The sequence below is a fragment of the Gorilla gorilla genome, chromosome 3 (assembly GCF_029281585.2).
Source record: "Gorilla gorilla gorilla isolate KB3781 chromosome 3, NHGRI_mGorGor1-v2.1_pri, whole genome shotgun sequence".
In the NCBI taxonomy this organism is placed as follows: domain Eukaryota; kingdom Metazoa; phylum Chordata; class Mammalia; order Primates; family Hominidae; genus Gorilla; species Gorilla gorilla.
In genome coordinates, this window is record NC_073227.2 from 103825425 (window position 1) to 103969603 (window position 144179).

A 144179-nucleotide genomic window follows, 5' to 3' on the forward strand; every position below is an offset into this window, starting at 1 on the left:
TGACAAAGTGAGATTCCATCTCAAAAAAAAAAAAAAAAAAAAAGATTTTGACTGATAGAAATTTTGGTAGTGGAAGTGGTTATAGAAAAACAGAATCATAAGAATGAGTTTTTGGAGTTGGTTTTCTAATCTGATTAGATTTGAAGGCACCAATGCCTCTATTTTCAGTGGTAAAGAGGGCACTGGTAGTCCACATTATGATATGGTAAGAGATATGCAAGGCATGGCCACTGGATACTTCTAATAAAATATCTACCGGAGGCAAGGTTCTGGGTGGCCAAGTATTTGCTTTTAGTCAAACTACGGAATATAATAAGATTGGCTGATTGTTCCTAACTTCACTGAGTAGTAGGAAAAGAAAAGGATGAGCTCAAGCCTTCAAATTCTCAGATCATACTCCACATAAAAACCTGAAAGCTTCTATGTCTGCCCTGAAATAAACCCTCATCTCCTGTAGCCACATGGCAAAGATTTCTGAAAACCAACCCCCGAGTCTCCCTCTGCCAAGGGCTGAATTAAATACAAAAGTGAGTCCTTGACTGAGAAGGAACAGGATCCTGGAATTTGGTATGGGAACAAGGCAGATCTTGATGAAGCTGAGGCTACAGAATCCCTAAGTTCTGATGCATCTCCTTTGCCAGTTGTAGCTGCTTTCCACCACTGCCTGAAGAAGTTAGCCCTCCTTTGCCTGAAGAATGTGTCATGGCCTTCCCTGAGGCATTTGCCTTGCTCATTCTCCTCAGGACCTGCCTCCATCACTCCTGTCTGTTTCTAGACTAGAACTAGACTCCAGTCCTAGCAGGTCATGAAAGGTGAGGTATACTATACTTCAAAATATGTCCTAGGAGAAGGTATACTGTAGTCCAAAAGAACTGCTTTTTTTTTTTTGAGACAGTTTCTCGCTCTGTCGCCCAGGCTGGAGTGCAGTGTTGTGATCTCGGCTCATTGCAACCTCTGCCTTGTGGGTTTAAGTGATTCTCTGCCTCAGCCTCCCAAGTAGCTGGGACTACAGGCATGTGCCACCACACCCGGCTAATTTTTGTATTTTAGTAGAGACGGGGTTACTCCTGTTGGTCAGGCTGGTCTCGAACTCCTGACCTCAGGTGATCCACCCACCTCGGCCTCCCAAAGTGCTGGGATTACAGGGGTGAGCCACTGTGCCTGGCCAAAGAACTGCATATTTTTTGCAAAGTATGCTGAAAGAAATCTAGAGAATTGTGTGGGAATGATGTGAAGGAAGTGGGAGCATGTCATCCTGGTTCACAAGTAAAACTAGGAGCTTATGTAGGGCAGGTGATCAATGAAGTTTTATCTCAGGTCCATCTTATATTGGGCCCAGTGAATCTTTGAACCCATCCTGTGGTTATTTTCCCAGTCCTGGAATGCAAAATTGGAATAGACATACTCAGCAACTGGTAGGATCTCCATGATGGATCCCTGACCTGTGAAGTGAGGGATGTGGATGAGAACAGGAGACGGGTGTGTGTGTATGTGCACTGGGGGAAGCACTGGGATGTGACCAAAGACCCAGAGAAGAAGAAACGCTGCATAAAACAGAAGGTGGGAAAGATTTTTTTTGGCATGTGATGAAAATTGGGTTGGATGCAGACTGTGGAATGCTTCCAGATCTAACCTAAGATGTTCAATATTTCAGCTTTAACTTCTGGCTATTAGAGAGTGTTAAAGTAACTAAATATGGTCTGAGAAGGACTCTGTGCTTCTATATTTGAGTCCTTGTGGATGAACTGCAACCTAACTTAATAGGCAGACAAGATCGAAAAACCTAACTTAAGAGTATGCACCTGGCCAGCGTGGTGGCTCACACCTGTAATCCCAGCACTTTGGGAGGCTAAGTCAGGCAGATCACCTGAGGTCAGGAGTTTGAGACCAGCCTGACCAACATGGTGAAACCCCGTCTCTATCAAAAGTACAAAAATTAGCTGGGCGTGGTGGCGCCTGCCTGTAATCCCAGCTACCTGGGAGGCTGAGGCAGGAGAATCATTGGAACCTGGGAGGCGGAGGTTGCAGTGAGCTGAGATCATGTCACTGCACTCCACCCTGGGCAACAGAGCAAGACACCGTCTCTAAAAAAAAAAAAAAAGAGTATGTGCCTGTAACAATAGCTGAGTGTTGGCCAATCCCAGGAGTCATACTTTAACCACTCATAGACTGCTGAGTGTTCAAACTGTGTTCAAATAAGGCAAACACCAACCTGTAACCAATCTAGCTGTTCTGTTCCTGTACATCACTTTACTTTTTTTGTCCATAATTTTTTTCTGACCATGAGGCACCCCTGGAGTCTCTGTGAATCTGCTGTGATTCTGGGAGCTGCCCGATTCGTGAATTGTTCATTGCTCAATTAAACTCCTCTAAATTTAATTTGGCTGAAGTTTTTCTTTTACAGAAGTTGCTGCTGGCTTTAAACAAGGGTGTGTCAAGAAGTGAAATTCTGTGCAGGTGGAAAAGGGGTAGAATAACAGGCAGAAAGGTATGATGAATAATGTAGCTTCTGATATCAAGCAATGAGTTCACAGTGGGAAAATTCATCTAATACACAAACCAAGGCAGGATATAATGAAAGCTCAAGAAATGTGTGAAATAAAACCAGAGAAAAGAAAGATTTTATAAAGATACTGGAGATAAGCAATGCAACTTGTCTGTTGAATAAAGTACTTCAAAAGTCTGCTTCACCCCCAGACTTCTGAGTTCTACCATACCTTTTAAATTGAACGAATAGTCTTTGTTTGGCTTCAGCTATGACGTATTATTTGCCATAGCCTTCTACTCATGACAATATTGACAACTGCTCAAAGTTTTTTAGCCTAAATTCTGTTCACATTGGCCACAATTGCTGTAAAAGCAGAGGCTTGAAGAAGACTTGAATAACACAATGAGTTAACAGGTAAGGGCAGCTGTTTGGAATCAATTATTTTTGCTTTGATATCCATACACTTAGCTGGACCTCAATGGTTTTTTTTTTTCTTTTTAGACAGGGTCTTCTTCTGTTGCCCAGGCTGGAGTGCAGTAGGGTACATGTCGTCAGGACCTCCTGAGGCTGTCATGAAAAAAAAAAAAAATATATATATATATATATATGTATACACACACACACATACACGTAGCCTATAATCCTAGCACTTTGGGAGGCCGAGGCAGGTGATCTCCCCGCTATGGATATGACCTATGGATATGACCTATGGATATGACCTTATTTGGAAAAAGGGTCTTTGCAGATTAAGGCAAGAAAAAGATGGAGAGTTTTTGCCCTTGCACCAGGCTGCCTGCTGATCTCTGCGTAGAGCTTTGCATATATACAGTATGTATATATATACAGTATACTATATGTATATACACACTTATATATGTACTATATATAAGTGTATATATACATACATACTATATATACAGTATATATACAATGTATGTATATATAGTATGTATATACTGTATATATAGTATACGTGTGTACATATAATATATATAATATGTGTGTATTATATATGTATATATGTATATGTGTATATATATATACACACTCCTGTATATATATATATATACATACACACCTGTATATACATATATATGTAGAGATCAGCTGTTTGTGTGTATATATATATACACACATATATATACACATGTGTATATATATGCATATATATACACATGTGTATATATATGCATATGTGTATATATACACACAGGTGTGTAAGTGTATATATATACAGGCGTGTATATATATTCATAGTTACGGGTGTTAGGACTTGGACATATCTTTTGGGGAGGCATGTATATATATACATGCCTGGATTAATAGGTAACAAAACAGGATTATGGCTAACTTCATTACTAAGCATTGACTGTCAACTACCATTTAATACATACTCTCCAATCCCAATAACAACCTCTGCAGGTAGGTGTTATTATCCTCATTTTACAGAGATGATAATTATAACGGGTTGAATTGCACCTTCCCCAAAAGGTATGTCCAAGTCCTAACACCCTTAACTATGGATATTACCTTATTTGGAAAAAGGGTCTTTGCAGATTAAGTTTAATTCAGGGAAGAATCTCAAGATTAGATCATCCTGGATGAGGGTGGGCCCTAAATCCAGAATAATGTGTCTTTGTAAAAGAAAAGATGGGAAGAAGAGACACAGGAAGGCCATGTGAAGACTGAGGCAGAGATGTGTGTGCTGCCACAAACCAAAGAATGCTGGGATCCACCAGAAGCTGGAAGATTCTCCTCTACAGTTTTTGGAGGGAGTGTGGCCTTACAGACAGACACCTTGATTTCACACTTCTGGTCTCCAGAACTGAGAGAATCAATTTCTGTTAAGTCCTTAAATTTGTGGTGATTTGTGAAGGCATCCCTAGGAAACAAATACAGTAAGTAAAGGGGGTCTTGACTTCAGGGACGGAGAAAGTAGGTTCCTACCTAGGTTTAAGTCTCAAGAAATGGAGGAGGGAGGAGAGGTGAGGAGAGTGAAAGAGAGACAAGGAGAGCGGCAAGTCGGGACCAACTTTCCCCAACTTGAGACAGGGTCAGGATTACCCTACATTTCTTCTCTTCCCTCACCCTCCTCCATCACTGCAAAGATGAGCCTTTGTTATCCTGGGGAGCCTGTGTTGGCTCTCCTGCCTTTTAGGCAAGAAAAAGATGAAGAGTTTTTGCCCTTGCACCAGGCTGCCTGCTGATCTCTGCATAGAGCTTTGTCATTTACCATGCAGTTTCATGCTCACAATCACTTTCAACCCTGAGAAGAACCCATCTTCCTGATGAGAAAGGTGAAGCACAGAAGCACTTGCTCAAACTTATATGTGTTCGTGCTGCTCTCAATCGAAGACTCCAAATTCCATTTTATTACCATTGCACCATACAGCTGTGGACGAATAATTCTTCCGTAACAGTTAAAACAAAACCAAACCAAAACCATTTTGTGGAGTTTGTTCATGAGCACCAAAAATCATTGGAGAGTGTGTGCACTCAGCACACGCAAAGTTGTGTGTATTATCTCCCTTGTGGGGTAAACTTTGGTACAAGGATTTGGCCTTCCTTAGTTATCTTGGTTTGAGGAAATAAAAGGAAAATAAGAGTTTTGCCTGAACATATGGTGTTAAATATGCCAATATAATATTTGAAGTTTTGCACTCAATACATATAGTGTTTGAAAGCAAGGACTTTGGGCAGCTTTCGGTAGTTGTGTTTTCCGAAACTAGCCAACCATACAGAGGTTTAATTTTGAGAAACCAAGCTCCTAACACTTCTTCATTCATAACTTTTTTTTTTTTTTTTTTTTTTAAACTGAGTCTCACTCTGTCTCCCAGGCTGCAGTGCAGTGGCACGATCTCGGCTCACTGCAACCTCCTCCTCCCGGGTTCAAGTGATTCTCCTGCCTCAGCCTCCTGAGTAGCTGGGACTACAGGCGTGCGACACCACGCGGGGCTAATTTTTTTGTATTTTTAGTAGAGACGGGGGTTTCGCCATGTTGGCCAGGCTGGTGTTGAACTCCTAACCTCAGATGATCTGCCCGCCTCGCCTCCCAGAGTGCTGGGATTACAGGCGTGAGCCACCGCGCTCGGTCCATAACCTGGTTTTAATCATCAAGTTATAATTTTTTCCGTTCTTAGTGTGGGAGGGGGCTTGTGACAGCTACCTGGCAGTAAGTACTTAAGGCAGACATCTACATTCTTTACAGAGGGGCTTCTCACTTCCTTGGCTCCCCACTTCCTCCACACCCTGGGCAGGGACCATTTTCTCTGCAATATTTGCTATCAGCGCTGTTTCAATTCAGTTTGCTGGCCCTCTCAGTTTTTTTCCAGCTTGAAACAACACCTGAAAAGTACCTGTAAGAGATTTTGGTCGAATTCAGCGGCAATCTGGAAAATCCCTTCTCAAAATCCCTTCTGCTCATTCTTAAAAATAGTTCAGGTCTCTAAGAGAACAGCAATGTAGTAAATAACATACAGGGTTTTGCCCTTCGTTGCTCTGATAAGGGCTGGCGCGGTAGAAGCGCGGAGCCTGAACACCCAGGAGACACGTGTCAGCTTGGTGAATGAAGGCTTGCGCCGGCCTGGCATTTCTGCTACGCCTAAGCGCGGATAGTATTGGCTGAATGGTAGGGGAAGGTGTGGTTGGAATCTTCCCCCAGGAAGGGAGTGACAGATACTTAGCCGCAGGGTTTCTGTGCCAGGGAGATGGCGGCTCAGTGGGCTAGGCAACGCGTGGAGAGAGCTTCCTACTCTCGGGATAAGCAAGATTGAGCCCCACAGCTGTAGGCCATGTGGGGAAGGAGGTGTGGAAGCCAGAAGCGGCGTACACGGCTGCGTGGTGCGCTCTGCGTTTTCCTGTCCTTGGAAGCCCTTTCCAAGAGTTCGTTTTACACCCACACAAACAAGACCTCAAGCGTCCCAGATACGTCAGCAGTTCATTCTGCGGGTGAAGAAAATATTGACATTTTTCAGATGAAAACTCTCCTCCTGAAAGGACCTCTGCTGAGTGCTGGGGGAGGCGGGGCGCGGGGAAGGACGGAGACCGCCCAGGAGGCTGCGGCACTTCTGGGCTAAGTCCTGCCAGGGAGCTCCCCCGTTGGGTGACGGAGGAGGTGGGGCGAGGGCAGCGCGCAGAAATAGGGCGCTGGGCGCCCGAGCGCAGCCAGCTTCCAGCACAGCCCGCGGCCGGGTGCCAGCTCCGCCGGCGACCGGTGTGCCCAAGTGCGGTGCTCCCGCAGGGAACCTGGCTCGGGGAGGGCCTCCGTGAGTCATCTGCTGAGTTGTCGCAATCGCCACCCAGAGGAAATCAGGCACCGGGCGGGGCGGGTTCCTGGCTGCGCTCGCGCGCTCTGTCCGCGCCGCGGTGTGCCTCCGCTTACCCGCAGCTCCGACCACTGGCTCGCGCTACCCAGGTCTCCGCACGTCGCGGTGGCTTCAGCCCAGACCTGGGCAGCCAGCGGAGAAAGAGTTAACTGGCAGGGGCGAGGAGGAGCCCAGGGAGGAAGGAAGGATATTGCCGTAATTCTGAAAGTTTTTTTCCTTCCTCTCTTCCCTTCGCAGAGGTGAGTGCCGGGCTCGGCGCTCTGCTCCTGGAGCTCCCGCGGGACTGCCTGGGGACAGGGACTGCTGTGGCGCTCGGCCCTCCACTGCGGACCTCTCCTGAGTGGGTGCGCCGAGTCATGGAGGGCGCAGAGGTGGCCGGGAAGATCCTTTCCACCTGGCTGACGCTGGTTCTCGGCTTCATCCTTTTACCTTCGGTCTTCGGAGTGTCTCTGGGCATCTCCGAGATCTACATGAAGATCCTAGTGAAAACTTTAGAGGTGAGTGCCGGGAGGGATGCAGCCAGCCCCACACCGCTGCGGGCTGAGAACCCGGGGGTCCAGTTCTTAAGGTCAGTGGTCGCGGGTCAGGGGTGTGTGTGCGCGCGTGTGCATGCGTGCGTGCATTTCTGTTCCTTGCCCGCAGCAGTGCGAAAGTCAGCATCTCGGCTTCTTTCGCGGAGCTGGAGGGATCTAGGCTGGAACCACTGGACCACTCTGTTGTTTCTCTGGTCGAAGGCAAAAAAGATCATTCCACTCCCTGAGCATCGTTATTATTTTACTGATTAGAATAACAACAATGCGACCAACTTTTTGTATCAGAGGATTTGCATATATCCATTATGCAGTGCAGTTTCCGCTTCACCCGCTTGTTTTTACAGCCCCAGGTTTCAGAGGTCCTTTTGTGTACTAAGGCATCCAGTTCAGAAAGGCATCATGTTCTTCTTTATGCCCAAGATAAGAGACCAATTGCTGGATGGCAGAAAGAAATCTTATTTTATTTTAGTGGAGTCATGGAAATTTTAGCTAACCAACAGCACTTGAAATGCCATTGAAAAGGTATATATTCTTTGACCTCAGGTCTCCCTACCCTCCTGTTTCCAGATTCTGCAAAGAAAAATGTTAGATGGAAGTAGGCCTGGTAGAGAACAACTGCAGCTTACTCTTAGGGTTTTATTAAGTGTCAAAAGGCTGGGTAGGGTAGGGAGGGCAAGTGCCAACCCCCTTTTACAGAGAGGGAAACTGAGAGTCAGAGATCAGTGGTTTCTTTGAATTAAGTGTTAGAAGCAGGAGTCTTTTTTTTAAAAAAAATTTAATTATATATATAATGTGTGTGTGTGTGTGTGTGTGTGTGTGTGTGTGTGTATATTTAACATAAGAGACAGGGTCTTGCTATCTTGGCTAGGATGGTCTTGAACTCCTGGCCTCAAGCAATCTTCCTGCCGTCACCTCCCAAAGAGCTGGGATTACAGGTGTGAGCCCCACGCCTGGCCAGAAACAGGCATCTCAACTGAGAAGAGGCCCTGCAGCCTAGTGGTTAGGATTAGGGACCCTGGATACAGATTTGGTTAGATTTGGTACCAAAATTGTAGCTCTGTTTCTCAAAATGTGACCTTAGGGAGGTCATCTACTCTTGTGCCTCATTTTCTGTATCTATAAAATAGGAGTAACAATAACTCCTATTTCCATAGGGTTGTTCAAATGAGTTAAAATGTATCAAGCACCTTAGAAGGCTGCCTGCACCTACTGTATGAATGCTTGTTGCTATTAAAAGAATAATATGATTACTGAGATTCTGGCATTCCACAGTGCCTTCTAATAAGTTTGGTTCCCATTTTTGTGACCTATTTTCTCTCTGCCCTTAGGACGTGGCTTTATCTGCTCTTCTTTCTCAGCTAATTGGGTGGCTCCCAGGTATACATCTCTAACCCACTGGACATTGTCTTGTACTTGCTAGCCTCCTGTATTGCCCTAGACTCTTGTTTGTGGCTATTTCTTTGCCTAGACTTTGAAGTTGTATGTGATTCTTCATCCTCAGTGCTCATGTTTTAAAATTCTATTGTTTCTACTTGGGAGCTATTTCTCAGTTTTGAACTCTTCTTATTGACTTTACATTCTGAGCTTGGTCACATTATGCTGTGAATTTCTTCACTGCTTCCTACTGTTAGACCTTCAGAATCCTCTCCCATAGCAGATGATCCTCTTCAGCTGGTGTTCCCTCTTTCTCTGAACTCTGAAATGATTGAACTGCTCTCCCATACAGCAATGTCTTTTGGAATTTATACCCTGTGTAAGAATGGTGTAAAGGTAAATCACACCCACTGGCTTCCAGGGGCTCACTTCTGTCTGTTTTTCTTTAGTAACTCAAGGTCAGCTAAGGACGGAGGCCAGCTAGTTGCTGTCAGCCTGGCAAATTAGTATACCTGATAGGATGATCTCCAGTCCAGGATCTGACTTTCAGTTTGACAGGCCAGAGATTTTAATTTTTGTCCTTCTGGATAACTCCAGAGCTGAACTCCTTGTCAATCAAACTGACAAGAATGCCAGTTTTCTAATTCTGGTGGGAGAAACCAGATAACTTGGAAACCAGGTAGGTGACACATCAGGAACCCACCCTATCTGCTGAGACTAAGTTATTAGGTCAAAGAGATGCTTGATATATGTGGAATTTGAATACAGATTCATTGTGTGAGCCAGCTCTGATTTGTTGGTTGCGGCTGCCTGGAACTCCTATGTTTGGGAGCAGCTGAGCTCATCAGGAAAGAGAGCTGTGATCCCGTAGTGATTTCTGCTTTAGGTGCAGGAGAACAGTAACCCAGGATCCTCTGTCCTTCAACTAGAACAGTGTTAGATGTTTCAAAGGCATTTCTGTTAGACTGGGGTTAATACGGTGGATTGCTTTTCTCAACTATAGGAATAATTCCTTAAGGGATTATGCTGATGTTTAGCATTAGAACATCTTCAGTGCTGGCCAAATACCCTGCCTTTCTGTAGATTGCATTCAAGGCCTAGCCCTTGTATCACTCCTTGGTAAATTCTTAATTGATTTAGTTGTATTTTTCTTTACATTTCATTCCCAAGAATATTCTTTGGGCTCTGATCATAACTGGATATTTCTCAAGTTTCTTTGCTTATAATTTATGTACCATTTAAAAAGATCATTTAGTTTTGTCTATTATATGTTTACTTTGACAAGTTTTACTGTCAATGGATGACTTTCTCATGACAATAAACTCAAATTCTAGAAGTTGAAATGTGTGTAGGGTACCCTCTAAATTGCTGATTTTGGTAATTGTTACTTGTTAACTCACTGAACTTTATGCTCTTCTCTGACCCCTTCTTAACCCACTGGTTCAAGTAATTATCATTTATTGAGCACCTACTTCTGTTTTCTTCTGCATTGCTGGGTATCTCTAGATGTATGCGTAAGTCACTGATATGGCGAGATACTTGAGGATAAGCCTTGAATACTTAGCTTGGAATAAGTTTAGTGATTCTCCAAGCCAGTGATTTTCAAGGGATATATGATAATTTGTTGGATACGTATGTTAATATTACAGCTTTGTAGTCGAGAAAATTGTTTTAGGAATACAAATTATGAAGAGTAAAACTTGGCCAGGTGCGGTGGCTCACGCCTGTAATCCCAGCACTTTGGGAAGCCGAGGCAGGTGGATCACTTGAGATCAGGAATTTGAGACCAGCCTGGCCAACATGGTAAAACCCCATCTCTACTAAAAATACAAAAATTAGCCAAGCATGGTGGTGTGCACCTGTAATCCCAGCTGCTCAGGAGGCTGAGGCTGAGAATCACTTGAACCCGGGAGGCAGAGGCTACAGTGAGCCAAGATCGCGCCACTGCGTTCTAGCCTGGGTGACAGAGCAAGACTCCATAGACTCCATCTAAAAAAAAAAAAAAAAAATAGAAATCAGACTTAAAGCCGTTTCTTTTTGGCGAATTTTGGACAGCTACCTTTTCCCTCCAAGACGATTTGGAAATTAGGTGGAAAGAGAACTTGGTTGATAAGTATCTTTCAACTTTCCTTGGGGGGCAGAGAATGTGGGTTGTTAGAAGCCACTTTTGTACTTTAGGACCGTTTTGCTGACAGAGCTGCCTCTTTTGTGATGCCTTGAGACAGATATGTTCTGAGATACCCCTGTAAGAGATTCAGAACATCTGAAAGAGATATTCTGTCTTTGTACTTGGGTGGATCTGATTGGCTAGAGAAGCTGGCATGGTAAAAGAGAAATAGCTATTTATGGGGAGAAGCACTGGACAGTCTGGAAAAAACTGGCCATTTCAGAGGCCTAAAATACGGAATATAGGGAAGAGGAGGCTACTTTGTGGCCTACTGTGTGGTAGGCAGCAGCTACATTATCTCTTTTGGCCTTTATGGCCACCCTTGGTATTGTCCCTGTTTTATTTTTATTTTATTTTATTTCTTTTTGTGAGACAGAGCCTCGCTCTGTTACCCAGGCTGGATGGAGTGCAGTGGCACAATCTTGGCTCACTGCAACCTCCCCCTCCCGGATTCAAGTGATTCTCCTGCCTCAGCCTCCTAAGTAGCTGGGATTACAGGCAGGAGCCACCATGCCTGGCTAATTTTTGTATTTTCAATAGAGATGGGGTTTCACTATGTTGGTCAGGCTGGTCTCCGACTCTTGTCCTCAAGTGATCTGCCCGCCTTGGCTTCCTAAAGTGCTGGGATTACAGGCGTGAGCCACCACGCCTGGCCTTATCCCTGTTTTAGAGATGATGAAATGGATGCCCCAAGACGTTAAAGTCTCTTGTCTGATGTCTGAGATGATTACAGCCAGGAAGTGGCAGAACTGCAATTCAAATGTATATCTATCTAGCTGCAAGGCACAGGCATGTTTTTACTTTCACCGGGCATCAACCTGTAGAAGAAAAAGGTTTTCTAGTGCAAATTCCCTTAGGCACTAAATGTCTGCTTTTTCAACCTTAAACTTAAACTTTGCATATCTTTTTTTTTTTTTTGAGGCAGGGTCTCCCTGTCACCTAGCCTGGAGTGCAGTGTCATGATGACAGCTCACTGTAACCTCGACCACCTGAGCTCAAGCAATCCTCCTGAGTGGCTGGGCTCACAGACGTGTACCACCATGCCCAACTAATTTAAAACTTTTTTTTTTTTTTTTTTTGTAGAGACAAGGTTTCACCCTGATGCCCAAATTGGTTCGAACTCCTGGACTCAAGGGATTTTCCTGCCTTGGCCTCCCAAAGTATTGTGATTATAGGCATGAGCCACAGTGTCTGGCCTAAAATTTGCTTATCTTAATACAGTAATTGTGTTATGCAGGGTAGACCTTTAGAGCTATCATTTCAGGAGATGGAATGCATTCTGAAACTTGTCTGGTGCCAAAACATGGAGTGCTTTTGAGCAGATCGTGCTATTTGAGGAATATCACTGTATTAGTTTGCTGGAGCTGCCATAACAAAGTACCACAGACTGGTGGCCTAAACAACAGAAATTTATTTTCTCAGTTCTTGTAGCTAGAGGTTCAAGATCTAGATGTCGGCAGGTTTAGCCTCATTCTGAGGCCTCTCTCCTAGGCTTGGATGTGGCCGCCTTCCAGCAAGAAGGTGTAGTATCCTCACGTGGCCCTTTCTCTCTGTGCTCACATCCTTGTGTCTATTTGCATGTCCAAGTTTCCTCTTCTTACAAGGACATCAGTCAGATTGGATTAGGGCCCACCCTAAGGGCTTCTTTTTAACTTAGTCACTCTTTAAAGAACCTATCTAAATATAGTCACATTCTGAGGTACTGGGGGTTAGAGCTTCAACATATGAATTTCGGAGGGACATAATTCAGCCCATAACAGGCACGGAATACCAGCATTTTCTATCATATGAGCATGGAATAATGGTTCTAGTCTAAGATAACTACTATTTGTATAAAATATAAAATCACTCGCCCACAGTGAAAAAAAGTGAGTCTGAGATTAACAATGATTGTTTACAAAATTTTATTTTAATCATATCTGGTTTACTTACAAATGATAATAGGCACTAAAGCTTTAAGTAAAAAACTATGGAAACAGTTACCTCAGTTGAGAAAAGCTGAGTGGTATTAGTCCAGAGTTTGAGAACTCCTGCACTAAATCCACAAAAGATAACAGGATGCAATCAGATTAAGACCGAGTCTTATGATTTAGTCACTTGTCACTGGAAGCTGGGAGATTGGCCTCTATTTATAGGCTGTTCTCTAAGTGCAAATGGCATGTTCTTGTTTGGCTCTGTGGGTTGTTTTGAAGGGGTCCTGACGTAGTCAGATATCATGCGTTACTCCCTGACCTTGATGTATGTTTTAGGTTATTTATTCTCTATCAGTTATGTTCTTATTTATTTGAAAAAATTTTTAACCTCTCTAGTCAACAAACTCTTTTGAGCTTAGCAATAACTGAGGTTTTTGACTTGGCATATTAATAAATCTGTCTCTGGGCTGGGTGCAGTGGGTCACATCTATAATCCCAGCACTTTGGGAGGCCGAGGCAGATGGCTCACCTGAGGTCAGCAGTTCGAGACCACACTGGACAACATAGTGAAACCCCATCTCTACTAAAAATACAAAAATTAGCCGGGCCTGGTGGTGGGTGCCTGTTGTCCCAGCTACTTGGGAGGCTGAGGCAGGAGAATCGCTTGAACCCGGGAGGTGGAGATTGCAGTGAGCCGAGATCACGCCATTGGACTCCAGCCTGGGTAACAAGAGCGAAAACTCCTTCTCAAAAAGTAAAATAAAATAAAATATAAAATGGTAGCTCACGCCTGTAATCCCAGCACTTTGGGAGGCTGAAGCCAGTAGATTGCTGAGCTCAGGAGTTCGAGTACAGTCTGGTCGACAAGGTGAAACCCGGTTTTTACAAAAAATACAAAAATTAGCTGGGAGTGATGATGCGGGCCTGTGGTCCCAGCTAGTCAGGAGGCTGAGGTGGGAGGATTGCTTCAGCCCAGGAGGTCAAGGCTGCAGCAAGCCCCTGTCTCAAAAAAAAAAAAAAAAATTTTGTCTCTGCCCCTTCAAGGGTGCTTATGTTCAATAATAATTATTACAATACTTTTTAGTATAAAAGCCCTTGGGATTCTCTAGAATGAGAGACTTGAAAAGTTCACTAGCAGTTTTTGAACTATGATGTTAATAGTAAATAATTTGGGAAATGTGTAAAAAATGTATAAAGAAAAAAATAAAAAAATCACATCTGGGTACGTTTCTTTATACTCCTAGGTATATTCAAAACAAAGTGAGAGTTGTTTTCCAGTTCTTAAATTCCCTCAAATCTGTAGATCTTCATAATTGTAACATTTTCCTATGCATCTTCATAAGTAACCATGTGGACAGATCATTTTCCGTAGTTCATGATTTCTTTTTCATTCTTTTTTTTTGTTTTTTTGTTTTTTTGAGAGAGTCTCACTCTGTTGCCTAGGCTGGAGTGCAGGTGCCCGATCTCTGCTCACTGCACCTTCTTCCTCCCTGGTTCAAGCAATTCTGTTTCAGCCTCCAGAGTAGCTAGGATTACAGGCATGCGTCACCATGCCTGGCTAATTTTTGTATTTTTAGTAGAGATGGGGTTTCGCCATGTTGGCCAGGCTAGTCTTGAACTCCTGACCTCAAATGATCCACCCTCCTCGGCCTCCCAAGGTGCTGGGATTACAGGCATGAGCCAATCGTGCCTTAGTTAATGATTTCATCGACTCCTTTCCAGCTTTCCAAGTCTGTGCTGCCTCTTTCTGCAAGCTTATTTCTGATGCATCTTTGAGCGTGTCCTACCCCTGAATGTCTAATTTGTTGTGAAAATAATTGTTGCACTTTACGCCCTACGTTTAGGCCCTTACATGTGTCATCTTGTTTAATGTGACAGCAACCCTATGGGATAGGATCTATTATCCTTATTTTACAATGAGGAAACGGAGGCCTATAGGGAATAAGTAATTTCAAACCCAGACATTCTTGATGCCGTGACCTGTACTCATGCCCCCCATGCTTCACAGCCTTTTCAAGGAGTAGTTTATCAGGACACCAATGCATGTGAGGCAGTTGAGAAAGGGTAAATATTGTCCTTTCCACATTTTATTAGGGTATTATCAGTAAGTGATATAAAAGTATACTTGGGACTTGGAATATTGCTATATCAGAGATTCCCTGGGGTTAGCTCTTTAGTTCAGAGACTGCCAGAGCTTGATGTGTAATTTCACTCCTGTATAATCATGGTTGAAGTGTTTTATGTTGTGTCTGTGGGACAGTTTAAATTAATATTTCTTGTTTTTGAACAGTGGGCCACAATACGAATTGAAAAAGGAACCCCAAAGGAGTCGATTCTTAAAAACTCTGCTTCTGTTGGTGAGTTTTCCTTTTCATTATGATTGTTACCATATTTAAATTGGGTGGATGTAAACCTACCCAATTTGAACTTGAAATATGCAGAGAGCAGTGTGTTCTATAGGGTTTGGATCTTTCATAATTCTGTCAGTGTAAAATTGCAGCTGCCAGAGTTTTCATGGACTTTTTATTGTAAAGGTGGTAATATGTGTTAGCTCATCTATGTGTTCTTATAGGTATTGTTTTCCTTTCTAAGGGCATGTATTTAAAGATGTAGTCAATGGCCAAAAGAAAAAAAAAAAAGAAAGAAAAAGGCTAATGGGAGTTCCTGGGAGTTAAAACCTATTATTGAGGTTTCGTTAACCAACTTGTGATTCTCAAAGTATGTTCCTCAAAGCACTCTTTTCTGCTGAAGGCTAATTGGTAATACATGAAATAAAAAATAATTTTCTTGTGAAATAAGTTTAGGAATCATCACATACTATACTTGCCTTTGGAGAGTATTAGTGCCTACTAATAAAGGCTCAGAAAAGTCCTGCAATAAAGAAACATGCTTGATCAGGTGCAGTGGCTCACGCCTATAATCCCAGCACTGTGGGAGGTTGAGGCCGGCAGATTGCTTGGGCTCAGGAGTTCAAGACCAGCCTGGGCAACATGGCGAAACCCTGTCTCTACAAAAAATACAAAAATTAGCTGAGTGTGGTGGTGCGCACCTGTAGTCCCAGCTACTCAGAGTGGGGTCCTGAGGTGGGAGGATCACTTGAACCCTGGAAGTTGAGGCTGTAGTGAGCTGTGATCATGCCACTGCACTCTGGCCTGGGCAATACAGTGAAACCTCATTAAAAAAAAAAAAAAGTCAAACTATCAAATACTTTACTGGAAGGAATATATCTTCTGGAAGCTTTTCTAAAAGGAATTGTAGAAATTGTATTCTATAGTGAGTTTTGGAAATAACAAAATATTTGACTGAAAACATTGGAGTATTTTTGTATAATCGGATTATGATTTTCAAATGATTGAAGCAACTAGTAGAGCTTCATGGTGTATACTTAAACACCCAAATATTATCACCAATCACATTTTTACCAAGTCTGGATATTTCTGGCTATATTTTATCCTTTTTTTAATTGCCAGATACCTTCTCTGAAATATAGCACCTCTATCATTTAAAAAAATTATTCTGGGTTCATTAAAAAATGTATGTCCTTATGATTTAAGGAAAGAACAAACTTTGTTGCTGGTTTTCTGTTGTGCTTGGTGAGACTCTGAGCTGTTGATCTTGAGAGAAAATCAGTGGGCCTTAATAGATTGGGGTGATTGTGGTACATGTTTTGGGCCATGAATTTTAATTTAATTTAATTTTCTTATTTAAATTAAATTAAATTAATTAAATTTTCTGCTTTTGAGACAAAGTCTCCCTCTGTCCCCCAGGCTGGAGTGCGGTGGTGAGATGTCGGCTCACTGTAACCTCTGCCTCCCAGGTTCAAGTGATTTTCCTGTCTCAGCCTCCTGAGTAGCTGGGACTACAGGCGTGCGCCACCATGCCTGGCTAATTTTTGTATTTTTAGTAGAGATGGGGTTTCACCATGTTGGCCAGGCTGGTCTCAAACTACTGACCTCAAGCGATCTTCCCACCTCGGCCTCCCAAAGTGCTGGGATTACAGGCATCAGCCATTGCACCCGGCCCAGCCATGAGTTTTAAAGGACACAAAATATTTCAATTTGGCAGGTGATGGGATTAAAAAATCAGGAGATGAGAGGGTCTAGTAGCGTGGGTTTAGTTTTTTTTTTTTTTTTTTTTTTTGCCTATACAGAAATGAGAACTTTTTGAATATTTATACTTGTTGGATTACTATTTTTATTATAATCTTTGTCAAATATCTGCTTTTTCTGTTTTTGTTCTTTGTCTTTTCTATGGTGTCTCCAGGAAAGAATGGAAGTGAACAGGAGGAGAAAATAGAAATCATAGTATTTTAGAGTAATGCTGATACCTGCAAAATTTGTCATATTTCATTCAGAGTGTCTGCCCTTCCTTGTAGCCTGTGAAATTGGAAATTGACTCTCACAGTTACTGAACAACTGCAACATGTAGGGCTGACAAAGGATCCAAAGTTGATTAAGACATAGTCCCTGTGGGGAGATAGGCATTGGACAGACCACTGTGATAAATACTGAAATAGGTGCAGAAGCAAAGGACAGTGTGAGATCTAATTTTGGCTCTGATATGTACTGCTTTCGTCTCTGCTAATCCCACAGCTGTGCATGGTATGCAACTTTGCCCCCCTCCTGATTTCATGCTTGGGTATCCAGGGGTACTTAGTACCAGGGGTATTAAGTAAGGGGTGTGTGTCCTGTTGATACATACTAGTATTTGGAGTCATCTGAGAAGTAGTGTCACAATCCTAGACAGACTGATAGAGGGTGATGATGAAACATTGAGTACTTGTGTGCTTGGCTGGTGCAGTTTTTGGCCTTGAGAGCACCACGTCTCTGTACCAAAGTTTAGGTAAGGGTCACAGGCAGGCCAAGGACCCCAGGAATGTGGGTACAATTTTGAGGTGTGTCTGAATGATATAGTCCTGAAAATAGATTTTGAGGAGCTGAGAGGGAGAGTTATGCTTATTTTCTGCACTGAAAAACTTCCTTCTACTGCTCTTTTTTTTTTTTTGAGATGGAGTCTTGCTCTGTCACCCAGGCTGGAGTGCAGTGGCAGGATCTCGGCTCATTGCAAGCTCCGCCTCCCAGATTCACGCCATTCTCCTGCCTCAGCCTCCCGAGTAGCTGGGACTACAGGTGCCTGCCACCACGCCCAGCTAATTTTTTGTATTTTTAGTAGAGACGGGGTTTCACCGTGTTAGCCAGGATGGTCTCGATCTTCTGACCTTGTGATCTGCCCGCCTTAGCCTCCCAAAGTGCTGGGATTACAGGCATGAGCTACTGCGCCTGGCCTCTGCTGCTCTTTCATTTAGTGAAACACATTTTTTTTTTTGAAATGCATTTCAAGTCTCCCTTCCCAGTTAAATCCCTCTTGCATTGTATTTCTTCTGTGCTTTTATTGAATAAGCCAACTGAAAGCTGAGCCTAGGCAAATAATTATCTTTGTGGTTAAATAATTATCTTCTGTCTTTAGCCATATTCTGCTGTGTCTTTTATTTAAAAGCTATTTAATTTGTTGAACTTCAGATATGATTATGGGTAAATCTCGTTAAGAAGCTCTGTTATTGCACTTTCACCTTCCTCTTCTTCTTCCCCTCCTTTTTTTTTTTCTTTGAGATGGGGTCTGGCTGTATTGTGCCAAATTCCTGGCCTCAAGCAATCCTCCTGCCTCAGCCTCCCAAAGTGCTGGGATTACAGCCATGAGCCATAGTGCCGGGCCATATCTTACTCTTCTAAGCTTAAGGACTTTTCCTCATTGTTAACACAAAGAAAAAGGTAAATCTTTTTTCCCACTTCAAGTAACTCTGTTATTCTGAGCATTAAACTTCAGTGGAGGTTATAGTTACCCTTCTAACCTAGTTTTGTCCCCTGAAAGCAGAAGTGCTAGAGCCACAGCACAGAAGGCTAGGACAAGAAAATACAGGAATAATGGCTCGTTTGCTTCTTTTTATCAGCTGTGCTTTGGTTGCTCCAGCCATAGGACAAATGCATCTCCTTGGACCCTGGGACTTGGTCTGACTGAGATCTTAGCAACTTTTATTTTAGCCTGTTTTAAATATACAAAGGATCGTTTGACTTTTAAGAGGCACCAGCCTTACTCTTTGGGCATCTGATTTCTAGGGATTATGATGCTGTTAGGTTGGAGTTTGAATTGGCTCATAGCTTTGGTAGTAATTGTGATTAATATTAGTAATTATGTAATTTTAGTGACTCAAGATGAATTCTACTCTAATTGCATTATGACACTAGGACATTTTAAATGATTACCATGAAAAGTTACCAAGCATGAATAAAGGCCTGCATTTACCTGGGAGTGAGTCATAAACACCACAAATACATAAAGGCGGTGGCTTGTCATTTTGGCATTGTTCCCTTAGAGGCTGATGCTGGCGTGACTCAGCATTGTTGGCCACAAAGTGCATGCAACCACTGCAAGTCTTACCCCATGCCCTGCTCCAGCGGCACCACACACGAAGACTGTGGTCACATGGCCTGCTGTTGATTTAGCCCCTGTGCTAAATTTCTCTCTGCTTGTATCTCATGCCCCCAAGTCTCTGCTCCTTTGCCCACCTAAACACTCAAAAAGGAGAAGGTACTAAGGTGAAATTTCGGTTGCTATACCTATTTGGAGAGAATTCAGGTTGCCTAACATGGCCCTCTAATTTTACTTTGGGAATTTTTTTCTGTGAGGCAATTGACTAACTACTTGAAATCCTGTATACATTGATTATATGAACATTAATACAATCTTATACATTCACAGAAAATATGGGATCATATTTTGTGACAGAAGTTTGAGAAATATCAAGTCAGGTGGGGTCATGCATGCCTGTACTCCCAGATACTTGAGAGGCTGAAGGGGGAGGATCTGGAGTTTGAGTGTAGCCAGGGCAAAATAGTGAGACCCATCTGAAAAAAAAAAAAAAAAGAAAATTGAGGAATATTTTTATATACTTATTTTGTTTTGGACAGGCCATTTTTGATAGTTTAAATTAGCTAACTTGATTTTATGGTGTAAACTCTGTGAATACAAACCAGTATGTGTTGCCCTCAAGAATATGAAGTGTAATGCATGTAATGGGGTTACCTTATTGCTAAAATACAGGAACTTGTCTAGCTACTTGTAGAGAGCAACATAATTCAGTTATGGGGTTGGAAGGATTATAGGTCGGGGCTTTCTTTTTTATTTTGCATGTGTGTGTGTGTGTGTGTATATATATATGAAATATTATGTATTAGTATGTGAAATATATATGATTAATACATAATATATATTATTATTATTATTTTAAGACAGGGTCTCACTCTATCACCCAGGCTAGAGTGCAGTGGGGCAATCTTGGCTCACTGCAACCTCTGCCTCCCGGGTTCCAGCAATTCTCCTGCCTCAGCCTCCTGAGTAGCTGGAATTACAGGGTGCGCCACCACACCTGGCTAATTTTTGTATATATTTATTATTATTATTATTATTATTTTTGAGATGGAGTCTGGCTCTGTTGCCCAGGCTGGAGTGCAGTGGTGTGATTTCAGCTCACTGAAACCTCTGCCTCCTGGGTTCAAGAGATTCTCCCACCTCAGTCTCCTAAGTATCTGGGATTACAGGCATGCACCACCAAACCTAGCTAATTTTTGTATTTTTAATAGAGACGGGGTTTCACCATGTTGGCCAGGCTGGTCTCAAACTCCTGACCTCAAATGATCCACCTGCCTCAGCCTCCCAAAGTGTTGGGATTACAGGTGTGAGCCACCATGCCTAGCCCATTTTTTAATTTTTAAATAGAGATGAGGTCTCACTATGTTGCCCAGGATGGTCTTGAACTCCTCAGGATGGTCTTAAGTGATTCTCCTGCCTCGGCCCCCTAGGTGCTAGGATTGCAGGTGTGAGCCACCATGCCCAGCTGAGTTTTTCTTTTTCTTTTTTTTCAAATATATTTTAAAGAATTGAAAAAATATACAGATAGGTTTCACCATGTTGCCCAGGCTGGTCTTGAACTCCTGGGCTCAAGCAATCCATCTGCATGCGTCTCCCAAAGTGCTGGGATTACAGCCATGAGCCCCCACACCCAGCTGAGTTTTTCTTTAGCATGGCCAAATGTCCCCCTGCTTGCATTAGTCTATCCCTATTTGTGAATATTGTGTCTGATGATGATGATGATGATAATTTTCAGACATACACAAAAGTAGAGAAAATAGTAAATGAGCCCCATATCACGAGATTCAACATTTGTCAAGATTTTGCCATGCTTGATTCATTTATCAACCCTCTCATTTTTTTGGTAAAGTTTTAAAATTTAGATACAAAATCTCATGTCTTTTAATGCATAAAGGACTTTTTCAAATAACCACAATGCTATTATCCCTTTAGCAAACAATAATTTCTTAATATCGTCTAATATATTGTCCATATTTAGATTTCCCTAACAGTCTCAAAATGTTTTTATAATTGATTTGTTTGAAATGAATTTCAGTCATGGTTCACAAAAACATTTATTTTTTAATTTTTTGCAGTGCTTTAAGTTGGAAATATGAAAGTTCTTGTGGGGGCAGGGGTGCAGTTTTATTTCTTGGAACAAAAATTACTTAATAGCAACTGATTCTGATAAAACTCACTAGAGTACTGTGCATTTTAATCTTTACATCTTAACATAGCTCTGTAGAAGGCAAAAGTTTGATTGTTAGGTTAGTCATCTGTATTTCTTTTATGTACAATATTATAAAAATTTAGTTCAATCACTTTGGAGAACAATTTGGCAATACCTAGGAAAGTTAAAGACCAGAAAATTACACAACAACCCAACAATTCTATATCTCCTAAAATATCAAATGTACCCAGAGCCTCAGCATATATGTATTAGGTGACGTGTTACAAGTGTACCAGTGAAAATGTGGAGACAATCCATCAGGAGGAAAGTTAATATGTAAGCTGATTTATTTATACTGTACAGCAGTTAAACTGAATTAACTGGACTTACATGGAAAGAAAAAGGAGATGAATTTCAAACCATATTGAGAGAAAAGAAAATATATAGTATAATAACATTTATTTAAAATTTAGAATCACAAATAGATACTATACATTTATGTGAATGTATAATATATGCATGGAAATTATATATACTATAGGGCAGTATATTGCGCCTGGCTGGGACAGGTTATCTTCAGGAGGGAGAGCAAGAGGTGGTGAGGAGGGGCTTTAACTGTATTTATAATTTTTTTTCTTTAAAATATACCTGGGCTGGGCGCAGTGGCTCACGCCTGTAATCCCAGCACTTTGGGAGGCTGAGGCGGGTGGATCACGAGGTCAAGAAATCGAGACCATCCTGGCCAACATGGTGAAACCCAGTCTCTACTAAAAATACAAAAATTAACTGGGCGTGGTGGTGCGCACCTATAGTCCCAGCTACTCAGGAGGCTGAGGCAGGAGAATCGCTTGAACCTGGGAGGCGGAGGTTGTAGTGAGCCGAGATTGTGCCACTGCACTCCAGCCTGGGAGACAGAGTGAGACTCCATCTTGAAAAAAAAAAAAATCTATCTATCTATCTATCTATCTATCTATCTATCTATCTATCTGAAGCAAATATGACAATGAGTATTTTTTTTCTTGTTAAACTCATTTTTGGGGGGTTAAATTTATATTGTAAACATAAAAAAGAGAAAACCCCAACCAAATAAAACATCAGTAGTCATTCAGCTAATGTTTATTCTGACAATTAGAACTAGTTATATATGAATGGAAGATAGGTACCTTCTTGGGATGTGATTTGATGGTTATCTGCTCCAAAACACAGCTCCATTCAGCCTGACCAGTGCCTGGAATTTAAACTGAAACCTATGGAACAAAGGAGTTTTTAATAAAAATACATTACCTCTTAGAGCTGGCTTTCTCAACCTCAGCACTACTGATACTTTGGATTGGGTAATTCTTTGTCGTGGGCAACAGTCCTGTACAATGTGAGATGTTTAGCAGCATCTCTGGCCTCTACTCAGTAGATGACAGACAGTAGCACACTCCCATTCGTGACAACCAACAATGTGTGCAGACATTGCCAGTTGTCCCCTGGGGGCACTTCTCCTTCCCTCACCCCACCCCTGCTCATTTGTGAATCACTGCTCCTAGAGAAGAATGCATTAGTGTATTGGTCCCCACTATCGTTAGCGTGATTTTAGTTTTCTAACAAATAGGCCCTTGAATGAGCAGAATTTGATGCTACAGTTTTTGGTGGTTGATTTGGGAAGAATGGAATGACAAAGTAAGGCATAGGTGGGGGTGCTTAGATGAGCAGCAGGATTAGCAGATGGTGGAAGAGGAGGCAGGTTCCTTAAGGAAAGGTAGAAAGCAGACAAAGAAATCTTCCTTCAAACTTTGCCTCATAATCTAATGAGAATATACTGGTCTATTTTGGAGGGAGCTTTACTTAAAGTGGATTAGAGACTGGCATATAACTGTGCTTTATGGACTGAATGTCTATGTCCCCCCCTTCCCAAATTGATATGTTGATATGTTGATCCTAACACCCAAAGTGATGGTATTAGGAGGTGGGGCCTTTGGGAGGTAATTAAGTCATGAAGGTAGAACCATAATGAGTGGGATTAGTGCCCTTATAAATACGGGCCCCAGGGAGTTGTCTAGCCCCTTCCATCATGTGAGGACACAGTGAGAAGATAGCCATCTGGAAATCGGAAAGAGAGCCCTCACCAGAACCTGACCCCACTGGCCCCCGATCTTGGACTTCTAGCCTCCAGACCTGTGGGAAAATGAATTTCTGTTTTTTATAAGCTACCCAGGCTGTGGCACTCTGTTATAGCAGCCTGAAGTGACTAAGGCAGTGCTCTAAACCTCTGAAAGTAAATGACTTAGCATTTAACTTTGACCACTGATGAATGAGCAGGATGAAGTGGTTCTGGCAGGAAATGAGAAGGTAAAAGGTCAGATCAGAGCTATGGTCTTACATAACTGCATTGCGAAGTGATGGGTGTGAAGAGAGGGAATTAAGCCTTGAATCACAGAAAGGAAGGCTCCCATCTAAGGAAACTAGCTAGGACATTCATAAAATGTCTTGAATTATTTTTTAGATTGTTTTTCTTTTCGAATAGTAGTAACAACGTGGATAGTATTCCTATGCCTTACCTCTATTTTCAGTGAAACTAGTTAAAAAAAATGTAACTAAGCAGTTTTAAAATTTTCTGTCTCTAGCACTAACTGCTGAAGGTGTGGTTGGTGATTTAGCTGCATTAGTCCAAAACCCCTCAGCAGCTTGGAAGAGGGTACCTGCATCTCAGAATTGTGGAGGTTTGAAAAAGTTGAGTGAGGACTGAGATTCAAAGATTATTTGAGGCCGGGCACAGTGGCTCATGCCTGTAATCCCAGCACTTTGGGAGGCTGAGGCAGGTGGATTGCTTGAGCCCAGGGGTTCAAGACCAGCCTGGGCAACATGGTGAAACCCTGTCTCTACAAAAACTACAAAAAATAGTCAGACATAGTGACTCAGGAGTCTGAGGTGGGAAGATCTCTTGAGCCCGGGAGGTCAAGGGCGCAGAGAGCTGAGATCGCACCACTGCACTCCAGCCTGGACGACAGAGTGAGAGCCTGTCTCAAAAAAATATATAAATAAATAAAATAAAAAAATAAATAAAATAAAATAAATTATTTGAGAGGGAGAAGATAATAGGATCAGACAATAGTCCCTTATAGTCAACTCAAGAATACATAACCTTTTATTTATTTATTTAGGGAGATAGGGTCTCCCTCTGTTGCCTAGGCTAGAGTGCAGTGGTAAGGATCACTGCTCGCTGTAGCCTTGACCTCCCAGGCTCAAGCTGTCCTCCCACCTCATCCTCCTAAATAGCTGGGAGACTACTGGTATGCACTACCAAGCCTGGCTATTTTTTTCCTTTTTGTAGAGGCGGGGTCTCATTATGTTGTCCAGCCTGGTCTCGAACTCTTGGGCTCAGGTGATCCTCTTGCCTTGGCCTCCCAGAGTGCTCAGATTAAAGGCTGGCTGCCTTATTTATTTAGGGAAGTTCTCTTTACTGTTGATAGGAGCAGACCTCTTAGCCAGTATCTACCACATTGAAAATACAGCTTGTCATTTTAGAAGTATTCCCTAAACCAGGCTCCCCACCCTCTGCATATCTCCTGGTCTCTTTATCCCCCAGAGAAAAATCCCAATCAAAACTCCAAAGCTTCTTTATTTTGTTTCTATCTTTTAGGCAAGAACCTGTCAATAATAATAATCATAATCACCACCGTTTTTTAAACATTGGCCCCACTGTTCCATATTATTTATTATATATGAGGGGGTCTTGTTAATCATGGTTTTACTTGCTCTACATTGCATGGCTGGTCAAAGGCAGCTTGAAAAGAATCCCAGTTTGTCTGTTCTACTCAAAAGCCCCTGTTACCACTTTCTACTACTGTCTTACTATGCCTTCCTTACTAGCTCCTCTGGTCCATACTTTCTGATTCTCCTCTTGATGTTTAAGGTGACTCCTCTTCTACACATGGAATGGAATGGAAGCTCCCTCTTTTTTTTTTTTTTTTTTTTTTGAGATGGAATCTTGCTGTGTCACCTAGGCTGGAGTTCAGTGGCGTGATCTCGGATCACTGCAACCTTTGCCTCCCGAGTTCAAGTGATTCTCCAGCCTCAGCCTCCTGAGTAGCCAGGACTATAGGTGTACGCCACCATGCCCGGCTAATTTTTGTATTTTTAGTAGAGACTGGGTTTTGCCATGTTGGCCAGGCTGGTCTCAAACTCCTGACCTCAGGTGATCCACCTGCCTTGGCCTCCCAAAGTGCTGGGATTACAGGTGTGAGCCACTGCGCCTGGCCTCCTCTTCTGAGAGTTGGCTTTGTCACTGTGACATAAAAAGAAATATGTATTGGACTTCTGCTCCCTCTCCCTTTCCTGTCACATAGGTCCTAAAACCTTTGGCATCTCTGCAGTGATAAGTGATAGTGTCTTTGTGTATGCTGATGAGATGACTGGTGGCTGGGAGCTCCTGGATAGATAGCCTCAGGATGGTGGCTGATTGCCAGGGGAGCCAAACATGTGATTACAGGGTTGGAACTTTCAGCTCCCCTCCATATTGCTCCCCAAAGGGCAATGATTTAATCGATCATGCTGATGTCATGAAGCTTCCATAAAAACTAAAAAATACAGCGTTTAGAGAACTTCCAGGTTGTTGAACACATCCAGGTGCCTGGTGGGAGGTGCACCCCAGCTTCATGGGAACAGAGGCTTCTGTGCTAGGGACCCTTCTGAACCTTGTCGTCAGTGCAGTCTTCATCTGGCTGTTCATTTGTGTGCTTTAAAATATCCTTTGTAATACATCAGCACTAGTAAGTAAAGTGTTTCCCTGAGTTCTGTGAGCCATTCTAGCAAATGACTGAACCTGAGGAAGGGACTATGGGAACGCTGAATTTATAGCTGGTAGATCAGAAGTACCAAAGGCTTGGCCTTGCAATTGGCACCTGAAGTGGAGGCGGTCTTGTAGAACTGAGCCCTTCATTTGTGGAATTTGACTCTAACTCCAGGTAGATAGTGTCAAAATTTAATTGAATTATGGGACATCTAGCTGGTGTCGAAGAATTGTTTGGTGTGGGAGAAAAACCCACACATCTGGGGTCACAGGAGTGTTCTGTGTTTTGGTGAGAGTATAGTAGAAGAAAAGTCAGTTTGTTTTTTTCTTATTATGTAGTCACTTACCAGGAAGCTCCTAACAGTTTGTCCTTATCAATGAAATTTTTGAAGAAACAAATCTATTAAGAATATTTAGCATTACAATCAAAGATACCATACATAAATGCCAAACCACAAGGCTGACATTTTAAGTGAATTAATGGTTCATTTGACAGTGGAGTTTTATGAATGCTTCTGTGCTGTGGGATTTCTTGTTTAATCAAGTTAGCTGTATCCAAATCAACAGAGTTAATGTGGGCTGCCAGCCAAGATGTGGGACAAGAGTGGGTTGTTAAAATGTTGGTCGTTAAAATGAAACTCTGTTAAGACCATTCTGGCCAACATGGTGGAACCCTGTCTTGACTAAAATACAAAAAAATAGCCGGATATGGTGGTGCACAGCTGTAATCCCAGCTACTTGGGAGGCTTAGGTATGAGAATCACTTCAATCCAGGAGGTGGAGGTTGCAGTGAGTTGAGATTGCACCACTGCACTCCAGCCTGGGTGACACAGTGAGACTCAGTCTCAAGAAAAAAAAAAAAAAAGAAAAAGAAACAAACAAACAAAAAAGGGAACTCTGCCTGTTATTCTCAACGCTATTTTTTTTTTTTCAGTGCTAACTGACAACTGATTAGTGTCCTCAGCTCCACCCCATCCCCATTTATGCATCAAAACTCACAGTTAATTATGTGGCTAATATTTATATTTGGGGTTAAAATTTTCCTATTTTATAATCAGCATTGATTATTTTGTAAGTTTTTGGAGAACTACTGGAATATGCAATGATGAAAAAAGAACTAGATTTTCTCATCTACGGTTCTCAAAAAAAAAAAAAAAAAGTAAATCTATTGCTTCTAGCCTAGTATTTGTCTTAGTCCACTCAGGCTGCTATAACAAAATACCATAGAGTAGGTGGCTTTTAAACAACAAACACTGATTTTTCACAGTTCCGGAGGCTGGAAAGCCCAAGATCAAGGCCCAGCTTCCTGGTTTGTACAGGGCTGTCCTTTTGCTGTAACCTCACATGATGGGAGGAGTGAGGGATCTTTTTAGGACCTTTCTTATAAGGGCAATAGTCCCATTCATGAGGGCTCCACCCTCATGATCTAATTACTTCCCAGAGGTCCCACCTCCAAATACTCTGACATTGGGGATTAGGTTTCAACACACTAGTCTTGGCAGATGCAAACATTTAGTCTATGGCAGTACATTTAACTTGGTTTTGATAACTGAGAGATGCTAGTAGAAAATTACTCAGTTATAAAAAAGGGGAGGGGTACAAATTATTCTGTTACAAATGTGCAAACCATGTAGAAATGGGAGTATTGAAGTTACCTTTATTTTAGTAAAGCTTTTGATTCTATTCTAATCCCAAATAACAGGGTCAGCAAATCCGTTCTGCCTGTTCCCTTGCCATCATCCTGGCAGACATCACTAGTTGATGAAGTTTGACTCTAACTTAGGGGTATCCAGTCTTTTGGCTTCCCTAGGCCACATTGGAAGAAGCATTGTCTTGGGCCACACATAAAATACACTAACACTAACAATAGCTGATGAGCTTAAAAAAAAATTGCAAAAAAATTTCATAATGTTTTAATGTTGAATGTGGCCCAACACACATTTATATGCAGCCCACAGGCCATGGGTTGGACAAGATGCCCTAAACCATGATATGTCCTCAGAACTCTTTCATGCAATCCAGCAGACAGCTACTCATGTCTCATTGTTTTGGAGTTGGCCTTTGCACTACCTCTGATCTGGAGGATAGATAGGGGTTCTCACGCTGTGTACCAGAGAGGGTCACTAACTGAGAGTTGGGGAACATGTTGAGTAGCTGGGTTTTGGCATGCATTTGATTTTATTGTTTGAGGTGGTATTGATGAATCTGACATAATGTAAAGGGCAATGAAGTTGATTGGAGACTCAGAGTTTTAAACAATGTAGGAAACCGGAATAGAATTTAAAGTCATCTTGACTGGATGTGGTGGCTCATGCCTGTGATCCCAGCACTTTGGGAGGCTGAGGCAGGTGGATCACCTGAGGTCAGGAGTTCGAGACCAGCCTGGCCAACATGGTGAAATCCCATCTCTACTAAAAATACACAAAATTAGCTGGGCATGGTGGTGCATGCCTGTAATCCCAGCTACTAGGGAGACTGAGGTAGGAGAATCACTTGAATTGGGGAGGCGGAGGTTGCAGTGAGCCAAGATCATACCACTGCATTCCAGCCTAGGTGACACAGCAAGCCTCTGTCTCAAAAAAAAAAAAGTCATCTTGACAGTTTTGATGAATGAGCCATCAGAGAGCGGGACTGCTTTCAAGATTGTTTACCCATAGATGATGCTCTAAAATGGGATTAAAAAAGCTGGGCTGGGTTACGTGATAAAGGTGTGCGACAGAATGACAGAGGCAGAGGTTTAGACAACCAGTGAAAAACAAGGCAAAACAGAACCTAAAAAGATGCTGCAATGCTAACAGAACCAGCACATTCAACCACACAGCCATGACTGAACCACTCACCCTGGTTTCTGCCTGCAGTATGAAAGGAGATCATTCTGGATGGGGGACGTTGGCAAATGTTTTTTGGTGGATATACTGGTGTTGAAGCGGCCATGTGGAGATGGATTGGGATTAAATAAAGTGAGAAGACTGTCTAAACTGGAGGGATGAGGGAATAGCTTAATTGGCAATGGGAGTGTGTTTAGTTTATAGAAGGGACAAAACGTAGAAATAAGGTTGTAGGAAAGCAAGATTGGGTTCTGGAGGCCCTAAAAACAAAGCAGTTTGGGTTTGATGTAAAAGCATAGATAAACCCAGGTTAACTGTTCATATTAAGGGTGGTAAAGAGGAAATTCTGAAGCCTGAAAAATGGTTAAGAGATCTGTGAATCTGTTAAGTGAGATCTGTGAAGGCTGATTACTGAATTTAGAGAAAAACCAAGGGATGACTCATATTAAGTTGGTTAACTAAGTTGGAAAGAGGAAGCAAACCCACATTTTCTCAAATTCTTAAGAGATGGAACAAAAAGATTGGCTTAAATGGAAATAAAAGAATTATATTGTATATAAGAAAATACTTCTTGTTAGCAAAAAATGATTTGAAAACTGGACCAGACTAGCAGGTAGATTATATGAGATCTTTTACAAGTAGGATAAATAGTTTAGAATTTTGGGAGAGGGATAAGTTATATAACAAAGCTCTTTTCATTTTCTTAACAGTGCCTGGTCATCTTGATTGTAAAAAGTTCTCTATAAAAATTTTAAATTTCCGTTTATTTTTAAATCCTTCTTTAGGCAGTGTTTACAATCATGGGACTATCTCATGTGGATTACTTAGTATATAGGCAGAGAAAGCAGGAAAGATTTTTTTTTTGTTTTTTGGAGTTGGAGTCTTGCTCTGTCACCCAGGCTAGAGTGCAGTGACCCAGTCTCTGCTCACTGCAACCCCTGCTTCCCAGGTTCAAGCGATTCTCCTGCCTCAGCCTCCCAAGTAACTGGGATTACAGGCGTATGCTGCCACGCCTGGCTAATTTTTTGTATTTTAGTAGAGATGGGGTTTCACTGTGTTGCCCTGGCTGGTCTCGAACTCCTGAGCTCAGGCAATCTGCTTGCCTCGGCCCCCCAAAGTGTGGGATCGCAAGCGTGAGCCAGTGCACCCGGAGAAAGCAGGAAAGTTCTTCATCAGTTCTTTTAATCTGCCAGCAAGTAGCAACAATCCTTCCATTCTCCTTTGCCTTTTCTTCTTTCTCTAAAATGTTTTGGTAATGGAATTTCCCATTTTTCTCTGTCCTCTCACTGAAGCTCCTGGGACCCATGCATTCTCACATGAACAAAAAGATGAGGGGGGCAGGTGGCAAGGCATACTTTGTACACAGAAGGCTGGGGAGATGGAAGTAGATAGCAGTGATTCTGTTTGGCGAGAACAGGATTTTGGTCAGAGAAGAGAGACAGCCAATTGGACTTGTGATTAGACAGAATCCTTTTCTTGGGTTGGAGTAGGAAAAAGCCAGTGATGTCTGGATGCCTGGGGAGCAGGCAAAACCTTTAGGCAGGAGCTTTGGTCTTTGTGAAGCAGCCTCAGAATAGTATGGTGGAAGCTCCACTGTGGACCCCCTTCACTGACTTTTCTAGACCAGGTGCCTGGTTTTCCTGCTTCTCTTCCTCAAAGCTCTGTTTCCTCCAAAGATTGGGCTGGTGAAAGAAGAGCTTTGATTGCCTAGAGGCCCATGAAGTTTCCAGAAGGTCCCTCAGGGAGCAAACCAGTAGACCTTTACATCTCCTGTAATTTCTGAGGAACAGCTGGTGAACAAGAGCAAGAGGAAAGTGCAATGTGGCCTGCTCTTCACCAGTTTGATCCTCAGCGTTTCTCCCTGGGGTGGGTGGACCTTGCCTCCGAGCTTCTCTGGTATGGTGCCCAGGCAGCCGTACCTGCTCATTTCTTATTTATTTTTGTTTGAATTTTTTTTTTGTATTTAAGTGACATCACAGTCATACGTACCTGCTCATTTCACCTGAGAAATAGGAGTGACTCTGAAGCATGAGGATGCAGGGGATACTGAGGACAGATTTTGTGGGTGGGATACTTTGGCCCCTTTACCTTTAAGTATCTGGGAAAAAGCACTCTATGCAGAGGACAGCAACTTGGAGGAATACTGGTGATACAGTTTGGATGTGTCCTCCTGCTCAAATCTCATGTTGAAATATAATCCCCAGTGTTGGAGGTGGGGCCTGCAGGGAGGTGGTTAGATCACAGGGGTAGGTTCTTATGAATGGTTCAGCACCATCCCCATGGTACTGTCCTCATGACAGTGAATGAGTTCTCGTAAGATGTAGCTATTTAAGTGTGTGGTACCTCCCCTCCCCCTCTCTCTCTTGCTCCTGCTCTGGCCATGTGGTGTGCCTGTCCCCACTTTTGCCTTCTGCCATGATTGTAAGTTTCCCCAGGCCTCCCCAGAAGCAGATGCTGCCATGCTTCCTGTACAACCTGCAGACCCGTGAGACAAGTAAACCTCTTTTCTTATAAATTACCCAATCTCAGGTATTTCTTTATAACAACGTGAGAACAGACTAATACAACTGGCATCAGGCCTTTACAAGGAGTTAATGTATTTTGGAGACAGTGTATACACATAGCAAATAACACCCTTCTTCAAATTATTAGAGAAAACAGCACAATGGGGGATGATTTCTAACATCCTTTTGCAACCAGCAGTACTCTCTTGGTTTAAGTGGAGAGAAACTGATAATGAATTCCAGAGGCCATCATTTTAATAAAACAAAAACAAAACAGAATTTTTTAAAAAAGCAGATTAATGCCAGAAAGAGATTACAGGCTTTGGCTATATAACATGCTTGGTAAAATATGTAAAATACTTAAAATCTTTGCAAGGTGTAAGTCCATGTTCCTTTTTTTTCAAGATTGGCAAGGTTTTTATTTATTAAGTTGGTATCTGTCAGTGTATCATTCATATCCCTTCTTCTTCTTGCCTCTGCAATGACGTTGGCACAAATCTGCTAAAATAAAATAACATCCTCATCTTCAGTGACTCATTGTCCAAATCAATGAGTTTACTTGCCAGTGTGTAGGCCAACCCACATGACCTCCCACAAATGATATCAAGTGTGTGATGTGGGCAGGGATTGCAAAATCACAGCATGTGCTGGTGTTCAGCATCTGATGTTCCACTGGCATCCTGTAGAAAAAGTATAAGCCCAACTGTGCTAATCGATAAAGAAGCATGTTTATCAGGGTTTGTGTGACAGAGAGTAAAAAACAGGCATTTTGTAATTGAGGAAGATAACAAAACTAATATCCTTTTTCCCCCCTTTTTGGGTAAAAAAAAAAAAAAGAGAGAGAGAGAATTGCCTTGCCATTCCATCCTTATCTCCATAGGACAAGCATCTATCATGTTCTTTAGTACAAGCCTGATTTAATTTTAGAAATTTGGAAATGATATTTCATAAGTTTGATATAATTGGTCATTTTTTGATCTTTGATTGTGATCATTTAAGACAACGCCTTATGTGATGAATGGAGTCATGAGCTTAAGGAAAATAAGAAACAAGGAAACAGTTCTACTGATGTGAAAACTCAGAATGATTTCAGGAAAAGGGGCATCTGGTAGAAGAAATTGTAAGCAAAGGCAGGAGGTTAGGAGAGCCTAGGAGATATTAGGCACCCAATAACTGATTTCTAGTTATTTTATATATATGTATATAATATAGTTTGGCTGCAGCTAGAATGCATGAAGATGAGTTGGGCATGGATGGACTTGAGACTGAATATGCAGGTTTACGTCAAATCCTAAAAGGCTTTAAGTGAATGCCAGGCTAGGAAATTCATTCCTTAGAGGAGGAGATCTCAAAGTTTTGAAAAGATGAATCTGGCAGTTTTATGAGTGGGATTAGACAGGATGTGTGTGGGAGAAGTGGAGAAAGGAGGTGTAGTAGACAGGAGGCCATTCTGGAAGATAATGGGGGCTTGAACCAGAGCAGTGGGATTGGTGGAGTTTCCTAGCAGCCATATAATAATGTGAGCCTGGGGAAGAAGTCAGGACTATAGATGCATAGTTGGGAATTATTTGCAGAGGGTGAAAGTTGAAATAGTAGATTTAATGAACTCACAGAAAGTGAAGGACATTTACAAGGGCTGGAGAAAAATTCATAGAAAAAGGGCAGGAAGAGGTGAATGAACAAGACAAAGATCAACCAGGTAAGAGAATAAGAGCAGAGAAAATGGAAACAGAGAGAGATAGAGAGAAAGAGATATAGATAGATAGATAGATAGATAGAGACTTCTAACTATATATATATATTCTCTCTCTCCTCATTCTTCTGTCCACTGCTACTCTTGTGGGCTATATTTTTCTCCCAAGAATAATAGAAGTTGTCTACCAACTCCTCTTCAGAAACAAAAACATTGAATGTGTTATCTGTAAACTGTGCTTTTCTGTGAATTTATACACATGAGGTGGGAGATTATTAGGGACTTCTAAAGCTAGCACAGAAATTAAGTATTTTATGTAAGATTTGGAATGAAAGGGTAACATTAGTTATGTGGAAAGCACCATAATCTAGTTTTACTTTGTTTTATCTTTACAATTCTGAGGACATGCTGAACCATCAGACTGATGTTTTTCTGGGAGGGCTAGTGCTAGTGGACAAACACGCAAAGGATATGTGTGTGCAAGTTATTGTGTAAACACTTTAAATTTGGGTTTTACTCATCGTTTTAAAAACGTTTTAACTTTTTGCATAAGTAATAAACTCACATGGGTCAAAAATTATAGCAATTTAAAAACATATGCTTTAATAAATGTAGCTTCCACTCCTGTTACTGACTACCTCTATCTCAAGTTAGTTTCTTATGTATCTCTCCATTGTTTCTTTACACTATTACATTACAAATATGTTATTCTAATGCAAGTCTTTATTATTTTATTTTTTCTTTCTTCTTTTTTTTTTTTTTTTTTTTTGAGATGGAGTCTCACTCTGTCTCCCAGGCTGGAATGCAATGGTGCGATCTCAGATCACTGCAGCCTCCTCCTCCCAGGTCCAAGCGATTCTCCTGCCTTAGGCTCCCGAATAGTTGAGATTACAGGCATGCACCACCACACCCAGATAATTTTTGTGTTTTTAGTAGAGATGGGTTTTGCCATGTTGGCCAGGCTGGTCTCGAACTCCTGACTTCAGGTGACCCACCCGCCTTGGCCTCCCAAAGTGTTAGGATTACAGGCATGAGCCACTGTGCCCGGCCAAGTATTTATTATTTTCTTGACTTGCTAACACCAAACATGATGTCCTATAAACAGTATTCTGAGCCTTGTGTTCTTCACTTATAATATATCCCATAAACCTTTCTCTATTATTACTTAGAAAGTTTCTTCTTTTTTAAGAGTTGTAAGAAGTTTCATTATATGAATGCAAATAGTTCAATTTACCTGTAGTTCCCAACCTTTGCTGCTTAAAAAATGAAGCTGAAGTAAATATATCTGTAACATGAATTCTTAGCAATAGGATTGCTCTGTCAGAGAACATGTGTGATTTGGATTGATAGTGTCAAACTGCCCTCCATAATGGCCTCTATTATGGAGGCTAGTGGGGCTATGAGTTCCCACTAGGAGTGTATGCAAATGCCTGTCTCCCCACAGCTTCACCAATGTTGTAAATATATGTCTATCTTTTGGATTTGTGCCAATCCGATAGACAAGAAGTGGAAATGCAGTTTGGTTCTAATTAGTATTTCTCTGATAAAACATTTGAACATGTTTTCATGTTTAAGGGTCAGTTGCATTAATTTTTCTGGGAACTATCTACTCATGTTTTTTGACCATTATTCTGTCAGGCTATTCTGTTTGTTTTCTAGGACCTTCTCATGTATTAAAATGATTAATGGTGGGTGTAGTAGTTCATGCCCATAATCCTAGCAGTTTGGGAGGCTGAGGCGGGAGGATAGCTAGACCTCAGGAGTTCAAGACCAGCCTGGACAACATAGCAAGACCTTCTCTCTACAAAAACTCAAAAAATTAGCCAAGCGTGGTGGTGCATACCTGCGGTCCCGGCTACTTGGCAGGCTGAGGTGGGTGGATCACAGGAGCTCAGGTGGTTGTGGCTACAGTGAGCTGCGATCACACCACCGAACTCTAGCCTGGGCAACAGAGCAAGACTCTGTCACAAAAAAAGAAAAAAAAAGGATTAGCTTTTGTCTGTGGTGAGAGACAAATATTTGTTTCAGTTTGCAATTTGTATTTTTACGTCTGCTTATCATACTTCTTACTGTGCAGACATTTTTCATTTATATATAGTCTAATTTATCAATATTTTCTTTTTCTAACTTCTGGATTTAGTAGAAACATTTTTTTTTCCTCTGCCAAGTTTTAAGGGAATTCTCCAAAGTTTTCTTTGATTACTTTTATGGTTTTATTTTTTATGTTAAAATCTTTGATTCATTTATTCTTGTGTGTCTTTCCAGATGTCTATCTAGTTGTCGCAAGACTCTGTGAAAAAAATCTTTAACCAACTGATTTGAGACGCATCTTCAATAATTTCCAGAATTCCATTATATGTATTTATTTATTTATTTATTTATTTTTATTTTTTTGAGATGGAGTCTTGCTGTGTTGCCCAGGCTGGAGCACAGTGGCGCAATCTCAACTCACTGCAACCTCCGCCTCCTGGGTTCAAGTGATTCTCCTGCCTCAGCCTCCCAAGTAGCTGGGATTACAGGTGCCCACCACTATGCCTGGCTAATTTTTGTATTTTTAGTAGAGATGGGGTTTCACCATGTTGACCGGGCTGGTCTCGAACTCCTGACCTCAAGTGATCCTCCCATCTCAGCCTCCCAAATTGCTGGGATTACAGGTGTGAGCCACCATGCCCAGCCTCCAGTTTATACATTTGGATCTGTTTCTGAGCTATTTTATTTCATTTGTGTACTTGTCTTCTCATGCACTGTTATCATATTATCTTAATTATTGATTTTTTTTTTTTTTTGAGACAGAATCTCGCTCTGTCACCCAGGGTGGAGTGCAGTGGTGCGCTCTCGGCTCACCACAACCTCCGCCTCTAGGGCTCAAGCAATTCTGCCTCAGCCTCCCTAGTAGCTGGGATTACAGGCACCTGCCATCATGCCAGGCTAATTTTTGTGTTGGGGAAACCAGCCCCACACCACCCGGTGGGTACCCCGAGTCCAGCGGAGACAAAGGAATTAGAAAGAGACAAAATAAGAGTTTAAAAGGCGGGTCCAGGGGACCGGAGCATCGGAGGCTTGCTCATGCCCTGAGCTCTCGGCCTCCACCCAATTTGTTGGTTTACAAGCTCTTTGTTCTTAGGGCAAATGGGAGGGGTAGGAAGGGATGAAGAAAAGGATTCATCAGTGAAGGAGAACTCTGTGAATTTTCTCGAGCAAAGGCATGTGTCTAAACTACCTAAGATCTTTAACTGACATGGGTGGGAGTGGGTTTCAGGAGAAACCAAGATGTTTGATTATACTCCACTGCTTCAAGGGAGTGTTATTTCCCCGAGCAACCTGTGGAATGCCGCCGAGCTGTTATGCTCTCAGGGCATAAAGACATGAAGGCAATAAGGAGACTTTTCTCCTCAGAGGCCACCCATGGCTCCCCATGGCTGTCTCACACATGGGAGACCAACTCATCTGGCATCCCAGAAACTCTCTTTCCCACATTTTTGTATTTTTGTAGAGACGGGATTTCACCATGTTGACCAGGCTGGTCTGGAACTCCTGACCTCAGGTGACCCACCTGCCTCGGCCTCCCAAAGTACTGGGATTATAGGTGTGAGCCACCAAACCTGGCCAATAGTTGTTTTAGTGTCTGGTAGAAATAGTTGTTCTTATTGCTTTTCCTATTTATTCTTTTTTTAAAAAAAATTAATTTATTATTATTATTATTATTATTATTATTATTATTATTTTTAATAGAGACAGGGTTTCACCAGGTTGGCCAGGCTGATCTGGAAGTCGTGACCTTAAGTGATCCACCCGCCTCAGCCTCCCAAAGTGCTGGGATTACAGGTGTGAGCCACTACGCCCGGCCTCCTATTTATTCTTGTTTACTTATTTTTCCAAATGATCTTGAGATTCAGCTTTCTATGATACAAGGAAATACAACAACCCATTTTTATTGGAGTTGTATGAAGTTTGTAAATTTATTGAGGAAGGTTTGACATTATCTATGTTGGGTCTTACTTTCTGAGGACATCATATCTTTCCATTTGTTTAGATTTTCTTTTTTTTTCCCCATTTGTTTAGCTTTTCTCTTTTTTTTCCCCATTTGTTAGGTTTTCTTTTGTATCCTTAAGAGATATTCTAAAATTTTCCTCAGATAGGTATTGCACATTTCCTCTTAGTTTTATATTTTAGTTGCTATTATAAATAACGTGTGTTCTTCCATTATATTTTCTAAATAATTGTTGTTCGTGTATAGGAAAACTTTCTACTTTAGTAAGGTAGAAGAATATAAAATTAAGAATTCTCATACTGTGTATGGTTTTTCAGGAATTTCCTTTTGTTCAGATATATAATTATTTTATCTTCAGATATTGATAGGCTTGCCATTTCTTATTCAACTTTGGTTTGCATTTTATTTCTTTCCCAGTTTGTACTTCATTTTTTTTCTCTTGTCTGGTTGTGCTGGCTGATACTCCCTGCAGTGCTAAACAGTAGTGGTGCTAGTTGGCAAGTTGGCATTCCTATGTGGATGGTCTTCAGTGCCTTTAGGGTCTTCCCAATAAAGATCATGTCAACTTTGATCTATTTTTCCATCTCATGTTAAATAGTTGCTGATTCTTGTTTTGTTACTTTAAGAGTGAATGTTGAATTTTCATGCTTTTAAGGCACGTCTGATGGTGAAGATAGATTACCCCCCTTAGACCCATTGTAGTGAATTTTATTAATAACTTTAAAAATATTTGAATTGTGTTTGCATTTATGGAATAAACATTACCTGGTCATAATATGATGCTGGAAGTTGTCTGCCAAAATTGAAGTTAGGATTTTTACAGTTGATTCTTATACTTGTGATTAGTGTATTACTTACCTATCTTCCTTTATTTCTCCTTCCCTTGTCAGTTTAAATGTTTGGTAGAATTCCTTAAAAAAAGGTCTGGGCCAGGAGTGGTGGCTTATGCCTGTAATCCTAGCACTTTGGGAGGCTGAGGTGGGTGGATCATTGAGCTCGGGAGTTCAAGACCAGCCTGGGAAACATGGCAAAATCCTGTCTCTATTTGAAAACAACAACAACAAAAAAAGCCTGGGTCTGGTGCTTATTGGTTGGTTAGGGGTGCATATGTAGGTATTTTTTTGCTGCCTGCAACATTATTTCATCTGTGCAAATGGTTCTCTTTAGCATGTTCATCTCTTGGTGTCAGTAAAGCTTTGAACAATTGTTTTTTTTAAATAGAAAATTATCTGTTTACCCAGATTTTTATTAAAGTTATTTGCAGAAGACTTTGTGTAGAATTCTTTCTTATGATTTTTATGATTTTCTGTTTTTCTCTTTGCACATTTTTATTTTGTATTATATGTGGGCTTTCTCTCCTGCCCTTATTTTATTTTTCTTAATTGGATTAAGTAGTGGGGTATGCAGGTGCTTAAAGTAAACTTTACCCTGTTTCACATTAAAAAAAAATTGATTGTAACTTGTATCTTTAAATGTGCCAACCCAGGCCATGTTACTAGGGGGAGCGTGAGTAGTTTTATAACTCGAATGCTTTTTTAAAAAATAGGCAATTGTGATTGAGTCATCATGATTGAGTAGTGCTTAGGAAAACCAAAGGAGATGCATTTATTTTGAGCACATTTCATGTATATTAAAGGTCATCATAGTTGTGATGACTTCTTCCCCTTTTCATTTTATGGACCTATTGTATGGTATATCATAATCTATTTCTTCTAAGGCAGGGTTATTGCTACCAGGAAACCTGTGAAACTTTTATGTAGTGTTTTTTAATTTTTCATTTGTATTCACTTTTTTTTTTTTTTTGAGACGGAGTCTCGCTCTGTTGCCCAGGCTGGAGTGCTGTGGCGCGATCTAGGCTCATTGCAAGCCCCGCCTCCCAGGTTCACGCCATTTTTCTGCTTCAGCGTCCAGAGTAGCTGGGACTACAGGCACCCGCCACCACACCCGGCCAACTTTTTGTATTTTTACTAGAGACGGGGTTTCACCATGTTAACCAGGATGGGCTCGATCTCCTGACAGGTGATCCACCCACCTCAGCCTCCAAAGTGCTGGGATTTCAGGTATGAGCCACCACGCCCGGCCTGTATGCACATTTTTCATTTGTCATCTTCTTCAATTCCCCCACTTCCAATAACTGAGAAACTTAAAACCTTAAAATAACCACAAAACTGCCTAACAAGGAGCAACCCCTCTTACTAGTACATTGCTAATGTAACCATTAAATAGATAAAATACTATTCATAATATGTGAAATTAAGTGGAAAGATGTTATGTGTGTCTGTGACCTCCCAGTGTTCTAATACTTACTGGTAATAAGTTGGTTCTCTCATCTTAAGTATTTCTCCTAAATCAGCTTCATTTGTAAGGTGAATGGTTTAACATAGATCTGTTGTTTGTATCAACAAAATGATAATGTTATTCAGAGGTAGGGGCAAGTCCAGGTCTTGTGGGGGCTTAAAGCTTATGCAATTTGGAGGCCTTCTTTAGTAAGGAATACAAAGTGATCCTTGCAAAAGTAAGTACAGGACCTTGGAAGGAGCCTATGCAAGTTTGGACCCTGAAGTTTAACCTTACTGGCTTCATGGTCAATCTGTCTTTTGCTCAAAGACCTTGAACTCAAACCTGGAGTGATGACTGAGAATATAGCAGGGCTGTTTGGCTCTTTGGACCAAAAAAGAGAGACCATTTTCTATAAACCTTGCCTGGCTGACGGTCCAGGTTAATAAAGATGTAAAAATGGTAGAAGGTGTGAGAATATATCTAAGAACAATAACACCAACAACAAATCAAGGGTGATTATCCTTTCTAAACCTTGACTAATCTGTAAGATGTGTAGGGAAGCTGCTTCTGCCGTGTAGAGGCCTTGAAGAGTAAGGATACTGGCAGGATGCCTGTGCACTGATGTTACAGAGTCTTAGCAGAGGGCAGAACGGTCTCCTTGGACAACGTGGACCTGGCTGAACTACAGCACTGGGGACCACTGGGTGCACCACTGCCCAGGGCATGGTTTTGTTTGTTTGTTTGTTTGGCTTATTGTAGGATGGCCCAGAGATTCTAAATGAGAGGAATTTAAGTGGGTTCCAAGCTGTAAAAGATTCCTGCCTCAGTTAAAAAAAAAAGGGTGAATTGAGTCACAACTTTCTGGGAAGGATGATCACGTGTAAGTGAATTGTAAGTGCATGTCTAGATTAATGTTAGATAGGGGCCATATATAGATTTTCTTGTATCAATTAAAGTTCTCTTTCTTCCCTCAAAGGTAGGAGAAATGCTAGGAAGAGCTGCTGCTCAGGGCTTTCTGTTTAGCAAGGAAGAACTGGGGGTGGTGTGGTATTGACGAGAAACATCTTACATATTAGGGATTCGTCAGCGGGCAGGTATTGGTTAGAGCGATGTGAAACTTGAGGCAATAACATATGAGGAAGCACTTGGTTTTGGAGTCACCGACTTGGTTGCAAATCCTGGCTCAGTTCCTTCTTCTCTCTGGCCCCAGGCAAGTTACTCAACCCCTCTGCACTTTAATTTCCTGTATAAGTTGGAGATAATACAGAATACCTCATAGGATTGCGAAGACTACAAAAGTGTAGGTGTCAAGGGTTTTATATACAGCCTGGCATCAGGAGACACTCAGTCAATGTCAGCTGCCTTTTAGTTTAGGAAGGAAGATTTTAAAATATACATGGGAAGATAGGATTGGCTAGAGCCTTTAATTGAAACTATAGCTAGAAATTTGGGAGAACTCTTTTTTTTTTTTTTTTTTGAGACGGAGTCTTGCTCAGTCACTCAGGCTGGAGTGCAGCGGCACGATCTCGGCTCACTGCAACCTCTGCCTCCTGGGTTCAAGTGATTCTCCTGCCTCAGCCTCCTGAGTAGCCGGCACTATAGATGTGTACCACCATGCCTGGCTAATTTTCATATTTTTAGTGGAGACAGGGTTTTACTATGTTGGCCAGGGTGGTCTCGAACTCCTGATCTCAGGTGATCCACCCGCCTTGGCCTCCCAAAGTGTTGGGATTACAGGCGTGAGCCACTGTGCCCAGCTTGGGAGAACTCTTAAAGGTAACCTTTTTTTTCTGATTAAAAAAAAATTGAGGTATAATTTGCATCTGTTACAATGCACATATTAAGTGTTCAGATACATGATTTTTTACATATTTGTAGGCTCATGTGATTACCCCAATCGAGCTAAAGAACACATTTATGATCTCAAAGTTCTCTTAAGCCCCTGCTCAGTATCTGCCCTTCATCTCTCAGTCCCAGTGGTACTCTCTCTTCTGATTTCTGTCATCGTCTGTTTTTACTGTTTTTGACATTTACATAAATGAAATCATACATTATATATTCTTTGTGTCTGCTTTTGTTCCCACTCTGTATAATATTTGTGAGATTTCTCCATGTTGCATGAATCAGTGGATTTTTAAAAATAATTGCTATGGAGTATTCCTTTATATAATACCAATAGTTTGTTTATTTATTATAATGTCGATTGATAATTGGGTTAGTTCCAGTTTTTAGCCATTAGGAATAAAGCTGCTATAAACATTGTACAGACATTCTTATGACTGTCTGTGCCATAGGGTAAGCAAGTATTTGTTGAACTTTATTAGAAACTGCTACATGGTATTCTAAAATGTTTGTACACTCTCAGCAGCAAAGTTTGAGAGTTCCAGTTGGTCCCTAGCATCTCCAGCACTTGGTATTTTTGGCCTTTTAAAATTTTAGCCATTTTTGTGGGTATGTAGTAGTATCTCATTATAGTTTTAAAAATAACATCTTAAGTATTTTTCTCAATGTAAATATTTTTCAACAAAGTATATATACTTTGTTGAAAAATTAGACATTGCAGAAGTATAAATAAGTTAAAAATCAGCCATATGAAATACTTATTAATCAGAAAAAGCCTAATATTTTTATGTATTTCCTTATAGTTTTCTCCCACTCATATATATATGTGTATATATATACACACACACACATATATATACACACACATATATATATACACATGCATATATATATATATATGCATGTGTATATACACATATATAGTTTTGTTGTTGTTTTTTGAGATGGAGTCTCCCTCTTTTATCCAGGCTGGAGTGCAGTGGTGCCATCTCGGCTCACTGCAATCTCTGCCTCCCGGGTTCAAGCAATTCTCCTGTGTCAGCCTCCCAAGTAGCTGTGAGTACAGGTGCCTGCCATCACACTGACTAATTTTTGTGTTTTTCGTAGAGATGGGGGTTTCACTATGTTGGCCAGGCTGGTCTCAGACTCCTGACCTCAGGTAATCCACCCCCGTTGTCCTCCCAAAGTGCTGGGATTACAGATGTGAGCCACTGCGCTTGGCTTCATATATATATTTTAAAATGTAGCTGACATTTTAGTTTAATATATCTGGGAGTGGGCCCTGGTGTCTGTTTTTAAAAAGATTCCACAGAGAATTATGGAATGCAGCCAAGCTTGAGAACCACTGAGTTAGCTCAACCCTTTTTTCTCCCTTTCCCTTATAACTTAGTATCTTGTCTAGTGCCTGTCACTCTTTATATATTGACTAACTGAATTAATGAGCAAATGATTTTTTAAAATTTAGATGAGGAAATTGATCCTCAGCTAAGCTGATATCTCCAACGAATTTCTTAAGTGCATTTTTAAGCATAGTATTAATTTTTTAAAAGTAGAAAGAATAGTACAATTAGTCACCTTATACCCATCACCCAAATTCAACAGTTATCAAGAATTTGCTACATCTATTCTTTTTTTTCAGGTTTTCCTTTGTGTAAGTATTTTTCAATTAAAAAAATTAATTACAGAAGCAATATATGAGCAATGTAGAAAGGTAGAGAACACCAATAAGTAATTAGAAATACCATAGTCTCATCTTCATGGATATCCTTTTACGAAAGTATTTTAAAGTTAATTCCAGATATCATATCCTTTTACATACTTCAGGACACACCTCAAAAAATAGACTTTTTGAAAAATATAACCCTAATGCCATTATTATGCTTAACTAAATTAATAACAATATAAAAATTTAAAAATGTTTGGGAAGGGAAGCAGTGATAATCAGGATCACAAAGGAGTTGCTGTGAAATGAGCTTAGCCAAGTGGCCTAACTTGTATCCTGGAAATCCTAACTTGACTAATGGCTCAGGGAATGGTTTGTATTTGGTATATCTAGAGGTTAGCCTTGCAGTGTTACAGCTACATTATTGTGAGAAAAGGTGGCAAAACGTGGACTGGAAATCTGTGCAGTTAGGTGACTATGTTGTTGATGTAGTAATTAACATATTAACATATCTAGTGATTAATGAACTGTAGAAGGACAAGATGGAGATCAGTTGTATATTCCTGGGATCTGTCCTTGGTACTAGCTTGTTAAGATGGTATAATGATCTTTTATTTTATTTTATTTATTTATTTATTTTGAGATGGAGTTTCACTCTGTCACCCAGGCTGGAGTGCAGTGGCGTGATCTTGGTTTGGTTCACTGCAACCTCCTCTTCCTGGGTTCAAGTGATTCCCTACCTCAGCCTCCTGAGTAGCTGGGACTACAGGTGCATGCCACTATGCCTGGCTAATTTTTGTATTTTTAGTAGAGATGGGGTTTCACTACATTGGCCAGGCTGGGTCCAAGTGCCTCACCTCAGGTGATCTGCCAACCTCAGCCTCCTAAAGTGCTAGGATTACAGGCATGAACCACTGCACCTGGCCTTAATGATCTTTTTAGTCTTTATATCTAGGTGATTGCTTGAGCATGGGCCAGGCCTCTTCCTTGACGCTGAATATTTCTGTTCTTTAATCCCAGTAGCACTGGTCCATCTCATTCCCCAATGTATACATACAGTTAGTCATTATACTACCTTATCATGGTCTCTTCTTTAATCACACTAATCACATTTATGGGTCAGGAAGGAAGTTGGAGATGGTAGGGAAGGATCTAGGCCTGGCTTCTTTGCCAAGGATCTGAGCCCCTCAGAGGAGCTTCTCATGCCAGGAAAAGGACACTACCACCAATAATTGGTGCTGGAACAGGTAAACTTCTCCCTGCCCAATTTTAAAATAATAACATACATAGACAGGAGTGTAAAATAAGTAATACAACTTCATGCATTTTCCAAAATGAACTTGCTTGTATATCTCTCATCTAGGTCAATAAATTGAACATTACCAGTACCCCAGAACATTCCCCCAAGGCCCCCTTCCAGTCTCTATGGGATTTAGGACCATATTTTTGTCAATTCCAAACTAGATTTAATTAAAAATTTTCCTATAGAAGCAGTGTTAAGAGAGACTTTCTATTTCATGCTATTACTGCTCTGTGATCACCTGTTTTTAAGTGAGTTAGGCTTATGACTGGGTAGGGTTCTTGCTCACACAGACCACTTCAGTCAAGGCTTCCATGAGAAAGTGTTTTGAATGCTGAAGGTTTTGCTGCTGTGTTTGGAACACAGGCCATTGGTAGATTAAGGGTCTACTTCTGTATATAAGCTACTGTATCTTCTTTGGTCTGCAGTAGACCCTGATTTTCTTAACTGCTTGCTTAGGAAGTTTGCTTTACAACTGGAGGACAGAAAAACTAGTGTGATTTGTAAATGGACTGTTATTCTAAGAGTTCACTCAGCTAATTTAGAGTTAATTATGTTTGAGATGGTTTCAACTTCTGCCTTCATTTCCACAGGCCTTTCGTATCTGGTATTATTTATGTGCAAGTGACTTGCTAAAGGGACAGGGGCACAGGGCAGCTTGTGCAATTAATCGCTTGCGTGAGATAGAGAGACAGTTGTAATTTTATCTTCATCCAAGCATGGACTGTGTTGGCTTGGTGAAAGCATTTGGTGTAAGAACAAAGTTCAAACGTTTATGGCTTTACCCTTTTAAAGCTGACTTGTAAAGTAAAAGGAATTTTTTTTTTTTAGAATTAGAGTTTTACCAATTTAAGAACTGTGGGCTGCTTTGAAGGATCAGGATTAACTTATTAAAAATAATGAGATTGCTTTAATGATAACAAAACTAATATAATAATTGAATCTGTGTCAGCTAATCTGATATGTGTTTATTTCTATGTATTTTGAAGACTTGGTCTACTCACGAACATTTCTTTTTTTTTTTTTTTTCTGAGACGGAGTCTCGCTATCGCCCAGGCTAGAGTGCAGTGGCGCGATCTCGGCTCACTGCAGGCTCCGCCCCCTGGGGTTCACGCCATTCTCCTGCCTCAGCCTCCCAAGTAGCTGGGACTACAGGCGCCCGCCACCTCGCCAGGCTAATTTTTTGTATTTTTAGTAGAGACGGGGTTTCACCGTGTTAGCCAGGATGGTCTCGATCTCCTGACCTCGTGATCCGCCCGCCTTGGCCTCCCAAAGTGCTGGGATTACAGGCGTGAGCCACCGCGCCCGGCCAACGAACATTTCTTGGTGCCAAAACAAGTATTTCCTCTCTTCCTTTCTAATCTGTAATTTGAGGCCTAACGCATAGTGAGTGTTCCCTATATGTTGATTGAATTGAATATTTTTTCCTGTCAGAGCTTATATTCAGGTAAATTGGATCTGTAACTCAGACCCTCAATAGTCAACATATCTCAGGAGAAAGTAACATTATGTTTTCAGTCGTGCTCCTTTTGACACCTAATTTTATTTTATTTATTTATTTTTTTTTGAGAAGGAGGCTTGCTCTGTCGCCCAGGCTGGAGTGCAGTGGTGCGATCTTGGCTCACTGCAAGCTCCACCTCCCGAGTTCACACCATTCTCCTGCCACAGCCTCCCCAGCAGCTGGGACTACAGGTGCCCACCACCATGCCTGGCTAATTTTTTTGTATTTTTAGTAGAGACGGGGTTTCACTGTGTTAGCCAGGATGGTCTCGATCTCCTGACCTCGTGATCCACCCGCCTCGGCCTCCCACAGTGCTGGGATTACAGGCATGAGCCACTGCACCCGGCTGACACCTAATTTTATAATAGTACCCATTTTCAGATATTGTATGCCTAATATTAGAGCACTCATAGTCTGGTACCTGCTCTTTTACAGTACAGATTTTCATCTTAGGGACAACTGTCAGTTCCATGTAGCACTTTATTTTTTGGTTATATCACATGTGTACTTGCCACCTCATTTAATAAATACAACATTACAGAAACAATGGAATTCTCCTAAGTATACTTTCCTGATCTCTTACCCTGCTACTCCTTGGAACTACTACTCTGACTTTCATGCTTATCTTGATGCGTATTTTCATACTTCCCTTACATATGTATATATCCTTCATACATAGTATTTATTGTTTTGCATTATTCAAATGATAAAAATGTTGTCTTCCACATATCGTTTTGTGTTCATTCTGACTTTTGCTCATTCTGATGTTTCAGAATTATCTAAATTAGTACATGTTCTAGCTAATTTATTTTAACTCATATATATTCACTGTATATATCTATCAAGTCTCTTATCTAGTCTCTCCTTAATGGACTTTAGATTGTTTCCACTATTTTGCTAATGCAAACAATGTGGCAAAGTGTTCTTGTATATGTCTCCTTGTGCACAGTTTTATAAGAATCTCTCTGGAGAATAAGAGAAAAAGCTTGTTAAGGTGGAATGCCAAATAATAAATGTGGAAGGATTGAAGGAGTGAGAAAATATCATTTTATTTATTTATTTATTTATTTATTTATATATCTATTTACTTTTGAGACAGAGTCTCACTCTGTCACCCAGGCTGGAGTGCAGTGGTGTGATCTTGGCTCATTGTAACCTCTGCTTCCCCGATTCAAGCGATTCTCATGCCTCAGCCTCCCAAGTAGCTGGAATTACAGGTGTGTGGCACCATGCCCAGCTAATTTTTTTGTATTTTTATTAGAGATGGGATTTCACATGTTGGCCAGGCTGGTCTCGAACTCCTGACCTCAAGTGATCTGCCCGCCTCTGCCTCCCAAAGTACTGGGATTACAGGTGTGAACCACTATGCCCAATGGAGTGAGAAAATATCATTTTAAAAGACACATAGTACTTACTCATTAAGGCCAGAGTCATCAATAGATGGTAATACCACGGGTGAAAGTTTGAATATATAAATATAAATATCCATGGGGAGCAGGTTATTTACATAGTCTCAAAGTATCTCCCCTTTATAGATGCTTGTACATAATAAGTACTTACTTATTAATCATAAAGAGAAAAAATACTAATGTTACATGGAGAAACCTGGAAGCACCACTTTCAGCCAAGTGATCAAAGTCACACATCACCAGTCATGACAAACTGTCTCCTGATGAGATGCACTGAGAACACCACATTCCTTACATTGTATTATTACTTCCAAAAGTATACAATCTGCATCTAGTCATGAAGAAACGTTAGGCAAATCCAAATTAAGAGCTACTCTATGAAATAAATAGCTCATACTTTTAAGAAATGTCAGTATCTTGAAAGACAAAGGAAGGCTGAGGAACCTTTCCACATTTAAAGAAACTAAAACGACTTGACATGTAAATGTAAGGTGCAATCCTGGACCAGAAAAAAAAAATTGCTGTAAAGGATGTTAGTGAGACAACTGTCAAAATTTGAATAAAGTCTGTAGATTAGATTCTCATATTGCATTAATGACAACCTCCTTGATTTTGATAATTATAATTTGGTTAAATAAGTGAATCTCTGTGTCCTAAGGAAACATATGCTGAAGTATTTGGGGGTAATGGGTATGATGTTTACTACGTATTCTAAGTGGCTCAGGAAAATTTTTTTATATACATATAAAGATAGAACAATAAAGCAAATGTGGCAAGGTGTTGGCAATTAGTGAATCTGGGTGAAGTGACCTATTGTTGCAACTTGTCTGTATGTTTGAAATTATTTTTTAAAAAGATCTTCCTAAGTTATACCTGGGAGTGGAATTGCTAGGTCATAGGCTCTGAATGTCTTTGAATTTGCACGTCTTTACCAGTACTTCACATTATCAGATTAAACATCTTTATCAGGCTTATGGGTATGAAGGAGTATGTCATTGTGGCTTTTTTTTTTTTTTTTTTTTTTTTTTTTGAGACAGGGTCTCGTTCTGTTGCCCAGGCTGGAGTAGTGTAGTGGTGCAATCTCCGCTCACTGCAACCCTCACCTCCCGGATTCAAGTGATTCTACTGCCTCAGCCTCCCCAGTAGCCGGGATTACAGGCGTGTGCCGCCACGCCTGGCTAATTTTTTGCATTTTTGGTAGAGACGGGGTTTCACCATGTTGGCCAGGCTGGTCTCAAACTCCTGACCTCAAGTGAACTGCCCACCTCGGCCTCCCAAAGTGCTGGGATTACAGGTGTGAGCCACCATACCTGGCCTCATTGTGGTTTGAGTTCGCATTTCTTTCATTATAGTGAAGCAGAACATCTTTTCAAATGTTTCATCAATAAGGCTACTCTTTTATGAATTGCTTGCTATATTCTTAGCCATTTTTAAAAGAGTTCTTTGATATTTTTAAATTAATTTTTTGTATGTCTTAATATATTCTGGAAATTAATCCTTTGGGAAATTAATCCTTTGTCGGCTAGATAAATTGCAGTTACCTACATACTTTTGAAAGATGCTTAACTAAAATATAAAATTGAGTTATATTTTATTTAAGTTACACAGAATAAACTAGGTAAGAAGGCAGAGAAAACATTGCACAACAAGTGTGTAGGGGCTGGAGGGCTGGCATTGTTTGCAGATCTCTTCTCTCTTGGCTCAGTCAAATAATATGGGGCAATTGAACTTGCATTCTTATCTCTGGCCCCTCTGAAAAAGGTTATTTTTAGGAAGGCTGTCTATTGTCCCCAGTGTATTTCATTCAGAAATTTGCTAAAGAAGGTATTCTTCCCTCCTGCTGTAATGAAACTGTTGCACTGCTAAATACTGGCCAGTACTTAGATTGAGTAATGGGCTTTGAGTGGTATTGCGGTGCCTGTAGAGCAAAAGGGTAATTCAGTAGGCACACTATCATGGTTCATCCTCTAATACTAATTAAACCTCTTTTGGAGATGGTGAAAAAAGGTTAAACCACTTAGACTTGACTTCTGAAAAAGAGAAACTAATAATCATTCAAGAACTTACTTTTTTCCTTCCTTCCTTCCTTCCTTCCTTCCTTCCTTCCTTCCTTCCTTCCTTCCTTCCTTCCTTCCTTCCTTCCCTCCCTTCCCTCCCTCCCTCCCTCCCTCCCTCTTTCTTTTCTTTTTTTCTTTTCTTTCTTTCTTCTTTCTTTCTTTTCTTTCCTTCCTTCCTTCCTTCCTTCCTTCCTTCCTTCCTTCCTTCCTTCCTTCCTTCCTTTTCTTTCTTTCTTTCTTTCTTTCTTTCTTTCTTTCTTTCTTTCTTTCTTTCTTTCTTTCTTTCCTTCCTTCCTTCCTTCCTTCCTTTCTTTCTTTCTCCCTCCCTCCCTCTCTTTCTTTCTCTCTTTCTTTCTTTCCTTTCTTAATTTTTATTTCTCTTTCTCTCTCTCCCCTTCCTTCCTTCCTTCTCTCCCTCTTTTCTCCCTTTCCCTTCCCTTCCTGCCCCTCCCCTCTGTTCCCCTCCCCTCCCCTCCCCTCCCCTCCCCTCCCCTCCTCTTCCCTTTCCATCTCATTTTGTCACCCAGGCTGGAGTGCAGTGGCATGATCATGGCTCACTGCAGCCTCCATCTTCTGGGCTCAAGTGATCCCCCTGCCTCAGCCTCCCAAGTAGCTGGGACTACAGGCACATGCCACCATGTCCAGCTAATTTTTGTATTTTTTGTGGAGACGAGTTTCACCATGTTGCCCAGGTAGGTCTCAAACTCTTGGGCTCAAGTGATCCGCTCACCTTGACCTCCCAAAGTGTTGGGATTACAGGCATAAGCCCCCATGCCAAGCCCCTATTGCTTTAATTCTTAAGGTGACTAGGTATGAACTTTGCATGTAGGACAAAAACTCCAAAATCCCCATATATCCCAAACCTAAAATCATAAAACATTAGCCCTGTAAGAAAACTAAATTGTTTCCATTCTCTCAGTTTATAAAAGACATCAGTCATGGAGCTGGTGGTTGTCCTAAACAGGACTTGGCTTTTGACTCCAGGTCCTCTTTCCTTTCTCCTCTAGTGTAGTATTAGTCCTTCCGAAAACTGAACTATTACAGCTCTTTCTACTAATACACATATAACTCTTCCCAGGATAGGTAATACAGCACTGTCCATTTTCCTCATTGATTTCCTAATAAACTGGAAAATGAGGTGATCAAAAAAGATCTTCTTTCAGGGAATTTAACATCTTAATTACTATCTCAAAAGAAAATATTTTTCTTTGTAATCTAATGTCAGAAGTAACCTTTTGTGATACACTCCAAAGGAACCAATGAATGATCATATGACTGTGTATATAGCTACTCTTTATTCTTTGAAGACTTTCTCATTTTTTGTATTTAGTAGTTAGAATTGAATGACAGTAGTCATTTTTCAATTCATAAAAATTTATGCTGCTTTAAAAATCATTTAATTATTTTCTTGATGGGAAATACAGTAACAGCACAGAGAGGAAAACCTAATCCTATTGTCTAGAAATAGCTACTTAATGTTTTCATTTTTACATTTTTTCTATGTATATGTATTTCATAGAGTGAAACTATAGTTTTAGATTCCGTCTTTTCTTGATTAACATTATAGTGTTTGTTAATGGGTGCATTTTATATCATTGTTTGGATTAATTGTAATGAAGAATGCTACAGTGAACACCCTTGCCTACATTTGCCTACATTTCTAATTATTTTCTGATGACAGATTCCTAGAATTGGAGTTATTGATCATCAGCAAAACTATCTTCAGTCTTTTCATTGCCAAACCAACTTTGACAAAGTTGCTACTACTTCCGTACTTGTACAAGTTGAATATGAGAGTACCTGTGTCATTTCAAGTCATTGAATTTTATCATTGAATAAAATGCTGCTGATTTGATACTGTAAATAGGCCTTTGTCTAATTCACATTTCCTTTTTCACTAGTGAAAAGTTGTATGATATTAACTATTAATATTCATGTTGTTTCTGTGAACTTTGCTTACTTTTATGCAGGAGGCTGTGTTTTTCTTATTAAATAATTTTCATATATTAAAAAATCAGCCGGGTGCAGTGGCTCACGCCTGTAATCCCAGCACTTTGGGAGGCAGAGGCAGGCAGATCACGAGGTCAGGAGATCGAGACCATCCCGGCTAACATGGTGAAACCCAGTCTCTATTAAAAATACAAAAAATTTGGCGAGTGTGGTGGCGGATGCCTGTAGTCCCAGCCGCTTGGGAGGCCGAGGCAGGAGATTGGCATGAACCTGGGAGGCGGAGCTTGCAGTGAGCTGAGATCACGCCACTGCACTCCAGCCTGGGTGACGGAGCAAGACTCCGTCTCAAAAAAAAAAAAAAAAAAAAAAATCAACTTTTTGCCATTTATGGTGAATCTTTTGCCATTTTGCTTGCTTTTTGATTTTATGGTTTTTGTCAGGGAGAACAGAAGTCTTTGTTTTTACACAATCTAGAGTTATACTTGGGGAGAATTTTGCGTGTGTGTGTGTGAGTTCTTTGTCTAATGGTATACAGGGAAGAAATCCAAACAAGAGGATTATGGAGGACCAAAAACCCCTTCTTGTAATTAACAAAGATCATGGGGTAGAGGCCATTTCATGCAGACACAGTGATTTCACCTCTTTTCCCACTGCAATTGTTTGTCTCTTACTTCTGAAGATGGCTGATGTCACCCATTAAACTTATTTACTTGTTTGGCATATTTAACTTCTACACAGTTAAAGTTGCCCTTTTGGTCAATTCTTCTGTCCTATGGCATTTTCTCATGTCCTGATGCTTTCTTTTAAGGTATTATCCAAAGAGATGAGTCACCCATGGAAAAAGGGCTCTCTGGTCTACGAGGAAGGGACTTTGAGCTGTCTGACGTGTTTTATTTCTCCAAGAAGGGATTGGAAGCCATTGTAGAAGATGAAGTGACCCAGAGGTTTTCCTCAGAGGAGCTAGTGTCATGGAATCTCCTCACAAGAACCAATGTAAATTTCCAGTACATCAGTCTGCGGCTCACTATGGTGTGGGTGCTGGGCGTCATAGTGCGCTATTGTGTCCTACTGCCTCTGAGGTAAGTCATATGCCTGGTAATTTGATGATACGCTTGACTCAGCTTTCTTTTTGAATCATGTACATAATGGCCGTGTAAGTGTTCTGTGGTGCTTATTCCACCCATTCCCACGTAGCAAATGCCACCAAACATGACCTCTGCAGGAATGTATTACGTATCCATTTTCCTTTCACAATTTTCCCCAAATGAAGTTGTATATTCAGAATCCAATGTATATCTTAGAATCTGGATCCACTTTGCTATTAGAGTCTGAGCTAACTTGAGGATGGAGAGAAAAGGGAAGTGAAGAAGGAGAAGAAGAAGAGGAAGAGGAAGAAGAAGAAGAGAGATCATTAACAGTTTCATATTCACTAGAGCATCAGCCAAACTGTAAGAGCTGACCAGAACCCACTGCCTTTCTTTGCCAGTCCATAGCACTTCATAATTGCGTAAGAGAGAAAAAATTCTTGAGTGTGGTTACATGTGGGAGAGAGCCATTTCGAAGTGTGTTTGTTCCATCCAATTCATTGTGATCACGGACTGCTCTTATTAAAGTGTCCCCACCTGGGTCCCCTTCTGCTTCTGAGCTTGAGTGCCACCTGGTGAGGAGGCAGTGTCAAGCCTAGTTTATGGAAAGCACGATGTGGAACATGAGTAGAAGGCACTGCGTGGTGGGATGAAGCTGTAAGTGGCTGAGATCTGATTAGTATGGTGGTAGCAGTAGTAGGCACGTATACCAGCCACAACATTATTGTTGATCATCTTGCTTCATTTCCCTGGACATGGCCTTGGCATCCTCTCAGCAGAGCTTTCCAGGCAGTGGCTACCTGCCAACTAAACTTGGCACATGAATTGAAATCTTTTTACCACCCCCAGGGTGACCTATGCTTGCCTCATTCAGATTTATTACCAGGGAAAGTATTGCTTAACTACAGGGAAATGCAGATTTCTAAGAAATTATTTCTGGGGTTTTTTTTTTTTTTTTTTTTTTTGTCCATATTGCTAGTTCAGACATTGGGGCATAGTATGTCTTTTGGGAATCATTTCAGCTGTGATAATGAAGCGAAATTCAAGGTTTCACATATAATTTTGCTTGAACCTTAAACTAGTGCCCCCAAAACAGGGTTCGTATACTCTGGGAGTGTACAAGACTATCCATTGGCATGCAGGAAGGAAATATTAGAGCTCTTATTTACTAAAAGCTTCTGTTCTGGCTGGGTGCAGTGGCTCACGCCTGTAATCCCAGCACTTTGGGAGGCCGAGGCGGGCGGATCACAAGATCAAGAGATCGAGACCATCCTGGCCAACATGGTGAAACCTCGTCTCTACTAAAAATACAAAAATTAGCTGGGCGTGGTGGAGCACACCTAGTCTCAGCTACTCAGGAGGCTGAGGCAGGAGAATTGCGTGAACCTGGGAGGCAGAGGTTGCAGTGAGCTGTGATCGTGCTGCTGCACTCTAGCCTGGCAACAGAGCAAGACTGCATATCAAAAAAAAAAAAAAGAAAGAAAGAAAGAAAAAAAGCTTCTGTTCACTTTATAACTAGAGCTTCCATTTATTCTGTTTTCATTCTTAAAAAGAAAAAGCCCAGGGGCATGGTGGCTCACACCTGTAATACTAGCACTTTGGGAGGCTGAGGTGGGCAGATCACTTGAGGCCAGGAGTTCGACTTGCCTGGACAACATGGCGAAACCCCATCTCTACCAAAAATACAAAAATTAGCCAGGTGTGGTGATGCGCACTTGTAGTCCCAGCTACTTGGGAGGCTGAGGCAGAGAATTACTTGAACCCAGGAGGCAGAGGTTGCAGTGAACCAGGATCACGCTACTACACTCCAGCCTGGGTGACAGAGCGAGACTCTTGTCTCAAAAAAAAAAAAAAAAAAATGAAGCTGGGCTGGGCATAGTGACTCTTGCCTGTAATCCCAGCCCTTTGCGAGGCCGAGGTGGGTAGATCAGTTGAGGTCAGGAGTTCTATATCAGCCTGGCCAACATGGTTAAACTCCATCTCTACTAAAAATACAAAAATTAGCCAGGTGTGGTGGCACATGCCTGTAGTCCCAGCTACTTGGGAGGCTGAAGCAGGAGAAATCACTTGAACCCGGGAGGCGGAGGTTGCAGTGAGACACTGTATTCCAGCCTGGGTGACAGAGTGAGGTGAGGCTCCATTTCAAAAAAAAAAAAAAAAACAACAAAAATACACATGAAGCTTTAGTCAAGTTTAATATATGGATTGGTTCATATCCAAGGTAACCTGAAGGAAGAATGAGGAATTCTACAGCACAGTGCTTGAGATGCCCTTGTTTGTTGTTGGTTAGCTTTCACCATGCCGTGGGGGCCCAGAAAATGCTGTTATGATTCCCTTATCTACAAAACAAATGCTCACAAAATAGGTAAGTGACTTAAAATATTTTTGCAAAGAAACTATGATTTAAGATAATAAAGCAATGTAAACATTTATTACTTCTTGGCCTTTGGGCTAAGGTCAAGTGCAGTGATATAAGCATCCAAGAACAAAAAGAAAATGCAGAGTTCAGACTCCTACTCTTAGTAGATACTCTTCAGTGTGGAAGAATTGCTTTGTAAATGCTCTTTAAAAGAAGCACCTACTACAAAATGAGCTTTTCAAAAACCAGATTGTATTAAGATACATTGTGGTGATGGTTGCACAACTCTGTGAATATGCCAAAAACTACTGAATTGCATACTTTATTTTATTTATTTATTTTTATGATGAGATAGAGTCTCACTCTATCACTTAGGCACAATCTGTAACCTCTGCCCGCTGAGTTCAAGCGATTCTTATGCCTCAGCCTCTCGAGTAGCTGGAATTACAGGCATGTGCCTCCATGCCTGGCTAATTTTTGTATTTTTAATAGAGATGGAGTTTCACCATGTTGGCCAGGCTGGTCTCAAACTCCTGACCTGAAGTGATCTGCCTGCCTTGGCTTCCCAAAGTGCTGGGATTACAGGTGTGAGCCAGTGCCTGAACTGAATTGCACATTTTAATGGGTTGAATTGTATGGCATGTGAATTGTATGTCAATAAAGCTCTTAAAAAACAGACTGTGGCTGAAAACTTACGTCATCTATGAGAACTCTAACATTGGCTCACTTAAACTGGGATACATAATGTTCTGGCGTGTTAATCTAGCAAATAAAAAGTTTCAGTAGTTTTGAACCCAATTGTTAAACATGTTAAAATGAAACTCCTTCTGATTTAATGGACGGGAACAAGTGATTCTCATTGCGGCAAGGTGGCAAAACATTATTTTAAAAGTTTTGCATAATTGATGATGAGATTAAACAATAATTTAGTTATTGCATCAGTAGCCGACAAGAAAAAAGAACCTGACCTTCAAATTGCTATGTCAAATCTTTAACAAGATTTAACACCTTATTTATCAAGGTATTTATAGGAAAGCATATTCAAAAAGCTTTCTTCTTGCTCAAAATTGTAATAGTATTAATTATATTTATTAGCTATAGTAATATATCATGTTATTAAGTTATAATTATACAATTGATAATTATAATTATAAAATTAATAACATATATTAATGTATTACTTTATTATCCTATTTTGAGTGAGGACAAATTGCAACATTAATATAATTTCAAAATACTATATTTTTAAATAAAAATATTTAAACTTTTTTTACATTCTTTGTTTCCAGATGTTTTATAATGTACATTATATCAGTACAGCATATGCACATTATTCTTAAACATATTGGGGTGCATGTTCAGATGTGTTATTGATGGAGTGTTTCTCCAAATGGGTTAAGACTGCTGCCTTTTACCCTGTTTCTTTTTTTTTTTTTTGAGACAGTCTCACTTTGTTGCCCAGGCTGAAGTGTAGTGGCACAGTCTTGGCTCACTGCAACCAACCCCTGCCTCCTGGGTTCAAGCGGTTCTCGTTACAGGGATGTGTCACCATGCCTTCCTAATTTTTGTATTTTTAATAGAGACAGGGTTTCACCATGTTGGCCAGGCTGGTCTCGAACTCCCCACCTCAAGTGATCCACTCGCCTGGGCCTCCCCAACTGCTGGGATTATAGCCGTGAGACACTGCTTATTTCTCTTGTTTTAAATAATGCTAAACTGCTATGTTAAATCATAATCTCCTGAAAGACAGAATAACATAATGCTTATGAAAATGAATTCTGGAGCCAGACTCCCTGGGTTCAAATCCTGGCTCTGTTGCTTATTTTCTGTGTAACTTTGGGTGAGTTAGTTAGCCTTTCTATGCTCCAATTTTTTCATCTGTAGAATGGGGATAATGATAATATTATTGCCTCATAGAGTCTTGGGGATGATTAAATGTGTTAAATATAAAAGCTACTTAGAATATTGCCTGGTATGTAGTGTTAGGTGTTGCTTCATCATCATCTAATGTAAAGCCTGGGATTGGTTAAGACAAACGATTTTATGCTCCAAATATCTGATCAGAAAGTAAAGATAGCTACGTGTCAGCAGTAAATGAGCTTCACCCTGGAGAGGGTTACTGTTCCTGACCCTTGACCTTAGGCAACCACTGTAGCTTCCCCAGACACACAGGGTCCTTCTGATACTGCAGTGGTGGTCCCCTTCAGTCTGCTTATTGAATACCTCATGCATTCAGCAACACGTGTGTGCTCTTCTGGGAACAGGAAGACATAAATAGGCCTCTGGTTTGATGTGAGAGAGTAATGAGATAATCTAAAGTTTCTGCTTTCTCCATTTGACAAAGTAAGATGATTTAAAGAATCTTATTAGTAAAATGTGATTAAACTATTGATTTTTCTTCTCTTTTAACTAAATCCTATTTATTTTGAAAGATTTTGTCCTAACTTTCCTTTTTGAATAATTCTATTTACATTTCTAGAAATTACTACTTTCCTTTTGAAGTCATTGGAATGTATATTAAAAGCACTTTTCAAAAAGAAGGCAATGTCTATATGGAGGTTAGAGGTACTGTCAGTCACCTTGTTTGCTAACTTCTGAGTTATCTTGAACCATGCAAAAGGACAACAGTTAGATTTGCATTAAAAGATGTCTACATGGTGGTGTATTTTGGTGTTCTTATTATGAAAGCACCTTTAAATATATTCCCTTCACTAGCCCTCTTAACCCTTTGGTGATTATATACATTTAACTTGATAGTTTTGTGAAAATTTCCAGGCCTTCTCTATGCATATACAGACTTGTCACACATGTTTTTGTTGTTGTTTTGCAGATGGCATCATATTCTGTACTTTATTCTGAAACTTACTTTGCTTTTTGCCTCTTAAAGTGTGTCATGGAACATTCTTCCGTGTTAGATCTATATAGATTTACCCAGTTATTTTAGTGGCTGCATCATATTTCATCATGTGGATACTCTACAACTTATTTACAATTTTATTATTTATGAACTTTTTGGTTACTTCCATGCTATGTGTCAAAATCTTATATGGCCCTCTCTTTTCTTTTTCAGGGTTACCTTGGCTTTCATTGGGATCAGTTTGCTGGTTATAGGAACTACACTGGTTGGGCAGCTGCCAGACAGCAGGTGAAATGTTTCCTTCCATCCAGCCATACATAGGACTGTCTTTTTTCTTAGCCGTGTCCACAAAGAGAACATTTGTTTGATTCCTATGTATTGCATTATTATTATTATTATTATTTTTGAGATGGAGTCTCGTACTGTCACCCGGGCTGGAGTACAATGGTGCGATCTTGGCTCACTGCAACCTCCGCCTCCTGGGTTCAAGAGATTCTCCTGCCTCAGCCTCCTGAGTAGCTGGGATTACAGTCACCCACCACCATGCCCAGCTAATTCTTTGTATTTTTAGTGGAGACAGGGTTTCACCATGTAGGCCAGGGGGGTCTCAAACTCCTGACCTTGTGATTTGCTTGCCTCGGCCTCCCAAAGTGCTGGGATTACAGGTGTGAGCCACCACACCAGGCCACATTGCATTAAATTTATGTTCTCTACTCATTTATTAGAATCCTGCTCACTTCATCTTCATAGTCTTTGATTTTTTTTAATCATACTTCCATATTAATTGAAAGAAGTTGTTTTTTCAAAGGAGAATTGAAGAAAGAAAATGAACTGAGTTACCTAAGAGAGTCATATATTGGCAAGCTCATAAGACCAAGATCAAAGAAGCTTCACTTTATCTCGTTCAGGAATTTGTCATAATAGCCTAGTGGTTTTGAGCTACTTTTCATTAGAGTTATTTCCAGTTTTTTTGGTAGACTTTTGTGATCTAATACTAAATGTGCCAATGAGACTATAAGAATTGACTATAAGACTATAAGAATTGAACTGTACTGGTTCACCAGAATAGAATGTGGTATGCTGTTGTGAAAAAGCACATTAAAACTTTTATTATATTGTTTCTTAAGAGTGCCCAGAATGGCACAATAAAACGTTTCTATTTCCTTCAGCCTCAAAAACTGGCTGAGTGAACTGGTCCATCTGACTTGCTGCCGGATCTGTGTGCGAGCCCTCTCTGGTACCATTCATTATCATAACAAGTGAGTATCTGCTGCCAATGTGCCTGTCTTTTTCTAGGTCAATTCAGCATGAGATTGACAAGGAAGCATTGGAAGTGGCTGGGAAGAAGTGGGTGGAGTCAGAGTGCTTCCAATGTATTCATCTCTACTTCTCAGTGTGGCACAGGCATAACGCACAAAAACACTAAATAGCAGTGTTTGCAGAAAGAATATAATAATAAACATGTAGTTGTGCTCAATAATTGGGCATTTATGGTGTGCAGGCCAGACCCTATGTTTCTTGTAGCTCATCCCTATGAGATAGGCACTGTTGACCCATTTTATAGGGGAAGAAATGTAAGCTTTGGGATTTGTGGTTTAGGGTCACAGTGAATAAACAATGGAATCAGGTTTTGAGCCATGTCTCTCTGATTTTAAAAACAATGAAGTTGACAGGTCTGGACTGTGGTGGAAATAGGACTAGACGTGGAGTCTGGAAATGTGGTCTCTATTCTCAGTCCTGCTACTTCTAAAATTCCATAATTGAGCCTTAAAACAAAATTCTGCTTTTCTCTCCCAGAATTGTAGAGAATGAAGGCAGCAAAGGAAAGTAATTAGCTAAATGAAAGTGATTTTGATTGCTTTTGAACTACTTTTCTATTATCTTAATTTTTTTTAGATTTAACATCATTCTAAAAGTTCTAGGCCAAGCCTCTCTTTTTTACTGATTTGGTCTTTCTTTCTCATTTGTAGAAGAGAAACATTTTGCCATTTGGCTTTACCATGTGGTACCAACATAAAAGACCCTTTAAACATTTTAAATTATATGATGTTGCAATTGGACTATGAGTTTTAAAGTGAAGAGTGAAAGAAAACACTCTGGCAGGGGTGCAGTCAGAAGAAACACCTGTAGAAAAGGCACACTTATTACATAAAGAGGAGTTCCTGACTTCTTATAGAGTTGCTTCTCATTTTGAAGAAAATATGCTAAATAATTGTGTATTTGGTTCTTTCTTCTCTGTATAGGCCCAAACAAAACTACTTTGCTTTATTGGTGTCAAATACTGGTTTCACTCTAGGGTAGAGATCAACAAACTGAACCGGGAGCCTATAGGCCAAATCTGGCCCACCAGCTGTTTTCTGTAAATAACGTTTTATTGGAACACAGCCGTGCTCATTCACAGCCATGGCTGCTTTTGTGTCACAACAGCAGAGTCAAGTAATTGTGACAAGCATTGTCTGGCTTGCAAAGCTTAAAGTATTTGCTGTCTGGCCCTTGATAAGAAAAGTTTGCCAACCTCTGCTCTAGGAGGATAGGAGGGAGGAAATTATGGTGAATTTTCTCCGTGGATTATCATGAAACCACTAAAAGTGATGTATATGAAGATCAAAATAATGTGAAAATACTTCAGATTAAATAAGTGAAAGCTGTGTATTATCAATGGAAAAATCATGGGCCCCCTACCACACTCTCATGACACTACCTAGAGATCACCTTTTAAAGATGGGCCCGTGTACCTCCAAACTTAATTTTTAAAAATATACTTAAAAAAGACAAGGCACGGTAGCTCATGCCTGTGATCCCAGCACTTTGGGAAGCCGAGTGGGGCAGATCACTTGAGGTCAGGAGTTTGAGACCAGCCTGGCCAACGTGGAGAAACCTCATCTCTGCTAAAAATATAAAAATTAGCTGGGCCTGATGGCACATACCTGTAATTCCAGCTACTTGGGAGGCTGAGGCAGGAGAATTGCTTGAACCCCCAGAGGTGGAGGTTGCAGTGAGCCAAGATTGCACCAATGCACTCCAGCCTGGGCAACAGAGTGAGACGTGAAAAAAAAAATTACATATATACACACACACACACACTTAAAAAAATAAGATGAGTATTTACATGCTGTGGCTATTTTAGAAGACTTCGAATTTTCCATTGTTTGTAATTGCAGGCAGTACAGACCCCAGAAGGGAGGCATTTGTGTTGCCAACCATACTTCCCCCATTGATGTTTTAATCTTGACAACGGATGGATGTTATGCTATGGTAAGAGCAGCTCATTGATATTTCAGGTAGTTGCATGTTTTATGGATTGATCAAACTTTTTATTTTGGCATAAATTAGCAAGTTGGCTTTATGTTAGAAATTTGACTGCGTTATACTATTGTAGCTGTATAAGTTATGTAATATATTTACATGAGGAATATGTAGTGCAAGAAAAGGAAGGAAAATAGCCATTATATTTAAGATGGTAAAAAATTAACTTACTGAAATGCAGACATTCTTGAGCTTAATAGGACCTTGTAAAGTTGATTCCATTTTCCTGGTAAAATCCCTGCCAGTGTTTAATAATATTTGCAACATTAAATTCTTTCTTTTTACAGTTGCACATATCCCCTAGCCAGCCAATTAGTTCTTTCTTCCTTCAGGGACTTATATGCAATTAAAAGAAATCTGGCTCTTTAATGAGGATCTAGCAAGAAAGGCAAATATTTATATCAGGTTGTCTTTCTCAGTCCTTGCCCATAGCCCCAAAAGAAAAGAAAATGAAACAAACCCAAGAACAAACTACAAAGCCTACAGTAAAACTGTACACCTCAAAACAGCCTTTCTTGGGGATGAATACAGGAATCATATTCTTTTTTTTTTTTCTTCAAATCTGTGTTTTCTGTTGCCCTTGCAAATTTGTCAAGATTTCTTGCATCTCCTTTCTGTGTCAGGTAAATTCTGCAGGATAATTGAAGCTGCATGGTAGTTAAATATGCCTTCAGTTGGTGTTTGGCATAGAATGCCTGGACAAGGGTCCTAGGGGATCGCCTTTTCAAATTTTCATGGTGGTGGGTTGGGCTTCAGGGAGAGTAGATGGGTTTTATTTCACTTACCAGTTCCAGGGATTGACAGCCATGGTTTGGTGTGTTTTTCTGGGAGGGCATCTGAAGGGAGCCATTTTTGATTAAATGTCGCTGCAAGTAGGAAGGTGGAGAGTATTGGCACATGTGCAAGTATTTGACTCTGCATGGGTTACACAATCATTAAGGGGATTTTGAAGGCCTTTGCAAAAATTTCTGCTTATTGCCATGTGTTTAATCTGTCTAAAATACATGGCCAGATATATAACTCTTGGATACTACATTTTAACACGTTATTAAATTTCTCTAAATAATGGAGCTCTTTCTGAATCTAAGAAAGCGTTAGCCACCTTTATGAAAAGACTTATGAGAATTGGTAGTTCTTAATCTTTTCTTAGGTTAGGAATTAGTTGATAGTTATGTACCTTTTTAAAGAAAAAAAACTAACCATATCTGCATCATACAAACAACAATTTTATGTATAATTTCAAGATGTTTATGGGTCTCCCTAAAGACCATCCAAAGACCCTCATGTTAACACCCTAGACCCCCCAGCACAGTTCTGAGTGTATGTAATAATCCCTGTATTTATGTGGACACTTTCATGCATTATATTTGAGCTTCCCTGTAATCCAATCAGGTTAGGTCTGAGATTTTATTATAGATGAGGAAGCAGAGGCTTAGGCAACCAATCTGCCTAAGTTGATTTTGTGCTGCTACAACAGAATACCACAGACTGTAACTTATAATGAACAGAAATTTATTGACTAACAGTTCTGGAGGCTGGGAAGTCCAATATCAAGGTGCCAGCATCTGTCCATGGTCTTCTTGCTGAGTCATCACATGGTATAAGGCAGAAGGGCCAAAAGCCCAAGAAAGCAAACCTACTCCCAGAGCCATTTTATAAGGGCATTAATCCATCCATGAGGAGAGCACCCTCATGGCCTCAGTATCTTTCGTTACGCCCCACCTCCCAAAACTGTTGCAAAGCATAACACTCCTTGGTCATGGTTTTGTGTTTCAGAAGTCATATTCCTCCTGTATTCTGGTCAACAAAGAGTTGAGTATAACCCATTTGTAACCAAGGACCTCAGAACTTTGTTGGCATTTTCTTTACTTTTAGATCATGTATAACTGCAATTACAATATATTAGCCAAAATTTAGAAAAGCATAGTAACTGTAAACTGTCCAGTGGGTTGAGTGTAGAAAACTAAAGCTGATTGAATTTAAATTGGAGGTGACGTAAGGCAGATGTGGGATGATGCCATGCCATTAGCCTCCAGACATCATAGTTGGCTTCTTTTGACTAAACATAAACTCTGTATTGAAAGAACATCAAAGATCTCTTCTCAGTGACTCTCCTTTTATTAAAAGAAATCTACTGTTTAATTGACAAATAAAAATTATATATATTTGTAGTATACAACAGATGTTTTGATAGATGTATACATTGTAGAATGGCTAAATCAAGCTAATTAACATACCCATTACCTCACTCAGTGACTTTTCTAGTCTTGTTTTTCCCTCTAGACAAAGACCTCTACTTTTTTAAATTTAGAAATGTTTTCAAGCTTACAGAAAAGTTATAATAATAAGAAAATCACATTAGAGCACCCTTATGCCCTTTATCCACATTTACCTATTGGTAACATTGTGCCTCATTTGCTTTGTCATTTGCTTTCTCAGGTACTGGGAAAAGCTCTCTTGTTCTGTCTCTCCCTTTAAAAATGTGGGTAAAATGTTTGTATTTTTAATATATTTATATTTAACATTTCTTTTTTTTTGAGACAGCACCTCACTCTGTTGCCCAGGCTGGAGTGCAGTGGCGTGATCTCGGCTCACTGCAACCTCCGCCTCCCAGGTTCAAGTGATTCTCCTGCCTTAGCCTCCCTAGTAGCTGGGATTACAGGTGCCCACCACCATGCCCAGTTAATTTTTGTATTTTTAGTAGAGACGGGGTTTTGCCATGTTGGCCAGGCTGGTCTCAAACTCCTGACCTCAGGTGATCCACCCACCTTGGCCTCCCAAAGTCTTGGGATTACAGGTGTGAGCCACCGAGCCAGGACTTTTTTTTTTTTTTTTTCAAACATAGTCCTCCTGTGTTGTCCAGGCTGGAGTGCAGTGGTGTGATCTCGGCTCACTGCAACCTCTGCCTCCCAGGTTCAAGTGATTCTCCTGCCTCAGCCTCCCAAGTAGCTGGGATTACAGGTGCCCATCACCACACCCAGCTAATTTTTGTAGTTTGTAGTAGAGATGGGGTTTCACCATGTTGGCCAGGCTGGGCTTGAACTCCTGACCTCAAGTAATCCTCCCACCTCAGCCTCCCAAAGTGCTGGGAATACAGGTGTGAACCACCACATCTGGCCTATATTTACTATTTATTTCTAATATTTACATTGGAAATCTGAATACATCCAACTCTTAAGGTTCTTTCTTGCTTTCCTTCAATTAATATTTGTATCTCCCATTTTCATAATGAAAATCCTGTTTCCCAACAATATCAATATGTTTACTCATTTTCTCAATTCTATGATACATCTAAAATTATTTCAGAATTGCTTCACTACTACAAAAAAAAAGGTAGTAAAAAGAGTTCAGGATGTTTTGCAGTTCTTACAATGCCATCCAAGATGGAGGGTATATAGTCAGATACTGTCTTTGCAAGTTTCTTGGATGTTTCCCCCTTCCTTCAATGCTGTTCTTTTACTCATTTAAAATCCAACTGGGTTCATTGGCTTCAGTTTGCTTTAGTCTGTCATTCGCTCCTTACTGATTTAATTTTTTTTGAATATGTAGGGTATCAATATGCTTCCAAATGTCAAAACTAAGCAGAAAACATATACTCATTGAAGTGCCACTACCTTCCATGTTCATTCCATCCCATTCCTTCCTACTCTTGTAGGTTCATTGACTTTGGTTATCCTTTCTGTATTTCTTTTTGTAGAGATAAACACATGTATGCGTATTATTTCCCCTTTAGTCTTATACAAAAGGTAGCATACTGTATTTGTTCTTTTGTCTTTTTCATTTAACAATATCTCCTGGAAATTACTCTTTATCAGTCATAGAGATCAACCTTGCTCTGTTCCCAGCTGCATAATACTCCATTATTTGTATGTACCATTATCTATTTATCTAATTTCTTATATTTGGACATTTAGGTAGTTTCTAATATTTTGCCATAACAAGTAATGCTGTAGTTAATAGCCTTGTGCATATATATTTTCATTTTGTTGGAAGTATATCTTCAGGGTAAATTTCTAGGAGAGGAATTATTGAAATGAAAGATGAGTGTGTATGCAATTTTGTAGATGTTGCCAAATTTCTTTCCATTTGTGTTGTAATCTGCTCCCTTCCACCAAGCAATGTTTGAAAGTTATCCATAGACTTATGTCAGAGTGTATTGTCAAGCTTTTAAATCTTTGTCAGTGTGATGGGTTTGAAAAGGTATTTCAGTGTAGTTTTAATTTACATTTCTCTAATCTTGACCAAGTTGAAAAACCTCTACTTTTTGAAGTTAGAGGATTGCTAGCACAGCAGCGTAACTTAAAATTCAAAGGTGCTACTAAAGAATACCTTTTTGCTTACATTTGGCCTTTCAGACTATTTGATCAGACTAAGAACTTCAGTCAGTAGAAGGCCAATCATATTTTTGAGTGGAGAATAGAAATTTGTTGGTACTTAAAAAACTTTCTTTGCACAACGGTGCCTTTTACGTTTTTTCCTTTTCTTATGCTACTTCTAGGTTGGCCAGGTTCATGGCGGCTTGATGGGAATTATTCAGAGAGCTATGGTCAAGGCTTGTCCTCATGTCTGGTTTGAACGCTCAGAAATGAAGGATCGACACCTGGTTACTAAGAGGTAAGCAGTGAAATTACTCAGCATTCACTGGAGTAGCATAAAAGCTGACCAATCTTGGCCTTGCTAGCAAAGAGGGCTGAGCAGCACTGAGTCTCAAAACTAAAACAGAGCTCTGTTTGCTGTTGGATTTTTCTGGCAAATCACCTGTCTTAGCCAGATTTTAAAAAAATGTAATTCTGTAGTCATGGTGGGATATATGATGGGATTGGAAGGCCAATGTATTTATATTGCTGTGACTTAGATATAGTCCAGTCACTGAATTTTCAAAGATAAAAATTACCACCTTTAAATTAGATATGATCTCACGTGAGTATGAGCAATTAAAAAAATAAATTAGATACGTATACTTTGCCTCAATAAAAAATATATAAAAAAGAAAAAAAAACCACCTTGAAGGTTAAATATTTGATAACTACTTGCTAAATATATGATTGATTAAGTGTTTGCTGAATGATTGTTATCACTTAAATCCAGCTAGAAGCTGGGCATGGTGGCTGACGTCTGTAATCCTAGCACTTTGGGAGGCCAAGGTAGGAGAATGGCTTGAACCCAGGAGTTCAAGACCAGCCTGGGCAATACAGTGAGACCTCATCTCTACAAAAAATAAATAAAATTAGCCAAATGTGGTGGCATATGCCTGTGGTCCCAGCTACTTGGGAGGAAGGATCGCTTGAGACCATGAGGTTGAGGCTGCAGTGAGCTGAGATTACACTACTGCCCTCCAGCCTAGGCAACAGGGGGAGACCTTGTCTTAAAAAAAAAAAAAGAAGATCCAGCTAGAGACAGAGGAATGGGAGAAGGAACCTCTGGGGTTTAGGGTAGAGATGAGCTACCAGAAACCTTCCTTAGGAAACAGCTTTTGGCCCGAGGCCTTTAACTGAAGGCACATTGGTTATCACTTCTATAAACACAAAGGTGGTCCATTACTCTTAATAATATAATGAAAAGTACTTGATGAATCTGCTTCAAGTTAGAAAAATGATTCCCTATCTTGAGATCATTTGGCAGTGGGACACTCTGGCAGCTGCAATCTGGCTACCTCAGCCCTTACCAGCTCTGGAGAGAAGAGTTGGGAATATAGGGTTGGTTGCAGGGAGGACAGGACATAAGCCTGGAAGAATGTCAGTCTTTCTCAGCTTCATGGTGGGCAAATGGAAAGTTCAACCTGAATCATTTAAGGATTGTCTTGTACTTAATGGCCATAATGCAGGTAGGTCCAGCAACCCAATATTCCCATTTTTCAGATGAGGAAAGCTAAGTACATGGAGAAGAGCACAAAGCTCATGACACAGAGGCTCTAGAGTCCATGACTCTAGAGTCAAATGACTGTCTAATAGTCTCTTTTAAGAATAGGTGAAGACACTGAAAATCACTTACTTTGGTCCAGGCACATTGGCTCATGCCTGTAATCCCAGCACTTGGGGAGGTTGAGGTGGGTGGATCGCTTGAGCTCAGGAGTTCGAGACCAACCTGGGCAACATGGTGAAATGCCATCACTACAAAAAATACAAAAACTTAGCAGGGTGTGGTGGTGCATATCTGTGGTTCCAGCTACTTGGGAGGCTGAGGAGGGAGGTTTGCTTGAGCTCAGGGTGTGGAGGCTGCAGTGAGCCGAGATCATGCCACTGCACTCCAGCCTGGATGAAAGAGTGAGACCCCATCCCCCCCACCCCCCCCCCAAAAAAAAGACTTACTTTGAAATTAGAGAAATTATAATGGTGCAGATCTTCTTAAACTTTTTTGGAAAGGAAACAACTCAAATTTATTTCTTTTACCTGTATCTCAATTATTTTCTCCTTATTGCTTCACAATTGTGCCAGTAAAGTGCAAAGAATATCAAAAAGGACATCCACCTCTCTCTTTATAAAGGCAGAATTTTGATCCTTTTTTTTTTCCATAGACTAAAAGAACATATTGCTGATAAGAAGAAACTACCCATATTAATTTTTCCTGAAGGTAAGAATGGGCCTGCCTCCCGAGCTATAGTTGATAACAACAAACCATCAAAAGTGTGTGAGGAATAGAATTGGCATAGAATTGGCAACCTTAGCCCAGATCTCTGCCCTTAGAGGAATGGAATGGCATTCTCTGAGTTATTAATTCCTTGCTTTCTTTTGAGACTTGGTAGAAGTCATGTTACCTTTTTAATTCAAAAGTCATTTCTGGGTAGTGAACTGAGAGCAGAATTGTCCATGACTTTAAGGGTTGCATGTATTGAAGTTTCACCTGTTGAGAAGAAGTTGTTCCCATAGGCCCATTGAGTGTTCAGTAGAAGAGTAAAAGCTTGTTGTTAAACCTGCTTAGTTAGAACTATAGGATTACTACCTTGGCAGGGGTTCGTTTGTGATATGGTAGTACGATGCCTGTAATTTTGATATTTTAAATTATTTTATATCAAAATAATTTCTTTTAAAATTTATTTTTAAAATGACTGCCTTTAAAAATATTCACGCTCCTACCCTCACCCCCTTGCAGGAACTTGCATCAACAATACTTCAGTCATGATGTTTAAAAAGGGGAGCTTTGAAGTTGGAGGAACCATACATCCAGTTGCAATTAAGGTAAAACAGATACCATAATAAGAATAATAATTATTATAAAGATATTGGATTGGTAATTTTATTTTGGTAGCATTTCAAACTTAAAATTTGCAAGAACGAGGAACACCAGTTTTCGGATGCACCAGTCCTCTGCGCTTTGCCTCCCCTGCTTTCTCATGCGCTCGCTCTCTATCTGTAGATAGATGTATACTGGGTGACTCTGTGCCAGGTGTTGTATTTGCTCGTAGTGTTAAGTGAAACAGATTCTGTTCCTGCTTTCATCAGCCTTCTAGTTAAGTGTGGAGACAGATATTTAATAGTCATGTAAATAACTCTTGTTGGTGTGCTCTTTGGTTCTATTTAGAAAAGCAGTCATCTCTAGTCAGACGTGTTAGCTGGCCCAGTTTACTTTTTTTTTGATAAATTCTATCAAGTGAAATAACTTTTTTTTTCTTAGAGTCTGATAAAGCTGTTTGGCCTACCACCTTTAAAACATTGGGCATGGATGAGAAACCACCGTTATTTCATAACTGAGATGTATTTTCTTTTTTCTCAGTATAACCCTCAGTTCGGTGATGCATTTTGGAACAGTAGTAAATACAACATGGTGAGCTACCTGCTTCGAATGATGACCAGCTGGGCCATCGTCTGTGACGTGTGGTACATGCCCCCCATGACCAGAGAGGTATTCCTTAGCTAACACTTTATCTAATCAGGTAGAGGCAAGGAGATCTTCACCTGAAAATCTGGGTGTCTCCCTTCTCCATGTCATGCTTTTCTGCTTTCTCAGCAAATGGGTAATTTTTTAAATAATGTATTTAGCTCACTTTAAATCAGACCATTTTATATTGAGAGATTATTTTCCATGATGGTTTTATAATTGCTGTTGGTTTATTGAACCTACAGATATTATCTTGGGTAAGACTAATAAAGAGCGTAATAAATATATGCACATGGTAAAAAATTAAACAATACAGCACTGCATTTTCTTGATAGAACAAATGATATTTGCTATGATTGATTAAGAATAGAAAGCATTTGAGCTGAAATATGAATCTTATATTTTAAAACAAATACAAATGATTATGAGATGGTATTAAAAACTCGATAACTAAGATATTCTTGCAATTTTTTTTTTTTTAAACCAGGAAGGAGAAGATGCAGTCCAGTTTGCTAACAGGGTTAAGTCTGCTATTGCTATACAAGGAGGCCTGACTGAACTTCCCTGGTAAGAGAACTTTCAGAAGTACTATCACTTTTTTTTTTTTTTTTTTTTTTTTTTTTTTTTAGAGAATGCCTCACTCTTTTACCCAGGCTGGAGTGCAGTAGCATGATCATAGTTCACTGTAGCCTTGACCGCCTGGGCTCAAGGGGTCCTCCCATCTCAGCCTCCTGAGTAGCTGGGACTACAAGTGCTTGCCACTATGCCCAGCTATTTTAAAATTTTTTGTAGAGATGGGGTGTCCCTGTGTTGCTCAGGCTGGTCTCAAACTCTGGACTTGAACTCCTGCCTAAGCCTCCCAAAGTGCTGGGATTACAGTCATGAGCTACTGTTCCTGGCCTTTTTTTTTTTTTTTTTTAATTAAAGAAATCACTGGTAATAATGTCATTTATCATTCTAGTCAGTTATAGGTTTAGCTGAAAGTAATAGTGGTTTATATATAACAATGGCTTAAGTAAGATAGAAGTTTATTTCTCACTTAAACATAACCAGTCAAGGCTGGTAACAGCTCAATCTGTGTTGCTTTACTCTCCTCAATTTGTGCTTCTCTTATGGTCTAAGATGGCTGTTCCAGCTCTACTCAGGTGTACAGCAAATGGCTATGAGGAAGGAATTTTAAAAAGGACACACCCATCTCTAAGAGCACAAGCTGAGAGTTGTATATCCCACTTATGCTTGTATCCATTGGCTAGTACTCAAATCATGTGATAACACCTAGCTGCAAAGGAAGCTGGGGAATGTAGTCTTTGTTCTGGGTGGCTATATGCCTATCTCACATTTAGGGTTCTTTTTCTGATGAAGAAAGGGGGAATGGATTTGTGAGTGGGGTGGGCATTGGGAGGCAAGGGGCTACTTACAGGCTCATTCATATTTAACTCTAGCTATAACTATATTGTAAGAAAACTGAACAACTTGAAAGAAGGGAAATAAGTGAAATATTTTAGTTATGGATCACTATGGCTTTAGTTTTTGTTTGTTTGAGGAAGATTGAATATAGGTGAATGTATTAGTCTGCTTGGGCTGCCAGACAAAATACAGTGGTCCCCTCTGGATAATGGGGGATATGTTCCAAGTACCCTGGTAAATTCCTAATACCATGGATAGTACAAATCCTATATAGACCATGTTTTTTTCTATATGTACATAGCTATGATAAAGCTTAATTTATAAATTAGTAATAGAGATTAACAACAATAACAACTGATAAAATAGAACAATTATAATAATACACTGACTAATAAAAGTTATGTGAATGTGGTCTCTCTCTTTCTCAAAATATCTTAATATTTTCAGACCATGGTTGACTGTGGGTAACTGAAACCATGGAAAGCAAAACCTTGGATAAGGGCGGAGTTACTGTACCACAGACTGGGTGGCTTAAACAACAGAAATTTATTTTCCCACAGTTCTAAAGGCTGGAAGTTTGAGATCAGGGTGCAGCATGGTCAGTTTTTGATAAGGGCTCTCCTCTTGTGTTGCAGATAGCTGCATTCTCCTGTGTGCTTACATGATCTCTTTGTGCAGGCATGAAGAGAGAGTGCAAATTCTCTAGTGTTTCTTTTTATAAGGGCACTAATCCCATCATGAGTGCCCCACCCTCATGACCTCATCTAACCCTAATTACCTCCCAAAGGATCCATCTCCAAATAGCACCATATTGGTAGTTAGGGCTTTAACATATGAATTTTGGGGGGGACAAAAACATTCAGTCTATCTCAGTGAAGGTTAACTATACCTACATTATAATGGGGGATTGAATTATTATTATTATTATTTGAGATGGAGTCCTCTCTGTCACCCAGGCTGGAGTGCAGTGGTGCAATCTGGGTCACTGCAACTTCCGCCTCCTGGGTTCAAGCAATTCTCCTGCCTCAGCCTCCTGAGTAGCTGGGACTACAGGCATGCACCACCATCCCCGGCTAATTTTTTTTGTATTTTTAGTAGAGATGGAGTTTCACTATGTTGGCCAGGCTGCCCTCCAACTCCTGACCTCAGGTGATCCACCTCAGCCTCCTAGAGTGCTAGGATTACAGGTGTGAGCCACCGATCCTGGCCGGGAGATTGGATTCTTATTTACATACAGGATGTTAAATTAGCAGGCTGTCACAAAACAGTCTATACCTCAAGTCCTATACAGTTAATAAACTCCCTGCTGTCTTTTTTGATGTTTGAAAAACACTTTGCAAGAAAAGTTTATTTGAGACAATTGTAGCAATGTTTCTAGGAGCAGGATTTGGCCAACTGAGTTAGGCTGTCAGCCAGGAAACCAGGGACCCTCCTGAACCAGCAGAGGATGGTTTAAGGTGTCTGCCTCTCGAAGAAGGGCTGGCTAGATATTACACAGTAAGCATTCACTTCACATCATTGATAGGTTCTTGTAGGCTGTGACCTTAAGCAAAATGACTTTATAGTAGGTTCTTGAATAAATAACATCATTTTGTTCAATGTTGTTTCTTTATAATGTTGATGAGAAAAAATATCGAGTTTTTTATGCATCATTTTGTTTAAAGTTGCAGTTTCTAAGAACCTATCAACAATGTTCAGGGAGGACTTACTGTACTCCATTATGCAAGGGTGGGGAATATCACTAAAATATTTATCCATTCACATAGCGTGAATACAACTAATTGCATCCAGGTAAACCAGTTTCTGATATCCATTATACAAATTAACAAACCACTAATTTCTACAGTGAAAACTCATTTCTAAAATTTGTTATGCAAGGACCTGGTGCAGTGGCTCATGCCTGTAATCCCAGCACTTTGGGAGGCTGAGGTGGGTAGATCACCTGAGTTTAAGAGTTCGAGACCAGCCTGGGCAACATGGCGAAACCCTGTCTCTACAAAAAGAATACAAAAATTAGCCAGGCGCCATGGCGCACACCTGTAGTCCCAGCTACTCAGGAGGCTGAGGCCTTAGAATCCTTGAACCCAGGAGGTCGAGGCTGCAGTGAGCTGAGATCGTGCCACTGCACTGCAGCCTGGGTGACAGAGCGAGACCCTGTCTCAAATAAATAAATAAACAAATAAATAAAATTTGTTATGCTAATTAACAAAGCTTGAGAAATCGATGGGCAATAAAGATAAAGATAGCTGAAGCCATTAGTGGCCTCTCTGAAAGGCGGCCTTCTGATTAAATGCTAGCTGACCACCCTGGAGTATGAGTTCTTGACTAACAAGGTGTATGACTTGAGTTCCATACACCCTGGAGTATGAAACTGACTAGTCCTAAGGCATAGGTTAAGACTAAACATTTGTATTACACTGTCTACATTGGAATATGTTAAACTAAATGACAGAATCATAGCATCACAAAACTATATAAAACGACATTGGTCCACAAATATCCTATAACCCATGGTCATATGTACAACTGGGTTCCTTTTCCTTATTTAAAACTCTTTACTCACTCTTTATCTTACCTGACACTCAGCCCTCCTGCTTCTACCCTGAAGTCAGTGTCTGTAGTCTCAGACACAGAGGAAGGGAAGAAAGCCTTGAGAGACAAGAACAACCTAGGGGAGTCAGCCAAGTACAGACTCTCCATCAGAGTGGCTGAACTAAATCCGTCAAAAATGATCCTCAGAATTGTCCAGTGTCCTTTTTTCAGGCCATATGCAATTGTATAATAAAATTACTTTTAATTACCTAGCCTCTTAAAAAAAAGAAAGTGGCCTCATTGCCTTTCTAGATTTATTTGTCATGTACCTATTGGTTATGAATTAACATATCTAGATTGTTTTTTCATAGATTGAGTGAAAATATAATTTTATGATCTTAAACTGGCTTTTATATATGACTGCTCCCTTTCTTGAGAACTAAGACCTGCTGCCATTGCAAAGGGGAATTGGATAAAATTTTGAAGTCTCTAGGGGTGGCAAATCACAGTTTAAGTGCTTAGAGCAGCATGAGGTTTACTGGGTGCTTGGGAAGGAGAATTGTACAAAATGATGTCAGATTGCTCAAAACTTACATTTTTGCCTGTTTTGGGCTTCGATCTTGTGAAAGGAGAAAGGCCTTTCTTATTTCTTTAGTTTCCTTAGTTCTCACTATTCAGAATTCAGGTAAGTGCTGTTAATAGAAGAAGCTCATTTGGATAAAAGAGGCTTATGTGGACAATTCTGTGGACCTAACAACAATTTATAATCTTGTTTCATGAAAACCTCCCACAACTGACCCCCTGGATGATTTGTGGATCACAGTCTGTTTTTAAGTTGAGGACTTATTGCTGCGTCTTAGATTTGAGTCTAGAAGCCAGAACATTGCATTTGTCTCAAGCCGGTGTCTCTATGGAGGTCAAGTTCTGCCCACATGGCATTGAGTTCACTGGCTAACCTATGATCATTCACCATCATCAGAAAGCATTTGGTAAACATGCATGCTTAACTGGGTTAAAATTAAACAGTCAGAGTATAAAGTAAGCAAGTTCTCAGCCCATGCTCTCCTAGCAGTTAAAATCTAAAACTTTAGATTAGGAGCCAGATAGTGACCTATGATAGTCCAAACTACTCCCAGCAACTCCAGTTTGTTGTTTCTTTATGTGTAGTCCAAAGAAGGAAAAGCATGCAGAGTTCTTATACCCAGGCAGGCATCCTGGAGAGAGTTCAAAGATTTACAGGCTCTGAATGAAGGAATGCTGCTTACATAGGCACTTCTGGTTGAATGCAACTTATGATTTTGTTATTTTATTCGGAGTCTGTTTTGGAATATAAAAGATTATAAATGCTGGAAATATAGTGCTTTGAATGAAAATACAACTTGTTAGACCGGGCACGGTGGCTCACGCCTGTAATCCCAGCACTTTGGGAGGCTGAGGCAGGCAGATCACCTGGGGTGGGGGGTTTGAGACCAGCCTGGCAAACATGGAAAAACCCTGTCTCTATTAAAAATACAAAATTAGCCAGGCCTGGTGGTGCATGCCTGTAATCCCAGCTACTCAGGAGGCTGAGACAGGAGAATCACTTGAACTCGGGAAGTGGAGGTTGCGGTGAGCCAAGATTGTGCCATTGCACTCCAGCCTGGACAACAAGAGCAAAACTCTGTCTCAAAAAAAAAAAAAAAAAGAAAGAAAATACAACTTGTTAAACATAGATAGGGTTATATTTGAACAATGATTTATCTTTTTTGAATAATCATTTATCTTTAAGAAATTTACCCACACATATATAGTACCCTTACCGTTTCTTCTGTGTATATTTTAAATTTTCCTGTGGTTTTCTAGTAAGACATAGGTAGACGAAAAACCAGTATTTTGTTTTCCTTAAGGAACAATATAGATAAATAATCCTAGTTTTAATAATCCTTGTTTCAATCCAATTTTTGTTTGTTTGTTTGTTTTTGAGACGAAGTTTCGCTCTTGTTGCCCAGGCTGGAGTGCAATGGCGTGATCTCGGCTCACTGCAACCTCCACCTCCCGGGTTCAAGCGATTCTCCTGCCTCAGCCTCCCAAGTAGCTGAGATTATAGGCATACACCACCATGCCCAGCTAATTTTGTATTTTTAGTAGAGACAGGGTTTCACCATGTTGGCCAGGCTGGTCTTGAACTCCTGATCTCAGGTGATTCACCCACCTCGGCCTCCCAAAGTGCTGGGATTACAGATGTGAGCCACTGTGCCTGGCCAATCCAAATATTTAATACACCACCCCTTAACTTCTAAAGAAACTGAGTTGGGGATATTGTTACTTATTTTAACCAAACATCAGAGAGATTGTTCCTTCCTCAAAGTAATGTATATTTGGCAAGTGGTAGGGCAGAGACTGAAACCTGAGTCTTCCTGTTTCCAAATCCAGTGTTCTTTCCCTTATTTCATCCCAGCTGCCTAAGCGTCATGGTATCATGCAGCATGTAATTATTAAGTTAACTCTTTTAAATCACCGCTGTAAAGTATCTTTTATGTATTTGTCTTTCTGTTTGCAGGGATGGAGGACTAAAGAGAGCAAAGGTGAAGGACATCTTTAAGGAAGAGCAGCAGAAAAATTACAGCAAGATGATTGTGGGCAATGGATCTCTCAGCTAAGAGGACGGATGACAGCCTTTAGATCTAGAACTAGCCCTTAGAAATGGAATGGCTTTTTTTTTTGTTTTGTTTTATTGTTTTGTTTTTATTATTGTTAATCTTTTCTACAGAATGATTGTCTCTACCTCTTTATGCCAGAGGCAGAACCTACAGGTGCCCTTTTTGGCTTTTGTTGTTGTTGTAACATTAGCCCCATGGATTGTAAGGTGGTTTACTGAGTTAAAACAGATTCTGCTTTTGTAAAATGATGGCGTCACTGTGGACTGAATGAAATATTTGTATAGAAAAAAGTGCTTGAAAAGTGTGTTTGGAACTCATCGATAGGGTAATTCTCCAAAAATGCCCAAACTCTCTTTCTGTAATTAGCCTTGCCACTTTCTTCAGTCACTTAAATGGTGAGATTACACATCAGTGCAAGATGACCATTATGTTTATGGTCTACTGCAAGGTTGAAAGGAAAAATGGAGGATTGTATTTAGGAAAAGGGACAACTTTGTGGCCACCTGCTCTGAAAGTCAAAAGGAAATGTAAATTAGTGTTATTAGTGTGTTGGAAGAGAAATACTATTCAGTAAGCTTCGCCAAAGAAAAGTGAGTCAAAGTTAATGTGTGTGTGCGTTTATATGTAGGCAGCTCGTAGACCACATTTTAGCCAGCAACTGGTAACAAAGAGCTTAGTTTTCCTTGTTTGAATGCTGTAGATCTGTACCTAGTACCCCTCCCATCTACTGATTTGTTTGTTTTTGTAACCAAACACATTTTCAGATAGAAGGAGCCTTAAAAAAAAATCACATTGAGTAACTTCAGTATGAATGAGTGAGAGTGTGTGGAGCTACCCCTCACCCTCCACCCCTTTGTGCTTTTTATTCCCGAATTTTCCCAGTCTCTTACACAGAAAAATGACTGATATAATTATCTTTTGGAAACTGAGCCTTAATTTTTTTTAGAGGGGGAAATAAGTTTTCCCCAACTCACACAGCATAAGCAATGTTTGACGGCAATATAATGCCGTTGTAAACTACTGAGAGTATTGTATCTGTTCTGGTAACCATGTACAGAATGTGAAAGTGTCTTATGAATATAAATAAATTCTATATTTCTAAATGTGTGTTGCATTATTCCCCCTTCCCTTCCCCCCTTTTCTGGTTTTGAGTAAGTTAAATTCTTTCCTATTACAAACAAGGGTTGTTTGTTTTTCATTTCAGTGACATAGTTAGATTTTATTGGACTGGAACAAATGGGAAACAAGAACATGAGCCACTGATTCTCCCCCTCCCCTCCCACCGCTTAAATCTTTTTTTCAGTCTAGTTATTTGGACTCTGGCCCTGTGAACTCCACCTTGAGCAATGTCACAGACTACAGTTATTTTGCAGGTGAATTAAGGCAATTATATCTACCTATCTAGGTAGGCCTGGCATAGCACTATCAGTATATACTCTTCTTATCTATCTAGCTAGTTGGATTTCATCCCGAAAGAAACCTTGCAAATAGGTTACTCTCATGGCCATCCACCTCTCTGTTCTCACTCTCCCCACTTTCCCTTTGTTGTTTGGTGAAATTTTGCCCCACAAACTCTATTAGGAGTGGTCTTGACTGAAAATTAGCAAATCCAAATATGTATGTTGGGTGACTTTTTGTCTTAATTTTTTTCCTCAGAAAAAGGAGTGCCTTTTTTTTTTTAAATTCTATGTTAATTATGGCTTGAATTAACAAATCTATTTCATTAGCCCAGTTCTCAGACAAGTGTATCTTTCCAAAAGCACTGTAAAAATAACAGTGCTATCATGTATTCACTAGATAACCTAATAGTGTCTCAATCTGAACTTTTGTCTTCTACAAGACTGATTTACACAACTAGGTTTCAGGTTGCTTGAGGAATTGCCATGTTGTTGAAACCATGTTTTTGGAAAGCTGATATTGGTCAGATTTAGTGTATGCTCCTTAGAGCTCCTTTTATGTTTGCTTTCCCTAATATTATTCCATACCCACTTTAGAGATATTGTGTCCAGAGTTTAGTATTCCTGAGTCTTCCCTAATTGTAAGACAATATGAAGGGAAGGCAGGATTTGGTAGAAAAATCTCATCAGATAAGTAAGACCTTTCATCGAACTCTTGCATACATTCATTAATTGAGCCTCGAGGTTGCCCTATTTTTATTTCAATTATTTGTCCTGCGGTCATATTTATAGACAGCAGGTTCTAGGAATGCCAAGGGTTTCTAAAATATGCCACATTCTGGGACGGGATGAGCAGCCATGTGTGAAACGGTAAATATACCCGGAGCGCAGGGGAAATAGTTTCAGATGCCACTCTGGGGCAAAGAACAGTCTCGGGAAGTTTTCTTGCGTCAACAGACTTTCCAAGGCATAGTCATCTTTGTCTTGGTGATTTGCATGATCTCAGTGCATATGTTGCAGTTTGCACATTCTGTTGATTTTTTTTTTATTATACTTGAAGCTCTAGGGTACATGTGCACAACGTGCAGGTTTGTTACATATGTATACATGTGCCATGTTGGTATTTTAACCTACATGATAAGGGTTGTTGGTTTCTTGTGAGTACAAATAACGTATTGTAGTCATGAGGACTGCCTCTTGGCCAAAGCTGCTTTCAGGCTTTTTTTTTTTTCCTTCAGTGTGGCACTATTAACCTAAACTGCTTCATGATAGAAAAGGGTAGGTTATGATAGGAGGATAGGCTGGGGGTGGAGGTGGGGTGGAGGGAAGTGGGGAAGGGTTTTGTGGCAGGTGTGGGGGGCAGGGCTGGGATCTGGGATTGATACTGCTAGGGGCCCTAATAAGTATCTTCACAAAAGCTGTGTGTTTGCTTTTGTTTTTTAACAGCTGTTACTAGTGGATTGATACTAGCTATGATTTTTAAAAAAATGGTTAAGATAATGGGATTAATGGGATACACAGTCATAAAACAAAATATTTTCTTTATTTTTTGAGACTGACTCTCACTGTTGTCCAGGCTGGAGTGCAGTGGTGCAATCTCGGCTCACTGCAACCTCCGCCTCCCAGGTTCAAGTGATTCTCCTGCCTCAGCCTCCCGAGTAGCTGGGATTATAGACATGCGCCACCATGCCTGGCTAATTTTTGTATTTTTAGTAGAGACGAGGTTTTGCCATGTTGGCCAACCTGGTCTCAAATCCCTGACCTCAGGTGATCCGCCTGCCTTGGACTCCCAAAGTGCTGGGATTACAGGTGTGAGCCACTGTACATGGCCAATTCTATTTTTTTATTACACATTCCTTTTTTAATGCTCAGTAAATATTTATTATTATTACTACTGCTGTAAGCAAGCATTGGTGATTGGCTCATAACGTCTTTTACTTGCCATATGTCTTTATTAGCTCAGTTCATATTCATATCCCTTTTTATAGGTGATAGATTGTAACTTCTCAATCCTGTGTGTTTTCCTTCAGAATCAGCACTTGTTCCCAAATAAAATAGTTTCAGTCATCCACAACACTGTCCTGCAGCCCTATTTTTCAAAATTGGGCAGTCTAGGGAAAGGGCTTTCCTTTGGTTTTGTTGTTTTCTTTCCTCATGTATAGTGGCTGTGCCCAAAATATAAGGAAAATCAAGAAATTGCAAAATATATCATCAGGCTATTCATATTAAGTGTAAAACATTAAGTAATATTTAAGTTAATTTGTGGCTCGTAAAAACTTTGGAAGCTTATATAATGAACTAATGGCACATAATTTCTGAAAGTTTTAATTAGACTGTTGATATTTGCAACATCAGCCTTAGCATATCTATTTTTAAGTTATTATTGATAGATAATTGTACATATTTATGAGGTACAGTGTGGTATTTTTATACATGTGTACAATGTGTAGTGATCAAATCAAGATAATTAGCAAATCCATCACCTTAAACATTTACAGTTTCTTTATATTGGAAACAATCAAAATCCTGTCTTCCAGCGATTTGAAAATATAAAATAAGCTGAGCATGGTGGCTCATGCCTGTAATCGTAGCACTTTGGGAGGCTGAGGTGGGTGGATCACCGGAGATCAGGAGTTCAAGACCAGCCTGGCCAACATGGTGAAACGCCGGCTCTACTAAAAATACAAAAATTAGCTGGGCATGATGCCGTACACCTGTAATTCCAGCTACTTGGGAGGCTGAGGCAGGAGAATCACTTGAACCCAGGAGGCGGAGGTTGCAGTGAGCTGAGATTGCACCACTGCACTCCAGCCTGGATGACAGAGTGAGACTGTCTCAAAAAAAAAAAGAAAAGAAAGAAAAGAAAATATACAATAAATTGTTAACTCTAGCCACCTACAATGCTGTATAGAACACTAGAATTTATTCCACTTATCTGTCTATAATTTTGTATCTGTGAACCGATCTCTACCTATACCCCTCTCCCTCCTACCCTTCTCAGCCTTTAGTAATCACTATTCTACTTTCTACTCCTATGAGATCAGCTTTTTTAGCGTCGACATATGAGTGAGAACATGTGGTATTTATCTTTCTGTGCTTGGCTAATTTCACTAACCACTAATGTCCTCCAGCCTTAGCCATGTTGCTGTGAGTGACAGGATTTCATTCTTTTTATGGCAGAATAGTATTCCATTGTGTATATACACCACATTTACTTTATCAATCCATCTGTTGATAGACACAGGTTTATTCCATATCTTGGCTACTGTGAATAGTGCTGTAATAAACATGGCAATGCAGATATCTCTTTGACATTCTGATTTTCTTTCCTATGGAAAAATACTCAGTACTGGGATTGCTGTGTCATATGGTGGTTCTATTTTTAGTTTTTGAGGAACATCCATACTGTTTCCTATAATAGCTGTCCTAATTTACATCTTCACCAACAGTGTATGAGTCCCCCTTTCTCTGGACCTTTGCCAGCATTTGCTATTTTTTGTCTTTTTGATAATAGCCATTCTAACTGGGGTGAGATGCTATCTCATTGTGGGTTTGATTTGCATTTCCTTGAAGATTAATGATGTTGAACATTTTTTGTAAACTTGATCATTTGCATGTCTTCTTTTGAGAGATGTCTATTCAGATCATTTGCCCACTTTAAAATCAGATTATTATTATTATTTTGCTATTGAGTTTTTTTAGTTTGTTGTATGTTCTGGATATTAATCTCTTGTCAGTGGCTAGGTGTAGTGGCTGACACCTGTAATCCCAGCATTTTGAGAGGTGGAGGTGAGAGAATAGCTTGAGGCCAGGAATTTGAGATCAGCCTGGGCAACACAGTGAGACCCCGTCTCTACAATTTTTTTTTTATATCAGCTGGGTATGGTGGTGCATATCTGTAGTTCTAACTATTTGTAAGGCTGAAGCAGAAGGATCACTTGAGCTCAGAAGTTTGAAGCTGCAGTGAGCTATGATCACTGCACTCTAGCCTGGGTGACAGTGAGACCCTGCTCAAAAAAAAAAAAAAATTCCCTTGTCAGATGATTAGTCTGCAAAAATCTTTTCCCATTCTGCAGGTTGTCTCTTTAATCCATTTATTGTTTTCTGTGCTGTGCAGAAGCATTTTAGTTATATATGATTCCATTTGTTTATTTTTGCTTTTGTTTCCTGTGCTTTTAAGGTCTAATTCATAAATTTTTTGCTCAGAACAATGTCCTGAAGCATTTCTCCTATTTTCTTCTAGTAGTTTCATAGTTTTGGGTTTTTAAAGAAGACCAATGTCCTGACACATTCCCTCTATTTTCTTCTAGTAGTTTCATTGTTTTGGGTTTTCCATTTAAGTCTTTAATCTGTGTTCAATTGATTTTTATACTAAGGATCTAGTCTCATTTTTCTGCACATGGATATCAAGTTTTTCCAGTACCATTTATTGAAGATACTGTCCTTTTTCTCATTGAATGTTTTTGGCAACTTTGTAAAAAATCAGTTGGCTTTAAATACATGGATTTATTTCTGCATTGTCTATTCTGTTTCATTGGTCTATTTTTCTTTTTATGCCAATATCATGCTGTTTTGGTTAATATAGTTTTGTAGCATATTTTGAAGTCAGGTAGTGTGATGCCTACAGTTTTGTTCTTTTTGTTCAAAAATCATATGGTTTTTGTTTTTCATTCTGTTGATGTGATGTATCACATTTATGAATTTGCATATATTGAGCCATCTTTGCATTCCTGGGATAAATCCAACTTGATCATGGTGTATATTTTTTATGTGCTGTTGAATTTGGTTTGCTAGTATTTGTTGAGGATTTTTGGATCTTTGTTCATCAGATACTTTGGCCTATACTTTTCTATTTTTTATTGTGACTTTGTCCAGTTGTATTATCAGAGCAATGCTGGCCTCATACAATGATTTTGGAAGAATTCTCTCCATTTTAACTTTTTGGAATAGTTTGAGAAGCAGTGAAATTAGTTCTTTTTAAATAATTTTTTAGGATTCAGGAGTGAAGTCATTTGTGCCTGGTCTTTTCTTTATTGGGAGATGTTTTACTACTGGTTCAATCTGGTTACTTGTAATTATTCTGTTCAGGTTTTTCGTTTCTTCTTGGTTCAGTCTTGGTAGGTGGTATGTGTCCAGAAATTTATCCATTTCTGTTAGGTTTTTCTAACAGAAATTAGGAAGTAGAGTTGTTCATAATAGTTTCTAATGATCCTTTGTATTTCTGTGCTATCAGTTGTAATGTCTTTTTTTTCACTTCTGATTTTATATATTTGGGTTTTTTCTCTTTTTTCTTAGTCTAGCTATTCCTTTTCAAATTTTGTTTATTGTTTCAAAAAAGCAGCTTTTTGTTTCATCTTTTTTTTTGCATTTTTTGGTCTTAATTTCATTTATATTTGCTCTGATATTATTATTTTCTTCTACTAATTTTGGGTTTGGTTTGTTCTTGCTTTTCTAGTTCCTTGGGGTGCATTGTTATTTATTTGAAATCTTTCTACTTTTTTGATGTATGTGTTTACTGATGTAAACTTCCCTCTTAATACTGCTTTTGCTGTATCCTATAGGTTTTGGGTGTTGTGTTTCCATTTTTATTTGTTTAAATAAATTTTTAAATTTTCTCCTTAATTTCATCATTCACTCATTGGTCATTCAGGTGCATGTTGTTTAATTTCCATGTATTTGTACAGCTTCTAAAGTTCCTCTTGTTGTTGATTTTTAGTTTTATTCCATTGTGGTCAGAACAGATACTAGATGAGATTTTGGTTTTTAAAAATCTGTTGAGACTTTTTTGTGGCCTAATGCATGGTCAGTCATAGAGAATGTTCCATGTGCTGATGAGAAGAATATGTATTTTACAGCTGTTGAATGAAATGTTGTTAATGTCTGTTAAGTCTTTTGGTTGTAGTATGTTTAAATTGGATGTTTCTTTGTTGATTTTCTGCCTAGATGATCTCTTCAACGCTGAGAGTGGGGTCTTGAAATCCCCAACTACTATTTTATTGGAGTCTATCTCTCCTTTTAGATCTAATAATATTTGCTTTATATATCTGGGTACTCTAGTGTTGGTTACACATACATTTACAATTGTTATATCCTGTTGCAAAATTTATCCATTTATCAGTAAATAATAACCTTCTTTCTTTTTTTTAGGCGGAGTCTCGCTCTGTTGCCAGGCTGGTGTGCAGCGGTGCGCTTGGCTGATTGCAACCTTTGACTCCCAGATTCAAGTGATTCTCCTGCCTCAGCTTCCTGAGTAGCTGGGATTACAGGCACGCACCACCATGCCCAGTTAATTTTTGTATTTTTAGTAGAGATGGGGTTTCACCATGTTGACCAGGATGGTCTTGATCTCCTGACCTCATGATCCACCTGCCTCAGCCTCCCAAAGTGCTGGGATTACAGGCGTGAGCCCCCATGGCTGGCCCTTTGTCCCTTTTTTAAAAATAGTTTTTTTACCTAATGCCTATTTTATCAGATATAACTATAGCTATTCCAGCCCACTTTTGGTTTCTGTGTGGAATATCTTTTTCTATCCCTTCACTTTTGATTTATGTGTATTTTACAGGTAAAGTGAGTTTCTTGTAGACAGTATATGGTTGGGTCATTTAAAAAAATCCATTCAGCCAGTGTATATCTTTTGATTAGGGGATTTAATCTGTTTAAGTTCAAGATTATTATTGACAGGTGAGGACTTTATTCCTGTCATCTTGTCAATCGTTTTCTAATTGCTTTGTATAGCCCCTGTTCTTTTCTTTCTCTCTTATCATTTATCTTTGAAGTTTAGTGGTTTTATGTGGTGATAAGATTTGATTTATTTCTCTTTCTCCTTTGTATGTCTGGTGTATCAGTGAGTTTTATGCTTTCATGTTCTTTCATGTGTTTTCATGATGGTAGTTATTGTTCTTTTGCTGTCAGATGTAGAACTCCCTTAAGCATTTACTTTAAGGCAAGCCTAGTGTTGATGAATTCTCTGTTTTTGCTTTTCTGGGAAAGGGTTTGTGGACTCTATTTTCAAGGATAGCTTTCCTGGGTATAGTATTCTTGGCTGGCAGTTTTTTTTTTTCTTAATGCACTTTAACTATGTTGCCTCATTCTCTTTGCCCTGTAAGGTTTCTGCCAATAACTATGCTATTAGTCTAATGGAAATTCCCTTGTATGTGACTTGATATTTTTCTCTTGTTGTTTTTAGAATTCTCTTTGTCTTTGACTTTTGACAGTTTGACTATATGCACCTTGCAGAGGACCTTTTTGGGTTGAATCTATTTGGTAATCTCTGAGTTCCTTGGATCTGGATGTCTCTATCCCTCCCAAGACCTTGGAAGTTTTCAGCTATTAATTTATGAAATAGGTTTTCTATGTATTTTCCCATCTCTTCTTGCTATAGTTTGGATATTTGTCTTCCCCAAATTTTATGTTGAAATGTGAACCATCCCCACTAATGTTGGAGGTGGGGCCTATTGGAAGTTGTCTGGTTAGTGGGGGTAATCCCTCATGAACGGCTTCGTCCCCTTCCCATGGTAATGAATGATGGCTTGGTCCCCTTCCCATGGTAATGGATGAGTTCTTACTCTATTAGTTCATACAACAGCTGGTTGTTTAAGGCGTGGCACTCCTCCCATTGCTTTCTTGCTCCCTCTCTCACCATGTGACATGCTGGCCCCCTTTGCCTTCCGCCATTAGTAAAAGCTTCTTGAGGTTGTCACTAGAAGTAGATGCAGGTATCATGCTTCTTGTACAGCAATAAACCCCTTTTCTTTATAAAAGACCCAGCTGCAGGTATTTATTTATAGCAATGCAAAATGGACTTACACGCTTCTCCTTTTGAAATTCTCATAATGTGAATTTTTATTTTGCTTTATGATGCCCCGTAAATCCTGTAGTCTTTCTTCATTCTGTTTTATTCTTTTGTTTTTGTTGTTGTCTGCCTGGGTCATATCAAAAGACCTGTCTTCAAGTTTAGAAATTCTTCTGCTTGCTCTGGTCTTTTGTTGAAGGTCTCGGTTGTATTTCTTATTTCATTCATTGTGTTCTTAAGCTCCAAGATTTCTGTTTGTTTCTTTTATTCTATCTATCTCTTTGTTAAATTTCCTATTCAGATCATGAAGTGTTTTCCTGATTTTGTTGAATTGTCTATATGTATCCTCTTGCATCTCACCAAGTTTTCTTAAACTCATTATTTTGAATTTCTTTTTTGGCATCTTGTAAATTTTTTTTGGGGGGGGAGCTGGTACTGGAGAATTATTATGTTCTTTTGGAAGTGTCATGTTTCCTTGCATTTTCATTTTCTTGTATCTCTATGTTGATACCTGTGTATCTGCTGAAACAATTGCCTCTTCCAATTTTATGGAGTACCTTTGGTAGGGAGAGTCATTCCTGTAGGTGAGTCATATGGTGTCAATGGGTAAGTTGAGTTGGCCTTGGTTCTGGGTAGACACAGTAGTGTAGTCTGTTAATCTGTTAAGATTCTTTGGCTATAATCCACATTAATGATCTTTGCGAGTACCTCAGTGGCCTAGGCTGTGAGAATCTATGGTGGCAGTGGTGCATCTTTGCGGGGATGGGACCATTGAGCTTTTTCTCTGGCCAGAGGCATAAGTGTGCAGTGGGTTGGTTGGTTTGGTGACTGGCTTGCTGGGGGTGAATTTTCCATGCAGTTTTGCTGGCCGTGGGTGCGGGGATACAGATGCTTGGTGGACCTGGGGGTGGGTCCACCAGGAATGTTTCTGCTGGAGGTGGGTTCACCTTGTTGCTTCTCCAGCTGGGACAAGGGCGTGCAGTAGTTCGGTGGCTTGTCTCAGGGGCAGGTTTGTCAGGCTGTTTCTTTGGTAGTGAGTGCCAAGAAGGGGGACTTTCTGGGGGAAGGTCCATTGGACTATTTAGTTCAGCCAGCCAAGGGTTGGCTTTCCTGCTGTGCAATGCTGAAATCATGGCTGTTCCTGGCCCCATGCTCCAAGCAGACAGCGTTGTGGTATTGCAGCCACCTGTGTGGACTTGGTAAAATAATGGCAGAGACTCAAGGCTGGAGACATGCAGTGGCTGCTGGACCCCAGAGCAGGGTGGACTCTAGCAGTGGTTCCAGTTTCAAGATGGCACAGTCCTGCAGTAGCTTGGCTCACTGGGGTTGATTAGGGTGGGGAGTGCACACCTTGTGTTCCTACTCTGGAGTAACGCAGCTATGTTAATTCCAAGCAGCTCCCCAAACTGGGCTAAGGGCTTTTGAGGACTGTGGGATTCTCCTATAGTAAGTACTACAGGAATCTGCAGTGGCAGTTCAGGCATGTGGGGGCCTTCTGCTTACCTTTTACCCATATGGAGAAGTCCCTCCTGGATCTGAGCCAATCTCAATGGGACAGATGAGTGGCAGGGACAGGGTGCCTTGCTCCCCTCTTTTTGCTGACATCCTGGGCTTCTGTGCTCCACAGGGATTTCACCAGTCCCTTTCTGCACTCCAGTGCTGTCCCTCAGACACTACAGTTGAATGTTAGTTTTTATTTGTTGTTTTGGTTGTTTTTTGTTGGGAGGGATATGTGCCAGGCAACTCTAGTTAGCCATTTTGTTGATGTCCTTTATTTCCCTTTGTTTTTTTTTATGAGACTGAGTCTCCATCTGTCATCCAGGCTGGAGTGCAGTGGCACAATCATGGCTCACTGCAATCTCCGCCTCCTGGGTTCAAGCGATTCTCCTGCCTCAGCCTCCTGAGTAGCTGGGATTACAGGCATGCACCACCCCCGCCAGCTATTTTTTTTTGTATTTTCAGTAGAGACAGGGTTTCACCATATTGACCAGACTGGTCTCGAACTCCTGACCTCAGGTGATCTGCCTGCCTCAGCCTCCCAAAGTGTTAGGATTACAGGCGTGAGCCACTGCGCCCAGCCTTATTTCTCATTTGTAAGAGTTATATCTAATTCTTTTTCAAATGTGATTACTCTCACATAGTTTTGAAATACCTTATGCTTATTGATTTTATGTTTTTCCCAACAACTCCAAAATCTTATATCTTTTGAGGGTCTGGGTCTATCTTTTCTGCTGCTTCTTGTTCATAGAGTCTTTGTGTGTTTAGAGAATTTTAATAATTATCATCTTTGGAATTTTATCCTCTCTTAGACCTGGAGAGCAGGGATCAGCAAACCAAAGCTTGTAGGCCAAATCCTGCCCTCTGTCTGTTTTTGTAAATACAATTTTACTGCAAGACAGCATTGGTTTATATATTGCCTATAGCTGCTTTTGCATGACAAAAGCAAAGTTGAGTAGTTGCTATAGTGACCTGCATGGCCCACAAAGCCTAAAATGTTTACTATCTGTTTCTTCATCTGATATGGTTGCCCACCCCAGCTCTAGGGCACTATCAATCTGGTACTACTTTAAACTATATTGTTGGCTTGAGGTTACTGGGCTATGGAAATAGTGAGAATTCAGTCTGTAAATCCAAAGGTGAGCCATTGTGGTTTTGAATGATCTGTGTACTATTTTTAGATAAATCCACGTTGTATTTATAAGTAATTCATTCTTTTTAATTGCCAAGTAGTTTTAAATCTTTAGGGGAAAGTTATTTTTCCCTTTCACTTATCAGTAAGGTTTGACACAAGCAATTTACCTTGCTTACATTTGAGAGTGGAGGGTGGATTCTTTCTTTTTTTTTCTTTTTTTTTTTTTTTGAGATGGAGTTTTGCTCTTGTTGCCCAGGCTGGAGTGCAATGGCGTGATCTCGGCTTACCGGAACCTCTGCCTCCCGGGTTCAAGCGATTCTCCTGCCTCAGCCTCCAGAGTAGCTGTGATTACAGGTGTGCGCCACCATGCCTGGCTAATTTTGTATTTTTTTTGGGTAGAGATGGGGTTTCTCCATGTGGTCAGGCTGGTCTCGAACTCTTGACCTCAGGTGATCCGCCCGCCTCGGCCTCCCAAAGTGCTGGGATTACAGGCATGAGCCACTGCACCTGGCCCTTTCTACTTTACTGTTACACAGAGGTTATAGTCCTTTGATATTTCACCTTCAAAGGAAGACTCTAGTTAGACTTTCCATCTTGGGCAGGACTTCAATTTTGTTTTTTGTCCCTTAGGCCCTTAAGGCTCTAGAAACCAATGCTAGAGTTTGCCTGGTTCAGCCAATGCCTGCAAAGTAAATGACAACTGCTGGGCTCTCTGCTCTGCTTTTTCCTCTGGGAATCGATCTTCCTTTAGTCTCTGACTTGAGTAGTCCTAACTTTCTTGCTAGTTACAGAAGCATTCAAAATCATTTTCTTTTATCATATAGGAAGAGAGTGAGTACTTGTTGCTAAAAATAAAAGTTCTAGAAGGAGACAACTTTAAATTTAAAAAGAAGTTTCTCTGAGTGTTTTAGTCTAGGTTAAAGCCATTATTTAAATATAAGGAGAAAAGACTCTCCTTTAGAATCATTACTGTTCATTTGCAAATTAAATGTTTTGCTGAAAGTTTTTGTAAGATAAAGTGATTTATAGGAGATCGGGACTAACACAGGGAAAACTGGAAGGTTTTGGTGTTGGTGGAGAATACAAAAACCCGACAGCAGGAAGTCAGCTGAAAGAAGCCACCGGGTCACTGGTGTTCTTGGCATTGTGGGTGGGTGGTGAGTTTTCAGGCTGCACATGTTACAGCCTAGGCTGAGGATCCCATCAAGGCTTTTGATGGCTCTCCATGGTCATAAATTCCTGCTGTGAGCACTCCCTGCTGTTGTGAGACGCATATAGTAATTCTGGCTACTTGCTGGCCTCTTGGCTCTGTGTCCGGAAAAGATGTCTTGGAGAACTCTGAGAATAAAAAATGTATACTCTATCTTGGTGACCTAAAACATTTCAAATCCGTTTGCCCTCTAAGCTGTGATCAGGGAGTGGATAGCTGAAAGAGCAGAACCAGTTAGTCTCCTCTCAAGGTGAAATATATATATTTCTTATACAAATAGGTGAATTTAAACTTTTTTGAGAATCTTTGACAATTGTATGTCTTGGCTTAGTGAAGATATATCCTTGCTGATTACACAAATCAATTAGGGATCACAGGTTAGAGTTGGGCAAGTTTTCAAATCATTGTTTCTCTAGCTTTATAAAGGAAAACACCTATATTTGGTGCTTACAATTCCTATACTGTTCTGGGTCTGAGGACACAACAATGACAAAGGCAAAAACTCTGGGCTATGGAAATCCACTGAAGCTGGTGGAAAATAAAAACAAAATCAAGAAACATGTTTGGATGAAAACATCATAGGGGATTTAGAGTGGCTTTGAACATTTTTCATATAAGTTTGGGATAGTAAATGCCTAAGCACTCTTTTGAAAGAGTTTACAGAAAAGTATACTTCCTTTACAACTAAAGTATAGTGTCAATGGAATCAAGCTCTGTGACTAGGAGCCGGGAGTGGAGCTGACATCTATGGAATGCACACGTGACAGTGCTCATGTGCTGAGTCACCTGTGGGGTTGACCTTGGTTCAAAGCCTGTTTTTCATTGCAATCATTCTTTGATACAGGCAGCCCTGATGTCTGTTGCTAAATTAAGCACAAGTGAACCTGTCAAACGTCCTAACTGGAAGGAATTTTCAGTGCTGGTTGTTTGTAAGGCAGGTTCTGAAACTGTTCCTGCAGAACCGAATTTTTTTTAGGATAGGCAGAGAAATGACTTTGGAAATCCTGTTCTATCCAGTCAGTTCTCCAGATTTTTGGTTAACAATGGAATGATGAATGAAATACCATAGCTTCACCTAGTAAATTCCTTGGTCCAATAGCTCTCTTCGGAAACTGCTTCTGTTTAACAGTTATCCTCTTTAGGCATTTACACATATTTTATAAAATACATACTATAATTCAGGCTCTGTTAGTCTTGAGGTTCTTTGCTGCCCAAGACAGGAACTTGCCATTCAGGAGCTTAGAAAAATCTGGAAGTGGAGGCAAACACCACTAACCACAAGAGGAAGTGGCGAGGCCCTGTTTTCCAGCCCAGGAACAAAGTGCTGTGGGAGTGTAGAGAGGTGATTAATGTTGGGTGGAAGGGTGTGTAGAAGGGAGGACATGAGTGTGCCTTGAGGAATGACTAAGTGCTCTCCAGTGAAGTCAGGAAATGTGCAGGTGATTCCTTGTTTTGTACATATACTGTCCTTCCCAATTCCCATACCCTTGAGAAAACAAAACAAAACCAAACCAAATAGGAGAGGGTTGTTTATAATCGCAGACCTTTTTGACTCCGAAATGCCCCATGTTCTTATTTTGGAGCCATTTACCACTTCCCCAGCATCACTTCCCTAGCCCAAGCCATCATCATTTCTTACAGGGCTATAGTAACTCTTCTAATGGATCTCCCTGCCTCTTCTCTTGTTCCCCAAATAGTCTATTTGGTAAATAGAAGCTAGTGTGATAATTTCAACTCATAAATTGACTCATTTTGCTCCCACTATCAGAACTCTTCAGTGGCTTCCCATTACACAGAGGATAAAGATTAAATTCCTTAACCCAGTATTCGAAGCCTTGAAACAATCTGACCACTGATCAGTCTTCTAGCCTGATTTCTATCATGCTTTCCCTGGCTCAATCTCCTGCAGTACTCTGGCCCTTTTGTTCTTTTTTTGAAACCACTATGAATTTTTATGCTCAGAGCCTTGGCACTTGCTACTTCAGCTTGGAATGATCTCCTAGATATTTGCAAAGCTCCTTTTTCTTCATTTGTCTGCCCAAATATCCCCTCCTCACAGGAGTTCCCTGGCCATCCCACCTAATAGAGCAGCTCCTGCCACTCCCTATCTCCCATCCTGCTTTTTTCCCATTAGTACTTATTTTTGAACATTATTTGTTAGTTTTACACACCCCCGCCACACTATAAGCTTGATCAATATTTGCCAAAGAACAGGCAAATTTGTGATCATTCCTCAATTCCTCCTTGACTTTCATGCCCTTAACAATTTTGAGAATTACAGGCCAGGCATTTTTTTAGTAGCTCCTTTAATTTGATGTTTCTGATGTTTTCTCATGGTTAGTTTCAGGTTATGCATCTTTGACAGGAAAAACAAGAAGTGATTGATGCTCGGTGCCCTTTTCATTGTGTCCTATCAGGAGGTGCATACTTTTAATTTGCCCCATGACTGAAGCACAGTACTCTGGGTGCTTGATTAAGGTGGTGATATGGTTTGGAGCTGTGTCCCCTACCCCAAATCTCATATTCAGTTGTAATCCTCAGTGTTGGAGGTGGGGCCTGGTGGGAGGTGATTGGATTGGTAGTAAGTCTCATGAGATCTTATGGTTTTAAAAAGGGTTTTCCCTTTCACTTCATCTTCTTGCTGTGTCCTCATATGGTTGTCCCCCAGTCTGTGTGTTTTCTGTGTCCTAATCTCCTTTTTTTTACAAGAACACCAGTCATATTGGATTAGGACCCGTGCATATGACCTCATTCTACCTTAATCACCATCTTAAAGGCCCTATCTCCAAACAGTGACAGTTTGAGGTACTGGGAGTTAGGACCTCAACATACAAATTTTTTGGGTACACAGTTTAGCACATAATAGGTGGTGTCTGCCTGGCTTTTCCGTGGTAAACTTACTCTTTTCTCCTTCATTAGTGAATGAGTCATTTGGAGGGAGATACTTTGAAACTACACAAGTATCTGATATGGTTTTGCTGTGTCCCCACCCAAATCTCATCTTGAATTCTAGCTCCCATAATTTCCATGTGTGGTGGGAGGGACCCGGTGGGAGATAATCTAATCATGGGAGTGGTTTTCCCCCATACTGTCCATTTCCAATCCAATATTACAGGTTCATTTTAATTTTCTCCCTCTTTATATTTGTAAGTCCCCTCTCAAACAGTGAGGAGCCTGGTTCCCTATCTTTGATATATTTAGTTATTTGTAACCAGTCTCAATGGCTTTGCACTCTCCCCATATAGATGCCTTCCTCACCTCACTTAGTGTCTACTTTATGGAGGACCACTCCCTTCCATGAATGCCTTTCTTACCCTGCACAGGAGAGGCCACTCCTTCCTGTGGATCCTCCCATTACCACTCTAGGCTTGACTCCCCACACCAGGCTGTCCCGTCCCAATGAAGATATCCTCCTCACTTAATGCAGGCTCTGTCACCTCACCTGTTTGGGTTCCAATGCCCTGCACTGGGCAGCCTTCCTCTGAGGATGTTCTCACCATGCACAGGCTCCACCATGCACAGCCCCTGCTCTGGGCCACCAGTGCTTCCCATCACCAGTGTGGAGGCCCACCTTGCTCTGCCCACCTATGGCTTTAGGACTGAAGTATTCAAGGAAGGGGAAAAAGAGATCATGCCACTGGCTGTTGCCCAGGCTGGAGTGGGCACTGGCACTATCTTGGCTCACTTGCAGCCTTAACTTCTTGGGCTCAGGTAATCCTCCTGCCTCAGCCTCCAGAGTAATTGGGACCACAGGCATGTGCTGCTATGCCTGGCTAATTTTTGTATTTTTGGTAGAGATGGGGTCTCACTCTGTTGCCCAGGCTGGTCTTGAACTCCTGGGCTCAAGTGATCTCTCTGCCTCAGCCCCCCAAAGTGCTGAGATTGCAGGTGGGAGCCACCATGCCTGCCTCAGCCTCCTAAAGTGCTGAGATTGCAGGTAGGAGCCACCATGCATGGCTTTTATTTTTGTTTTTGATTTGTGGTTACAGAGTATATCTTTTATTCAACCTTTACTTTCAATTGTACATGTTTCTTTAAATTACACATAGATAAGCATGCATATTTAAGACATAGTCTCTTTTAATAACCAGTTCACTTTCCTGAATGATATAGTTTGGCTATGTCCCTACCCAAATCTCATCTTGAACTGTAGTGCCTATAATGCCCATGTGTTGTGGGAGAGACCCAGTGGGAGGTAATTGAATCATGGGGGCATTTACCTCCATGCTGTTCTTTTGCTAGTGAGTGAGTTCTCATGAGATCTGATAATTTTATAAGGGGTTTTCCCATCTGCCTTTACTCTGCACTTCTCCTTGCTGCTGCCATGTGAAGAAGAACATGTTTGCTTCCCCTTTGCCATGATTGTAAGTTTCCTGAAACCTCCCAAGCCCTGTAATTGACTGTAAGTCAATTAAACATTTTTCCTTTGTAAATTACCCAGTCTTGGGTATTTCTTCACAGAAGCATGAGAATGGAATTAATACAGTAACTTGGTACCAGGAGTGGGGTGCTGCTATAAAGATACCTGAAAATGTAAAAGCAACTCTAGAACTGGGTAACAGGCAGAGGCTGGAACAGTTTGGAGGACTCAGAAGACAGGAAGATGTGGGAAAGTTTGGAACTTCCTAGAAACTTGTTGAATGGCTTTAACCAAAATGCTGATAGTGATATGGACAATAAAGTCTGGGCTGAGGTCGTCTCAGATGGAGATGAGGAAAGTTTTGGGAACTGGAGCACAGGTGACTCTGGTTATACTTTAGCAAAGAGACTGGCAGACTGGCATGTTTTGCCCCTGCCTTAGAGTTCTGTGGAACTTTGAACTTAAGAGAGATGATTTAGTGTATCTGGTGGAAGAAATTTCTGAGCAGCAAAGTGTTCAAGAGGAAGCAGAACATAAAAGTTTGGAAAATTTGCAGCCTGACAATACAATAGAAGGAAAAAAAACATTTTCTGGGGATAAATTCAAGCCTACTGCAGAAATTTGCATAAGTAACAAGGAGCTGAATGTTTATCACCAAGACAATGGGGAAAATGTCTCCAGGTCATGTCAGAGACCTTCCTGGCAGCCCCTCCCATCACAGGCCTAGAGATCTAGGAGGAGAAAATGATTTCATGGGGTGGGCCCAGGGCTCCTCTGCTGTGTGCAACCTAGGGACTTGGTGCCTTGTGTCCAGCCTCTCCAACTGTGGCTAAAAGGGATCAAGGTAGATCTCAGGCTGTGGCTTCAGAGGGTGCAAGCCCCAATCCTCGGCAGCTTCCATGTGGTGTTGGGACTGTGGGTATGCAGAAGTCAAGAATTGAGATTTGGGAACCTCTGCCTCGATTTCAGAGGATGTATGGAAATGCCTGGATGTCCAGGTTGGAGTTTGCTGCAGGGGTGGAGCCCTCATGGAGAACCTCTGCTAGGGCAGTGTGGAGGGGAAATGTGAGTTTGGAGCCCCCACACAAAGTCCCCATTGGGGCACTGCCTTGTGGAGCTGTGAGGAGAGGTCCACCATCCTCCAGAAGTCAGAATGGTAGATCCACCGACAGCTTGCACCTGGAAAAGGCACAGGCACTCAAAAACAGCCTGTGAAAGCAGCCAGGATGGGGGCTGTACCCTACAAAGCCACAGAGGCAGAGCTGCCCAAGGCTGTGGGAACCCATCTCTTGCATCAGCATGACCTGGATGTGAGACATGGAGTCAACGGAGATTATTTTAAAGCTTTAAGATTTAATTACTGCCTTGTTGGATTTCGGACTTGCATGGGGTCTGTAGTCCCTTTGTTCTGGCCAATGTCTCCCATTTGGAATGGGTGTATTTACCCAATGCCTGTACCCCCATTGTATCTAGGAAGTAACTAACTTGCTTTTAATTTTACAGGCTCATAGGTGGAAGGGACTTGCCTTGTCTCAGATGAGACTTTGGACTAACACTCTTGAGTTAATGCTGGAATGAGTTCAAACTTTCAGGGACTGTTGGAAAGGCATGATTGTGTTTTGAAATGTGAGGGCATAAGATTTGGGAGGGCCAGGTATAGAATAATACGGTCTGGCTGTGTCCCCACCCAAATCTCATCCTGAACTGTAGTTCACACAATCCCCATGTGTCATGGGAAGGACACAGTGGGAGGTAATTGAATCATGGGGACGGTTACCCCTATGCTATTCTCGTGATTAGTGAGTTCTTATGAGATCTGATGGTTTTATTTTTTATTTTATTATCTTTTTTTGAGACAGAGTTTTGCTCTTGTTGCACAGGCTGGAGTGCGATGGTGTGATCTCATCTCACTGCAACCTCTGCTCCTGGGCTCAAGTGATTCTCCTGCCTCAGCCTCCCAAGTAGCTGGGATTACAGGTGTGTGCCACCACACCTGGCTAATTTTGTATTTTTAGTAGAGACAGCGTTTCACCATTTTGGCCAGGGTGTTCTCCAACTCCTGACCCCAGCCTCCCAAAGTGCTGGGATTACAGGCATGAGCCACCAAGCCTGGCCGAGATCTGATGATTTTATTAGGGCTTCCCCCCCTACTTTGCTCTGTACTTCTCCTTGTTGCCATCCTGTGAAGCTGCCACCATGCTTCCCCTTACACCATGATTATAAGTTTCCTGAAGCTTCCCCAGGCCTGCACAACTGTAAGTCAATTAAAGCTCTTTCCTTTATAAATTACCCAGTCTTGGGTATTTCTTCATAGCAGTGTGAGAGCAGAACTAATACACTGAGTGAATTTCAATTTGGCTTTAATAAACAAAGAATGTTAGTATATTTTGGGCTATGCCGTCAAATTTCATTTTGAAAATGGAGGTCTGATATTACCATGAAACAAAGTTGTCCTACCTTATTTCAGTGATGTAAGGGGTGTTACCTTTTATCTTCCATGTATTCTTTTCTTTTGTTGATATGTTATATTACTGGGCAAGCATCTTCTCCTTCCATGGAGGTCGGCACATGCCCCCACACTGGCTGGTTAGAGAACTTCTTTTGACTCAAGGGTGGACACATTATCTAAGAGTGTCAAGCAGAGTCCTTCTGAAAGAGCAATAAGGACACAAAGAGATAGGTTCTTAGATTGCAAATAGTAAGAACTATGCAGATCCAGAGATCATGGGAGTCATCTTTGCTGCCACAAGGAAAGTACCTTCTGAGAATGAAGCCAGCACAGAGGAAAGTGGAGAAAAAAGAGAGAGATCCATCCTGTTGATATAGCTTGATACCCTTCATTCATCAATGCTTGAGGCCAGAAAACCCTTTGACTTTCCAGATATAATAGTTAATCCAATCTTTTCCACATACTTCAGCTAGAGCAAACTGGGTTTGCAATTAGTTAATTCAATTTACAGCTATAGTGAGTTGCAAATGAAATAGTCCTAAAATGAAGAGTTTTATAAGCATATATGTATAGTACATATGTGTGCATATCTATACATACATATGTGTGTTATGTCTGCATGTGTGTGCACACACACACACATACATTTTCTTTTTTTATCTAGAGAAGTTTTTCCTCAGTGAAATCTTACATAATGCTTTGATTGAATCAGTGATGAAGTTCCAAAGACTCAGAGCCCCATTCCCTTGGTCTCCTTCTGTTTCTTTTTTTTCTCTTTTCTTTCCTTTTTTTTGAGATGGATCTTGGTCTGTCGCCCAGGCTGGAGTGCAGTGGCATGATCTCTGCTCACTGCAACCTCCCAGGTTTAAGCGATTCTCCTGCCTCAGCCTCCCGAGTAGCTGGGATTAGAGGCACCCGCCACCATACCTGGCTAATTTTGTATTTTTAGTAAAGATGGGATTTCACCGTGTTGGCCAGGCTGGTCTCGAACTCCTGACCTCATCCTTCTGCTTCTATTTATAGTCTCTAATGCACCTTATTAAACCCTGAGGCACTGCGAAGCAAACATTAAAACACAGCCTTAGAGCAAGAGTATGTTACTTTAAGAGATTCTTCTCCTCTCTATTGTAGGACCTAATTTTAATGATTTAAATATAAAATATTCACAACAGACTTTGTTGAATGCTTATTGAATCTAATGTCTATTAGGCTAAATTAAATATTAACTTAATTAAACTGGACACTAGCTGAGATAGGCAATTGTGCACAGAAGCCTTTGGAAGTTTCCCACCTGCTGCTACACTCATGTCTGAGGCAGAGAAGCCACTGTTGGGTGCTGCCCAGACAATAGAGGCCTCAGAAGTGCATGGGTTCTTCCAGGAGCTGTATAGCACACTTTCTTTGGTGAGTGCCAGGAAAGACAGCCAGGGAGAGTATTGCAAACTTACAGGAACTGGAGGAAGACTTTCCAGAAGTCCTCCTTCCCAATTTATGAGTGAGATAGAGAAAAACAGAGCATTTGAGGCTGTCAATATCTCTTATTGCTAATTTAAACCTGATTCTACTCCCTATAGCCCAAAAGAAATCCCCATATTCAATGCTAACACACACATTTGTTTAATGTTGCAGAGTGGTTAATTCTGGCATAGAACACACCACTCTTAAATCTGAACATAAAAGGGAAAATTAACTCTTAATAGAATTATGAAGGGATTTATAGATACTGGTAGTTAGAGATTCCGCAATGCTGCAGTCCCTCTTTTAGGGGGAGGCGAGCAGGTGAAAATTCCAGCAGTGCATTTCTTCCGTGAACATACACCGCTGTTTGGAGGCGATACTCTTTCACAGAAACACTGCTCTTAGAATTCAGGAGCTTGCGTAAACCATGTCAGCCTTCAATAAAACAATCTAGGAAGTAACCCATTTTCTCATTGTCTCTGCGAAAGAGAATCAGTCTGTATTTAAAAAGCATTTTGGTTGTTTCTTTGACCTTGTTTACTCTGGATCGTCTTTCCTTCTGTTTATAATGTGGCTCTAGCGCATGTCTGGCTCGGGTTACCTATGCTCAGTTCATCTGGGTTTGCTATTTTTAAACACTGTGTGGAGGTAGTTTGGGATCAAAGTCATGTATCTGGGCAGCACAAGACGCTGAATTAACAAAGACATAATCATCACTGAGGTGACATCCAAATTAGACTTTTTTTTTTTTTTTTTTGTAAGTGTAGCATTTCCAAGTAGATCTGTGAATTCTTAACAGATTTACTTGGGAACAAGAAGCATTTTCTTTCCTAGTACTGATATTATTTCCTTCTAAAGTGGCTCATCATGTAATTGGTTACATCATTAAAGGAAAATTCAGTTTTCCTAAAAACTGAAATTTTTAGGGAAGTTTTAAGTTTATGAAAACTTAGGTTTTCATAAAACCTAAGTCTTAGGCCAGAAGTTCAACTTGTACTAACAAAGTAAAACAATGTCCTCCTAGCAGCTTTTCTCTGTAATGGGAAATTGCAAAGCATTGCTACATGGTTACATGTTTAAATTTCTTTCTCTACACTTTCTGATAAATTCCAACTCTGAGGATCTTGTTCTGCTATTGTCACATTATATTTATGGATGAAATTAAGAGAGTGGATCTGCTGGCAGCAGTTCAAAATATTTCACAGATAAATCTGTTCTGTAGCCCATCTTTCTTAATGCAAGCTTGAGGGATATTCATTCATTCATTTAATCAGTGCTCACTGAAGCAGAGCCTTTCCCAACAACCTGCTATCTGGGCAGGAATGAATGTTGTTTTTCCACGTTGGGTGCCTTGCCTATCTGTATGGTGGCTTGTCTGGGGCAACCTCAGATTGTCTGCTGGTGTGGTCTTGGGGCAGGATCTGTTATCTGCAGACCTTTCTCTAGTCTTGGACTAGCTGTCCCTAGCCTCTTGAGGTATGGGGCCAGGTCAGGGGCATAACTGGTGAGTTAGGCTGGCTCCTGAGGCTGGCTACTGGTGTTCCTCAAGAGGAGTGGTGGGTAGGGTGGGGTGCAGCCCCGGGCTGGTGCATGCACATGTCTCAGATTGGCAGATGGCTGGTAAAGGTGGATGACATTTCGAGAGCACTGACTTCAAATAAGGAAACTTTTTGTTACTTTTTGCTTATCCCCCACGATTGGGCTTTTTATTATATTAAAGCTAGTAGATTCATGTAATTTTCTGGAAGAGAAAGGAACTTCATCTACTTGCTGCTTTAGCAGGCGGATGTGTTTAGGCCACAAAGCTGGGCATGCTGTGAAGTGCCAGGTATGCCTCTATTCCCCCTTCCAGTTGCAAAATTAGGTGTAATGGCCATTGTTTACTCTGCGTACCAGGAACTCTCATCTTGCAAGGTAGGGATCGTTATCCCCATTTTCAAATGAGGAGAATTGAGTTCCACAGAGCCTGAGCATCTTGCCCAGCCAAGGTTTGCCTAAGTAGTGGGAGATGGAGCCACTTAAGTGATTTCTCTTATAAATATTTCACTGCTATGGCTCTCAAATTTGCTACCAGGCCTATCATTTTCCTTCCTTAATTCTAGCGGTCAGCCACAGAGTTCTCCTTGCTTCTCCTGTTCTATTGACATGGTACCTCCTTAGGTTTTCCTGTCTCATTTTCTCTCCACCAACTTGGCTTCTTTGTCCTCTCTCCTGCCATCTATATATAATTGGATTTTTTTTCTTTAAAATAGCTCTCTAATTTCATTCTTCCCTGTCATCCCTATTCAGGTAACATTCAGATCTTTTCATCTCTTGCTAGATCATAACAGTCTTAGAACTAATATTCCTAAGCCTGAAGCCGCAGTTACATTCAGCTTCCTAACTCACCCCTTTCACCATGTCACTTTTCCTTATTAGATACCAAGTGAAATCTAATTCCTTAGCTTGCAATTCTAGGCTCTCTACAAATGTATTTCCAAATTATTGATATTCCTATTTATCCCATTTCCTCTAGGTAGATGTGTATACTTGATATTTCTAAAACATCTTATGAGGCCTGGTGCCGTGGCTCATGCCTGTGATCCTAGCACTTTGGGAGGCCGGGGCGGGTGGATCATATGAGGTCAGGAGTTTGAGACCAGCCTGGCCAACATGGTAAAACTCCGACTCTACCAGAAATACAAAAATTAGCTGGGCATGGTGGTGTGCACGTGTAGTTCCAGCTACTCGGGAGGCTGAGGCAGGAGAATGGTTTGAACCTGGGAGGCGGAGGTTGTAGTGAGCTGAGATTGCACCGTTGTACTCCAGCCTGGGTGACAGAGCAAGACTCTGTCTCAAAAATAAATAAATAAATAAATAAAAAACGTCTTATGGCTGAGACTATTTACTGTCTCCAAATTCATTCTCTTCCTCTGTCTTAGTAACAGAACCCTACATTTATTCAAGATATTAGCATACCCAACTAGAAGCTGTATTTTTCAGGCTCTGTTGCAACCAGGTATAGGAATGGGACTTAGTTCTTGTCAAAAGGACTTGAATCCAAGTCTTAAGTAGGACTTTTGGGAAGTATCTATAAAAAATATTTTTTCTTTTTAGCTGTCTGGTTTGGGAATGTGATGGTTGGAGCTCTAGTAGCCATCTTGGGCCTTCAGAATAGAGACCACACTCTAGGTTAGAGATCTGGAAGATGTCTTGATCCTCAGTGATTTTGTGGATTTGTATTATCAGCTTTGGCTTCAAAATTATTTGAGCCATCATTTGAACCTCATCCCGAATGATACACATGCTTCATGGAGGAGGTAGCATTGAGATGGTCCTTGAGGGAAGAATAGGATTTAGATGGTCAGGAAGAGTAGGGAAACATCATAGGCAAGGGGATAAAATAAAAATAAAAAACCATTAAATTTACAGAGTACTTTACAGCTTATAGAGTGAGTTCACATCCACTATTTTATTTGTTCCTCATAATAACTGGGTATGTTATGTGCAAATATTATCTTCATTTTACAGATTAGAACTGTGGAGTCCAAAGATGGACAAACGATTAAATGGAAAGGACATTGGATTTGTAGTCAGAAAGTCTGGGTTTGAGTTTTTTATTGTGATGGGCAAACTTTAAGGTGGCCCCCATGATTCCTCTCCTGGTGTTTATGTTTTTATATAATCCTCTTCTCTTGCTTGTAGGCAGACCTGTGAATTACTTCTAATCAGTAGACTATAGCAAAGGTGAGGAGATGCTGCCCTTAAAATTTCATTATATTATATATCACTCCAGAGCCTCTTGCTCCCTCACCCCCTCTACCATCTCTGTTGCTGATTTTGAAGAAGAAAGCTGTCATGAATCTTATAACTGCAAGGAACTTAATGTTGCCAAGAACCATTTCAGTGGGAAAATGGATTCTTCTCCAGGCAAGCCTTCAGATGAGAACTTAGCCCAGGCCAACACCTTGACTACAGCGTTGTGAGACTCTGAAGCAGAGAACCCAGCTAAACCATGTCCAGACTCCTGGCTCAGACTGTGTGTTATTTTAAGTTACTTAGTTCATGGTAATTTGCTATGCAGAAATAGATAGCTAATAGACTATCTACTAGTTGTGCGGCCTTGAGTTAATAGCATAACTGCTTTGTCATGGCAGAGGTGATTAACTGTTCACCATAAAGTTATGCTTCCTCTTCCACAGAACAGCATTATCACTGGGAAGCAGCCACCCAGCGAGAGCCTACATTTCGCAATACCCCTCGCATCTGGGTGGAGGCATTGACTGTTCTCACCAGTGAGATGTAAGTGAAAGTCATTTGGGTCACTTCCAGCATGAGGTTGTTAAAAAGTAGGTGTGCTTTCTCCAACCTCTCTGCCTGTCTGCCAGCTTGAGGCAGGAGACTCCAAGGCTGTAGGATCTGGTGGGGCCACAAGACAGAAGGAGCCAGGGCTCAATTACTTCATGGAGGAAAACCGCACCCTGACCAGGAACACCCTCAGTACACAGTTACATGAGCAGGAAATAACCCTATTGTGTTAAGTGCTGACTGTTTTGTTTATTGTAGCAATTACTGTTTCCCTTACGTAGCATTAATTTTCTTATCTATAAAATGGGGATAAAGTTGTGACATCAATGAAACAATCTGTTTAAAACACATATCAAATTGTAAACTATTATCCTAATATGAGGTGTTAATAGTGTCTTCACAAAATCCCTGTGATGTAACTAGAGAAGGAATTATTCCTTCATTTTATAGGTGATAAAACTACATGAAATGGCTATGTGGCTGGTTTGAGGTCTCTAAATTAGTGACAGTGGTAGGACTATCTCTCTTGATTCCCTACCTAATATTCTTCCACATTTCCATGACATCACACATGGGTTCAGGGGAGTGGAAGGTGTGCAGAGGAAGGGGAGTTTCAGGAAGACACATTTCTTTAAACATGTGCAGATGAATACAGTGATTTCAAAGGTGTCCCTGTGGAGTTGAACCAAATGCCTCTCTCTGCAGAGGCTGTATGTTTAGCTGTCAGTACATGGAAGAGAAGCATAGCCTCACCTTACGTATGTTTTAGTTAAATTAGTAGATTAATGTATATTTACTTTGAGGTGATTGTTGAAATACCTTCCTTGTGTGTAATGGAATTTTCTCCTTTCGGCGATGCCAAAGACAGTTCATTTAGCTACATATGTTGTCAGTGAAATTTCCCACATGCTTCCATGAAACATTTGTCTTCTCCAGATGGCCTGTGTAAAGCCCAGTTGTTCTTCCAAATAAATTTATGGCTACAACAAATGTGTTATCTCTCTAGACTAGCTGAGAGTTCTTTTTTGGAAAAAGAAATAAGTGATTTCCTACAATTCAAAGAGGGATAGATTTTTCAGTGTAAAGTGGTGTGAAACTCTGTTCTAAGGCTGAAATTTGGTAGGATCTGAGTTTTAAAAATTAATAGATAGATGTGTTGCTTTCATTCCCCTCCACCCATAAAATCTGTGTGGTTTTAAGTTCCCTTCATACAAGAATCCCAAACACAAGAATTCCCCTGCAGATTGTTTCCATATTTCTAACCTCTTGCTTTGCAGCTTTTTTCCCCCAATAAGGCCTTACGTTTAAAATTAAAAATCCAAACACTTATTATTCAATATTTAATATATGAAAAAGAATACTTATAACACAGATATAAGTTAACAAGCATACTAATAAATTGGACACCTGTGGAACCACTGATCAACTCAAGAGCCAGAATAGTAACAATGGCATTGTATTCATCTGCTCAGTTCCTTGCTTCTGCTGTCATCCCCTTCCCACTAGGAACCACTCCTGCCCTTTACTTTTAAAAATTATTATGAACTGATTGTAACTATTTATGAAAAGGTTTGAAAATCTTAGTGGGAGAATATGCAATGTGACTTCAGATTGGTATTAACAATAATCCTCAACCTTATATTGAAGGCTTTCAAGTCTGTTTTTTCTTCTTCTTCTTCTTCTTTTTTTTTTTTTTTTTGAGACAGGGTCTTACTGTCACCCAGGCTGGAATGCAGTGGTGCAATCGTGGCTCACTGCAGCTTCAACTTCCCTGGCTCAAGTGATCCTCCTACCTCAGCCTCCCGAGAAGCTGAGACTACAGGCATGTGCCATCATGCCCGGCTAATTTTTGTATTTTTTGTAGAGATGCAAAAGGGATTACAGGTGTGAGCCACTGAGCCTGGCCTTATGTTTTCAAGTCCGTGAAATTCACAATATCCCTGGGAGCTTATCAGTGCACATATTTTATTCTTTTTCAGATTGGAAATGGAGGCCCACACTGAACTGATTACTAATAGGTAGCAGAGAAGGCTAGAACCAGAAGCTTTAGACCTTAAGTCCTGTGATCTTTGCAGTAAACAACATTGCTGATGAGTAAGTAGTTATCAAGTAGATTTCAAAGGATAAATCATTGTTTCTCACCTCACAGAAATATCACTGCAGGCAGCAGCAGCAGACAAATAGTAGTTTGTATCATTAGCAGACCCAGCAACACAGGACCAGCTATTGTATCTTATTTTTCCTTGTATTCCCAGCCCACGGCATGGTGTCTGACACATAGTAGGTCCATGTTAGGAGCTTGGGCTCTGGCCTTAAATACCATTAGGCTGAAAACTGGCTTTCCATTTAGTAGCTTCATGACATTGCGCCAGTAAACTGGCCTCTGTAAGTCCCACTTACTCATTTATGAAATGAGCATGAACATGGCAGAAGGACAAGAAGCCCTTCTATCCTAGCCCACTTGCCAATATGGTGCAGCTGAGGAAGGGCATAAGTGGTAGTGTGGCAGGTGTAGCCAGCATGTCCCCCTGCCCAACCACTCACCTGCACATGAAGCTGCACGGAAGAGTTCCCCACAGGGGCATAAAATTGACCGGGACCCTGACTAGAGAACTTGGGGTGGGGGTGCCTTGCAGTCAGAATAAAGAGGACCCAGACTGTCTCGTTAGGGCTTGGTGACTGAAGCAAAAGGGGACAGGGATAAGATATGTCTGCATGCAGTGGTGACTGAGTCTTGGTAATCAAAGAAAGAGGGGATGAATTGTGTCAGCAACAAAACCAGCATGAGAGAAGATGGATCAAGGAGGGCTGGCCTATGATTCCGACAGACCCCAGGACAGTAGAAGCAACAGCTTAGCTGGGAGACAGGTACTTAGAATGACAAGGGATACCGTGTGTTGTGTATTATTCTGGATTACGTTCAAGGTGCTGTGGCTATGGGAATATGACAGAGGGAGTAAGCAGCCCCAAAGACAGGATGACGTGTGCTGGGTTTTAAAGAAGCTCATGCTGTAGGAAAGAGGGAGGAAGTCATTCAGAGGAGAGGGAACATGCTCAGAGTCCCAGTGAGGTCAAGAGCAAGAAACATATGGCAGACAGTGAGAAGCCCAGATGTCCAGAAGGTCAGATACAAGTGAGAGAAAGGCAGGACAAGAGGGAGGACAGGGATGTAGAGGCCAGCCTGCAGAGAGCCTTGTATGACATGTTAATTTCCCCCAACTCTAGATATTTCTATGAAGGTTTCCAGAGTTCTCTTTATGAAAGACAAATATGATCAAGTTATTTAGCTAAAAGTCTTGTATTGACTTCCCTTAGAACAGGGATTCTTGGCTGAGTGCAGAGGCTCAGGCTCAGAAAAAATAGTTTTCAATGCATAACATAAAATAAATTAGATCACAAAGGAAACCAAATATATTGAAATACATCGGGTGGCCATGAAGGATAGATTGCTTGAGCCCAGGAGTTCCAGACCAGCCTGGGCAACATAGGGAGACCTCACCTCTACAAAATTAAAAATTATCAGCCTGGGAAACATGGTGAAACCCTGTCTCTACAAAAACAAAAACAAAAACACCCCAAAACCAGAAAGTAACCAGGCATGGTGGCAGGTGCTTGTAGTCCCAGCTACTCTGGAGGCTGAGGCAGGAGGATCCCTTGGGCTTGGAAGATAGAGGCTACAGTAAGCCTGAGCTGTGACGGTGCCACTGCACTCCAATCAGGGCAACAGAATGAGGGCTTGTCTCAAAAAAAAAAAAAAAAAAAAAGTAGAAATTCTTTTTTTTTAAAATAGTTAATAACAATGTATTTTATTCCTTAAAGGGTTTTTAATATTTTCAACTTTTATTTTAGATATGGGGGCACATGGGCAGGTTTGTTACATGGATATATTGTGTGATGCTGAGGTTTGGGGTGCAAATGATCCCGTCATTCATACAGGTAGTGAGCACAGTATCCAGTAGGTAGTTTTTAAAACCCATCCCCTCCCCACTACTTCCCCCCTTCTTCCCCTGCCCAGTAGTCACTGGTGTCTATTGTTCTCATCTTTATGTCCATGAGTACCCCATGTATAGCTCCCACTTATAAGTGAGAACATGTGGTTTGTGTGTGTGTGTGTGTGTGTGTGGTTTTCTGAGACAGAGCCTCACTCTGTCACCCAGACTGGAGAGTGCAGTGGTGCAATCATGGCTCACTGCAGCCTTGACCTCCCAGGTTCAAGCAATCCTCCCACCTCAGCCTCCTGAGTAGCTAGGACTATAGGTGCACACAACCACGCCTGGCTACTTTGTGTGTGTGTGTTTTTTTTGTAGAGACAGGGTTTTGTCATGGTGTCCAGGCTGATCTTGAACTCCCGGCCTCAAATGATCTGCCCACTTCAGCCTCTCAAACTGCTGGGATTACAGGCATGAGCCACCACTCCCTGCCGGTATTTGGTTTTCTGTTCTTGTGTCACTTAGGATAATGGCTCCAGCTGCATCTGTGTTGCTGCAAAGTATTCCATGGTGTACATGTACCACATTTTCTTTATCCAATCCATCATTGATTGACACCTAGGTTGATTCCATGTCTCTGCTAATGTGAGTAGTGCTGCAATAAACATATGAGTGAGTACCTGTGTCTTTTTTTGGTAGAATGACTTATTTTCTTTTGGGCACATACCCAGTAATGGGATTGCTGGGTTGAATGCTAGTTCTAAATTATTTGAAAATCTCCAAACTGCTTTCCACAGTGGCTGAACGAATTTATATTCTCACCAACAGAGTATGAGCATTCTTTATTCTTTGCAGCCTTGCCAGCATCTGTTATTATTTGACTTTTTAATAATAGCCATACTGACTGGTGTGAGAAACTATTTCATTGTGGTTTAGTGAGATGGTGATTAGTGATAATGAGAATTTTTTTTTTTTCATATGATTGCTGGCTGCATGGATGTCTTCTTTTGAGAAGTGCCTGTTCATGTCCTTTGCTCCTTTTTTATGGGGTTATTTGTAGAACGGGGATTGAAATACGTTGGGAGGCCAAGGTGGGTGGATCACTTGAGCCCAGGAGTTCCAGACCACCCTGGGCAATGTAGGGAGACCTTGTCTCTACACAATAAAAAATTAGCAGCCTGGGCAACATGGTGAAACCTTTGTTGTGCCACGTGTTTGTAGACTAGTCCAGTAAAGCTCAGAGAAATATTTTTCCATGCATAACATAAAATAAATAGAATCACTAAAGAAACCAATTATATTGAAATACAGTTATTTTAAAAGAGAAAATTTGTAACACGTGTGCTTCTTAGTAACATGTTAACCTCCGTAGGTAGGTCTAAGAACTACTGTAATTTGAAAATAATGATGAGTGTATATATTTTATGATATCTGCAGCAACTATGAAGTATTACAAAAGAAACTATGATATTACTTGGTTGAGTAAGCAACAGGTTCTGGCCAGTACTATAATACTTGTTTCATTGCCTAAATTCTTTGTTTTGGTTTTGTTTTTTAAAGTCTAGTTGGCTGGGCATGGTGGCTCACGCCTGTAATCCCAGCACTTTTCGGGGCTGAAGTGGGCAGATCGTTTGAGGCCAGGAGTTTGAGACCAACCTGGCCAGTGTGGTGAAACCCTGTCTCTACTAAAAATACAAGATTAGCTGGGTGTGGTGGCTCACGCCTGTAATCCTAGCTACTCGGGAAGCTGAGGCAGGAGAACTGCTTGAACCTGGGAGGTGGAGGTTGCAGTGAGCCAAGATTGCCTGGGTGAGACAGCGAGACTCCATCTAAAAAAAGCAGAAAAAGAAATAAAGGCTAGTTAAGGGAAGCAGTGGGAGTGGAGAAGAAACAAAGAAATCTGTAACTGGTTGTAATCAATTAGTTGTAAACACTCCGTCCTGGCTGTTGCCTAAATTCCCTTTTTTTTTTTTTTTTTGAGACGGAGTTTCGCTCTTGTCACCCAGGCTGGAGTGCAGTGGCGTGACGGCTCACCGCAACCTCCGCCTCCTAGGTTCAAGCGATTCTCCTGCCTCAGCCTCCTGAGTGGTTGGGATTACAGGCGCCTGCCACCACGCCCAGCTAATTTTTTGTTAGCTGGTTTCACGATGTTGGCCAGGCTGGTCTCGAACTCCACATCTCAGGTGACCCGCCCCTGCCTTGGCCTCTCAAAGTGCTGGGATTACAGGCATGAGACACTGTGCCCGGCCGTAAATTCTTAATTGAAACACATTTTAAATTTCAGTTAAGAGGTTAGTGAAAATAAAGATGTAACTTTTTTTCCCCCATTTAAGTTCATGGATATCAGGCCTCTGAGCCCAGGCTAAGCCATCATATCCCCTATGACCTGCACGTATACATCCAGATGGCCTGAAGTAACTGAAGATCCACAAAAGAAGTGAAAATAGCCTTAACTGATGACATTCCACCATCGTGATTTGTTTCTGCCCCACCCTAACTGACCAATGTACTTTGTAATCCCCCACCCTTAAGAAGGTTCTTTGTAATTCTCCCCACCCTTGAGAATGTACTTTGTGAGAGCCACCCCCTGCCCGCAAAACATTGCTCCTAACTCCACCGCCTATCCCAAAACCTGTAAGAACTAATGATAATCCCACCACCCTTTGCTGACTCTCTTTTCGGACTCAGCCCGCCTGCATCCAGGTGGAATAAACAGCCTTGTTGCTCACACAAAGCCTGTTTGGCGGTCTCTTCACACGGATGCGGGAGACAATGGAACCTTTGAATTCCATGGTCCTTAGGCCATAGAGAATGAATGAAGTAGGTATTATTCAATACCTATGCCAGATCAGGCAGAAATTATTACTAATTAGAGAAGAATGCCTCTTTTCCTCTCCTGATTTCCATGAGGAGGGATTACTTTTCCTTCGACACAGCTGGCTTCTATCCTTACTTGTGTTCTAACCATAAGTAAGGTTCAGGTGGGTGCACTGTTAGGATTCGTCTGCAAGGGGCAGAGACCTAAAATGGCGGTGGATTAAACAAGGTAAAATCTATGCCCCGCTCACTTAATGTGAAGGCAGACAGTGCAGGGTGGGATAGCAATTCTGCCCCATGACGTCGTTCTATCTGCACTGTACAGAATGCCTGTCAATCTAGGTGCCCCACCTCCAGTCAAGGGTTGGTCCAATGATCTACTCTAGGCTAATCAGATATCCTCTCTGAAACTGGCATCTGGAGTGAATTGTCCATAAGGACTGAACGTGGACTGAACTCATTGCCTTTGTGGAAGGCATCTTGAAGAGAGAAACTGTTCGTTATTTCCTGCTACCCAGATCCTCAAAGCAGCCATTTCTATCCTCCCTGAAGCCTGCTTCTATGCCTTTTTTCCCCTTTCCTTTCCTTTCCTTTTCTTTCTTTCTTTTTTGAAACAGGGTCTCACTCTGTTGCCCAGGCTGGAGTGCAGTGGTGCGATCTCCACTCACTGCACCCCAGACCTCCTGGGCTCAAGCCATCATCCTGCCTCAGCCTCCCGAGTAGCTGGGACCACAGGTGTGCGCCACCATGCCCAGCTAATTTTTTGTTTTTGTGTTTGTAGAGATAGACTCTTGGTATGTTACCCAAGCTGGTTTTGAACTACTGAGCTCAAGCAATCCACCCGCCTATGCCTCCAAAAGTGCTGGGATTATAGGTGTGAGTCACCACTTTTAGCCTTTTTAAAAATTTTGATTCTATGAGTTACTTCTGTTACTTTCTAGTTTAAATCACCCAGAGTTAATTTTTATTCCTTAAAGTTAAATTACCCTAACAGGTATAGAGGCAGTAAAGCGTTGTTCAATATCCCCTTTGTTGTGGGCAGTTTCCATCTTCTATGCAGATATTTCTGCACATATATTAATTTGTGGGAAAAAAGGACTTTTTAGACAGAAGACAAGCTGGAACTTGGCTGAACAGCTAATAAAAATAGGAAAATCTGACAGAGATGACCAGGAAACAGTGAATAGAACAAGGAGAGAAAAGGACAAATGACAGGGTGGCTAGAAATATGTTGACTGGACAAGAACCCTGTTTAGGGTTGGAGACCGGGGTAGATTTCATCTATGTATGGCCAAGAGTTTAGGAAGAACTCTGGTGGGGACAGAAATAGATCCAGAAGTTCGTAGTCAGCCTCTGTATTAGTTAGAGGAGAGGATGTGCTGGAGATGAGTTGGATACCAGTGATCCTGGGCTCTCTGACCAATATGGTTTGGGTCTGTGTCCCCACCCAAATCTCATGTTGAATTGTAATCCCCAGTGTTGGAGGTGGGGCCTGGTGGGAGGTGAGTGAAACATGGGGGTGGATTTCCCCTGGGTGCTGTTCTCATGATAGGGAATGAGTTCTTATGAGATCTTGTTGTTGAAAAGTGTGTAGCACCTCCCAGTGTCTTCCTCCTCATCTGGCCATGTAAGACATGCTGCTTCCCCTCTGCCTTTTGCCGTGATTGTAAGTTTCCTGAGACCTCCCCAGTCTTGCTTCCTATACAGCCTGCAGAGCCATGAGCAAGTGAAATCTCTTTTCTTTATAAATTACCCACTGTCAGGTATTTCTTTATAGCAATGCAAGAACAGACTAATAGACTGACTAAGGTTTTTCTACCAACCCAAAAGTGTTGGCATGTGAGACTGTTTTCTGTACCTTCCATTATTTATCAAGACATGGGTTGTATCTTGATAAATAGTTGCACTTGTTTTATAGTAATTCTCTGTATTGACATACTTTTGACACTCTCATTTGTTTATTCATTCAATAACTTTATTGGGTGCCTACATAAATATTTATTGAGTGCTGGTCTTTGTTGTTGGTGCTAAGTACATAGTAGTACAAAATATAGTTCCTCCCTCATGGAGATAGATAACTGTGGAGGAGAGAAAAATAAGCAATTAAGTAGAAATATATAATTACAAAATGTGTGCCAAGTGCTCAAAAGGAAAATTGCTGGCTTTGAATAGAATGTAACATGTGATGGTGTTTTACTACCAAAGGAGAGACAAGAGGGAAAAACTTTTCTTCATAAAGAAAGTTCACAAAACTTATAATGGTAGTAGGAGCCTTGTACTTTACCCGAGAGGCCTTTTCCTTCCATTTTCATGAGCTCACCTTAAAACGTAATTCAAAGAATCTGTAAGATGTAACGTATTTTGGTTTTTACTTTATGTGTTGTAAGTTGTATCTGGAAACTGAAGGCAAGCTTTGAGGAGACTTCTTGGGCCAGTTGATGGACATTAAACCTGGTTGAGAGACAGGGACATGAACTTGTGACCTTAAGTTGTCAATAGGGAAAAAACTTAAAAATGGTGTTAAGTTCTGTTTGCCCTTGAAGACAGGGAAGATAATCAGGTTAATTTATTGAATACATAATAGGGGTTTGCTGATCTCAGCTGTCATAGAGCATTTTTATTTGACTAAATTTCCTGAACATGTTGCTGGTTGATTTGTTATCCTGTAAGAAAAGACCAGACATCATCTTTTCATATTTGTTCAGTGTTTTGGTGATTTGACCATTCACTGAAGACCATTATGTGCATGATACTCTGAAGGCTACATTGTAACTACCAGAGTGCTTATGGAATAATCTAGAATGGAAGGATTTTGCAACCTAATAGAATCTAGGATTCTTTACGTAGGGCATGAGTGGCCTTTGAAAGAATGTCTTCGGCGCCATCTTGTGGTCAGCATTATGAATGCATTGAATTCAACTCATCCTCAACTTGCTGGAGACTGTTTACAAAGTTCATGACGGCTTTCCGGCTGTTGAGACTTGAATACATTTCTCCATAGAACCAATGTCACAAAGGGAGGTTACATTATCCTACTATGGCAAAGACCTAGTATATTAGTCAGGTCTTTTTCAGCATCAGGTGACAGAAACCTATTTCAAACTGGCTTCGGCAAGAAGGGGTTTTCTCACAGAAGAAGGAATTGCTGTAGGAACCAGGGCCTTTGGTTTTATTCCATCTTGCTTCAAGGAAGGTTGTTATCAGAAATCCAGATTTTGAATAATTTTCCACATTATGACTCAGCTAGCTACAAGCAGAAGAATCTCAAGGAAGGACCCTGGCCTGATTGGGTCTCATGCCAAGCCTTGTACCAATCATGTATTCTGGGGAATGAGACACCATGAACAGCCAGCTTGAGTTGGGTGATCATCCTCGGTGGTTGGGGGGTGGAGAAGAAGAGACAGAATATGTTACCTTAGGAAGGGAGTGGGAAGGCTTGCTGGGCAAATGAGCAAACTAAAAAGAGCAACCACAGCCTACTGCATTCTGCTACTGAGACACCAGAACACATCCATACCCTTCTCCCCATGCATGCAATTCCCAAAGTGCCTAAATGCTGTAGCTTTCCTGAGTAGACACAGTACAAACTCATCTTCTTCCCAAGAGGAATTAAAGACACATTGAATTGATGTGTTCAACACCACGTCTAGGATTTCTGGATGATGTGTGTCCCTCTTAGGTTCAGAGGTAGTGTCTACTCCAGGTCCAATAATCTATTTCCATTAAGAAAAAAACTTGACCACAAAGCCAGTTATTTAATCTATTTCGGATTCACTTAACATACCTTTTAAGATTTCCAAAAGAGACAAATCCTGTAAATGTCTTATTTTATTGAGTTAAACACTTGAAAGCTATTTATTCATTTAAATCAGTATTTTGAGTGTTTATATGAGCCCCTAATATTTGTCAGGTATCATTTTAGGTGCTAGGAGTACATCCCTCATTTCTCTGAACTTAAAGACATGAGCAAATAACTAAGCAGTAAGGGGCTGTAATTGCAGTATGAATTGCATGTATGTTCTATTTGTACCATTTTTACAGAATTGTATGTATTTTACAGGTGGTATTTATGAAAAATTGAAACCACAGAAATAAGAGAATCTCATTGATACAGAAAACAGGGATAAATAGAACCTCAAAGAGTTAGAGTTATTATTAGGACCAATTTTAAGTTGGAAGATACTTGGCAACAGTTTGTCAAAAATGATGGAACCGTTTTCTTCCTTTTCCTAGTTTATGTGGACTTTTGTTCTAGCAAATTTTGGTTTGTGCATTTGAGGGCCAACTACTCATGAAGCAGAATATTTGAATCAATTTGCTTTATTCACTAACTGGTTGTCCTACTGGCATTTCTAATTTAAAACACATTGAATGACCTCCTAAGACAAACATCTAGCTTAATGATTAGAGGGAAGGATTGGACAGTACTTCAGAGCACAAGTTTTGACATAAGTGTCGCCAAGGTGGGCCGGGCGCAGTGGCTCACACCTGTAATCCCAGCACTTTGGGAGGCTGAGGCGAGCGGATCACCTGAGGTCAAGAGTTTGAGACCAGCCTGACCAACATGGAGAAACCTTGTCTCTACTAAAAATACAAAATTAGCTGGGCGTGGTGGTGGGCGCCTGTAATCTCAGCTACTCGGGAGGCTGAGGCAGGAGAATCGCTTGAACCCGGGAGGCGGCGGTTGTGGTAAGTCGAGATTGCGCCATTGCACTCTAGCCTGGGCAATAAGAGCGAAACTCTGTCTCAAAAAAAAAAAAAAGTCACCAATGTTTACTTCTGGCTTCACTCTTATTAGCTCTGTGACCTTCAGCAAGAGTCTTAGCTTTCTTAGTTTTCTCATTTAAGTAGTGGTACTCAACTTGTACTAGTACTCAACTTGTAAGGTCACTGTGAGTGTTAAATAAATATGTCACAGTATTAGTATATAGTAAGGGCTATATACATGTTGAAAGAATAATTAGAAAAAATGAAGCCTTTCTTAAATGCCTTTTAAAAGTAGGCAGTACATGGCTAAAATCCATTTATTAATGCTATAGACTTGATTATTGTTCGTATAATTGATTATTGTTTGTTCATATAATTGATTACTGCTGTCTCAATTGGGGACCAGTGTCACTCAGAAAGAGTGTTGACGATATGGAAATTACAAAAGATGTTGTTTTTATTTACTATGTTGAATGGTGGTATGAGGGAATCACTGGACTAGCAAAACTCTCTTAAAGTTTTGACATGGGATGGAGTGTGTGGTGGTGGGGACCCTTTTTCCCACTGTTGAGGTTTTATTCTTGTGGAGGGAGCTCCACTAGTCTAGGATTTCTGGATGATGTGTGTTGCTCTTAGGCTCAGACATAGTGTCTTCTCTAGGTCCCTTCCTTGGTGTTTTTATGCCCCTTCCTTGCTCCTTTCTGGAAGATACGTCACTTATCTGACTGGTGAACGTGGAAGGAATAACTGACCAAATGGCTCGGCCTCTTCCCTTTTTCTCTTGGGAGGAGCCTGTCTTCTGGAAGCTTGCATTCCACTCTGATCCTCCTTGTCATAAATGCACCAGGCAGGCCCTGTTTTTCAGAGGCTTGCCCAGTCCAGTGGTGCTTGGGATTCAAAAGATAAGCAGTGGCTGGGCGCGGTGGCCCACGCCTGTAATCTAAGCACTTTGGGAAGCTGAGGGAGATGGATTGCTTGAGCTCAGGAGTTTGAGACCAGCCTGGGCAACGTGGTGAAACCCCATCTCTATGAAAAATACAAAAATTAGCCAGTCTTATAACCAGGTCTCAAAAAAATAAATAAAAATTTAAAAAGACCAGCAGTTTAATTCTTGAGTGCAATGTGATCTACTTGCCTAGAGACGTAGCCCCATTTTTCAATATTAACAATGTGATATCTATTCTCCGAGCTGCCTTATTCTTTGGTCGGATTTCTTAATTGCCTCACAACATTTGTGAGAAAGATGAATGTCATTTACCAAGCCTGTTGAAATCCCAGCAGTCCTGTTAACAATGAATTGTGCACATTCTACTGGGGACTTCCTTCCTTTCCTTTCCTTCCTTTTCTTCCTTCCTTTCCTTCCCTTGCCTTCCCTTCCCCTTCCTTCCTTCCTTCCTTCCTTCCTTCCTTCCTTCCTTCCTTCCTTCTCTCTCGCTCTTTTTCTTTCCTTCTCTTCTCTTTTCGTTTCTTTTCTTCTTCCTTTCTGTCCTGAGTCTCGCACCGTCACCTGGGCTGGAGTGCAGTGGCGCAATCTCGGCTCACTGCAACCTCTGCTTCCCGGTTCACGTGATTCTCCTGTCTCATCCTCTTGAGTAGCTGGGATTACAGGCACACACCACCACACCCAGCTAATTTTTGTATTTTTAGTAGAGACAGGATTCACTGTGTTGGCCAGACTGGTCTCAAACTCCTGACCTCATGATCCGCCCGCCTCGGCCTCCCAAAGTGCTGGGATTACAGGTGTGAGCCACTGCGCCTGGCCAGGGACTTTCTAAGAGCCTGAGTGGAATACACTTCAGAATTATCTATTGAAGGGCAAGGGAGCTAGGGTGTCTATCCACCAACTCCTGTCCCTCACTGGCTGAGGGTTGCTTAATTCCCTGGTACTTTTAGCTTGCCCATTTTGTCGCTAGCAGAAGTCCTCGGCCAGAGAAATGCAGGTGTTTGATGCAGGAAACCAAGAATAAGATGAGAACAATCTACTGAAGCGCCAAGTAACTCTCAGTGTGTCCTGGGGAATGGCTGGGGCACTCACAGTGCCAGCGATAAGGTTGTCTCTGAATTCCCGTTGGCTATGCTAGTACCCTTGCTCTGTGATTCCACAGATGTTTCCTTAGTCAAATCCAGCATTGGATGGGTTTATTCTGTCACCTCAGCTGTAAGCTCTATGTGGGCAGGGACCAGATGCATGCTATTCACTGTGGTATTCTCAAGCCCAGATGATCAGTAAATATTTGTTAAATGTAGCCGGGTGCAGAGGCTCACGCCTCTAACCCCAGCAATTTGGGAGGCAGAGGCAGGCAAATCACTTGAGGTCAGGAGTTCAAGATCAGCCTGGCCAACATGGTGAAACCCTGTCTCCACAAAAAAATACAAAAAAATATATATATTTTAGCTGGGCGTGGTGGCACGCGTCTGTAATCCCAGCTACTTGGGAGGCTGAGGCAAGATAATCGCTTGAACCCAGGAGGTGGAGGTTGCAGTGAGCTGAGATCACACCACTGCACTCCAGCCTGGGCAACAGAGTGAGACTCCATCTCAAAAAAAAAAAAAATTACTTGTTGAATGAATGCTGTGGTCAGGAATGAATAAATGGTCACAGTGGAAAAATCATATGCAATTATTTTTAAAGCTAGTTTTGGTGTTTTGTAAGAAAGTACATTTGCTATACAAAGAATTGTACTGCTGAACCCATTTAACACAGAGACATGAAGTGCATGGTTTGGACTCACCTGATGTTAAGTTTGAAAGAAACTTGCCTTTTACAACTTTATGGTCCTAGAAAAAGGGATATCACATATTTTCCTTTCTTAGCAAAAATTGTTAGCAAGGAATAGTTTCCATGAAGGTAAAACAGAGTAAGAGATTTGTTCTATTTGAAGTATTTTAAGTAGGTTCTGTTTGTGAAGTTACTTGTCAAAGTTTCTCAACAGGAGAGAGAGATGGATTTCAGTGCTGAGGATATGATGATGTAATGTGACAACATTGCCAGTAGGTGGTGCTGTTTCACGTAGCATTAGAAGCTTTATGGCTTTGGATTCTGTAGACTTCACAACATTATTCTCGAAATGAATTAGATTAGTTTCCCAACGATTGATAGGATTTTTAACGTCAGACAGGCAATAAAAGAGAAAGCGCCAAAATCAGTCACCCCACTCCATAAGCAAAAAAGTCTGAGGGAGATAAAATCTGTAATTCATACAACTGCAGCCAATATGGGGAAGAAATAATAAAAAATAAAAAAAATGGCTAATTCCAAGTTGATTATATGCTCCAGTGTGGCCTGGATAATTCCAGTTTTGAAAGACTATCTGGATGGGCACATATGCTGAGAAAAATTCAGATATAATGGATAGTGGATAGTTTTTGTTATACAGTCAAGAGTTGCTTGAATAGATAGCTTTAAGATGAACTGGGAAGTGCTGGGCTTAACTTTGTGAATTACCACATATGAAATACAATTATGCTCACAAATTACTATATTTAAAAACAGCTCACAAAGTAATTCTCATACTCCTGTATTTATAACTTGACAAACTGCTGAGCTGTCTTAATATTTCAATTGAATCTAATAAACACTTATTGGGGGTCTACTGTGTACCAGGCAGTCTGCCAAGCACTGGGAATCCACAAATTTTAGTAAAACAGAGCCCTCCCTTTGAGATTAGCCTTTAGCCAGGGGTTTTTAGGCCTTATAGAGACACTGCTTCTTTTCCATCACAGCCAAATAACTCAGTCCAAGAGCTGTGGTGCAAGGAGAGGAGTGGTTGTTCCCTGCCTCCACGGTCTTCCTGTAGCAAGGTCTCTGCTCCTCTATACGAAGACCTTGTTTAGTCTGGAGGCAACCAAGAAGTAAGAATTGCCAACACACTGGTTATTCCTCTTGCATCACTCCTTTCAATGCAGAGGGAAGAACTACGGTCATTTTAGATGTTTATCAAAATCCAGTTAATAGATTTAAAAAGGATTATCATTCATCATACCTAAATGTCATAATCACTCCCTTTTCCAGGGTGCCCAAAGAAGGCTCAAAGACACAGTGAAATGGCCAAAATAATATTCTAGGACTAGCCTAGAATATTCTAGTCTTCTAGCAGGTTCTAAAATGACAGCTCTAGTGCCAGGACACTAACACGACTGCCCCCAGATTTACCCCTTCCTCTCCCTCCAGAAACATTTGAGACGACAAAAGTTTTCCCATGCAGCAGCAGAAAGCTATCCAATTACTTTCTGGGGAGTGAAATCTTTTAGAAGACACGAACATCAAAGATTTTGAAATGGGGTCAAAGAACAAGGGTGTCTTTGGAAACACACAGTCCTGGTTTGGATTCCAACCTAATTTTTCAGCCCTGTGATTTTGGGCAATTTACTAAGCCTTGGCTTTCTCGCTTAAAAACAGGAATTATCATTCCTAGCTCTTAAGATTGTTGCAAAGTTTGAAATAGGATAATCTATGGAAAAGCACCTATAATAATTCCTGGCATGGTGGGCATCCTAGAAAGTGTTAGGATTCTCCCTTCCTTCTTTGGAGGGGATATTGGTCATCAGTGATGTGATCATCAAACCACATGTAAGCATGTTTAGTATCCAAGCCATGTCATCAACACAGACCCATCATTTCCTCCTGGCCTGCTACTAATGCCCCTCATTTTGATAATAATGTCAATACGCTCTTTCATGGTAAAGTCAATGAACAGCTATGATCATGAGGGCTAATTCTGAAAGCATTCATAGGCAAATCCAAAGCAGGAAGAGGCTATTTATATTTTTCCTTAGTTTTCTTATAAGAGGCGTACCTGAAAGCTGGCATTCTGAAAGAAACTGATTAAATGAGGCATCATTTTGATGCATTCCAGAGCCTTCTCCTTGTTTCCTGTGTGATTCTCAGCCTGCCAGCTCAAGTGAAGTGAGGAACAGTTTCTCTTCATATGCCACGCACAATATGGGAGCACGGCAGCTTTTGCTGCTGATGAAAATATTATGGCCTCAGTTCTCTGTAATCAATTTACTACTTTATGGACCCAAAGTCCTCCAGAGAATTTAATAAATTCACATAATGTTTCTAAGTGCTGCATTGTGCATTTGGAGCGCTGATTTAGCTGACAAATGTGAAAAATTCGTGTAGCTAGACAACTCCCTAGCGATTAGACATGTGTGGAAGCTAAAGAGAACACATTGCTCCAGAGAAGGTCAGCATTAACATAAAGCCCAGAATCTTCTCTTGACTGGCCTCATGTCCCTTCAGCTCTGATGGATAACACCATCTGACCAAACATTTATTTGGGGGGTAGGGTTTTACTCATTTCCAGTGGGGCTGTACTTTTGATTCTCTAAAAGCCTGCTCTGGTCTAGGCAGAGTGAAGAATGACAAAGTTAAAGGCGATAGTGTAATGTGTGACTAGGATGGCACCTACGGATTCAGAGGATGAAATGGTCACTAAGTTATGCACGTTTGACCCTGAGGGATGCCAGAGGTTTCTAAGGGAGCATTTTGTGGGACAGCAGCACAGAGTCACTTGTTTAAAAGCAGTTTCATTTAAAGTTATATTAACTCTTTCTGCACATCTCTCTCTTCCATTCAAATTTCTTTCCAAATGTAAACAAATTTACCAAAAATAATTATTAAACCACTGTATTACTCAAAATAATCTTCTATCTTTACTAATGTACATATAAATATTCTGCATCATGATAACCAATCTATTACATTGTCCTAACAATGCCATTTTGTATTCCCCTTTTCCTCTTTAATGTTACTTCATACAAACAACAAAAGTGTTACTTTGTGTCCATCAAAGTGGGCCACAGAGCTGTTGTTTCAAATAGGTTTTTAGTATTTAATTTCTGGTGCTGTATTGTTACAGAGACCATCATTATTCAGAATTACTGCAGGTTTTACTGTTAATTTTAGCTTGAATTTTGGTTTTCAGCTCAAGCAAAGATTTAAGATTTACCTTGAGTTCTCAAATTAGGGGCAATCTGCAATGGATATGGGGCCTAGAGATGTTGCAATAGCCCGTGTGGAAACAAGCTGATGCCCGTTGCACCTCCTATCCTGGTGATGGATGACCCAGCTGATACCTCTACTCTGGCAGGCTCTGAGCACTGGATGAGTGACTGTGGACTCTCTCCTGGGGGACCCAGAAGGTTTGGAGCTGCTCCTATGGCTCTGGATCTGGGTAGGGACACCCAGATGCTTCACTAATGAAAAGGGAATGCCACTTCCTGTATTTGGATACTGTAAGCAATGCTTGACAGGTGATCTTTCTACCACTGTCAAAGCAGCCGAAGAGTTGGGGAAACAAAATGTGGTCAAGTATTAACAATCAGAGATAGAATGGGAATGAATATTCCTGTTCATGAAAGACTCTGTAAAACACTTAAAGAGGTATATTCTGAGCCAATACGAGTGACCGTGGCCTGGGGAACTGTATCAAGAGGTCCTGAGAAAGTGTGCCTGAGGTGGTTGAGTTACAGTTTGGTTTTATACATTTTAGGGAGACCAGGAGTTACAGGCAAAGACATAAAATCAATACATGGGAGGTACGTATTGGTTTGGCCCAAAAAGGTGGGAAATCTTGAATAGGGGGTGGTGCTTACAGGCCACAGGTGGATTCAAAGACTTTTCCGATTGGCATGTGGTTGAAAGACTTCAGCTTTGTCTAAAAGCTTGAAGTCAGCTGAGCCTAGAAGGCCTGGAAAAGGAAGGTCTGGCTGCATTAATGGAGATTCTCTACAGACGCAAACTTCTCCCACAAAAGATAGCTTTGCAGGGGTATTTCAAAATATGTCAAATAAATATGTTTCGGGGCTGGGCGCGGTGTCTCACGCCTGTAATCCCAGAACTTTGGGAGGCCGAGATGGGCAGATCACTTGAGGTCAGGAGTTCAAGACCAGCCTGCCAACATGGTGAAATCCCTTCTCTACTAAAAATACAAAAAATTAGCTGGGCGCGGTGGCACGCGTCTGTGATCCCAGCTACTTGGGATCACTGAGGCAGGAGAATTGCTTGAACCCGGGAGGCAGCGGTTGTAGTGAGCTGAGATCATGCTATTGCACTCCAGCCTGGATGACAGAGTGAGACTCTGTCTCTCTCTCTCTCTATATATATGTTTTTGAGAAATATATATAATATATATATATATTTTCTCTCTCTCTCTCTCTCTCTCTCTCTATATATATATATGTATATATTTGGGGGTAAAATATTTTGATTTTCTTCAGGGTCTGCTATCTGTCATGTGATCATATACCAGGGTCCAGTTGGAAAATTATTGCACAAGATATTTTAATTTCTAAAGGCTTTTGAGTGAACTCTGGCCTGGATGGTACCGTGCAGCACAATGCAGTGATACTATAAACAATATGCTTGATTGTGAAGCTTCCTGCCTCCCAGGAGTTAACAACAGATGATGAGAAATGGAAAGGTTGAAGGTTTAGTAAAGGTCCCTTTTAAGAGGAGGATACTTGCTAATGAACATGCTTTCCAGAAGTTCAACTTTCTCCATGGGAAATGGCACCCAGTGCCAAATCTAACTGTATTGTATTCTACCACCCATCCCGAGATGGTGGAGCTGAAATGTCTGTGCCGGGCAGACAAGATTCCACACTATTACTGAAATGATAAACCTATGAGGCCAACCTGCTTGTGAGGTTGTGATTTTATTTTTGCCACTATTTGGTTGCTGTCATTCCTCATAAGTATGTCTCCACACTTGTCAGGTCAAATCTGCTGTCAATTAAAATACATAAAATGCATATCTCTGTATGTATACATATTTTTCATTTTCTAAAATGAACATCATTAAAACAGAAACATGACCTACAAAGGCAGGATACAGACTCCAAATATTGTACAGCAGCTTCATTTTTTTATTAGATTTTCTGTTTTCTTCCCCCCCAGTTGCTGGATAAAATCCATACAAATGAAATACTGGCTCACTCAGTAAATAATAATGAAAAGGTAAATTCATTTTACAGAGAAGCCAGTGCATGTAAGACATCATCTTGAATGACTGTGATTTTCTTGAACTGATCACCAGGCTGTTATAGTCTCTCAAGAATGATATCTGGTTTTTAGGTTCTCCAATTGTGCCTGTGACCTCTCCTTAACCCTTTGGCCCTTAAGAAACATTGACTTAAAACCAAAAACCATGTGCAACAGTATGCTGCTGAAATGACACAGGTACAATTTAGTTCACATTAACTTGGAGTTCTAAGAGCTGAAACACACACTGAGGATCTGGCCTCTCCCTGCCATCATCTGACCCCTCCTCTTCTATGTTTTGATAGTTGTGATGTAATTATAAAGTTCTTTAAAAGAGTGTAGAAAAGAAATATATTTAGGGATAAAATCTTGTTTTCTTTTTAAGTTTATTGCGTAGCTTGGAGTGTCTCCAAATCTGCCATATTAGGTTCCATTTTGGTTTTTGGAAAAGGCCAAATGTTTATGTAAGATATTTTTTGTTTTTTTCCTGGGTAGGTGGCTGACTTTTTTTTTTTTTTTTTTTTTTTTTTGTAAAGAAGAGAACTTTATTTCTTTTTTTTTTTTCTTTTTTTTTTTTTTTATTGATCATTCTTGGGTGTTTCTCGCAGAGGGGGATTTGGTAGGGTTACAGGACAATAGTGGAGGGAAGGTCAGCAGATAAGCAAGTGAACAAAGTTCTCTGGTTTTCCTAGGCAGAGGACCCTGCGGCCTTCCGCAGTGTTTGTGTCCCTGGGTACTTGAGATTAGGGAGTGGTGATGGCTCTTAACGAGCATGCTGCCTTCAAGCATCTGTTTAACAAAGCACATCTTGCACCGCCCTTAATCCATTCAACCCGGAGTGGATACAGCACATGTTTCAGAGAGCACAGGGTTGGGGGTAGGGTCACAGATCAACAGGATCCCAAGGCAGAAGAATTTTTTCTTAGTACAGAACAAAATGAAAAGTCTCCCATGTCTACCTCTTTCTACACAGACACGGCAACCATCCGATTTCTCAATCTTTTCCCCACCTTTCCCCCCTTTCCATTCCACAAAACCGCCATTGTCATCATGACCCGTTCTCAATGAGCTGTTGGGTACACCTCCAAGCCTGGGTGGTGGCCGGGCAGAGGTGCCCCTCACCTCCCGGATGGGGCGGCTGGCCGGGCAGGGGGCTGACCCCCCCCACCTCCCTCCTGGTCGGGGCGGCTGGCCGGGCAGAGGGGCTCCTCACTTCCCAGTAGGGGCGGCCGGGCAGAGGCGCCCCTCACCTCCCGGATGGGGCGGCTGGCCAGGCGGGGGGGCCGAACCCCCACCTCCCTCCCGGACAGGGCGGCAGGCTGGGCGGTGGGCTGACCCCCCCACCTCCCTCCCGGACGGGGCCGCTGGCTGGGCTGAGGGGCTCCTCACTTCCCAGTAGGGGCGGCCGGGCAGAGGCGCCCCTCACCTCCCAGACGGGGCGGCTGGCCGGGCGGGGGGCTGACCCCCCCACCTCCCTCCCGGACGGGGCGGCTGGCCGGGCGGGGGGCTGACCCCCCCACCTCCCTCCCGGACAGAGCGGCTGGCCGGGCAGAGGGGCTCCTCACTTCCCAGTAGGGGCGGCCGGGCAGAGGCGCCCCTCACCTCTCGGACCGGGTGGCCGGCCAGGCGGGGGGCCGAACCCCCACCTCCCTCCCGGACAGGGCGGCAGGCTGGGCGGTGGGCTAACCCCCCCACCTCCCTCCCGGACGGGGCGGCTGGCCGGGCGGGGGACTGACCCCCCCCACCTCCCTCCTGGATGGGTTGGCTGGCCGGGCGGGGGGCTGACCCCCCCACCTCCCTCCCGGACGGAGCGGCTGGCCGGGCAGAGGGGCTCCTCACTTCCCAGTAGGGGTGGCCGGGCAGAGGCGCCCCTCACCTCCCGGACAGGGTGGCTGGCCGGGCGGGGGGCTGATCCCTCCACCTCCCTCCCGGATGGGGTGGCTGGCCGGGTGGGGGGCTGACCCCCCCACCTCCCTCCCGGACGAGGTGGCTGCCGGGCGGAGACGCTCCTCACTTCCCAGACGGGATGGCTGCTGGGCGGAGGGGCTCCTCACTTCTCGGGCGGGGCGGCTGCCGGGCGGAGGGGCTCCTCACTTCTCAGACGGGGCGGTTGCCAGGCAGAGGGTCTCCTCACTTCTCAGACGGGGCGGCCGGGCAGAGACACTCCTCACATCCCGGACTGGGCGGCAGGGCAGAGGTGCTCCCCACATCTCAGACGATGGGCGGCCGGGCAGAGAGGCTCCTCACTTCCCAGATGTGATGGCGGCCGGGAAGAGGCGCTCCTTGTTTCCTAGATGGGATGGCGGCCGGGCAGAGACGCTCCTCACTTTCCAGACTGGGCAGCCAGGCAGAGGGGCTCCTCACATCCCGGACGATGGGTGGCCAGGCGGAGACGCTCCTCACTTCCCAGACGGGGCGGCGGCCGGGCAGAGGCTGCAATCTCGGCACTTTGGGAGGCCAAGGCAGGCGGCTGGGAGGTGGTTGTAGCGGGCCGAGATCACGCCACTGCACTCCAGCCTGGGCACCATTGAGCACTGAGTTAACCAGACTCTGTCTGCAATCCCGGCACCTCGGGAGGCCGAGGCTGGCAGATCACTCGTGGTTAGGAGCTGGAGACCAGCCCAGCCAACACAGCGAAACCCCGTCTCCACCAAAAAAATACGAAAACCAGTCAGGCAGGGCGGCGCGCGCCTGCAATCGCAGGCACTCGGCAGGCTGAGGCAGGAGAATCAGGCAGGGAGGTTGCAGTGAGCTGAGATGGCAGCAGTACCGTCCAGCTTCCGCTCGGCATCAGAGGGAGACCGTGGAAAGAGGGGAGAGGGGAGAGGGGAGAGGGGAGAGGGGAGAGGGGAGAGGGGAGAGGGAGAGGGACAGAACTTTATTTCTTACAGTTCTGGAAGTTGGGGAGTTGAAAGGCTGGTGGCTGACTTTTAAGTTGGTATACATATGCCAGAGAAGACCAATTTCCTGGCTTGCCCCAAACTGAGGATGCTCCCAGGACATAAAACTTTCAGTGCCCAACCTGGGAAAGTCCCTGGCAAACCAGGATGAGTGGGTCACTCTATAAGATGGGTTTTCTTTTGACTTTGTTTCGGTGTGAATTAAAGGTAAAATTAAACTCAACAACTGTTTTTTTGAGGACATAAAGGGCCTCTAAGAACAGAAGATCAGCAAAAGAAATCTCTTCTCAGAGAGTTTTCTGCTTGGACTAACTGGGGAATCAAGTCCTCAGATAGCTGCAGGTCAAGGTGACCCAAGCTAAGAGCTATTGGAGCCCTTACATAGGCTGGGAGAATCAAAGGAAGGGACGGTCCCTTCCAAATGAATAAGCTGCTCTCTGGCATTTCATTTTGAATTAAAAATAAAATACCCTTTTAGCTGGGCATGGTGGCCATGCCTGTGGTCCCACCTACTTCGAGGCTAAGGTGGGAGGATCACTTGAGTCTGGGAGTTTGAGTCTGCAGTGAGCCAAGATCGTGCTGCAGTTTAGTTCTGGCATGACAGAGTGCCTGATGACAGAGTGAGACTGTCTCAAAAAAATTAATACAAAAATATCTAAAGCTCAGTAATGCCATGCAAATAGCTCAGTGTTTCTTGTGTATCTAAGAAGACAAAAATATGTGAGTAAGCCCTTAGTCAGAAGTAGTTTGTCCACTGCATTCAAGATGAATCTTGGGCTTTATTGAAAGCTTTATTGAAAACTTTGAAGCTGGAAACAAGTTGACATCTCTAATATATTTGTCTTCAGTACCAAGACTGTGTAGTAGCTTGAGGAAACAACGTCTGTAACATCTGAGAATGGGTCCAGGTTCAAGTACCTTTGAATGCGAGGAAAGAGAACTATGAGTTTGACCACAGTGAAGAGAAGCCAGGGTGGTAGAGTGCATGTATTTTATTTATTTATTTATTTATTTATTTATTTATTTGTTTATTTATTTATGAGATGGAGTCTTGCTCTGTCACCCAGGCTGTGTAGTGGTGCAGTCTCAGCTTACTGCAACCTCCGCCTTCCATGTTCAAGCAATTCTCATGCCTCAGCCTCCCAAGTAGCTGGGACTATAGGTGTGCACCGACATGCTTGGCTAATTTTTTGATATTTTTAGTAGAGACGGGGTTTCACCATGTTGGCCAGGCTCGGCTCGAACTCCTGATCTCAGGTGATCTGTCCGCCTTGGCTTTCCAAAGTGTTGGGATTACAGGCGTGAGCCACCGTGCCCAGCCTGTGCATGCCTTTAGACAGGAAGCCTCAGGAACCAAACCGTGGAGTCCCTTGGTTTAGTTTCAGGACAGGCAGGCCCTGATGTTGTTACTAACAGAAGGAGAGAGAATGGCTCAGTGCAGAACCTCTATCCTGGTTTTTGTCACAAAGGTGTGAAAAGCTGGCAATGGCCAGTAAGTAGAGGTTAAGGGCAGAGCCAGGCAGTCCCGATTGGAATCCTTTTCCCACTACTCTCTATTGTGTAATCTGAGGCAGTTTACTTCCTCCCTCTAAAATCCCATTTTCTTATCTGTAATCCAGGGCACAATTCCTTCACTATAGTTTAGTCATCAGGATTAAATGAGATAATGTAAAACAATTTAGCATAATTCCTGGTACAGGTGTCCAATACATAGTAGCTATGCATATTATCATTATCAATAATAGGATAGGCATTTCATTCAATTGCTGTGATGGATTAACATGTGTGAGTTCTTTCTCTTGCCAGTTTATGCAATCATTTTTTCCCCTGAACTAAAATCATTCTTTTATTGATATGTACTGTAATTATAAGAGCCATTTTCTAGTGGATGCATAGATTTAACGCATAAAATATCCATTTGATAAATCTCTTAGGATTAAAATTTGACCTATGTTTAAAAAGGCTGATCTAGGATTTCTTCAGAAGTAACAGGCTTATTATTTTTCTGAGAGGGGGCCTGGGTTTCCCCTGGGATGTAGTTTTTCCTCTCCTTCGTGGGCATAGGTGCACCCTGTGCCATCTGCTCTTCTGGGCTGAGAACCAGGATGGAAAGTGGGAGGCCTGCTCACTGCGCTTGGGATGAGAGCCATGGATAGCCGTTGGGACACGTGAAAGAGTGACCGACAATGGGAGCAGCTGAAACAGAATCGCCCTTGTTCACAAACCCACACCACCCGATTTGTTTTGCTCTCTCCTCTTCGGCAGCCGTTCCACTGACTTTTCTCCACTAGGTAAAGTCATCCTGGTATTGGGGATTAATCCTCCTCAAGGGCTCTGGTAGTGATGAGAGCATGAAGCAGATACCACTAAGGCTAAGTCTGTGCTCAAGGAGAAGAAAGACACATTGGAAGTACCTGCCCTGGGCTGCAAAGCAAATTTATGTCATGTCCTCGTTATTAGGAAGCTGGAAATTATACACCAGTCAGACAGTAAATGTCCTGAGTTCACCCTCATAGGGATGAATTCTGCTGCTAAGACAATTCTTTTGGTTTCAAAGAAAACTAGCAATCGTTCAGTCTTTTTATTTTTATTATTTATTCATTTATTTTTTGAGATGGAATCTCACTCTGTCGCCCAGGCTGGAGTGCAGTGGCACGATTCCGGCTCACCATAACCTCCGCCTCCCATGTTGAAGCGATTCTCCTGCCTCAGCTTCCCAAGTAGCTGGGACTACAGGCGTGTGCCACCATGCCCATCTAATTTTTGTATTTTTAGTAGAGACGGGGTTTCATTATGTTGGCCAGGCTAGTCTCGAACTCCTGACCTTGTGATCCACCCGCCGTGGCCTCCCTAAGTGCTGGGATTACAGGCGTTGAGCCACCGTGCCCCGCCTTGTTCAGTCTTTTTAAAATGACAACTTCTAAGTGGGCTGAGTTTGACTCTTTGTTAGAAGGCAAATACTGGCTGGGCGCAGTGGCTCACACCTGTAATCCCAGCACTTTGGGAAGCCGAGGTGGGCAGATCACGAAGTCAGGAGATCGAGACCATCCTGGCTAACAGAGTGAAACCCGTCTCTACTAAAAATACAAAAAATTAGCCCGGCGTGGTGGCGGGCGCCTGTAGTCCCAGCTACTTGGGAGGCTGAGGCAGGAAAATGGCGTGAATCCTGGAGCCGGAGCTTGCAGTGAGCCGAGATCGCGCCACTGCACTCCAGCCTGGGGGACAGAGCGAGGCTCCGTCTCAAAAAAAAAAAAAAAAAAAAAAAAAAAGGAGGCAAATATTTATGCTTGCCTCCTTCCAGAAAACAACATTAAGCATTAAGCAGTTAATAGTAAATCAAGTGTCCTGGACAAGCCATGTGAACGTCAGCTGTGTTTACAGCTGGGGTTCAAGGGGCCTGACAGAAGTCTATTTGCATAAGGTGCTAGGGAGCCTCATGGGCGAGGACTCCCCTTAAGTGAGGTAGGAACCAGCCTCATGAGCCTAATCCTCAAATGAAGCTCAAGTAAGTTGTTAGGAGGAACATGCCTTGAACATATTCTACCTCAAACGCACAGATGGATGAACAAAATAAAACAAAGAGCTAGAAAAAAGCTGACAAAGTCGCTATTCCAATAGAACTCCCTATGGACCATTCTACTGAAGGGAAAGCCCAGGAGCTGGGGAACTCCTCAGTATTTACAGTTGAGATGTGGCTACAGTTGAATTGTGGTTGGTAGTTTTGAGGAGAACAGTTTTGACATGTAGCAAACTTGCAGTTCACATCCACAGAATAAATGTCGTGGGTTGGATTCTTTGGGAAGTAGTCAGCCATGTCACAGCTCAACTTCTCCTTCTGCCCAATCCTTCCCCAGTAGGCGTCGATCCCAAAAGGCTAAGTCTTTGTCTACAAACGCCAAAGTTAATGCTTTTGGGATGAATGCCTACAGGGGAAGGATTGGGCAGAAGAAGAAGTTGAGCTGTGATGTGGCTGACCTCCCAGGAGCTTTGCAGCTGGCCCAGCCCTTTGAAGTTGTCCCCACTTGGGCTTGGAGGCTGGAGTTTTATACTCCTATATCCATCAGTCATTGAATGCAGATTGGGAACAGCCCTCAGCTGGCTAAAGACAACCATCTCAACCAAGATCTTGCCCACTTCCCAGGGTCAATCTGCATTCAATGACCCTGGAAAGTGGGCAAGATCTTGGCTGAGATGGTTGTCTTTAGCCAGCTGAGGGTGGTTCCCAAAGGGCTGAGAGCTGAGGGTTGTTGGAGGGCAGGGTGCCCAGCAGCAGTGGGAATGACTTCTCCAGCCCTGAAGCTGGGATTTGGGTGGTACAGCACAGTCTATTACAAAAGGACTACTTATCTTTTGAGAGACTAGTAGAATGTACTGAAGTACTGCTGACTTGGGGAAATAGATGTCAGTGTGGATTTTCAAAGCAAACTATAGTAACCCACACATCTGGGCATAAGGGACTGCCTTGGTTTAAAGCTTAAGTGAAGTAGCAACAGGCTTTATGAGCCGAATCCTCAAATGAAGCTCGAGTAAGTTGTTAGGAGGAACATGCCTTCTCCAGAAGTTGGAGAATCAGGAGGTCACAGGACCCACTGTTGGTTACAGGGCTGTGCTACCAAACTTAAACCAAGTCAGAGTAAAATGATTGAGCTACAATTGTTTTTTTTTTTTGGTTTTCCTATTCTGAGAAGAGTGTTCCTTTTTCTCATACTCTGGTAAATAGTAAGTACTCTGTGTACTTCCAAGGTTGTATGGTGCTACAGTCATAATAACAGTAAGAATAATCACAACCATAAGCAACATTTATTGAGTGGTACCATGTGCCAGCACTCTTCTAAATGCTTTACTTACAATTATATATTTGTAGGTCAAGTCCCTTTGTAATAGATGGTGCTGTGCCACCCAAATCCTACCATAACCCCTATGACATGGGTCATTTTATTACGCTCACTCTCAAGATGAGGAAACTGGGATACAGGGAATTGAAATCGCTCTCCCATGGCTACGTCGCCAATAAGTAGCAGTGCTAGGTTGCAAACTCAGGCATGAAAAGCAAAAGGGAAAAGGTTAGAATCAAAGCAAAGTATTCTTTAAAAGAGATGGCCCCTGATGCCTTGAGAGCTGGTCATGTAAGGTTTCCCAAGCAATGGCAGTGGGCATGACCAGCTGTCCTCTGCAGAAGTGGGCATGCTGTAGAACTGTGTCTGATCTATTCACAGCTACATCTCCTACTCTAACCCCCTACCTGGCTCCTGGGGAAGCAGAGTCCCTTCGAAGCACTCAAAGAGAAATGTAATGAAGGATTAAATGAATGTACCAGAAGGATTGTTTTTAGAGTTAAAACCCTGGGCAATTTACTTATTCTCTCCTGGCCTTGGTTTTTTCATCTATAGAAAGTAAGTGATGACGGAGGGGTGGCGTAAGTTTTGAGCTATCATATAGTCTTGCGTAGCATTAACTCCCAATAAATAGAAGCTATTATTATTATTATTATTTCTCTCTACATGCTGGAAGGTGATAGTTGGCTTAAAAATGGCAAAGAAGAACTAAATATCTCATTCTTTTAGTCGACTTTGGAAGGCTTGACTACATTATCTCTAATGTTCTGTCTTACAAGTAAGTATGGAATCCTAGATTTTGATGTTTTTTCAGGCACAATTTTTCAACAAAATAATTTGTACCAAAGTAAAAATGGAATTTCTCACTTCCATCCTGCCCTACTCTGTCCCCTTCCAATATTTTCCAGGCACGTCTTGTTTTTATTACCCCTGCATTAACAGATCTACTTCAAGGAGCTCACCATGACCCAGGAAATGGAGGCTGACCAAAAATGGAGGAGAAGAGAGGACAAAGAGACATAAAAGGAATTTTATGTTCTTTTTAAGGAGTCATTAAAGTAGCATAAAATAAAAAACCTTAAAATGCCACACAATGTCTTGTTTAGATAAGACTCAGGGAAGGTTTTCTATAGACATGGAGAAGGCAGAGGCAGCCTGGTTTTGACAGTTAACCCTGGGGTAGAATTGTGCTCAGAGGTCCTGTCAGTCTGCATTCAGTGGCATGCAGGAGAAACCACTTCAGTTATTTCATGCAGAAGAAGATTAAATCATGGAATGAGGGTGGAATGACTGAGGAGGAGCAGGTCCCAGGCTGGCCCTCCCCCAGCTACTAACAGAAGGACAATTCAAACCCGGCCTGGCAAAGGAACTCAAACTGGACACAATCAGGAAGTTGGAGAATCAGAAGGTCATGGGGCCTATTGTTGGGTACAGGGTTATGTTACCTTAGCTGTGCATCTGGAATCAGGAAATCACTGCTTCCACTGCTGGCTCAGAAACATACCACCCAGGCTGAAGTCTAGGGATCAGGAAACTGGCTCCAACATGATGGACTCTGGAGCCATGATTTGCCTGCTAAAGCTGTGCCAGCAAGATAAATATCTCCCTTCCCACTTACACTAGCTTGAATTGGGGTCTTGCTCAAGTGCGTCTTCAGGTAAGTTAGGAAGAATGTGGTTTGTATTTTTCTAGCTTCTGCAGTGCAGAAAGACATGCCAGACATGTTGGAGTGGATGTTGAGCAAACCCGTCTATGATTTCTACTACTATAGTTTACCCAGTGGAAAATTAAAAGATTGGGATGGTGTCAGTTCTTCTTTTCTGTTCTGTGTGTTGTATGTAAGTGGAAGAATAGAATATAAGTGTTTGTAATCAGAAACTACACAACATTCACCTTATCTTGATCCTCTGACTAATTTCAGTTAACCATAACACAGAACCTGAATTATTAGGACTTTAGTATAAAGTCCAGCCCGTTGCTAGTACCAAGTATGCTTAGAGAGCGAAGGCAACTTAACTTAAATGTTAGAATATCATTGGAAAATGTAGTCCCAGTCCTTTAAAACTGTTTGTAAAACCCATACCCATTAAAACCCCATTAAGAAATAAATAACAACTCATATTCTCTCTCACATACAAGCATATTTAATAACATTGAATTTAATGGAGCTGTTTATTTTGTAATACACTTAGAGAATCATCACTTTTCTTGTGGCCATGGTCAAATAAGTGCCCGAATTGTTTTTCCTTAGACTCTTTGGTTGCTGCTGGATGCTTGGATCATAACCAACTCTCTTTTTAACAAGAGCAGCAGACAGCAGTCATGTTTGAAGCCTATTTGACCAATACAATGGCCTGCAATTTCTGTGAGGTCAGGGACGACATCTTTCAACCACTTCTTGCCCCCAACCCCCTGCCACAATTAATGCTGTTTTTCTAGCACCATAGACATAGCAAGTGTGCAACAAATGTTTGACTATTTTTTAAATGAATGATGAAATGCATGAATGCATAATTGCTAAATGGATCACATGTTCATTTTTAATTGTGATGAAACAATGGGAAATGTAATAGGAGTTTTCTCATTTGGAAGAAAAGCATTTTGATTTAACATTTTAAAAGTAAGAATGCTTATGAAAACAGTTCCTGGATATCATAGTTAATTATTTTCCTCCTGAGGGTTTTATTCCAGACCAGATCTGATTTTAAATGAGATTCACGTGGTGATTATAACTTGGTTTTCTCTTTCCCTGCTGCTGTGGCCGTGGCAGAAAGAACATATTCTCCCAGGAGCTTTCTTACTCTAGGCTTCTCTTCAAGCACTTAGCACACTTCTCATGCATTCCTAGATCTCGTCATTCAACCCAGAATGACTATTTCCTTAGCATTTCTCACCTCTCCTGAACGCTCATCAATGCTATCTTTTCTGACCTTTACAAAGAGCAGTAGGCAAAGCAAAACTTGCCTCCGCAAATTATAAACTGCAAATTATTTTTCCCAGTGAGCCTGCAACGAATGACCCAGAATAGTATTTCATGATAGGAATTTCCAGACTGCATTATAATTATAAAGTCAAATACTTTTCTTTTGTATGAGACTTCTGAGGAGCAAAGACGTGAGTTCCAAGCACTCTGTTCTCATCAAGTAATTGTTACATCATTGTGTAATTTGTGTGCCTAAAGGAATGTGATAGATTACTAGGTAAAAAAGACCAGCAATTATTTCATCACTTACCCATTCCAAAATTATTTTTGAGCACGTGCATCCCAGGAACTGTTTCAGTGGCTGGAAATAAGCAGAGAACAAAACAGGCAAAATCCCTGTAAGTCCTCACAGGACTTACATTCTAGTAGGGAGATGTATTCAATAAATACATACATATATAATAAATATGATGTCAGGTTTGGTCATTGGAATGAAGAAAAATAAAGCAGCACAAGGTAGTAAGGGATGATATTTAAGCTGATAACAATGTGAAAGAGAGTGTTCCAGGAATGGGGAGCAAGTGCAATGGTGCTGGTACCAAGATGAGAATGGCCCTAATCACCACTTAATAAGCAAGAGCAGGAAGGGGCATGGCTGGGGGGCAGGGGACAGGGGGCAGATAGGCCATGATAAGGAATTTGGATTTTGTTGGAGGTACCTGTGTGATGAAAAGCCAAGAGACTACTAATAGCAGGGGCTCGACATGATCTAATTTATATGTTGAAAGGATCTCTCTGCTACTGTATGGAAAATACACTGCAGGTGAAGTAAAGTGGAGGCAAGTCAACAATTGGGGGCTTGGCAGGGTGCGGTGGCTCATGCCCGTAATCCCAGCACTTTGGGAGGCCGAGGGGCATGGATCACCTGAAGTGAGGAGTTCAAGACAAGGCTGGCCAGCATGGCAAAACCCTTTATCTACTAAAAATACAAAAATTAGCTGGGTGTGGTGGTGGGTGCCTGTAACCCCAGTTACTTGGGAGACTGAGGCAGGAGAATCGCTTGAACTCAGGAGACAGAAGTTACAGTGAGCAGAGATTATATCACTTGCACTCCATCCTGGGCGACAGAGCGAGACTCTGTCCCCAAAATAAATAAATAAATAAATAAACAAACAGTTGAGGGCTGTTGGAGTTATCTGATCATCTGCACTAGAGCACTGGCTGTGGGGGTGTTGAAAAGTGGTTGTGGAACTATACTCAATAAAATTTGGATTTACATTAAAAATAGTGACAATCTGATTTTCATTCCTGCTATGTTGTGGACATTATAGGAAGACATGGACTCAGGTAAGTAGAGGAATTTAGCTTAAAAGCAGGAAAAAGGGTGGTGAGAACAAATTCTGCATTGGCTAGATGGAGATAATGTTGGAATAACTTTCTCTGAGATACTGTAGAAAAAGGAAGTATTGAGGATTTAAAGGAAGAAAATATTCCAAGTAAAAGTAACTGTATATTCTTCAGTGTTAAAAAAAATCCCAGTGGCAAGTTGTTAAAAAGCAACATGGCATTTCTCTTTTTCCTTTCTGTAATAGACTTTATTTTTTAGAGCGGTTTTAGGTCACAGCCAAATGAGAGGAAGTTACAGAGATTTCCTATGTATCCCCTGTACCCACCCCTGCATAGCGTTTCCTGCTTCCTGTGTCTCCCAACAAAGTGGTACATTTCTTACCACTGATGAACCTACACTGACACATCATTATCACCTGAAGACCATAGTTTACATTAGGATTCACGTTTTATGTTATAATGATATGTTTTGTTAGCAAAATTTCTGCTCACTTGGGCTCCTTCCTTTCATCTCCTTTTTAACGAATTACTTAGCATGAGATTAGATTTCTTAAAGTACATCATCAGAACTTTGTCAAGGTTACAAAGGAAGAATAGGTTCACATACATGTCTAAAAAAGTTGAGAAGACAGAAAAAATCCAGTTGATTTGTCAAACAACTACATAAGCTTCTGAAATAGAAAAAAATTCTAGAAAAAGCTGAAGCTTCAAGGACAAATACCTGTAGAAAGGTTTATAGAAGTAAGGTCAGAATTACTAAAGCAGGAAATGAGATGCAACTTCCAAAGGTGAAATAGAGTATTTCTTTTTTTTTTCTACTCTATCAGGAGCAAGAAAAGACTAGAATGGAGTGTTGTCCTTTAATTAGATAGGAAAGAAAGAGACTCACTGATGACATCAAAAGGCCACAGGGCATTCAATGTCTTTTTTAAAAACCTTTCTGCATGATGAAGTGAATGGGCTCTGGAAATGGGTAATGCATACTTTAGGAAAATGAAAAGGGAAAACTAAGACTTGGAGGGAGATAATTTAAATAAGTGAGATCTGTAAATGTGCAGGCCCTGATGATTTGCATTCAAGGGTACGAAAAGAATTGGCTGAAGTATTGTGGACCATAAATTGAATATGAGTCAGCAGTTAGTAACGCTGTTATTTAAAAAAGGGAACATTATTGAGAGATGGATTAACAGGAGTATGACATGAAAAGGGCAAGGATATGTTCTTGAATACTTGGCATTGCCAACCATTATTTAGAATATAATTACCAATTTTGGTCCCTGTATATTAAAAGAGAATCACAAAATGATGAATGAAACAAAAAGTAAGTGAGGAATTCCAATGGCTGTGATAAAAAGTTAAATTCTCCATTTTTATGTTATCTTGGTTAAGAGTACCAACTTCCTGATCGTACTGACTCAGAACGCCTAGAATTTGCCTTTTAAGTGATCTCTGTCTAAGTAGCCATATCCTTAGGTTAAAGGAAGTGGGCTTGCTCCTTTTTGGAAAAGAGGCAGCTAGTGTGTAAGAAAGATTATTGTGAAAACCATTCTGGCTAATTGTTCTTCGTATAGGAGGGAGTTGGTATATATTGGAATTAAGAGAATTAGACCAAAAACAACAACAAAAAATATCCCCAAACCCTAAACTAATAGTGATTAAATACCAGAACTGAGTGCTAGTTTTCTCTCAAATCCTTAGCATAATAATCAGGATCCCTATGTATACACTATTTGCCTGTGTTGTCATAGAACCCTCTGTATCTTAACTCGGTGGAAGGGCAACGTTTCCGTAAGAGTTGTGATAAACAGGTTTCCATTTCAATGGGAATTCTGGTGTGATGTCAGACTTGCTCAGTTGGCAAGATTTGTTTTCTATTCTCCCTAATTAGCCTTCAATTGTCTCCTTTTCCCGCAGACCCACCCCAGGACATCTCCTTCCCGGATGCACAGGGCACTTAGGTGGCCTCTTCCTGGCAGTTCAGGGCCCTCCTGCTGGCTCTCTTTGGTGTCTTCCCCCAGGCTGCTTTCTCTGTGATGTCCCTCTATGCTTGGGCTCCCCTTCCCCACAGACCTCTCAGAACTTACCTTTCCTCTCACCCATTGCCTAGGGTCCTTTACTTGGCACTCCAAAATGACAGTTTATGAATTCTGTAAACTTATTCGAAAGGGGTTAATGGTGGTTTTCCAGTGTCTCAGGTACCGAGTGGCACCGTGGGACTAGTGGTATGGGGGAGAACATTTTAGGTGGTGGCATATGAACGTGACATTACATAACATTGAATCACGTAGAGTGAAAAGTATTTCCTTTTCAATTTCTTCTCAAGTCTTTCTGATTCAGTCAAAGATAAAGTTTCATTTTGGTGCTAGTGTGTTTTTAACCCTTGAAAACTGCTCATCTCCCTTTTAAATAAAGCAAGTGTAGGCTTCAGGCTCAAAGCCTTGGGGGCTAGAATAATTTCTTAGACTGCTTTTTGTATTTAAGTATAATATACACACTAGAAGAGGCACAAATAAAAATGTACACTTTGATTAATTATATTAGCTAGAATTTAAATTTATTTCTTTATTCTCATTGCATTTATTTACACAGTTTCCTTTTATTTATGCTAGTGATACTGGTTTCTAGGAGGGTGATTTAAAAAAAGTTTTATAAAGAAATTTATTAAGTAAAAAAAGAGTTGATTTAAGGAGAAAATATTGCTGAATTTCACTGTTTTTAAAGGTTCACATTGTGCTCCACAATTATTTTAACCTTTCTGAAATCATGACACAGCATGCAACTTACAATGTCCATGAACTAGGTCAGGCAAGGTGCTTAGAGTGGTGTAGAATCTTTAGTTGATACTTGTGGTTAAATCAAGAAAGGTCAACATCAGAGCGTTTTGGATTCAATGAAATATGATAAAAATACTACAGGTAGTGTTGCAGAACTTTGCTCCTTAGTTCGGCTGAAACTGGGTTCTTGTCACAGGCCACGAAGGATTAGCAACACAGACTCATTGAAGGGTGAGGGGAACAGAATTTATTGGGCAAAAAAAGGAAAAGAAGAAGAAGAAAAAACTCCCAGCAAAGTGAGAGGGAGTCCTGCTAACAGGCCCCCAACCTCACAGATTGATTCCAGGTCACACACATGAGCTGAAGAGGCCAGGCTCCTCCCCGACCACACGGTAAGAACTTCCTGTGGCTCCACCCCGTTCTCCCAGTGCGCAGGCGGTGGGAGATTCTCCGGGGACCCTCCCCCTTATCTGCTCCTGCACCTATCAGTAGTACTCCCATATAGAGAAAAATGGGGATGCGGTGTGCAAATACCTGAAGTTTGGGAAATAGTAGCTTAGTGACCTACCCTTCCCATCTGATGCCTTTGCATTTTAATAGGGGTTCTCTAGAGATGCAATGATGTAGCCCCAAAGAGCCCTGTGGCAAGGTTGTGGTGGGTATTGGGAAATCCTGGGGGCGTGTGTGCAAGTGAGCTTTATTTTGGATCCCCTCAATGTTCCTTGTGATATAGGAATTAAAAAGAAATTATTTAGGCAGATAGTGAGGGTAAGGAAGTCCTCAGTAACGTTTCCCTTTTAATGAAAAGCAGCCCCCAAATAATTTCTTTTCTAACAAAAAGCAACTTGTAAAATTGGGTTGCAAACGTAGATAAGCAAGCTGGAAGCTTGCACGGGTGAATGCCAGCAGCTGTGCTAATAGGAAAAGGCTACCTGGGGGCCAGGCATGTTCAATATGGAGGCTCCATCTTCCCTTTTATCAATCCCGTATACCCTAAGGAGCTGACAACATGGCGCGGCCATGTAAAAAAATCGATTTGCATAATAAAAGATTAGCGGGGGATGGGGGTGGCCAGCTTGTTCCAGTGCTATGTAAATGTCACACCTGGTCCAACCAATCTTTGGGCCCTATGTAAAACAGACACTGCCTCCTCAAGCCAGTCTATAAATCCCTGTGCTCTTTACCACCGGACCAGAGGACCCACTCAGGTGCCCGTCTCTGCAGGAGAGTGAGCTATTCTCTTTTCTCTTTCTTTTGCCCATTAAACCTCCACTCTTAACCTCACTCCACATGTGTCTGTGTCCTTAATTTCCTTGGCATGAGGCAATGAACCTTGGATATTACTCCAGACGAATGACGCTGCCTCACTTGCGTATGAACCCTCTGTGTCTCTCCCTAAGGCCTGCGTGGCCCTTTGTGACATATATGTTATCCTTGCTGAGAAACTTTTGGGTATCACATATCAGGCTGCAGGCTTACAAATTATAAGCAAATCAGCTTTCAGCTCTAGAACATTGTTACACTGGAATATACACCAATATCTTTGAACATCAGATATCTGTCCTTAGACTTTCCCCAGCACCTTGATGACCCACTGTGATGCCTTCTGCCTAGGAACCTCCAAACACATATTTTTTAAAGAAATGAAGGAAGGAAGCCTACCCTTGCCCTTCCACTGGAAGACCCCAGGTATGGCTGTACCGTGTGGCCTGAGCAGCTAGGGGCCAGGAGCAGCCCGCGGTTGGCTCCCCTAGGATCCTCTGCTGTGCTGGAAGCAATTGTTGTGCATTTGTATGGCACACCATTTGCATACTCTAACGAGATGGGCTATAATTGGCCTTCATTGATTTTGTTTTCATTGAGCTAAAATAGAGTCAGAGCTTCTTAGGCTAGAAGAACTGATTGATTTGTGGTAGAATTCAGGACTATTCAGTTGAAGAAATAATTAATTATGTTCTTATTTAGTAATCATCAGGGTTCAGCCTGTTTCTTAGTAGGAGAGTGTGCTCAGCAGAATTGGACTTTGCCAAGGCAAGGATGCTTTAAAATAAGTACTTTAGCCAGGCAAATGGATACCACACAAAATACTCATTATTATTATTATTATTAAAGGAACTGTGCAGATTGAAGACAACCAATCTCTATGTATATGTAGAGAACAAGAGACATGCATTATTTCTTTCTTCATCTTCCCCCTCACATGAGCATACTGCCCATCCATTAGTCTCTCTCCCTATGCATTTACCCATCCATGCATCTATCCATGTGTTCTTGAATCCATCCACCCATCTTCCAACATTTTATAAGTTCACTGTGAGTTAATTCAGTCTGGGTGAATGATAGCTTCCACCTTTGTCTTCTATTTTTCGGATCTGGGAGTTGCTTCAGATTGGCCCCAATCTTAGAGAAATAGACAAGGGAATTTCAGCCTGGAGTGATCACCCTGAAGCTTGGAATACTTAAGCAAGCACGGGTACTTAATAGGCCATCCTTTGCAGATAGGGAAGCTTGGAATTTTTAACTGATTGTGATTCGAGTGTTTCTAAATGGTTTAGTCTCGTGTCAATCTCTCCCTTTTAAATTTTTTTGAAATTATTGTTTATAGTTTTTGGATATAATTTGTCCCTATTAGAATAGTTCTATTCTTTAAATTGAGGCCATATATCTCTTGAGGAACAAGGTATAGAAATAAATAAATTATATATAATATATGTATATATTTATACATATAAACAATATATATAAATATAGTTTATATCTGTATCAGACTCTCCTTTCATTCGGTAGATGTTTATTGAGTGGCTTGATGTGTAAGGCTTTATGGTAAGTGTTGTAAGGGATACAAAGATGAATAATACACTACTGCTCCTCTAAAGCATCTTACAAGTCAGCATAGAAATATTTGTCAAAAATTCATTTGTAAGCCATTATTTGGAGATTTGTAGTCAATGTTATATATAGTCCATAGCCTAACTCACAAAAATCTGTTCATGTATTAGGTTGAACTATATGAAATTGCCAATGTCTGACCATTTTTATCCTACAAAATGGCAACTTAAAATATTTCAACCTAGTACATGTAAAGCAATGTACCTTACTGAAGTTAAAACCAAGAGTAACTAGTGACCATAAATTGTGATGATTATTTGGGGAAAATGTGTCCAGAAATCTATTTCTTTTTATTGAAGGAATAGAAATGAAACAAGGAACCCCTTTGTGGATGGATGTTCCCATTTTGGGGGATAGTTGAAAAAGGGGTTTGCCTAACCGCTTGCCTGGGGCAAGAATCCCCATAAAGAGGATGAAGTAGTGGGAATGCAAAGGAGGACAGAGAAGAGGAGGTAAAAGTGGTTCAGGGAGGGCTGGGATCTCCTGGTAGTATAACCAACCGGTGATGCCCTGTGATTGGATTGTCACTACTGCCATCTCTTGTACCAGAACTGCTTTGTGACTGCTATGATTCACACTGGCAGAATGGACGCCCATGCACTGTTTCTTTCTTAAGTCCTGCAAAGCTAAGTGACAGGGTCTTCTGCTAATGCAGCCATGAAATAATCAAATCCAATAAAACCCATGATGGTGCGGCCCACAACAGTGCAAGTGTGGATATAAAGTGACTGGCAGCTATCACCCAGTCTGCTCTGTTTATGAATGGAAGTGGGCTGAAGTTCCCATTTTCTCTTGGGGAAGATGGGGCTAGGTGGGAAGGGGTAAGGCCAGGCAGGGCAAGCTAGGTAAGCCTACCTTGAGAAGTTGGGATGCATCATTGATAGTCTCCCCATCCCAGACTCTCTGGATAGGGCTGACAAAGGTGAGCCTTTCTGGAAATACTGCCACTGTCTGGGGAGTATCATTGGGGTTAAAGCTGGAGAAACAATCGCCACTGTTGACCACAAGCTGAGCAGGGACACAACAAACTTTAGGTGTGCAGCTAGAAACTCAGAGCTTCCCAGCTGGCTAGCTGGGTGGGCTTGCTCCAGTCACTACATTAATCTCATGAAAACACCAGCCTGCATTTTTGGTGATGAGAAATTTTGGACCAAGTTATCACATCAGGAGGCAATTTTGTTGAATCTCCATAATGGGTTTATCCTCAGAAAGGGTAGAAATGGCAGAAGAAAGCAGTAACATGGCCTCCACTCACTTCCACCTTCCAGATATTGCACCAGTTCATTGAATGGGTCAAACCAAAACCACATCTAGAAGTCCAAGTGTTTGTAAAAACTGTGCTTTTTAGCTTTTCTGGCTTTGCAGTAAAGGAAGACACACAAAGAGGCAGGTGGAATGGATGTTGAATGCCTACTCATAGCATCTACCAGAGTGATTTCAATTTTATAAGGATTTTTAATCCTAGCAACCTCTTCCCTACTTATGACCACGACTCTTATCAGTTCTTTTGCAACTCATTTCTGGTAAGAAAAGGTGGCAGAGATGGGAGCTAACAATGAGTTTTCAGATATATGCAAAAAACTGAAGATTTGTTTATAACTCAGAGGAAAACTTAGACTCAGACTTCTAAGCACTTTTTCTTCCAAGTGGGACTAGGCGGTGGTTCTGGGGAGTGGTGTGGGAAAGGAGCAGGACTGGGCTGCCACCTGGGACTCCAGGGTTGGGCAGAGGTAGGAAGGGAGAAGCCTGAGGGTTTAGATTTTTCCCTTTCTCTCTTTTTCCCATTGCCACATCAGTCTGTATTTGGCTGTGAGATGATGATTGAAGAGAAGCACTCATGCTGGGGATGGGCCTGAGTTTTATTTCCTATTTTTTATGTGGCACTGAAAAAGTTTGCAAATTCTTTTTCTAGGGTTGAAAATGCTTTATTTTATTTTATTTTATTTTTTAGATTTCCAGGGTACATGTGTGGGATGTGCAGTTTTGTTACATTGGTAAAGGTATGCCATGGTGGTTTGCTGCACCTATCAACCCATCACCTAGGTATTAAGCCCAGCATGCATTAGCATACATTTTTACAAGAGTAAAAATGATAAACAGAGTAACTGTAAACAGCAAAGATGAAACTTCAGTTGCTGTCTCGGTTGGGCTGGGTTCTCTTTGCTTTCACACCTGACTTGTGTGTTGTTCATTGCACAGTTCTTTATCACTTGGTAGACTAAAATCTTAGCCATCTTCAGTTTTTGACTGAGACTTTTCTTTTGGTAATTGATTTATTTGAGGAGAATGAAATACAAAGTTTCTTCATTTTCTCCTAACAATTTTTCACTAACTATGCCTCCTCACATCTGCTTCCCACCAGCTTCTTTGGGTAATGGTGTAGAACCTAGGATATCATCATAAGCCAGTTGGTGGTTCCTGAGTCCTTTCTTCAATTTGGAATCACATAGATTTGGAATCTTAACTGATTTAAAGGCCAAAGTTATTCTATAGGCTCTTCAGATGAAATATAGCCTATTTACAGAATGGATAAATTTATAAAAATTGGAGCTTGCAGAGGATACATAGGTGTAGCCTTTGTTCTGTGTGAAGGGTCACATCTTCCAGGAAGCTTTTCTCATCCTCTTCTGCCAGATAGATTGATCCTCCTTCTTCTGTACCCTCTTCCCCACTGAGCTCTGTACATTTTGCTCTTGGGTATCTATAACACATTAGTAATCTTATTGTCTTAACAGCTCTGCCTTCTTTCCACTACCCTGCAAGCCCCTTAAGAACTGGGGCCTTGTTTTATTCATCTTTGTTAGATATAGAGTGTCTAACAAAATCCTCACATATAGTAGATGCTTAGGGAATAATTTTTGAGTGATTGAATAAATGGTAGCCCTGTTAGGGAGATATTAAAAATAATGAATTTATTGTTTTTATACAAATGAAGGCCGGGTGTGGTGGCTCATGCCTGTAATCCCAGCACTTTGGGAGGCCGAGGCAGGTGGGTCATTTGTGGCCAGGAGTTCGAGACCAGCCTGGCCAACATAGTGAAACCCTGTCTCTACTAAAAAAATACAAAAATTAGCCAGGCATGGTGGCACATGCCTGTAATCCCAGCTACTCGGGAGGCTGAAGCAGGAGAATAGTTTTAACCTGGGAGGTGGAGGTTGCAATGAGTGGAGATTGCACCACTGCACTCTAGCCTGGGCAACAAAGCGAGAGAGACCCTGTCTCAAAAAAAAAAACATGCTTATCATAAAATTCCAGAAAAACAAAAAAATACAAAATAAAAAAGTGTTAGATAATCACAAATTCCACTGGCCAGAAATAACCATTGTCAAAATTGGTTATGTTCATATTTCCAGATTTCAAAACAAAAGTGATGCTGACTCATATAGTGACAACATCTAGACTAGACTAGTGGGAGTAAATAAAACTGCAGACTTATTACAGATTCAAAAATACTTTGAATACTTTTGAATACTTAGGCATAGTACTATATAAAACTCCCCAATTTTTGTAACCGGACCTCTTGCTGAGAAAATCAGCACGTGGACCAAAAATAAAGATAATATATTTTTCTTAGATATTGGAACTACTAATATGTTTATAGTGATTTTGTACTGATGATCATGTGTTGGAACTCATTTAAATGCTACATTTCTTAATATCAAAGAATTAAGAAGTTTTAAAAAATTAGTCTACCCTTTAAAAAAACCCAGCCATTTTTCATATAAGGAGGAATATTAGTAGAGAGTTATAAAGGATGGTAATTTTGTCTGTATCATTCATTCATTCAACTCAACCTAGACTGAGTGTGATGGTTAATACTGAGCGTCAACTTGATTGGATTGAAGGATGCAATATTGATCCTGGGTGTGTCTGTAAGGGTGTTGCCAAAGGAGATCAACGTTTGAGTCAGTGGGCTGGGGAAGGCAGACCCACCCTTTATCGGATGGGCACCATCTAATCAGACACCAGTGAATATAAAGCAGGCAGAAAAACGTGAAGGGATGAGACAGGCCTAGCCTCTCAGCCTACGTCTTTCTCCAGTGCTGCATGCTTCCTACCCTCTATCATCAGACTCCAAATTCTTCAGTTTTGGGACTCGCACTGGCTCTCCTTGCTCCTCAGGCTACAGACAGCCTATTGTGGGACCTTGTGATCGTGTAATTTTATACTTAGTAAACTCCCCTTCATATATATATTATATTAGTTCTGTCCCTCTAAGAGAGCCCTGACTAATACATTGAGTATCTTCTATATTCTAGGCATTGTTGTAGGGGATACACTTGCAAATAAATTTTGATTCTTGAATATATTTTTTTCCTTTATTATAAAATCCATAGGAAGTCTATAATACTTTACTTTGGAATATTTTATTGAGAAGGGAGATTATAAAGCTGCCTTAACCCTGAGGTGACCAGATATCCTGGCGTGATAGGACCACAACTAGGTAACATCATTTTGCCTCAGGAGGTTGACTTTCACTCATGTTTGTGGCTATGCACTACACCACATACCTCTCAAGCACTATACTTTTGGCTGATTTTGGCCTAAGGTTTTATCAGAGGTTCTGATTACATTGTAATTTAGTGATTTTTCTACCATTTTAGTAAATATTTCTTAGAAGCTTAGAACCAAGCACATGTACCCCCTAAGATGCAGGGTGGCATAGTGCCAGAAAAAGAACCTGGTGAGGAATCAGATCTGGCTCTTCAAGAGCAGATCCAACAAACGTTTCTTAGGATCTGTCATGTGCCAGACATGGAATTCAGCACTTTTGCATACACCTTCTTTTAAAATCCTCACAATAACCCTGAAGGTAGATATGATTATAATCATTTTACTGTTGGAGTTAGTCGCTGGTAAGGAGTATGTTTCTCTGGGTTTGAGTCCTAGTTTTATTATTTATTGTGTAACTGTGTGACTTAAAGAAGTTTCCAAAGTCTCTTCTTCAAGTTTCTTAATTAGGCAACAGTATTAGCTTCTAGGGTTTGGGGGAAGATTAGATGAATTAAGCAAGTTAAATATATAGAGTGGTATCTGACCCACAGTAAGCACTAAGCAAATATAAGCTGTTTTTGTCCATGATGAAGCTGTTTGCAGGTGGTGCTTACTAGCTCTGCTACCTTGGGCAAATTATTAGCCTTTTTTTTTTTTTTTGAGGCAGAGTCTCGCGCTGTCTCCCAGGCTGGAGTGCAATGGTGTGATCTTGGCTCACTGCAACCCCTGCCTCCCAGGTTCAAACAATTCTCCTGCCTCAGCCTCCTGAGTATCTGGAATTACAAGTGTCCACCACCACACCCAGCTAATTTTTGCATTTTTAGTAGAGACGGGGTTTCACCATGTTGGGCAGGCTGGTCTCAAACTCCTGACCTCATGACCCGCCTGCCTTGGCCTCCCAAAGTGCTGGGATTACAGGTGTGAGCTACCGTGCCCAGTCTATTAGCATTTTTGAATCTACAGCATCATATTTTAAAAGCTTTGTAGCATTGTTGGAAGACTAAAAAGAGTATACTTAGTGTGAAACTAAACAGTGATGCATTATGTAATTATATAGGATTAGGAGTAAGTTTTTGATTATTTAGCATATCCTTGTTATTAATCCCATTTTCTAGTTTTTCTTGAAAATTCTATCTAAATATTCTAGCAAAGGAGACAAGTGCTCAAGGACTCACTCATTTTTTTCTCTCTTGAATTGTCCAAGCTCCTTTTTGCTAAGGTCTCAAAAAATGCAATTTCAGTTTTATCTTTTGACCTCTAATACATGTTATTAATTTTGACCAGGGAATAGGAAAGGCTTTATGAGTGGATAAAACATGTAATAACTATTTTTTTATAATAGACTTTAGTTCAGTAGTTCCTTGGGATGTATTATAATAGCAACCTACGCTGATAATTAGCACACTTTTCAAAAAGCTTTCATTTCCTTTACAACAACCTTCTAAGGCATGTGGGCATGGGTTGTCATGCCCACTTTACAGATAAGAAAGCTGCGACTCCTGAACTATAAGTAACTGCCTAAGATTTCATCTAGGAAATTAATGTTAGAATTGTTCTCCCAGCTCATAATCCATAATACTATATATATCATTGTTCAGCATAAGAACATCAGTTTCTGGGCTGTGTTTTGATTGCTGTGCAAAAGTAATGTTTAACTTAATTTTCACTATAACCCTACATGGTAGATAGTGCCTCCATTTTATAGATGTGAAACTGAGCCCAAAACTTGCAACACTGCAATGCAATTCTGATGCTAACTGCCCAGAGTCAGTGCAGATTTCACAGGTTGAGGGCACAGTACCCGATAAGACTGCCTTCACTT

The 144179-nt window shown here is 41.2% G+C and overlaps 1 protein-coding gene across 2 annotated transcripts; it reads left to right on the forward strand.

Moving 5' to 3' along the window:
* Positions 1-6107: 6107 nt before the first annotated feature.
* Positions 6108-76273, forward strand: GPAT3 (glycerol-3-phosphate acyltransferase 3). Of its 2 annotated transcripts, none has more exons than XM_055384999.2 (13): positions 6108-6436; positions 7051-7310; positions 15091-15157; positions 51979-52249; positions 57685-57759; positions 58641-58730; positions 60633-60726; positions 65276-65391; positions 67292-67347; positions 67867-67952; positions 68488-68616; positions 69080-69159; positions 75071-76273. In XM_055384999.2, the coding sequence occupies exons 1-13, from the start codon at positions 6280-6282 to the stop codon at positions 75168-75170; spliced, it is 1581 nt and encodes a 526-aa protein (XP_055240974.1). In that variant the 5' UTR covers positions 6108-6279; the 3' UTR covers positions 75171-76273. The 2 variants fall into 2 exon arrangements, with proteins under 2 accessions (XP_055240974.1, XP_004038963.1); XM_004038915.5 differs by lacking the exon at positions 6108-6436 and adding an exon at positions 6467-6753.
* Positions 76274-144179: the final 67906 nt, after the last annotated feature.

What these genes read in the sequence shown, in the direction of transcription:
- GPAT3 (XM_055384999.2), top strand. Translation starts at nt 6,280, where the DNA reads ATGTGGGGAAGGAGGTGTGGAAGCCAGAAGCGGCGTACACGGCTGCGT. An exon ending in CGGATGGATGTTATGCTATG is followed by an intron (nt 60,727 to 65,275) that starts GTAAGAGCAGCT and finishes TGCTACTTCTAG; the next exon opens with GTTGGCCAGGTTCATGGCGG. An exon ending in TGCCCCCCATGACCAGAGAG is followed by an intron (nt 68,617 to 69,079) that starts GTATTCCTTAGC and finishes TTTTTAAACCAG; the next exon opens with GAAGGAGAAGATGCAGTCCA.